Raw genomic sequence first — 133,434 nt, 5'->3', positions numbered from 1 at the left:
CGGACGCAGGGCCCCACACGGGGCTCGGGCAGCAGGGGAGAGCGGCCTCTACGGAAACCTCCCACGCCCGCCCTTCACCTGGGCAGAGAAGCCCCGATCGGAAGCAGCCTCACTGCAGCCTGGGGTCAGGCTGGATGAGCGGCTACCACAAGGGCCCAGGCCCCCTAACTCTCCCCCAAGAACAGACGGCGTCTGCAGCAGGGCTGCTGGGAAATGGCACTTGGCCGCCAAAGACAGAGGGAGATGCCAGGGGACCCTGTGTGTGGAGAAACTTCAAACACCCATCAGCTTAGCCCCGAGCCTTCCCCCGGAGAGAGGCTCTCCGTCCACAGAGAAGAGGCGCCAGGGAGCGAGAGGCGCCAGGGAGTGGGAGCCACAGTGGCGGGGCGTGGGGTCTCGGGGTTGCCCCAGCCATACCCGGCCCTGCTGACTGGCGAGCTCTGCCCGGCAGCCTGGCCCGGATTTGCGGCATCAGCGCTGCTTCTGCGTCAGGTGGATTCACTGAGATGTCTTTGGACGGAGGACAGAGGTTTGTGGATGAGACATCGTGAGGGAAAAAAGCGACAGCGACAGCCCTGCAGGGGAGTCAAGCCCTGGCTCCTGCGGGGGCTCCCGTCGGCCGGAGCCCAGCCTCCTCGCTGGTGCCCAGAGAAAAGAAAGGGGCTGCCTCTGCAGGCCAAAAATGACGTCAACCCGGGGTGAGGCGTCCTGGAGCCTCCAACACAGGGAGGAAGAGCAGGAGGCGAGGAGAGAGACAAGCACCCTCCTTTCTCTTTCCCCTCAATTTCTTATTTTGAAATATTTCATTCCACAGAAAGATTGCCAGACACAAAGTGAACACCCCTCACGCAGATATGATCGTCCGGCTGCATTCTCTTTCCTTCCGCTCTGGGGCAAATGCGAACGCACACACGTGCACACACAGACAGGTACATACACATACCTGCATGCACCCAAGCACATGTGCACACGCAAGGACACGCACACACAGGCAGACATGTGTGCACACACACCCACAGACGTGCACACGTAAGGACATGCACACACACGCAGACACGTGTGAGCACCCACACCCAAGCACACACGTGCACACACAAAGACATGCAGACACACACACCCAAGCACACGTGCACATGCAAGTACACGCACACAAACGCAGACACGTGTGCGCACACACCCAAGCATACGTGCACACCCAAGGACACACACACACCCCCAAGCACACGTGCACACACAAGGACATACACACACCCAAGCACACGTGCACACGCAAGGATACGCACACACACCCAAGCACACACATGCACACAAAAGAAAACCACAGACTGCCCCCCAGAAACACAGCAGCATCTGCTGAGAAGAGGACCCTGGTCCCAGCTGCCAGCATCACACCAACGCCCACCACATGGGGGAGGTGGCACTCACACACCCACGCTGGAAATGTCCCTGCTGTCCCCAAGCACCCAGGCAGTTTTCCCACATGCACCATCATGCTGGGGCTGGAGCTGTGCCTCAGCCACTCCCCACGTCCCAGCAGGGGCTGTGTCAGCACGACACCTCCATCCACCACGGTCTGGCCCCCAGTTCCCTGTGCTGAGTGAGGTTCAGGTTGAAGGTTTCAGGGAGGAGACAACTGGATGTCGTACCACTGTCCCTACAAATGTCCCCACCTGGAAAGCTCCTGAGGGGAGGGCGGGCCAGCGGGGAATGAGGCCCAAACCTCAGCAGAGTGCGGGGGGCCCCAACCTGGGTCTCAGCCTTGGTGGGGTCCCCCAGGTGTGTGACCAGCAGGTGACCCTGGGGGCCTCGCCAAGCCTCAGGAAGCCGCTGGGGTCGGTCTCAGCCAATAGGGTGGCCGAGAGCCAGGACAGAGCCTTCCAGAAGCCTGCGTGGGGCTTCCTGTCTCAGATGAGGCCTCTCACAAGACCGGCCAACCCACGGGGCACAAGGCGCGGCAGCGGGAGGAACTGAACCACAGGGCAGCAAGAGCCGGGGGACCACTGCCCTGCAGGCCTCCAAGCCCAAACCCCAGGGTCCAGCTGATGCCCACTTCATGCGGCCTAATGTGTCTGCCATCCCAGTGCCCCCACCCCGCCTCTGCGCGGAGGCCGTGTTCTGCTCTGCCCAGCGGGCCAGGCCTGCCCCTGAAGAACCAGCAACATTTCCGGAGCACTCGGCACCCTCAGGCCTCCTGCTGCTCCCCAAAGCCCTTGCCAGTTCGCACGCTGCCTGCTCTGGCAGAGGCGAGAGCCCCGCGGCTGCTGGGGCATCCAAATGGCTGCTGACCCTCACCCAGCCGCGGACGGCCTCCCCTGAGCCGATGCAAAGAGGCCCAGACCTCCAGCCCCGGGCGGCAGGTCGCAGGTCCGTGGGAGCAGCTGGGCTCTTCCAGACAGGTTCAGGAGACGGAGCCTGGAACCTTCTCTGCGCCGCTGACATGCACGGACGCCAGTGCCTCCACCAGGAGCTTGGCATGCTGAGCCCGGCCTGGTTTCCGCCTCAGCACCCGGGCCCAGCTCCCGAAGGCCCCACACCCCCTTCTTCCCGGCCCTGCCCCTCTTGCTAGGCAGAGCCAGAGAGGTCTCAGAGGATGGGGACGATGCCAGAGACACGGCAGGGTCCAGCAGCCAGCGCCAGTGCTCTCACAGGGGCTGTGTGTGCTGAGCTCCTCAGAAGCTCAAAATACGCCACAAGGTTGGGGTGACTATGGTCACATGACACACAAGGAGGAGGCACGGAGCGTGGAGGGTCCAGCCAGCACCATGAGGGGAAGGGGTGCCGGCCTCTCAGGCTCCGAGGGTGGCCAGGCAGCTGTGAAAGACCCAACTCCTCCTGCAGGTGAAGCCCCTGCAAGCTTCTGCCCCTTTGGCCCCTTCCTGTCTCCTGCAAACCCAGGCCCCCAGCGGACCCCCAGGTCACAGCCTCCAGGAGGGCTGCACGGACTGGGCCGCAACGATGCTAACCATTTATCCAGATGCCCTGAAACTGGAAGGGGGCCGGAGAAAGGCCAGAAAGGACGGGCAGGACTGAGGACAGGGACGCTGTCGGGGATGCCGGGGGCAGCCCTCTGGGCGCGCAGCCCGACGACAGACAGTGCTGGGGCAGCCCCGGGCCGCTGACCTGGGAAACCAAGGGGAGGGAGGCTGGGGGCTGTGGGGCAAGGGCGCCAGGGGCACGCACACGGGCCGGGACACTAACCAGAGGTCTCCTTTTCTTGACAGTAATTTTCCAGGATGTGATGACACACAGAGGAAAAATGTGAACCCATTCAGAGGTGGCCCCAACCTCAGAGTTTCCAGCGTCTCTGAGGGTTTGTGTTTTTCCCTCCCGGCCTCCCTCCCTCTCCGGTCTCGGCCTGGCCTGCCCCACCAGGGCTCCGGTGAGAGGAGTGTGGAGTTTCCCCTGGAGGCTCTGAGCTTAAATGAATCACTACGCCAGACACGGGCCAAACCTCCCGAGTTACTCAGCGCCCCGGCCACCCTCCGAGGCAGGCGGCGGAGCACGTGGACGCCATCAAAGGCCTGGGACGTGCACAGCAGGAGAGGCCGTGCCAGGGCGAGAGGCAGGCCTGGGCATGGACGCAGGCTCCATGGAGACACCGCTGCGACCGACGTGGACAGGCGCTCACACAGGACGCAGGTGGGACTGCCTCTGAAGACACCACAAACTCCATGCCCAAATTTTACATCCAAAGCATGGGGAACACCCTCAGCACACATCCCGCCTGCACCAAGCAGAGGCCTCGGGCCTCGAATCCCACCCAGAGGAGACAGCGCCTCACCCAGGCTGAGCACAACATCCGCACCGATGCCCACAGTCTGAGCCTGCCAGCGAGCAGCCACACGGCTGGGGAGAGGCCAACAAGCAAGGCCCAAAACAGGAATGTTTCAGTTTTGAGACAACGTCGTGCCCAGGCTGGAGTGCAGTGATGCAATCTCAGCTCACTGCAGCCTCGATCTGTCAGGTCAGGCAATCCTCCCGTCTCAGCCTCCCAAGTAGCTGGGGCTACAGGCACACACCACCACGCCCTGCTAATTTTTAAATTTTCTTTGTAGAGATGGGGTCTCGTTATGTTGTCCAGGCTGGTCTCAAACCCCTAGGCTCAAGTGATCCTCCCAGCTCGGCCTCCCAAAGTGCTGGCATTACAGGTGGGAGCCACTGTATCTGGCCAAGAAAAGTTCTATTAGGCCTCATGTTAGGGTGCGATGGCTCAAACCTGTAATCCCAGCACTTCGGGAGGCCAAGGCGGGCAGATCACTTAAGGTCAGGAGTTCAAGAGCAGGCTGGTCAACATGACGAAAACTCCATCTCTACTAAAAATACAAAAATTAGCCAGGTGTGGTGGTGGGCACCTGTAATCCCAGCTATTCAGGAGGCTGAGACACAAGAATCTCTTGAATCCAGGAGGTGGAGGTTGTAGTGAGCAGAGATCACACCACCACACTCCAGCCTGGGTGACACAGACAGACCCTGCCTCAAAAAAAAAAAAGTTCTTTTAAAAAGATGAAAACAGGCCGGGCGCGGTGGCTCACACCTGTAATCCTAGCAATTTGGGAGGCCAAAGCAGGTGGATCACCTGAGGTCAGGAGTTTGAGATCAGCCTGACAAACATGGTAAAACCCCAACTCTACTAAAAATACAAAAATTAGCTGGGTGTGGTGGTACACGCCTCTTACCCCAGCTACTCGGGAGGCTGAGGTAGCAGAATCACTTGAACCCAGAAGTGGAGCTTGCAGTGAGCTGAGATCACGCCATTGCACTCCAGCATGGGCGACAGAGTGTGATTCTGTCTCAAAAAATAAAAATAAAAATAAGGCCGGGCGCGATGGCTCATGCCTGTAATCCCAGCATTTTGGGATGCTGAGGCGAGCGGATGACAAGGTCAGGAGATCGAGACCATCCTGGTTAACATGATGAAACCCCATCCCTACTAAAAATACAAAAAAAACTAGCCGGGCGAGGTGGCAGGCGCCTGTAATCCCAGTTACTCGGGAGGCTGAGGCAGGAGAATGGCGTGAACCCAGGAGGCGGAGCTTGCAGTGAGCTGAGATTGCGCCACTGCACTCCAGCCTGGGCGACAGAGCGAGCGAGACTCCGTCTCAAAAAAAAAAAAAAAAAGGCTGGGCATGGAGGCTCACGCCTGTAATCTCAGCACTTTGGGAGGCCGATGTAGGTGGGTCACCAGAGGTCAGGAGATCGAGACCAGCCTGACCAACATGGCAAAACCCCTTCTCTACAAAAAACACAAAAATTACAGGGGGCGGGCACCTGTAATCAATCCCAGCTACTTGGGAGGCTGAGGCAGGAGAATTACTTGAACTGGGAGGCAAAGGTGGCAGTGAGCTGAGATCATGCGATTGTCCTCCAGCCTGGGTGACAGCAGGAGACTCTGTCTCAAAAAAATAAATTAATTAAATAAAATAAATATGAAAAGATGAAAATATAAAGCATGACGTGCTCATGAGAAAAAAATCATTTTTTAATTTTAAAAAGAAAAATATTTTAATAGATGAAAATAGAGGCCAGGTGCAGTGGCTCACACCTGCAGTCCCAGCTACTCAGGAGGCTGAGATGGGAGGTCAAGACTGCTGTGAGCCGTAACTGCGCCCCTGCACTCCTGCCTGGGCAACAGAGCAAGACCCTGTCTCAAAAAAAGAAAAAAAAAGAAAAGAAAAATAAGAACAGGATTCCGGGAGCCTGGGCTGACCATGAGCCCGCCCGGAGCTGGGCACGTTACAGGGTGGCAGGCGTGTGTCACCGTGGATAAAGTGTACCAACACCCATGGAGAGGCAGGAGAAGCGGTTTGGCGAGGGGGCTCATCCGCGGGGTGGTCTGGAGGCTGCTCCTGGAGGAGCCAGGGAAGGGCTGACAGGGCCCCTGACCTGAGTTCCTGGAACAATCCCAACCAGGGGATCTTGGGTCCAGCAGGGAGGGGAGTCCAGGCCAGGAGGGGCCGGTGGGGTCTGCGCCCTGCAGCAGCCGACTCACCCAGCACGGAGCCCCCACACTCCCGGTTCTCCCCACAGCCCCAGTGGTGAGCACCCACCCCCACTCGCCGGGTTCCTCACTGAAACACAAGCGCCTGTCAGTCACCAGGCTTCTAAACAGCCGGGACCCACCTGCAACGTCGCTGACCCATCTGCCAGCCACGCTTCACAGCCATTCCAATCAAGGCCATAGGCTGCGCCTCTAGGGACAGCCTGGGCCCTGCCTCAGAGCCCACGGTTGTCCTCAGACACCCATGAGGCATAACAGGGACCCGGGCCACCCTGGCCACTGACTGGGCTGGCCGCAGGGGCAGCACGGGCAGGAGCCCCTGGCCCCTCTGAGGATGCCTACTGCCCAGGGACAACAGCACCTGCCCTGCCAGGCACACGGGGGTCCCAGGCAGGGTGTGTTCACCACACCCAGTGCATGACCCGCTCCAGACCCAGCCTCCTCACTGCTGGTTTACCCCCAAAACCCTGGGACAGGCTCCTCTCTGCCCCACGAGTCCCACACTGGCCGTTGGCCACAGAGGGCCAGGGGTGAGCAGGGGTGCTGAGGAAACCTCAGGCCCCGGCTCCAGGAGCAAGGTTCACCCCCGAGGCAGGAGGGGCAGGCAGGGCAGCAGCCGCCAGTCCATGCGGGCAGACCCAGCCTTTGATCAGGAGCGGCCCTTGTGCCAGCTGCCGGGAGGCCGAGTCGTGGGGGGTGTCTGCTGGGACTGGCGTCCCAGCCCAGCACAGGGCTGCAGGGCGGCCTCCCGGCCGGTGGAGTCACTTCAAAGACAGGGCCAGGGGGCGCCGGGCAGCCCCAGCCTCTCCCAGCGCCCGGTTCTGATCGCCAGTAAAACTACCTTCTAATAATTAATGCCTGACATCAAAGGCAGGAACCGCCCGGGTCTGTGAACCACCCCGGGCCTCGGCCGAGGACCTGCCTGTATTTTATCCTGTCTCTTTCTTCTGACTCTTTATTTAAATCCAAAAACCACACACAGGCAAAACATTAATGGGAAACTTGGAAACTCTTTCTGCTTACTAAAGTGCACCTTTGAAGTTCCCCAAAAAAGTTCTGTTTTGTTCCTTTCTCCCCTCCCCCCCAGCACTGAAAGGACCCAGCAGCGGCATGTGGCCGCGGGCCCTCTGCGTGTGCGGCTGGCAGCGACGGGAGGCGCAGGGCAGGCAGGACGCCCTCTGTCAATCAGCTGCCTCAGTCCCAGATCAAAGGCCCTCAGCACGCTGCGCAGGCCAGGCACACGCTCCCTCCCCTGGACCTCGCCTGCCAGCCGGGACCCCACCCCAACAGCACCTCCCGACGGGCGAGCACGGGCGGGCACTGCTCTGGGCTGCGAGCCCCAGCTCCACACCCCACACTCCGCAGACAAGACCCGCCCTGGGCACGGAGGGAAGAAGGGGCTGAGGCCCACACCTCTAGAATGGGGGAACGTGACAGCCAGTGTCCCTCACACCGAGGGGTCCCCACAAGAGCAGGCCTAGAGGGGGTCACCCCTGCTCACCCAGAGCACACGAGTCTGTCTCCAGCCTGACTCTGGGTCGAGGGGCACAAGCGCTTCATGGGGACTCAGGTGTCACAGTGCAGAGTTCGGCAGAGTTCCCAGAGGGAGGACGGCGTGCCAACACCATCATAGTCCCAGAATGGACCCAACGCCCTCACTCCCCACTCCCCTGTCCACTCAACAGGGACAGTCCCAGGACAGCCAGGGGGACAGAAAGCAGAGGGACTGGACCCTGACGCCGGAAGCCCCTACATCCAACATGGTGCAGATGCCCGGCCTCTGCCCTCCCAGGTGTGTGGCCAGGAGGCAAGTGGGAGGCGTGAGGCTGCTTCACTCAGAAGTGGCCAGAGGAGGACGAAGCAAACTCCTGACCTCACCTGAGGTCCGGGACACGGAGCACGAGTGCCCAGGGCACAGCCCAGGCCAGGGCTATGTGCACAGAGCCCTCCTGGCCACTTGTTTTTTTTTTTTGTTTTTTGAGACAGAGTTTCACTCTGTCACCCAGGCTGGAATGCAGTAGTGTGATCTCAGCTCACTGCAACCTCTGCCTCCCGGGTTCAAGTGATTCTCCTGCCTCAGACTACCAATGAGCTGGGATTACAGGCGCCTGCCACCACGCCCAGCTAATTTTTGTATTTTTAGTGGAGACAGGGTTTTGCCATGTTGTCCAGGCTGGTCTCAAACTCCTGACCTCAGGTGATCTGCCCACCTCGGTCTCCCAAAGTGCTGTGAGCCACTGCGCCCGGCCCAGACACAAATATTTTAAATGTCCACAGGAGATGGAGGCATGGGGGCCTTCCAGGCCCACTAGGTCAGCAGGAGCTCAGGAAGCTCTGACCCAGCCTCTGTGCTATGGCTGGCAGCTGGCAGCCTGGCCCTCAGGGGACACAAGGGCTGCGAAACAGCCTCCTCCCATCCCTCACTGAGAGCTGCATGACAGTCCCCCAGTCTGCCTCTTTTGGCACAAAATCCATAAATGCCACGAACACCCTAGTTCTGCAGGTGAGGAGGCTAAGGAAGTCAGGTTCCAGCAGCCCAGGTGCAGGGCTCTGATGCAGGGTCAGGACAGGAACAAAGGAAAAGTCAGCCACAGGGCCAGGGACCCCACAGACACGAGGTCCCCACGGTGTGGGGGAGGCATGAGACAGAGGGTCAGGCCACAACCCCACACAGGCATGCTCGGAGGTCAGCACCTGGCCGCCTGCCTGCACACACTCCCTGCCGAGGGCCCAGTGCCCCAGTGGTGGGTGGAGTCTGCAGTGAGCAGTGACCATAACCTTCGGAGAATTTCCAGAACCCAGAAAAGAGAGGCCACTGCCCAGTTCCCTTGTGAGCCAGGTGAAATCTGATTCCCAAACTGGATGAAGACAGAGCAAGGAAAAAAGTCTGTCTCATTTACTAACACACAGGCACAAGCCAATAAAATAAAGCACACGGTCATCTCCATCAATGCTGAAAACACTGGAACGGTTCAACACCCACTTAAGATTGTTTTAAATGTCAGAAAGTTAGGAATAGTGACTTTCTCAGCTTGATAAAGACTTTTTATAGCACACATCATCCTTGGCAGAGAAACTACTAGTAATTCCTGTTACAATCAAGACAAGGAAGGATGTCCACTAAGATTGCCACTATCCAAAAGCACCAGAGGCCCAGTTGCTGCAACAAAGGAAGAAAAACGATGAGAGGACAAAGGGAAAGAGGTCTGCAGAGACCCCAACAGAAACCAAGACACCACTAGAACTAACAAGGAGTCAGTCAGTCAAAAATGTAACAGGAAGCATGATACTATCCATAATATTATAAAAAGTAACTTTCAGGCCGGTGAGGTGGCTCACAATTGTAATCCCAGAATTTTGGGTGGCTGAGATAAGAGGATTGCTTGAGCCCAGGAATTTGAGACCAGCCTGGGCAACAGAGGGAGACCTTGTCTTTATGAAAAATAAAAATAAATTAGGCTGGGCGCGATGGCTCATGCTCATAATCCCAGCGCTTTGGGAGGCCGAGGCGGGTGGATCACCCGAGGCCAGGAGTTTGAGACTAGCCCGGCCAACATGGTGAAACCCCATCTCTTTTAAAAATACAAAAATTAGCCGGCATGATGGTGAGTGCCTGTAATCCCAGCTACCTGGGAGGCTGAGGCAGGAGAATCACTGGAACCCAGGAGGCGGAGATTGCAGTGAGCTGAGATCACACCACTGCACTGCAGCCTCGGCAACAGAGCAAGATTCCTCATCTCATAAATAAATATATATATATATTAGCCGGGTGTGGTGGCTCACACCTGTGGTCCCAGCTGCTTGGGAGGCTGAGGTGGGAGGATCACTTGAACCCAGGAGGCGGAGGTTGCAGTGAACTGAGATCCCACCCACTCCAGCCTGGGTGACAAAGCGAGATTCTGTCTCAAAAAATAATAATAATAAAATAAATAAATTAGCCCGGCATGGTGGTGTACAGCTGTGGTCCCAGCTACTTGGGAGGCTGAGGGGAGAGGATGGCTTGAGACCAGGAGGTCAAGGCTACAGTGAACCAAGATCACACCACTGTACTCCAGCCTGGGCCACAGAGCAAGACCCCCGTCTCAAAAAATTTAAAAAAATTTGTGCCACTGAATGGCACCCTCTTGAACCAGCCCCCTTGTAGGCGTTTTGGAAAAAGAACACCCACGTGTGTGGCCGTGTCTGTCACTGGTGGCTCCTCCTCCCTCCAATTCCAGCACTCCCACGCCTGTCCTCCCGCAAACTGTTCTCGGACCTCGCATCCAGCTCTGTAAGTGCGGGGCGGCCACTCTCCCAGCCTGCGTGGGGCCTCGAGGGCATCAGGGTTGGCTCTGGGCCCTTCTCAGGACACTCTGAGGTTTGGGGATCACCTGGTGGCTTTGTGGACGTGTGGGGGGAGTGCAGGTGGGGTCCCTAACCTTCCCCACACACCAAGGGAGCAGAAGACAAGCTTAGCATCCATGCTGCCAGCCTGAGTGCTAACCAGGAGCAATGCGTGGCCACAGGGACAGGCCCTACCCTGTCCTGAGCAGCAGCAGGCAATCAGGGGCTGGGCTTTGGGAGGAAGACCCAGCACCTCTGGGAACAAGCCCAAGGAGGAGAGGAGCCTAGGATGTTCCAAGAGCCCAAGGAACTTCCTGGGGAATCCGCAGTGATGCCTTCACTCCCACGCGGTGGACGGGTTTCGCGGTATTTCTGAAGGCGCCATCACCCAGTTGAGTCCCAGGAAGGCGGAACCCACACGAGTCTCCCGGCGAGGACGCCCACCAAGCCGCACCTCCAAGGAAGCCCACGGGGACACTGGGAAGGCAACTGGACGGCTCGGGGCTCCAGAGGGAAAATTCCACATCAGCTTCCAGGCAGGAGTTGATGGATGGGTGACCCATGCCACATGCTCCCCCTCTGAGCTCTGACGTGGCTGCAGTGGGCTAGGGAGGGGCCCTGCAAGCCCCGCTTGACCCAAAACACCAGAGACAGCCCTGGAGGCTGACAGCCAGTGGGCAGCACAGGGAAGGAGGAGGCGGACACTGGTGACGGGCAGAACCCCCAGGCACACAAGGCTCCGCACGATCAGCGTGATCCAAACGTGGGGCCAGCGGGCGCGGTGGCTCACGCCTGCGATCACAGCACTGTGGGGGGCCGAGGCGGGCAGATCACCTGAGGTCAGGAGTTCGAGACCAGACTGGCCGACATGGTGAAACCCCATCACTACTAAAAATACAAAAATTAGCCATGCATGGTGACAGGTGCCTGTAATCCCAGCTACTCGGGAGGCTGAGGCAAGAGAATCGCTTGAACCCAGGAGGTGGAGGTTGCAGTGAGCCGAGATCGCACTACTGCACTCCAGCCTGGGTGACACAGCGAGACTCTGTTTCGAAAAAACGAAAAAAAGGCAAGGCGTGGTGGCTCATACCTGTAATCCCAACACTTTGGGAGGCTGAGGTGGGTGGATCACCTAAGGTCAGGAGTTTGAGACCAGCCTGGTCAACATGGTGAAACCATGTCTCTAGTAAAAATACAAAAATTAGCTGAGCATAGTGGCACACACCTGTAGTCCCAGCTACTCGGGAGGCTGAGAAAGAAGAATCACTTGGACCCGGGAGGTGGAGGTTGCAGTGAGCTGAAAGTGCGCCACTACACTCCAGCCTGGGCGACAAGAGCGAAACTCCATCTCAAAAAAAAAAAAAAAAAAGTGGGTGCCTCAGTAATGGGGGTTTAAAACCAGAAAAAAGGGCTGGAGGCGGTGGCTCACGCCTGTAATCTCAGCAGTTTGGGAGGCCAAGGTGGGCGGATCGTGAGGTCAAGAGATTGAGACCATCCTGGCCAACATGGTGAAACCCTGTCTGTACTAAAAACACAAAAAAATTAGCTGGGCATGGTGGTGCGCACCTGTAGTCCCAGCTACTCAGGAGGCTGAGGTAGGAGAATCACTTGAACCTGGGAGGTGGAAGTTGGGTTGCTGTGAGCCGAGATCGTGCCACTGCACTCCCACCTGGTGACAGAGTTAGACTCTGTCTCAAAAAAAAAAAAAAAAAAAAAAATCACCTCCCTGAGAGCTAAGAACAAGCCCAGACCCTGCTCAGGTCGGAGGATTCCAAGCCAGGCTGAAGACTGGCTGATGCGTCCACCAACGGCCCCACAACTCACCCTTTCCCCGGCCATGACCCGGAGGTTACCGCCCCTTTTCTGGAGATTTCTGAATACCCCACCTCTGAACGTGCACGTAGTTAAGAGTGGATGTAAATGTGACCGCGGCCATGCCCTGAGCTGCTGCCCTCCACGCACCACCCAAGGGCAGCCCACTCTGTGCCCTGTCACGGAGCCAACACGGAGCTGACATGGTTCCCGCCTCGTCATGGAGCCAACACGGTCTCATCCCGGAGCGGACACAGCCTCGTCCTGGAGCAGACACGGCCTCATGCGGGACCAGACACAGCCACCGTCTCAGTAAAGCTACTTTCTCTACCACCTGCCTACCCCTGAATCCCTTCCTGGGCAAAGCCAGAACCCTCCTGGCCGGAGCCCCACTTTCGGGTTCCTCTGCCCTGCATCACTGCCATGCCACCAGGCTGACCAGCTAAAGCCACGCAGGGCTACCATGTCAGGAGAAAGGACACCCCCAAGTCCCAAGGCCCAGGGCCCCTTTTACCAGCTCCAGCTCCCGCTCCTGCTCCTGCTCCTGCTGGGGATCCTGGCCCGACTTGGACTTCTTTGGCTTGGAGGGGCCTCCGGGGCTGGAGAGGGACTTCGGCAACGTGACTGAAGATGATGTCAGAGGTCTCGTGGGCCCAGGAGGGCCCCCCAGTCTCTGTCCCCCGCCTGAGAAAGGAACAAAGGGGGCAGGTGCGGGCGCCCTCGTGCTCTGCTTCTCCTGAGTGTCCTCGCAGCAGGGCCCTGAGGTGTCCGCGTCCTCCCAACGGCCCAGGTCGCCGCGGCTGAGCTCCCCAGATTCCAAGGGAAGTGAAGTGCTGGCGGCCGCCTGGCCAGCCGACACCGACGACACCGAGGAGCCCAGGCTTCCTGGGGTCTTGTCCACAGGGTCGCAGCACTTCATGACAAACCTGAGTGGGGCCAGAGGACAAGGGAAGCACCTTGTGGCGGCCCTGCCTGCCGCCTGCCCCGGCTCACCCCCTCCCACCCCATGCACCCTCCCAAGATCCACCTCCCCTCTGGGGGACACAGAGATGAGGCCAGCGCAGCCCGGCCCCCACGCCCACAGGCAGGCAGAGGCCGCCAGGCACCCTCCACGACGAGGGCCTGGGTACACCTTCTCCCCACTTGCCACGTGTCCTTTCTCCTTTCCTTTGAGACCACTTTTTTTTTTTTTTTTTGAGACGGAGTCTCGCTCTGTCGCCCAGGCTGGAGTGCAGTGGCCGGATCTCGGCTCACTGCAAGCTCCGCCTCCCGGGTTCATGCCATTCTCCTGCCTCAGCCTCCCGAGTAGCCGGGACTACAGGCGCCACCACCTCGCCCGGCTAGTTGTTTGTATTTTTTTAGTAGAGACGGGATTTCACTGTGTTAGCCAGGATGGTCTCGATCTGCTGACCTTGTGATCCGCCCGTCTCGGCCTCCCAAAGCGCTGGGATTACAGGCGTGAGCCACCGCGCCCGGCCGAGACCACTTTTTGTAGCTAAATAGACCCCTTGGCCCCAGCGGCACCGCCCTTACCTGATGGTGGCGCTGCCCCCGGTCAGGCCCAGCGACTGCAGCGTCGTGCCCCGCAGGGCGGCTTCACCCATCACCTGTGGGAGAAGCAGCCAGGACAGGTGGGCCTCGCACTGGGACCCCAGATCCCAGGGAAACCCTCCGGGCTCTGGCTCCAGGCACCACATCACCTCTGGGCACTGGCATCACCAGGACCACAGGCCACATGCCCTCTCCGGCCTCCGTCCTACCCACTCCCACATCTGGCCCCTGCTGGTCCACACCCACCGCAAGGCCCAGCTTCAGTCTGGTCTGCAGCCGGGGCAGGACCTGCTGCCCATGCCTGAGCGAGTCTCCCCCAGCCTGGTCTCCGCAGCTGGGACCCAAGCTCACTGAGGCCTGGACTGGCAGAGCTGGGCTGCAAGGAGGAGGCCCTGGAACCAGGACCCCCTGCCCGGAGCGGGAGAGGCAGGAACGTGCTGTCACCCACGGGGGCAGGGAGGAGGCCTGGGCAAGACACGCACATCTGTGACTGAGCCGGCCGGGCCTCTGGGCCAGGGTCACCCCGGCTCCATGATGCTTGCCAGCCCTCCCTAGGCCCAGTCCCTGCCGGGAGCCCTCCCCCATCTGGTGGGTGGAGGTCAGGCCAGCAGCATCCACTCTTCAAAAGCCTCTGAGTGGGCCCCAAAATCACAACACACGGCTTCACAGGCTCTGGTGTCTGGCCAGGGCGAGACCCACCCCACGACCGCCTCCCCCATGGGTCACAGCGGCCCAGCTGCCTCGGGACACTGCCCCACCCTCCTCTGACTCTCCTGCTCTCAGGGCATTCCTGGGGCTCGGCTTGGGGTGGGCAGGGCTTGGGCCTGGCTGGCCACGTCCCACATGCTAGCTCTGACCTGTGAGGAAGGGGTGGAGAAGCTGCCTCCAGCAAGGGCAGAGTCAAGGGCCCAGCACGAAAGCCAAAGGGTGTAAGGGTCCCCGGGGACCCCAGCCTCAGGCCAGTGCTGGGCCTGGGTCCTGAGCCCCGTGGCTGTCCCCTCGAGGGAGGACATAGACCTGAGCCCCCCTCACAGCCCTGGCCGGGGAGCTTCCAACTAGGGATAAATGGGGGGAGTGTCCCGTCCACACCAGGGCCCCCCAGGGCTCCCCCGGGACAGTGCCCCCCACCGCAGCAAAGGGCACTCAGCCAGGGTGGAAACAAAAGGCCCCTGTGAGGCCAGGGACGAGTGCTAGGAGGGTCCCGCCACGGCGGGCTTTGCTTGCGCCACGCCACACTCGGTTTTGAAAATGATCAAAACACCGAGCTAAGCAAATATTTATTAAATGAAACCACTTTTGTAACTCTTGGGCTTTGAGAGAAGCTGAAAAAACAAACAGGGCGCCGAGGGAGGTTTCGGGGCAGCCCGGGCTCCGAGGGCCGGCCACTCCCTCTTTTTCCATGAAACACGTCGTGCTTTCAAGAGCCCGAGTCTCTCGCCACTGCCCCGAGACGGCTGCGGGAGAGCGGATTTTCCAGCTGGGAAGTGGGCTGAGAGTGAGTGAGGACTGGGTGGGCAAGAGTGGGCCGCCTACCTCGTCCCTCGTGTACACGCAGACTGGGGTGGCCCCGCTGGGGTGCTGCAGGCACTCCCTGGGAGGAGAGGAAAGAAACCGTCAGGTACCCCAGGGCACCTCAGCCAGTGCCACGGAGGCCCGGGGCAGGAGACTCAGAAAGCAAAGGTGTGGGGCCCTCACCCACCCCTTACCCAGAACAGCGTCCCAGGCCGAGGCCACAGCCCTCAGCCCAGGCCCCCACTGTGCCCCACAAGTACCGGGAGGAGACACCTGACAGCTGGAGGCACTCCCAAGGAGCATGGCCTGCGGTGCGTGGCCTGGGGGCTCCCCCCACCTCCAGTCTTGGGGCTGATGGCAGGACATGAAGCCGCCGATACGGCCCAGGGACCACACGGGAGGGACAAGCAGCGCTGGCTCCGGAATGCGGCTCATGGCCACCTTCACTCAGAAGCCTGAGCGTGAGGGTCCCAAGGTCTGGGCTTTCATCTAAAGCCACCCGCTAAGAGGAGGTGCCCCTGTCTCCACTGCCTGCTGTCCTCCCTCAGTGCCGACGCCTGATGTCACCAAAGCATGGGGGGAGGGGTGCTGCACTCCGCTCACGCCCGCTTGCCCGTGGCCGGGGAGGCCGTACTTGTAAGTCCATGTCGGACTCTGCCACCAGTGTCTTTCTGAGCCTTGCCCCCCAGGAGACACAGCTGGACCCGTGCATAAGTGGGCGTGCATATGCAGCATGCTCCCACACAGGCCTGATGTGCACAGCAGCCTGGGAGATAGGCGTATCCCACCACATACAGCCCCAGAGCACGTGAACTGCTGGCGGCACCTGCTGCATAACGGGGGCTCGCCTGTGTTTCCAACTCCCCACCGTCAATTCCTCCCCACTGAGAAAAACAAAAGCCTGTCTCAGGCCTTCCTCGGAGACGGAGACGCCCCTGATCAGTCCCTCTCCAGGGAGGGGAATCCGAGAGGAGGGGGCAGGTGGCCGGAGCCTAGGCAAAGGGGAGGCCAGGGTTGGCCTCAGGTCAGGCAGGTGCCCTGCCGGACCCTATGGCCAGTGTGGCTTGCAGGGGCTCAGGTGGGACAGGAAGACACCTGTCTTCAGGTCAGGTGGTGACCAGAACACAGGGCATAAAGATAAGGTGAGAGCTGGGCTGGAAACTGCTTACAGCAACACCCTGGGATGGAAGGGTCAGAGGACAGGGTGTCTGCAGTGTCCAGGTCGAGACACCCATGCACGTACATGCACAGAGCGGGCTCCTGGGACAGGAGCTATCAGCCTCCGCCTGAACCCACCTGTGTGCTTATAGGGCCGCAGGGGCCCATCATGGGCCCACCGTGCACTCGCCATGCTCCTGACCCTGGGATCTGCTGACCTACTCGAAAGGGCAGGACTCAGCCGGGCACAGTGGCTCCCGCCTGTAATCCCAGCACTTTGCGGGGCTGAGAAGGGCGGATCACGAGGTCAGGAGATTGAGACCATCCTGGCTAACATGGTGAAACCCTGTCTCTACTAAAAATACAAACAATTAGCCATGCGTGGTGGCGGGCACCTGTAGTCCCAGCTATTTGGGAGGCTGAGGCAGGAGAATGGTGTGAACCCAGGAGGCGGAGCTTGCAGTGAGCCGAGATGGCGCCACTGCACTCCAGCCTGGGCCACAGAGCAAGACTCCGTCTCAAAAAAAAAAAAAATGGTCAGGACTCGCCTCCGTGAAATGGGAACAGACCAAGCAGAAAAGTCAGAGGTGCCACACCCAGGACAGGCCCAGCCCCGCCACCTGGGGACTCGGCCATGTGTGTGGGTTTGACGTGTTTTCTTTTGTTTCGTGGCCTCTATTTTTCATGTCCTCACTCCTAGGGGAGGGGCATCCCTTCCCCGCCCCAGCCCCAACTCTGACAGCCTGGTCCGGCTGCAGAGGCCCCGCAGGGCCGTGAACTTAGCCCCATGCTCTCCCTGGACCCACTGCCTACAATGAAGCCCCTTCCCCGATGGCCTCTGGCCTGTGGAGCGCGTGCGCACCACGCACATGGCGGATGTCCTCTGCACACAGGCTGGGACACGCTCGCTGAGCTCCCATCCCACAGAAAAGCCAACAAAGGGCCTCGGATTTGCCTTCCCTCCAAATGGCTGGAGACTCGGCCCAGAGGCCCCGAGACCCAGGACTCAGGAAAACACAAGGCCCCAAAATGCACGGAGCAGAGCCTGGACAGAGGCGGAGCGAGGCCTCAAGGAAGCACAGCCCCCAGGGCCAGGAAGGGGAACGGGGAGGGCCGAGGGTCCTGGCTCCCTAGCAGGATAGGGATGGCCAGGGGCCGGAGACGGCCACGAGGCCACTTATCTATGGCTGGGAAGCACTGGACCGTGTGGTGGCCGGAGTCCCAACTCACAGTCCTTCCCCGGCACCGACCGCCAGCTTGGGGACCTCAAATCACAAACAGGGACAGAGCACAGCAGCGTGACATCAAACGCCAGCCAGGCTTTGATGTGCAGCTCCTCCAGAGGGATCAGATTCCCTCGTGCGGGATCTGAGGGAGCGGCTTGTGAACACGTTGTGTGGCGGCCAGCGGAGGGGAGGGGCGGCCGGCAATCGGTTCCAGACCTTCTGCGCCGGCCCAGCGCGCAGGACGACATGGCCCGGGGGAAATTCCAGCGCCCGAGGAGACAGAGCCCCCTGTGCCTGGCGAAGCCACCCCCGCCTGCCCCCTAAGCAGACCTCTGCAAGGCCCAATGCCTGCAAGGGCAAGACCCAGGGCCTCCCGGGGACCCTAGGCCAGGCCAAGCCACCAGACACCACGCTCCGAAGCCAGAAATGCAAGACAGGGTGCTGTTGGGCGCGTCCGCGGGTGCCTGCTCGCAGCGGGGTACTGGCACACTTTCACGCACTCTGCAGCTCTGCAGCCAGCAGAGCTCCCCGCTTGGCCAGGGCCAGAAGCCAGCGGGACGGCCAGGAGGGCAGACACGCCCCTGCTGCTGGCTTCGCCGGCATATTCTTTATGCACCACAAACCCCGCCCCGGTGGGGCCCCACTCCGGCAAGGCGCGGCTGTGTGCTGGGGACAAGGCAGTGAGTCTGGAGCCCTCCGTGTTCATGTCCTGTCTGGGTCTGACAAAGCTGGGTGCAAACACAGGTGCTGACGAGAGCCTAGGCAGCAGCACGCGCCCTGCCGGGAACAGAAGCCCGCAGAGCTGTGGCTGCAGGCCAGGAGCCACTCGGCTCGGGGAGGCCCGCAGAGGGCACCACCCACCACACGACAGCCCAGCCGAGAAGTGGGCTGGACAGAGCCTGGGAGAGCCTCAGGGGAAGGCAGCCTCCGGCCGTCCCAACCCAGCCAGGTCCGGACAGGGATGGACAAGGATGAACAGGGATGAACAGGGACAGACAGGGATGGACAGGGATGGGCCCCAGAGCTCTGAGCTGGCCTGGCAGCATGCATAGACCCACCCTGAGTGTGGCCACAGCCGGTGCTCCACCTGGCAGAGCCCTGTTCTCACCGGCAGCCCCTCCCTACAGCCCAGCACACCCAGAGGGCTGCAGAAATCGCCCGGCTTTCCTGGAGCCACAGCTTTACCCACAGAAGGAGGAACGGGCTGAGATGCACTCAGCCAGACCCCAAGCACTGAGTCAAGGCTGGGAGCAGAGGGCTGGGCACCTGGGAAGAGATCCAGCCGGGGGCCGGGCACACTGGGGAGCCACTCCCACCTGGGGTGCCCATGCCAGCACAGCCCGGGGGCACCTCTGAGAGAGGGCAAATCCCCTCCACGGCCGAGCTCATGAATCTGACATTTACAGAAAGCCCATGCTGCTCCCTCACGGTCTCCAGACGGAAAGCAGCTCAGCTGCTGTGTGAGCTCCCTCGGCTCACCCTCGGTCACCCCCAACAGTCCCCGCTTCTCTTCCTGCTCAGCAGCTCAGCATGGTCCGTCCACACCCCTGCCTTTCACCACCGCTCCATGGCAACCAGGTCCCTACAGGACTTGGGGTTCAAGCTACGGGACTCGCTCGCCTGCCCCCGTGGACTGCCCCGACATGCCACAGCACCCCCCGAGTCGCAGTAGGACCTCCCGGGGCTCGTGCCTGCTGGCTCTAAACCCACGGAGAGAAACTCCTCATAGGAAATCCTTTGGCATTAACAACCTGAACCCCAGCAAAGACGCTGGCCAGAAAGGTGCTCCCTGTCCTTCTCCGGGTGCCTCCAGGAGGGCCCGTAGGCAATGAAATCCTCGTTTCCATCTCATGCGTCTCCTATCACGGAAGGCACACTCCCCATCATAAAGATCCCAAACTCAGACACGGGCCCACCGGGCAGGTGGAAACAGTGTCCCCCAGAACTCAGTGTGGCTATTCACACCCCTCTGCTGGGCAGAACCTTCAGATTACAGGGAAAATGGGAAAGCTTGAAGCCAGCAGTGTGCAGCCTCCGTCTCCTGCCTCCCTGCGGCAGAGCCTGAGAGGCAGAGCGGAGGAGCGGCCAGTCCACGAGGACCCGGCCCAGACCGAGATGCTCCAAGTGCACAGTACACGCAGGTCTCAAGGACTTTGCACAACAAAAGCATGAGACGGCTTGCTTTTCTACTGACTACGTGTCCAGGAAGTCGTATTTTGGGTATACTGAGTTAATTACACATATCACTAAAGCTAATGACACCTATTTTTATTTCTTCTTTTTTTTTTTTTTTTTTTGAAGCGGAGTCTCGCTTTGCCGCCCAGGCTGGAGTGCAGTGGCCGGATCTCAGCTCACTGCAAGCTCCGCCTCCCGGGTTCACGCCATTCTCCTGCCTCAGCCTCCCAAGTAGCTGGGACTACAGGTGCCCGCCACCTCGCCCGGCTAGTTTTCTGTATTTTTTTTTTTAGTAGAGACGGGGTTTCACCATGTCGGCCAGGATGGTCTCGATCTCCTGACCTCGTGATCCGCCCGTCTCGGCCTCCCAAAGTGCTGGGATTACAGGCTTGAGCCACCGCGCCTGGCCTACTTCTTCTTTAACGCAGTAACAAGAAAAAGTGAGTCACTGGCCAGGTGCGGTGGCTCACGCCTGTAATCCCAGCACTTTGGGAGGCCGGGGTGGGGTAGATCACCTGAGGTCTGGAGTTCCAGACAAGCCTGGCCAACATGGTGAAACTCCGTCCCTAAAAAAATACAAAGACTAGCCCGGCATGATGGCGCGCACCAGTAATCCCAGCTACTCGGGTGGCTGAGGCAGGAGAATTGCTTGAACCCGGGAGGCGGAGACTGCAGTGAGCCAAGATGGCACCACTGCACTCCAGCCTGGGTGAAAGAAAAGAAAACGTGAGTCACCTCCATGGCTGACACATGTGGCTCACTGGCATCCCCAAGGCCCCTGCTGCTCGAGTCGCTGGTCAGGCCAGGGCTGCGTGCGATGGTGACACCCTTGCAGTGGAGCTGTGACCTTTCAAACATGTGGCGGTCTCCATCCAAGGAAATCACCCAGGGGTCCCCAAATACACAAAGCAGGCTCTGTCCCAGGGCAACTCCTGGGCAGGCTACAGGCCTGCAGTCCCCAGCCATGGAACTCCCCTTCCAAGCACAGCGCTTACACTGCCCCTGGACTCAGACCTCCTCCGAAGCACACGAAGGGGAGAAACAACAGCTTCCCACCTGTCCCACTCTGCGAACACCTGGAGTTCCCAAGGCCTCCCCAAGCCTCCTGGGCCAGTGCAGGAACACTAGGCACGAGACAGCCTTCCTCCCTCATGCAGACCTGCTGGGGACCAGCTTCCAGCACAGAGCCCACGAGGCACTCCAGCCTCACCGTGGGGCTGGCAACGCCAACGCCACCCACCACGAAACCTCGTCCACATCCTGCTCCATGGTTAGCAAACTCCAGCTTCTGGGACGAAGCTTGGGTCTGAGCTTTTAGAAATGTATTTATTTATTATTTATTTATTTTTGAGACGGAGTCTCAGTCTGTCACCCAGGCTGGAATGCAGTGGTGTGATGTCGGCTCACTGCAACCTCCACCTCCTGGGTTCAAGTGATTCTCCTGCCTTAACTTCCCGAGTAGCTGGGATTACAGGCACCTGCCACCACACCCGGTTAATTTTTGTACTTTTAGTAGAGACAGGGTTTCACCATGTTGGCCAGGCTGGTCTCAAACTCCTGACCTCAGGTGATCTGCCTGCCTCAGCCTCCCAAAGTGCTGGGATTACACGTGAGAGCCGCCATGCCCGTCCCAGAGATAAAATGTAAGGAAACCCTGTCTTAAATTCCACCTCTGGAATTTAGCCCACGGGAGGAGCTGGAGTGGGTGACCAGGTGCAAAGGCCTCCAGCTGCAGGCTCTGCTCCAGCCCTGCTTGGGATGCCCTGAGACACAGCCAGACACCCCGCAACACCCACATGACACCCACATGATGGAACAGCATGGCTGTGAGGAGTGACAGGTGCGGGACCCTCCAGGAAGACGTCCACAGCATATTCACCAGCAATAAGAGTCAGCCACAAATCACTCTACACCCCAGGCATGAGCGTTCACCAAATGAGATGTACGTGCAGACACACCCGGAGACAGACCCACACCGCCACGCAGACCAGGGCCCCAGGCTGAGGGCTCCGGGCTTCACTACCACACTACCAATGGCCCCACCACCTGCTGTCCTGGTTTCTCGAAAGAGTTGCCCCACTTGCTCCAGGTTTGGTTTTTTTTTTTTTTTTTTTTGAGACGGACTCTCGCTCCATTGCCCAGGCTGGAGTGCAGCGGTGCAATCTTGGCTCACTGAAATCTCCGCCTCCTGGGTTCAAGCAATTCTTCTGCCTCAGCCTTCTGAGTAGCTGGGACTACAGGCGCCCACCAGCACGCCCGGCTAATTTTTGTATTTTTAGTAGAGACGGGGTTTCACCATATTGGCCAGGCTGGTCTCGAACTCCTGACCTCATGATCCGCCCACCTCAGCCTCCCAAAGTGCTGGGATTACAGGGGTGAGCCACCGCACCCGGACCTGTTGTTTCTTTTTACTGTTTTTTTTTTTTTTTTTTGGAGACGGAGTTTTGCTCTTATTGCCCAGGGTGGAGTGCAGTGGTGTGATCTCAGCTCACTGCAACCTCCTCCAAAGCGCCCAAACCCACCCCCATAGCCACCACCAAAGCCACCTCCAGAACCACCATGCCCGGCCACACCTGTTGCTTCTTAAACTAAGTTTCACACAAGGTTTAGAGTCTGTCGAAGAGGCTTATGCTACCGCAATGCCCGCCCCACCTCTCCAGACACCCTTGGGCTCCTCCCCAGTGGCAGCGCCGGGCTACTCCGGGCCACTTCCTCACCTCCATCCCCATCTGAGGGCTGACAGCACAGCCAGGGAGGACGGCCCTCACCAAGCACCCATGCCCGTGGGAGCACTAGATTCTGCTCATGCCCGGAGGCACTGCGCAGCCCGGGGACATTTCCTTCAGGACGTTCATCTTTCCTGACTTCTGTTCCCCGTGCTGTTTGGTTTTCTTCTCGCCCTCTGCCACTATTCTCTCAAGAAGCAGCACAGAGCCAGGGCGCCGGGCTCCCCAGTCCTCACCCAGCACCCACACAGCGCCTGGGGTCACCCACCTCCCTGCCTGGCACCATTCCTGCCTCGAGTTCCGCTCACCCCTGCTCAAGGCTTCGCTTTTCTCTTAGGCTCTGTCACCTCCTACCTCGGGTCTCGCTCACCCCTGCCTGTGGCTTCGGCTTTGCTCTTAGGCTCCATCACTGTTGTTTGAGTTGCGTTTTGGAGGGAAAATTCTGTGCTTGTCCTTAACCCGCTGCCATCCCCAGAGGTCTCCATTCACCCCAACACCTGCCAGGATGGCTTCCATCCCCATGCCCACTGAGACCCAACCTGCAGACCTCAGTGCCCTCACCCATGAATGCAACACCTGTGCCACACAGCAGGAGCAGGCTCGGCCTGGGGCCACCAGGAGCACCCGACACACAGCCACCTTCCCAGTGTGGTGCTACTGTCAGACAGACGGGCCTGGCCCCCTGTGCAACTTCCTGGCGCCCGGCGGCGCAGCCGCCTTCCCGGCGCCCACGATGCTGAACACCCCAGCCCGGGTACGGCGCGGGTGGGCAGGTAGGCCGATGGATGGGCAGGCAGGGCCACTTTGGGCGGCAGGATGGCAGCAGGTGGCGGGCATTTGGAGCCCGATGCAGACACGCCTTCCCGATTACTGCAGACCTTCCCAGCCCAGGTGCATCAGGCCTATTCCAGCCCGATGCACAGACATCTTCCCAGTGCCCGACGCTCAGCCACCCCACAGGCCCCACACTCAGCCCTCAAGACATGAACTCACTCCATCCACACACCAGCTGGGGCACAGGTGAGGAAACCGAGGCCCAGGGAGGGTGAGAACCTCCCAGGCTCACAGCAAACCCCAGCCCTGAATCCTTCCATTCTGCTGACTGAGCCTTTTACTGTCGACCAAGACTTCCAGCCACAATGAAAAGACCCAAATTGACAAAGTGCCCATTTTTACACATTCAGGAACAACGTTTAAACCATTAAGTGACAGATAGAAACTGATACACACCAATTACTTATTTTTATTTTTATTTTTGAGACAGAGTCTCGTTCTGTCACTCAGGCTGGAATGCAGTGGTGTGATCTCAGCTCACTGCTACCTCCACCTCCCGGGCTCAAGTGACCCTCCCACCTCAGCCTCCGGGGTAGCTGGGACCACAGGCACGCACCACCATGCCTGGCCTAACATTGCTATTTTTTGTAGAGGAGGGGTTTCACTATGTTGCCAAGGCTGGTCTCAAACTCATGAGCTCAAGTGATCCGCCAGCCTCGACCTCCCGGAGTGCTGGGATTACAGGTGTCAGCCACTGTGCCCAGTCAGCCAATTACTATTAAGAAGATTTTCTGGCCAGGCGCGGTGGCTCATGCCTGTAATCCCAGCACTTTGGGAAGCCGAGACGGGCGGATCACGAGGTCAGGAGATCAAGACCACCCTGGCTAACACGGTGAAACCCTGTCTCTACTAAAAAATACAAAAAACTAGCTGGTCGTGGTGGCGGGCGCCTGTAGTCCCAGCTACTCAGGAGGCTGAGGCAGGAGAATGGCGTGAACCCAGGAGGCGGAGCTTGCAGTGAGCCGAGATCGCGCCACTGCACTCCAGCCTGGGTGACAGAGCGAGACTCCGCTTCAAAAAAAAAAAAAAAAAGAAAATTTTCTGGTGGAGCACAGCAGCTCACGCCTGTAATCCCAACAATTTGGGTGGCTGAGATGGGTGGATCGCTTGAGCCCATGGTTCAAGAGCAGCCTAAGTGACCAACACAGTGAGGCCCTGCCTCTTAAAAAAAAGACTTTATGAGCCCATCCAGGGGAATCAAGCACAGGGAGCCCTGTCCCCAGCACCAAACGTCTCCCCTTGGCACTCACCAGGCCCCCACAACGACAGAAGCACATCCCTGCTCTTCTAGGAGGGCAAGACTGGGCCGCTGGGCCCATGAAGCTCAGAATGATGAGCCGTGACCGGCCCATCCCCGAGGCTGCTGCTCGTGAACCGGCAGCCCACACACCCCTCCTCTACCGAGGAGTGCAAAGTGCCCAGAGGCACCACAGGCCAGCACAGAGCTTGGGTGTTCAGCTCTGGACCAGATCCAGTAACCACAACAGCTTTCCCACCAAACGGGGTAGGAAAGAGCCCACTGGCCCACTGAGGCTCACCTGGTCTGTGCAAAATGGCTGAGAAGCTCCCAGAGGCTCTGGCCTGAACAGAAACAGTCCTGCAGCCTGGAGCCATCGTCCAGCTGCAGAGCGATGCGAACCTGGAGAGTACCAGACGTGAGAAACTTCCTTAGGAAGAAAGGCAACCATTCTGTCTAAACCCCAGACTGATTCTCCAGGCGCAGAGACGGCGACTGCCCCTGCCCCGGCCTCCGGGGAGAGGCTGACCCCCACGGAGAAGGCTGCCCTCCTGTGTACTCTGGAGTGAGGGCCATGGAGGCTCCCTGGCAGGGCTGCACCAGCATGTGTCTGTGCATGTGTGTGTGCGGATGTGTGCAAGGGTGTGTGCAGGTATGTGTGTGAGGGTGTGTCCAGGTGTGTGTGCATGTGTGTGCGAGAGTGTGTGCAGGTGTGTGTGCATGTGTGTGTGCAGGTGTGTGGGTGTGCAGGTGTGTGAGCATGTGTGTGTGGGTGTGTACAGGTGTGTGCACGGATGTATCTGCAGATATGTGTGCAGGTGTGTGCATGTGCATGTGCAGGTATGTCCATGTCTGTGTGTGGGCGTGTGCAGGTGTGTGTGCATGTGTGTGTGGTGTGTGGAGGTGTGTGTGTGTGTACACAGGTGTGTGCATGTTTCTATGGGTGGGTGGTGTGTGCGGGTGTGTGCAGGTGTATGTGTGTGCATGTTTGTGTGCGGGTATGTGGGTGTGTGCATGTGTGTGCGAGTTGGGGGGGTGTGTGCACGCGCACATGTTTGTGTGCGGTGTGTGTGCAGGTATGTGCAGGCGCCACGGGAGGGAACTGTGTTGGAGACACTCCTCGTGTCCCAGTGGAGGCTTCAAAAGATTGCAGCTCCACGGAACCTGACTGCAGCCGCAGGAGACACCCTGAGCTAAGCTGCTTCCAGATTCCTGACGCTCAGAAACCACATGAGATGGTAAATCTTTTTTTTTTTTTTTTTGGAGACAGAGGCTCACTCTGTCGCCAGACTGGAGTGCAGTGGAGCGATCTCAGTTCACTACAACTCCACCTCCCGGGTTCAAGCGATTCCCCTGTCTCAGCCTCCCAAGTAGCTGAGATTACAGGTGTGTGCCACCACATCCAGCTGCTTTTTGTATTTTTAGTAAAAACAGGGTTTCACCACGTTGGCCAGGATGGTCTCAATTTCTTGACCTCATGATCCCCCGGCCTCGGCCTCCTAAAGTGCCGGGATTACAGGATTACAGCTGAGCCACTGCGCCAGGTCCACTATATCTTAACATCCCAACTTTTTTTTTTTTTTTGAGAGTCTTGCTCTTCACCCAGGCTGGAGTGCAGTGGCGCAATCTCGGCTCACTGCAAGCTCCGCCTCCCGGGTTCACACCATTCTCCTGCCTCAGCCTCCCGAGTAGCTGGGACTACAGGCACCCACCACCACACCCGGCTAATTTTTGTATTTTTAGTAGAGACAGGGTTTCATTATGTTGGCCAGGCTGGTCCCAAAGTCCTGACCTCAGGTGATCTGCCCACCTCGGCCTCCCAAAGTGCCCTGATCACAGGCTGCCCTTGCGGCATCCATGCAGCGCTTTGGGCTCTAACATTCTGGGCAATTCTATGAGCGGTGGTCAGGCTGGTGGGTGAATGCTGCTGACACCCCAAGCCGGGGAGGGCACAACTGACCCCACCAGAAAGCAAGTAAAACTTCCACACGAAGAATGATGCGGGCCGGGCACGGGGGCTCATGCCTGCAATCCTTTGGGAGTACTTCAGGAGGCCAAGGCAGGTGGATCACGAAGTCAGCAGTTCCAGACCAGCCTGGCCAACATGGTGAAATCCTGTCTCTACTAAAAATATAAAAGTTAGCTGGGCGCGGTGACAGACACCTGTAATCCCAGCTACTCGGGAGGCTGAGGCAGGAGAATCACTTGGGCCCACGAGGCGGAGGTTGCAGTAAGCCGAGATCCTATCATCGCACTCCAGCGTGGGTGACAGAAGAAGACTCTGTTTCAGGGAAAAAAAACAAAACAAAACAAAAAACGGCGCGGGTGGATCACGAGGTCAGGAGATCAAGACCATCCTGGTAGGCCGGGCGCGGTGGCTCAAGCCTGTAATCCCAGCACTTTGGGAGGCCGAGACGGGCGGATCACGAGGTCAGGAGATCGAGACCACCCTGGCTAACACGGTGAAACCCCATCTCTACTAAAAAATACAAAAAACTAGCCGGGCGAGGTGGCGGGTGCCTATAGTCCCAGCTACTCGGGAGGCTGAGGCAAGAGAATGGCGTAAACCCAGGAGGCGGAGCTTGCAGTGAGCTGAGATCCGGCCATTGCACTCCAGCCTGGGCGACAGAGCGAGACTCCGTCTCCAAAAAAAAAAAAAAAAAAAAAAAAGACCATCCTGGCTAACACGGTGAAACCCCGTCTCTGCTAAAAATACAAAAAACTTAGCCGGGCATGGTGGCGGGTGCCTGTAGTCCCAGCTACTCAGGAGGCTGAGGCAGGAGAACAGCGTGAACCTGGGAGGCGGAGCTTGCAGTGAGCCAAGGTTGCACCACTGCCCTCCAGCCTGGGCGACAGAGCGAGACTCCGTCTCAAAAAAAAAAAAAAACAACATGAAATGCTCATTTTCAGTCGCTAGTTAACAAAACACAGAAAGTTGCTTGGACCCAACCCAGGGAAGGCAGAATTGGTGCTAAGACTCATGTCCCTCCTTCCCCAGCACCCCCGACCGCCCCCCGGCCTCGGCCAGCTGAACGATTCTGTGCTCCACAGTCAGTCTGCCCCAGAGCACAGCCCACCATGTTCTCAGGCCCCTCACGGCTCCGGGAAGCAGGCACCATCTCCAGCTTGGCATTGTTGGGTAGGTTGGCGAATCTCCACTGCAGAGAAAGGTCGAGCACACTCCTCTGAAACCTGCAAGACAGACCAGAACCCACTCGCTGCCCTGCAGACCCTGATGCGCCCTGCCATCCACATCCCGCCATCCACGTCCTATGGCAGCTCCCCAATAGCAGGACGTCGTGAACTGCAGAGGCACAAGGCAGGTCCCTGATCACATGGGGCCTCCTGCAAGCAGAAGGGAACAGGGAAAAGGGAGAAGTGGGCCTTGGGGCGCACCGAGGGGGTTGCTCCTTCAGAGTCTGGGGTGCTGACAGCTCCAGTGCAGACTCTTGGAAAACAGAGAGAGAACGACTGGGGCGTGAACGCTGCTGCACTCGCAGACGCAGGGGTATCACAGCCCCCGGCCATCACAGCTGGAGCCACCACAGAAAACCCGGCTGGCCAGGCGCGGTGGCTCACGTCTAGAATCCCAGCACTTTGGGAGGCTGAAGAGGGTGGATCACCGAGGTCGGGAATTTGAGACTAGCCTGGCCAACATGGGTGAAACCCCGTCTCTACTAAAAATACTAAAAAAAAGCCAGGCATGGTGGCTCAGGCCTGTAATCCCAGCTACTCGGAGGCTGAGGCAGGAGAATCGCTTGAACCCAGGAGGCAGAGGCTGCAGTAAGCCGAGATCGTGCCACTGCACTCCAGCCTGGGCAACATGAGCAAAACTCCGTCTCAAAAAAAGAAATCTGAATATACTCAAAGTGGTGGGCCCCACTTTGGAAATGCAAGCTGCTGTTGAAGACAACTAGTGAAGAGAGTTTAGACAGCCTGGGGGCATCTGGAAGAATTAAGAGAGAACAAACTTTGCCATCAATCTTCAATACTGGCCAGAAAGTGACTCTGGATTTGCCACATGAAATGTCTAGGGCAAGACATGATAGCAGATGGGGGGAACCCGAGGGCAGGCAGGCTGGGAGCCTTGGAGAGGAGGGCACTGTTCATGCAGGGGCTGCATTCCTCTGCACTGGCTGTGCTTTGTAAGCAAGCGGTACCATTAGCAGAGGAAAAGGAGATCTGAAAACATGGCCATGGTGCTGCAGGACCTGCCTCAAAATCGCACTCACTGGTTCCCACCAGACACCACCACACAGACCACGGGCAGGTGAGCAATCAGAAGTAACAATGGGCCAGGCATGGTGGCTCACGCCTGTAATCCCAGCAATTTGGGAGGCCAAGACGGGAGGATCACTTGAGGTCAGGAGTTTGAGAGCAGTCTGGCCAATGTGGTGAAATCCCATCTCTACTAAAAATACAAAAATTAGCCAGGCGTGGCGGTGCACGCTTGTAGTCCCAGCTACTCGGGAGGCTGAGGTGGGAGAAGTGCTTCAAGCCGGGAGGCAGAGGTTGTAGTGGGCCGAGATTGTGCCATTGCACTCCAGCCTGAGTGACAGAGCGAGACTCCATCTCAAAAAAAAAAAAAAGAAAGAAAGAAAAATGAGGCCAGGTGCAGTGGCTCACACCTATCAACCCAGCACTTTAGGAGGCCAAGGCGGGCGGATCACTTGAGGTCAGGAATTTGAGAACAGCCTGGCCAACATAGTGAAACCCTGTCTTTACTAAAAATACAAAAATTAGCCGGGCATGGCATGTGACTGTAATTCCAGCTACTCAAGATGCTGAGGCACAAGAATCACTTGAACCCGGGAGGCAGAGGTTGCGGTGAGCTGAGATCATGCCACTGCACTCCAGCCTAGGTGACACAGCAAGACTCTGTTTCAAAATAATGGCCAGGGCACAGTGACTCATGTTTGTAACCCCAACACTTTGGGAGAGCAAGGTGGGCAGACCACCTGAGGTCAGGAGTTCAAGACCAGCCTGACCAACATGGTGAAACCCCGTTTCTACTAAAAACACAAAAATTAGCTGGGCATGGTGGCACATGCCTGTAATCCCACCTATCGGGAGGCTGGGGCAGGAGAATCGCTTGAACCTGGGAGACGGAGGTGGCAGTGGGCCGAGATAGCACCACTGCACTACAGCCTATGTGACAGAGTGAGACTCCATCTCAAAAAATAATAATAAAAAAGAAATAAAAATGAAACCCTAAGCCCCCAACCAACTGAACCGGCCTCTTCTCGGCCCAGTGGACCCCAGAAACCTTGAAAGCTGAGTTCCTGGCCATGGCTGGGTGGGAGATCAGACACACCCACAGGCTCTCTTCCCTAAGGGATAAACAGAAAGCAGCCTTTCCAAAGACTCTTGGGCTGGTATCTGCCATCAGCCAACCTTCCGCCAGGCCCTTCTCTCTTGCGGTTTCTTCAAAACAACCCACAGGTATTTCTTTCTGATAAGAAACCACCAACCATGGAGTCGTTCTGGCATAGTCAGGTTCTCGTGGCACAGTCAGGGTTCTCGTGGCATGGTCAGGGTTTTTGTGGCACGGTCAGGGTCTTCATGTCCGCTGGTTTGCCATTTATTTATTTATTTACTTACTTACTTTTTTTGTAGAGACAGGGTCTCACTATGTTCCCCAGGCTGATCTGGAATTCCTAGGCTCAAGCAATCCTCTGCCTCAGGCTCCCAAAGTGCTGGGATTACAGGCATGAGCCACTTAGCCCAGCCTGCTTCACCTCTGACTTCAGAGGCAAAAAATTCCACCCTCAGGTCATGCTGGCGCTGCCAATTTTTGAACATAGGACCCATGGAGAGGCAGGAAGCTCAATTGTGTGCATAGTTCTCCTTTCGTGAATACTCACGATCCTCCTATAGTGTATTAAGTACGTCTGTATCAGCCACCCCATTCGGTGTAAATCCCTGTCTTATTCTTCCCTCTCTTGAAGTGTCAGTTTCTAGCTTCTGGCTGGAGGCTACACTTCCTGGCCTGTTAGAATGGCCACCCTGCAAGCTGCAACCGGTTATGAGAAATAAAGCCCTCCTTTCCAAACGTATGAACCTCATTCTTCAGTTGACAAGAGAGACTGGAGAAGGATGGTGGGAAGCCCAAGACCACCTGGCACTCAGAGCACAGGTCCTGGGAGTATCACATGGTCCAAACACAAAGTAGAAGACTGGAATGACGTGGCAGATATCACCCCTAAGAAACTCCTCCCAGGAGAGCCCCGTAAGGCAGGGTGGGCAAGGCCGGGAGGACAGTCTCCTGCCCTCTGCCCCCAGTGTTAGGACAACAGTACTATAAAAACAGGTCTTTAAGGCCAGGCGCGGTGGCTCATGTCTGTAATCCCAGCACTTTGGGATGCTGAGGCGGGCGGATCACAAGGTCAGGAGTTCTAGACCATCCTGGTCAACGTGGTGAAACCCCGTCTCTACTAAAAATACAAAAATTAGCTGGGTGTGGTGGCAAGCACCTCTAATCCCAGCTACTTGGGAGGCTGAGGCAGGAGAATCATTTGAACCTACGAGGTGGAAGTTGCAGTGAGCTGAGACCACACCACTGCATTCCAGCCTGGGCGACAAGAGTGAAACCCTGTCTCAAAAAAAAAAAACCAGAAAACAGGTTTTTAAAGTAAAAAGCTTTGCGTGTGGGATAGACATGCATGTCTTACTCATATGAGGGCTCTGACCCTTCTGCTCAGACTCCTTGAGAGTCTGGCAGAAGCCCTGTCTTGGGAACAATACCCCCACACAGAACCGTGTGTGTAATTCCCAGGGCTGAGACTGCAGAGATCCACCCGCAGTTTTCAGGGCATCCTATTTTTTTTTTTTTTTTTTTTTTGAGACGGAGTCTCGCTCTGTCGCCCAGGCTGGAGTGCAGTGGCGCGATCTCGGCTCACTGCAAGCTCCGCCTCCCGGGTTCACGCCATTCTCCTGCCTCAGCCTCCCGAGTAGCTGGGACTACAGGCGCCCACAACCGCGCCCGGCTAATTTTTTTTTTTTTGTATTTTTAGTAGAGACGGGGTTTCACCGTGGTCTCGATCTCCTGACCTTGTGATCCGCCCGCCTCGGCCTCCCAAAGTGCTGGGATTACAGGCGTGAGCCACCGCGCCCGGCCAAGGGCATCCTATTTCTCCATGGCCAGCTCTTTCCCCTCAGAGTCCCACTGGGAACTTATGCAACCCAATGCCATAAAACCTACAGGAGGTTGAATGGTGGCTCCCCCAAAAAAAGACAGGTCAATGTCCTAACCCCCAGGACCTCTGAACATCTTACTGGGTATCCTGGTCTTTGGAGATGTAATGATAAATCATTCTAGATTATCCAAGAGGACCCAAAATCCAAAGACAAGGGTCTTCCAATGACAAGGGTCTTCCCAAGACACAGAGAAAACAGGAAAAGGCCACAAGAAATTGAAGACAGGGAGCAATCCGGCCACAAGCCAAGGAAAGGGAAGCTGGAAGAGGCAAGAGGGATTCTCCCTTAGGGCATTCGGAGAGAGTGTGGCCCTGCCAAGACCTTGGGTCTCCAGAGCTGGGAGGCAATATATGACTGTTTAAAACCACCTGGGGGCTTTTCCAAGTGAGAGCTAGTATATTCAGGGGGTAGGGGCATAGATAAACTCAGACCCTGCCGCTGAGCTGCAGCAAACTCACTTCAGATCATATTCACAGGGGTTGAAGTCCTGTCGCCGGCACGTGTCCTCCAGAACCTGGGGATGAGATGAAAGGACCGTGAACCGCTGAGTGCGCAGGGCTGGCGGGCGCGGTGGGCCAGGCCAACCAAGAGCACTCAGCTTCCTGGTGAGCCAGGTGGCTCTGCTCAGGCAAAGCCAAGCACAAGACCACACTATGGACGGTCCCTGCAACAGCTGCAGGCTCTCACCTGCAAATCCTGTTCACTCTCTCTCCCTTCCTCACCATCCCCTCAGTTTTGTAGGAAAACTCCGCTCAGGGTTCCCCTGCAGTACAGCAACACGGGCATCTTCCTAGCACACACCCTGGGCTCTCCTTCAAACCCTGTAGTTCTGCAACCTGCCTTAAACCTGCCTAGCACAGGCTACCCCTTGGCTCTGGCACGGTTCTGTACACCTGCTCCCACTGCCTGCACCTCCTCCGCCCCTCTTCTCCATGAGCCAAAGCCGTGGCCCTGGCACCAAGGGGTCCCGTGCAGTCTCTGCGGGAGTGCCCCACTTCCGCACTCTGCATGCCTGGCACCAACAGCCTCCTGGCTGCACCCTTCACCTGCCCAGGCCCGGCGACCCCACGCCGTGGGCTGCTCCCGCAAACTCCGAGTCGTGTGCACCTTCGGGTCCTCATGGTCCCCCACGCAGTAGAAGCTCAGTAAATACTTTTTTTTTTTTTTTTTGAGACGCAGCCTCGCTCTGTCTCCCAGGCTGGAGTGCAGTGCCGCGATCTCAGCTCACTGCAAGCTCCGCCTCCCGTGTTCACGCCATTCTCCTGCCTCAGCCTCCCGAGTAGCTGGGACTACAGGCGCCCACCACCACGCCCGGCTAATTTTTAAAAAAATTTTTTAGTAGAGACGGGGTTTCACCGTGTTAGCCAGGATGGTCTCGATCTCTTGACCTCATGATCCACCCGCCTCGGCCTCCCACCGCGCCCGGCCAATACTTTCACATGTAATTGATTCGAGGTCACAAGGTGCCCGACTAAAAGCGCAGTGCGTGACTCGGCAAAAATCGCTTCCAGGACCCACGGCCGGGACATTTGCAACCGCGCAACCCGGGCTCCCGCTCCGGGGGCACCCCGGGATGGGAACGCGGGTCTAGGGCTCCACTCTTCCCTCTTCCCGGCGCCCTCGCGAGCTGGGCTCGGCCAGGCGCTGAGTACTCGAGGGGAGTGAGACGCGGCACCGTTCCTACCTCACCCCTGGGAGGGCTCGGCACCCGCCCCCCACTTGGGACCCCCGGGACCTCCGCGGAAGCGCAGGTGCCCGCGGGCAGGGGGCGGGGCCGCCGCGCAGGAGGCCGCTCATTGGCCGCCGAGGCCCCGCCCCCGAACACCCGGACGCCGACCGCAGTGGGCGGGGCCTCGGCGCGGCGCCCCCTACCCGCCCACCCGTCCGCCACGGGCCGGCGGCCGCACCTGAAGCAGCACGGTGCTCGGCGTCACCTTCACCGTGTGGCGCCGGCCGTTCGGGGCCAGCACCGACACCGCGGAGCCTCCGCCGCCTGCCGGGGCCGCCATTTTCCGCTCACGTGACCCGCCGCCGGCCCGGCGTCAAACAACTTTATCGGCAACAGCCGGGACGCGCAGCCACGCGGCCTAGGGGCGGGGCCGCAGCGCGCTTCCGGGTCCCGCCAGGCCCCGCCTTTTCCCCGCCCACGGCGCACCGGCCCCGCCCTGGGGCCGCCGAAGCCCACGCCAGACCAGGCGACCCGGAGAGCGCGGCCAACCTCTGCCTCTGGGAAGCGCGGCTCCGACGGGCTCGCCGGGGCCAGGCTGGGCCGGGGCTGGGCGCGCGGTCACCCCCAGTGAGCGGCACTGAGCCGCGGGGTCCCAGCCGTCCGCGCTCGCCCATCCTCGCTTCCTCCCGGACCCTTCCCCACCTAGGTGCCCTGCTCTCCCCCGACCCTCGCGGCTTCCTCCACTCCAGCAGCTGAGCCTCTTCCCTGCGCACCTGTCCCTGTGGTCAGCGTCCACCTCCTGACCTTTATGCTTTGGGGCAGGCCCCCCGCCCCTGTACGAATCCTCCCTGGGTGTTGGGGGCTCGTGACCCTCAGTCTAGACCTGATTTCCTTCATCCTAAAATGGGAGTGCAATATCTGGCAGCCCTGCGGCTGCTGAGACGGTCCCTAAACCTGAGGGTAGGAAAGGCGGGAGACCGGTTTCAGAACCGTGGGGTGAGCGTACTTGAGTCTCACCGGAGCTCCTGCGGACCCACAGGCATTCGAGGACTTCCCGCACCAACGCATGCTGAGGAGGGGCTTGGTGGAAGTCTCAGAAAACACCTTCATCCCTAGCCGCCACAGCAGGGAAAGTACCTGGCCTCACTGCCACCAGGGCCACGTGCCACCAGCTCCAGGCTTTCAGAAGGAGCTGCCCTCCTGACTCGCAGCCGTCGAATGTGCTTAGCTCCCAGCACCTGGGCCAGTCATGGACAGCACTTGCACGTGTTCCCCCCGCCCCGCCCCCTCCACGGCTCAACCGGGCCTGGTGCTCCTCTTTCCATGTGCCTGCCTGTCTCTGCGGACTCTTGGCCAGGGCTCAGATGCGCAGAAGCCTATGGAAGGGGGAACTGGTGCAGTTATCAGTCAATCCTCCCACAGTGCTGGGAGCCACCGCACCTGGCAGTCGTTGCTGAGTCTAAGGACACCCACCTCCTCTGCATGAGTGCTGTTGTGCCTTCCTGTCGATGACATATCCATGTCACACACACACCTGTATGCTGGCAAACACGGACACCTATGTACATTGGAGAAACCTGGGGAAAGCCCCAGGTTAGCCACAGCCCTCCCATCCAGCCAGCCAGTCCCATGCCCTGTGCAACCTCAGAGCCTTACTGAACCACACATCACCTGGTGGGTTTTAATTCTTTAGTGGTGTTTTTGAAAAGTCTGTTCCTATTTTCCTTAGACTGTCCCACAGTCTGGATCCTTGGTTAAACGTTTGGGGCAATGGTGAAGGGAGGTGACAAGTCAGCAGGAGGTGCAGGACATCAGCGTGGCCATGAGTGAGGACATGAAGTTTAACCAGTGGTCAACTTCGGGTCTGCGAAATTCCTCCATGGTCAAGGTCTCTTGCTCCTTGTGGAGTAATTAAGGCATGTGTGAGGTCATTCTTTTAGACCACAAATATCAAGTTTTTCCAATAACCATTTGCCCAACAGTTTTAGCATCAGTTAATGAGTAGATTCATTGTTACACCATGAAGCTGCAAAATCATGGCTTCCCAAGTTTATTGTTTCTTCTACATTTATAGGCACTTTCGGTCAACTTTCCCCTCCTTTAAAAAATGATCAAATATTTGGGAGGCTGAGGCAGGAGAATGGCGTGAACCTGGGAGGCAGAGCTTGCAGTGAGCCAAGATCATGCCACTGCACTCCAGCCTGGGCGACAGAGCAAGACTCTGTCTCAAAAAAAAAAAATTAAATATGGCCGGGTGCGGTGGCTCACGCCTACAATCCCAGCACTTTGGGAGGCTGAGTTGGGCGGATCACAAGGCCAAGAGATTGAAACCATCTTGGTCAACATGGTGAAATCCTGTCTCTACTAAAAAAAAAAAAAAAAGTACAAAAATTAGCTGGGCATGGTGGCGCGTGCCTGTTATCCCAGCTACTCGGGAGGCCGAGGTAGGAGAATCACTTGAACCTGGGGGAGGCGGAGGTTACAGTGAGCTGAGATCGCGCCATTGCCCTCCAGCCTGGGTGACGAGAGTGAAACTCCATCTCAAAAAAATATGTATATGTATATAATATTAATATGAACTCATGTATTTTTTTCATTTTCAGTCAGCATGCATTTTGATGCTCAAATTGGTCCAAATTGGGCCAGTGAGACCTCCTTTAAGCTGAGTCCTATGCTTTTTTTGATGGGAGGGATGACTTTTTTTTTTTTTTTTTTTTTTTTTTTGAGACGGAGTCTCGTGCTGTCGCCCAGGCTGGAGTGCAGTGGTGCGATCTCGGCTCACTGCAAGCTCCGCCTCCCGGGTTCACGCCATTCTCCTGCCTCAGCCTCCTGAGTAGCTGGGACTACAGGCGCCCACCACCGCGCCCGGCTAATTTTTTGTATTTTTAGTAGAGACGGGGTTTCACTGTGGTCTCGATCTCCTGACCTTGTGATCTGCCCGCCTCGGCCTCCCAAAGTGCTGGGATTACAGGCGTGAGCCACCGTGCCCGGCCTGAGGGATGACTTTTTATCCCAATATTATTTCAAACTTAGCTGAGCAAGGTGGCTCACACCTGTAGTCTTAGCTACTCAGGTAGCCGAGGCAAGTGGATTGCTTGAGCCCAAGTTCCAGCGGTAGTGAATCACTGTCATACCTGTGAATAACTACTGCACCTCAGCCCCAGCAATATAGTACGATACCGTCTCAGAAAAGGAGAAGGAGAAGAAAGAAGAAGAAGGAGGAAGGAGGAAGAAGGAGAAGAAAAGTTTACAAAAGCAGTATGAAGAATTCCTATATATCTTTTTTTTTTTTTTTTTTTTTTTTTTGAGATGGAGTTTCCTTCTGTCACCAGGCTGGAGTGCAGTGGCACAGTCTCAGCTCACTGCAACCTCTGCTTCCCGGGTTCAAGCAATTCTCCTGCCTCAGCCTCCCAAGTAGCTGGGACTACAGGTGCGCACCACCACACCCAGCTAATTTTTTTGTTTTCTTTTGTTTTGAGACGGAGTCTCTCTCTCTTGCCCAGGCTAGAGTGCAGTGGCGGGGTCTCGGCTCACTGCAAGCTCCGCTTCCCAGGTTCACACCATTCTCCTGCCTCAGCCTCCCGAGTAGCTGGGACTACAGGCGCCCGCCACCATGCCAGACTAATTTTTTTGTATTTTTTACTAGAGACGGGGCTTCACCGTGTTAGCCAGGATGGTCTCAATCTCCTGACCTCGTGATCTGCCCACCTTGGCCTCCCCAAGTGCTGGAATTACAGGCGTGAGCCACCGTGCCCAGCCTAATTTTTATATTTTTAATAGAGATGGGGTTTCACCATGTTGGCCAGGCTGGTCTCGAACTCCCTACCTCAGGTGATCCACCTACCTTGGCCTCCCAAAGTGCTGGGATTACAGGCATGAGCCACCATGCCCGGCCTCCTGAATATGTTTTAGCCAGATAAATCAGTGTTTACATGTCACCCCATTTGCTTTATCATATTCTCTCTCTCTCTCTCTCCATATATATGTAAAAAACTTTTTCTGGCCAGGCACAGTGGCTTACACCTATAATCCCACCACTTTGGGAGGCCAAAGTAGGAGGATCATTTGAGCCTAGGAGTTTGAGACCACCCTGGGCAACATAGTGAGACTCCAGCTCTACAAGAAGTACAAAAGTTAGCTAGGCATGGTGGCGTGTCCCTGTAGTCCCAGAGATTTGAGAGACTGAGGCAGGAGGGTCACTTGAGCCCAGGAGGTCAAGGCTGCAGTAAAGACATTGTGCACCCTTGCCACTAAATACTTCAGTTTGTGTACTTCCTAAGAATAAGGCCAGTCTCAGCCAGGCGCCGGGGCTCATGCTTGTAATCCCAGTACTTTGGGAGACCAAGGCGGGTGGATCACCTGAGGTCAGGAGTTCAAAACCAGCCTGGCCAGCGTGAAACCCTATCTCTACAAAAAAATATAAAAAGTAGCCGGGCATGACGGCGGGAGCCTGTAATTCTGGCTACTTGGGAGGCTGAGGTGGGCGAATTGCTTGATCCCAGGAGGTGGAGGTTATAGTGAGCCAAGATCATACCACTGCACTCCAGCCTGGGCAACAGAGCAAGACTCTGTCCAAAAAAAAAAAAAAAAGAAGGCCAGCTTCTTATATAGCCACCATAATTTCATACAAAATTGGGAAATCTAACATTGATATCATATTCTGAGTTAATCCACAGTTAATTGTCCAAGTGTGGACATCTTTCCTGCATCCTTTTGACATTTCCATTATTCTTTGGGCACCTCCTCCCTGCCCAAGCCCTGAAGTCAGCCATTTTTCAGAGAAACTCCAATCCCTTTTACAAGGAAATGGGATTTAGAGGCCAAGCTCTGGGTGCTGAATGTGCTCATGGCTACTGGGGTGTCACTGCTTTCTGGGCCCTCTCAGGGGACACAGTTAGTGTCATGAGTTCATCTGAATATTTCTAAGCCACACCTCAGCCTTCTCCCCCTTCGTCCCTCATTCCATATTTGTATTGGGTTGAATTCTATTAAATTGCCCTAATTGACCTTTTTTTCTTTTCTTTTTCTTTTGAGACAGAGTCTCACTCTATTGCCCAGGCTGGAATACAGTGTCACGACCTCGGCTCAATGCAACCCCCCACCTCCCGGGTTCAAGCGATTCTCCTTCCTCAGCCTCCTGAATAGCTGGGATTACAAGCGCCTCCCACCATGCCCAGCTAATCTTTGTATTTTTAGTAGCGATGGGGTTTCGCTATGTTGGCCAGGCTGGTCTTGAACTCCAGACCTCAGGTGATCCTCCCACCTCCGCCTCTCAAATGTACTGGGATTATAGGTGTGAGCTACTGCGCCCAGCTAATCATTTTTGATCTATAAAAAAATGACAAAACCTATATGGTTCAATCTAATACCTCCTTTGTCCACAGTGAGAACCCTAATTGTCAGTAAATCAATATATTTATTCATTTGGTTTGTTCTAAAATGCCCTCCAAGTAGTTTCAGAGGTACTGTGGCAATCTTGCTATTAACAACAGACCTACTATGGAAATTTCAAGATCTCTTTGTAGCTATTTTTGTCCTTTAGAGTATGTCCCATTAGAGAAAAATAGAGTGTTGTGTTCAAAAGTTATTTGAATTAATTGGTGTTTTTTTGTGTTAGGTTAGGTTAGTGTATTATAGGCTTCTCCAGAGAAACAAAACCAATAGGACATGCATAGATATATACAAAAGGACAGCCTGGCCAACACGGGAAATCCCCATTTCTACTAAAAATACAAAAATTAGCCGGGCGTGTTGCCACACACCTATAGTCCCAGCTACTCGGGAGGCTGAGAGAAGAGAATCACTTGAACCCGGAAGGTGGAGGTTGCAGTGAGCCAAGATCACACCATTGTACTTCAGCCTGGGTGACAGAGCAAGACTCCATCTCAAAAAAAAAAAAAAAAAAGAGGAAATGTATTATGGGAATTGGCTCAAATGATTGTGGAGGCTGAGAAAGAAGTCCTGTGATCTGTTGTCTGCAAGCTTGAGACAGGAAAACCAGTGTATTATAAACCAGTGTGTAACTGAATACTCAAACCAGTGTAAAACTCAATACCCCAAACCAGTGTATAACCCAATACACTGGTTTATAATATAATTTAATTCAATCCAAGTCTGCAGGTCTGAGAACCAGGGGAGCGAGAGGTGTAACTCCCATCCTGAAGCCCAAGAAGTGTAGGATGGGCGGCTGCTGTAAGTCCTGGAGTCCAAAAGCCTGAGAACCAGGTTGCCCTTCTCCAATGTCCAAGGGCAGGAGGATGGATGTCCCAGCTCAAGAAGAGAGAATTTGTCCTTCTTCTACCTTTTTGTTCCATTTGGGCCCTCAACAGATTGGATGATTCCTGGCCGCTGTGGTGAGGGTGGATCTTCTTACTTGGGCCACTGATCCAAATGCTAATGTCTTCCAGAAACACCCTGCCATGAGGTTTTACCAACTCTCTGGGTATCCCTTAGCCTGGTCAAGTTGACACATAAAATTAACCATTATAGTCAGGGTAGGTTCATTTAACAATTTGATACGTAGTTAGGTTAGGTTTATTTATTTTGGTTTTTACTAAATTTGGGAGTTTCTTTTTTTTCTTCATCCTTTTTATAGTGCTATATTTTCATTATTCAAAATGTTTATTTGATTCAGGCAGGATGTGGTGACTCACGCCTGTAATCCCAGCACTTTGGGAGGCCAAAATGGGTGGATCACCTGAGGTCAGGAGTTCGAGACCAGCCTGGCCAACATGATGAAACACCACCTCTACTAAAAATATAAAACTTAGCTGGGCATGGTGGCGCATGCCTGTAATCCCAGCTACTCTGGAGGCTGAGGCAGGAGAATCACTTGAACCCGGGAGGTGGAGTTTGTGGTGAGCTGAGATCACGCCACTGCACTCCAGTCTGGGTAACAGAGTGAGACGCAGTCTCAAAAAATATATATATATACACACACACACACACATATATATGTGCATGTATATATACTTATATGTGTGTATACATACATATGTGTATATGAATATATATGCGTGTATATATCTGTGTGTGTATATATACATATATATGTGTATATATTTGATTCCAAAGTATAAAGACATGGCCTGACCTATTTCTTCTCCCACTCATCCCAATGGAAAACCATTTTCTTTTTTTATTTATTTTTATTTTTTTATTTTTTATTTTTTATTTTTTTTCATTTTTTAATTTTTTTTGAGACGGAGTCTCACTCTGTCGCCCAGGCTGGAGTGCAGTGGCCGGATCTCAGCTCACTGCAAGCTCCGCCTCCCGTGTTCACGCCATTCTCCTGCCTCAGCCTCCCAAGTAGCTGGGACTACAGGCGCCCGCCACCTCGCCCGGCTAGTTTTTTTGTATTTTTTAGTAGAGATGGGGTTTCACCGGGTTAGCCAGGATGGTCTCGATCTCCTGACCTCGTGATCCGCCCGTCTCGGCCTCCCAAAGTGCTGGGATTACAGGCTTGAGCCACCGCGCCCGGCCAGAAAACCATTTTCTTTTGTTTTCTCTTTTTAGAGATGGAGTCTCGCTCTGTTACCCAGCCTCCTGGAGTGCAGTGGTGAGACTACAGCTCACTGCAGCCTCAAACTCCGGCCTCAGCCTCCTGAGTAGCTGGGACTACAGGCACACACCACCACACCTGGCTAATTTTTTTTTTTTTTTTTTTTTGAGATGGAGTCTCGCTCTGTTGCCCAGGCTGGAGTATAGTGGTGCTGTCGGCTCACTGCAACCTCTGCCTCCTGGGTTCAAGCAATTCTCCTGTGTCAGCCTCCTCAGTAACTGGGATTACAGGTGTGCACCACAACGCTGGGCCAATTTTTGTGTTTTTAGTAGATGGGGTTTCACCACGTTGGTCAGGCTGGTCTCGAACTCCTGACCTCATGATCTGCCTGCCTTAGCTTCCCAAAGTGCTGGGATTACAAGTGTGAACCACTGCGCCCATCCAAGAAAACCATTTTCATTAACTTCTAGGGTAGCCTGCTTGTTCTTCTTTTTGCAAAAATGAGCAAATTCCTGTGGCGGGTGCCAGGTGGGCACATACGTAGATTCTTTTTTTTTTTTTTTTCTGAGACAGAGTCTTGCTGTGTTGCCCAGGCTGGAGTGCAAGAATAGTGGCGTGATCTCGGCTCACCGCAACCTCCACCTCATGGGTTCAAGCGATTCTCCTGCCTCAGCCTCCAGAGTAGCTGGGATAACAGGCACACGCCACCACACCCGGCTAATTTTTGTATTTTTAGTAGAGATGGAGTTTTACCATGTTGACCAGGCTGGTCTCGAACTCCTGACCTCAAGTGAACCACCGACCTCAGCCTCCCAAAGTGCTGGGATTACAGGCGTGAGCCACCACACCCAGCCAGATGTAGATTCTTAACCTCTCTTCCTCCTTATACAACAGGTGACCACAGGATACCACAGTCTCTTTTGCTGTTGTCACTGCAGCCCACGTTTTCAAAGATTTATGCATGATCCCACTCTGCAGCCACCTGTGACTCCACTCTTCTCCACCATGCACTAAGTCAATAGCACAAAGTGCTCACTGCTGGATGTTGCAAGGGAAGTCACAGTGTCCAGGTGTGGAATGGTCCAGGCATGAGGTTCAGCCCCCTACCTGCACTGAACTGAACTTTGACCTGGTCTGTGCTGGCCTCCAACATAGAGCTTGCCTGCACAGGCCTCGGATCCTCACCTGTAGCACCCGCCAGACAGGTGAGTGGACCCTGACTTGGCACAGGAAGGCCAAGAGGTCATTGCAGGCAGTGAGTCCCTGGTGGGCTGCAGGAAGCCTGAGCTGGGCCAGAAGATGAGTTTGGGTTCCTCCCCGCAGGCTGCACAAAGTCAATCCCAGGGCTGACCCGGCCCCTGCCAGGCCCACTGAATGCCCAGCACAGGGGCTGTTTTCTGCCTGGCTTTCCCGTCTTCCCTTCCCGTCACCCTGTCAGGGAGCTCCTTGAACAGCTACTTTTCATCATCTGCCTCTTCCAGAAGACAAGCCCTGCAAAGGCACACCTGCTATCCCAGCCCCATCTTCCCACGCCTGGGACGGGGCTCAGGCGAGTAAATGGGAAGTGGTCACGGAACCTTCCTGTGGCTCATGGAGCTGGCTAACTTCTGGCCTCAGTCAGTGGCCTCCAGGCAGGATGGATACCTGGGCAGGTTCACAATCCCACCTCAGGGCCAGGCAGGGTGGCGCACCACTGTAATCCCAGCATCTGGGGCGGCTAAGGGGGAGGATCATATGAGCCTGAGTTCAAGCCCAGCCTGGACAACATAGTTAGACCCCATCACCACAAAAAAAATTAAAAAGTGTGGTGGTACACACCTGTAGTCCAAGGTACCCAGGAGGCTGAGGCAGGAGGATCACTTGAGCCCGGGAGTTCAGGGCTCAGGCAGTGATCGCACCACTGCACTCCAGCCTGGCAACACAGGGTAGGACCTTGTCTCTAAAAATAATAATAACAAAAGAATCGCCACTCGTACATAAATGTGCAAGAGGGCTCACGCTATTTATTTTATTAAACGAATCTAGTTTCTATGTTGCTGCCGTCTGGCCACTTGGGACCTTGCTCAGCCTCAGTTCTGAGGACAGCATAGTGCTGGTTCTTCTTGGTCCGACCCCTCTCCGGTTTAACTAGTTTTGTGTGTGTTTGTTTGTTTGACACAGAGTCTCACTCTGTCACCCAGGCTGGAGTGCAGTGGCGTGATCTCAGCTCATTCTAACCTCCATCTCCTGGGTTCAAGGAGTTCTCGGCCGGGCGTGGTGGCTCACGCCTGTAATCCCAGCACTGTGGAAGGCCAAGGGGGGTGGATCGCGAGGTCAGGAGATCGAGACCATCCTGGCTAACACGGTGAAACCCTGTCTCTACTAAAAATACAAAAAAATTAGCCGGGCGTGGTGGCGGGCGCCTATAGTCCCAGTTACTCGGGAGGCTGAGGCAGGAGAATGGCGTGAACCCGGGAGGCAGAGCTTGCAGTGAGCCGAGATCCCGCCACTGCACTCCAGCCTGGGTGACAGAGCGAGACTCCGTCTCAAAAAAAAAAAAACCAAAAAGAATTCTCGTGCCTCAGCATCCCAAGTAGCTGGGATTACACAGGCACGCACCACCACCATGCCTGGCTGATTTTTTTTTTTTTTTCATCCCATGGGTTTTCCTTCTGTAATGATTTTTGTGTTTTTAGCAGAGACAGGGTTTCGCCATGTTGGCCAGGCTGGTCTCGAACTTCTGACCTCAGGTGATCTGCCTGCCTCGGCCTCCCAAAGTGCTGGGATTACAGGCGTGAGCCACCGCACCCAGCCCAGTTTAACTAGTTCTGAGGAGCAACTGTAGCCAGGTCTGGAGAGGGCTTGGCTGCCACCTTCCCTCCCAGACAGCAGCTAGACAGCTGCTCCCAGAATCTGCTTTGAATTAAAAATGGCGTGGCCCTTTAAGAGAAGCATCCGCTGGCCGCCCCCGCCGCCGCCGCCCCTCTTTGATGTCGCTGGCGCTGAAAGGTTCCCAGTGGCAAGATCTGAGGGTTTGTTTCTGCCTCCCCAGAGGCCACGTGGGGATCACAGGGAGGGAGGGAGGGCGAGCGAAGGTCACATGGCCTCCCTGGCCTGCTGCCGCTGTTGCGGCAGGAGCAGGAGCGTGGGGACCAGCAGGCTGGACGGGTGGGGGCCCGGCCTGCAGCTCGTGAGGGCGGTGGAGCCTGGCAGCTGGGAGGGCAAAGGACCAGCCTCTCTGCCCCTCCCCTTGGCATCCAGGAGCCTGACCTCCAGCCTCCCTCACCTGTCCAGGAAGGAGCCACACACTCTCTGCGTGATGTCCCAAGAGGCTGCATCTCCACTGATGAGCTGGGACTCCCCCATCCCCATGCCCCTCCTCCCCCAGCTCTGGAAGGTGGCCTTTCCCTGGTGGGCCTGCCACTCCCAGTAGGCTACATGTTGGCACCAGCCAGGTGAAGCCTTAGGGAGGAGGCGGGATGGGGCGGGGTTCAGCTGCAGGGGTGCCAACAGGGGCAGATCCCGCCAAATACCTGGGTCCAAAAATGACAGCCTCGCCTCCCTGCTGGGTTCCAGGAGCTCTCACCTGGGTGAAGGACATCCTAAGGCAAGGCGGATCCTTTCCACCAGGGAACTCAGAGGCCACTCAGTCCAGGCACTGGGGACGGGGAGAGGGCAGCCGCAACACCAAGCCCAGTAGCAGCCGCCCCGCCCGGTGGCCCCCCTCGCCCCTCCGAGGACCTGGGCGAGAGCCACAGCAGCTCCTGACGAGGGACTTGGCTCATTAAGGTCCCAGGATATGAGGCCAAGAAGGGTCCTTCTGATGGATGGGGTGACTAGAAAAGGAGGTTGGGGAAAACCAAAAGGGGGCCAAGCGCTGCGACGGCAGCGCTTGGCCTCAGGGCACCTCCCCCACTCTGAGCCGACTGCAGAGCAGGGCCTCCCCCAAGAGCCAGCCAAGGGGAAAGTGGGCGGCCTCCCCCAAGAGACAGCCACATGGGGAAGCGGGTGGCCCGCCTCACTTCCCTGCTCACTTGGGCCTCAGAGGCCAGCAGCTGGGGCGCAGGGCAGCCCAGGTGGCCAGGCGGGGCGGGGCGGCTGAGGCCAGCACACAACAGCTGGGCCCCAGACGGCCGGCAGCAGCTGGAGCCCAGAGCGGCCCTGGCGCTCAAGGCCCTTGGGGGAGGGGCCCGGGATGTGCGGCAGGGAGCCGCCTCCAGTCTGGACAGGGAAGCCGGGTACGCGGCTGCCTGACATGCTGTGTGCTGGAGGCTCATATCACCAAGCTCCAGGGCCCCACACGAGGTCTCCAGGGGACCCCTGTACCGCCAACCACCCTCCATCACACCCTCCTCCCTCTCCGCCTGCACCCGCCCGCCAGCCTGGGCCCTTGCTGACCCCTTTTTCCCACGGAGTGGGCTCCGGCCCCCCAGCACAGCCGTGACCCCGGTGGGTTGACTCAGAACCACCTGGGCATCCCCAGTTCCCTACCCAGGGGGAGGCAGTGAACTGAACCCTCACCCCATCCTGTCTCGGGGTGCCTCCCCTGAAGGACAGAGCCCCCTTTGGGCCTTCATTTCCCCAGCTTTCCTGCCATGGGGCACACAGAGTCTAGGCTCAGTCAGAAGCCCCAGTGCCACCTGAATGGGAGCCTGGGGAACCCGGCATGGTCCTCCCTGAACGGGACAGTGGGGATGGGGCAGGGCCAGGGAAGCAGAGAAGGGCACACCCTGAGAGAGACACCACACAGAACCATGCTGCTCCTCCCCAGGCCCCCGTGTCTGCCCTCGCAGTCAACCTTGGTCCCTGGGGGATCGCCAGCATCCCCACGGTGCCTGGGCAGCATAACTGCCATTTATCACATGGTCATTGCCAGAGACGCTGAGCGGAGCCCCCAAACATCCTGCACCTTTGATGCTCACGAGGACCCCGTGAGGCAGGTGCTGTTCTCATCCCCGTTTTACAGATGAGGAACCCAAGACCCAGCTGCAGGCCCTGCAGCGGCCAGTACTTGGCTGTCCTACCCCATCCTCTCTGGTGCAGACGAAGTAGGTATCTGTCTAATATGCAAAAGGAGGGTTCTGGAACACCCTACCTGCCAGGAGGATTTCTAGAGTGGAGCCAGCCCACCCCACCCGAAGCTGGCCACTCCCCTCACCGGGCCTCAGGCCTCACCCCCACCACCTGGTGCCCTGTACCCAGCCTGATGGTCGTTGGTCTTACACTGATTCTTTTAGATAGAAGCAGGGTCTTGCTATGCTGCCCAGGCTGGTCTCAAACCCCTGAGTTTAAGCAATCCTTCTGCCAGGGCCTCCCAAAGTGCTGGGATTATAGGTATGAACCACTGTACCCAGTCAAAACTAATTACTTTAAAATATCAGGCTGGGTGCGGTGGCTCATGCCTGTAATCCCAGCACTTTGGGAGAACAAGGCAGGTGGATCACCTGAGGTCAGGAGTTCGAGACCAGCCTGACTAACAGGGTAAAACCCCGTCTCTACTAAAAAAAAAAAAAAAAAAAAAAAAAAAATTAGCTGAGCGTGGTGGCGCATGTCTGTAATCCCAGTTACTCAGGAGTCTGAGGCAGGAGAATCGCTTCAACCTGGGAGGGGGAAGTTGCAGTGAGCCAAGATCGAGCCACTGCATTCCAGCCTGGGCAACAAGAGTAAAACTCCATCTCAAAAAAAAAAAAAAAAAGAAAATCTAATCACATGACAGAGTACATTCAGAAAATTGTGCAACCACCACAATCCATTTTAGAACATTTTAATCACCCCAAAAAGAAACCCTGTACTAGCTGGGCATAGTGGCTCATGCCTGTAATCCCAGCACTTTGGAAGGCCAAGGTGGGTGGATCACCTGAGATCAGGAGTTCAACACCAGCTGACCAACATGGTGAAACCCCATCTCTACTAAAAATACAAACAATTAGCCGGGCGTGGTGGTGCACGCCTGTAATCCCAGCTATGCAGGAGAATTGTTGGAACCTCAGAGTCGGAAGTTGCAGTGAGCCGAGATCGCATCACTGCACTCCAGCCTGGGTAACAGAGCAAAACTCTGTCTCAACCAAAAAAAAAAAAAAAAGAGAGAGAGAGAGAGAGAAACTCTGTACCCAATAGTAATCACTCCCTGTTTCTGTTTCTCCCCACCTCCTGGAAACCACCAGCGGACTTTCTGTCTCTGTGAAGTTGCCTCTTCTGGACACTCCAACTGAATCACACTGCATGTGCCCTTCAGTGTCCGGCTCACGTCACTTGGTTGATATCCTTAAGATTCGTCCACAGTGCAGCGTATGTCAGAACTTGGTTGGTTTCACAGCTAGAATACATTCCGTTGTATGGCTGCGTTCCATTGTCTTTACCCGCTCATCTGCCGACGGACTTTGGGGCTGTTGTCTGCCTTTTGGCTATTGTGACTAGTCCTGCTGTGAACATCCGTGAGCCAGTTTTTGTTTGAACACTTGTCTTCAATTCTCTGGGTGTATCCCTGGGAGTGGGCCTGCTGGGTCACGTGTTCTGTGTAACATACTGAGGAGCCACCAAACTGTTTTCCACGGTCAGGGACGTGGCCACCGCACTGTCTATCCCCACAGCCATGCTCTAGGTCTCCAGTGTTGCCACAGCTGCATCCACACTTGTTATTTTCTGTTTTTGATCGTGGTCATCTTAGTGGGCATGAGGTAGCATCTGACCCATTACTGGTGGACCTGGGTCCCCCTTCCTTATACCTGTCAGGGCCAGGGTGGCCCTGCCTTGATGCATGTGGACTAGAAGCAGAGGCCCAGCACCTGCCGGCCCACAGGACCTGCCATGGGAGCTGCTGCCAGACTCTGGGTGCTCAAAATTCCGGGTGGGGAGTTCCAGGTGCAGAGGATAAAGCTGCCCCAGGGGCTGGGGAAGTGTGAGGACAGAGCCGGTTGGTGTGAGTCAAGAGGAGGACATGGGTGTGAGCAGCTGCAGAGCCTCAGGAGTCCTGTCCCCAGCCATGTGGTTGCAGCCTTGTCAGTCATCCGGTCATGGCAGGGGCTTCAGAGGAGAGGGGGATGGGAGAGGTGGACAGAAGGGCAGAGAGGTTCTGGGGAAGTCTTGGGTTTGAGCCCCTTCTTGCATATGCTACCAGTGTTGAATAAACCAAAACATGAACTCACTGTGGTTCAACATGCAGGTTCATCTGCATTGCAGGAGATGTCTGCATCTATAACAGAGAGACTATAACACGCATATTCTTCTCCCGTCCTGGAATTTTCATCGGCGATCATAACTGCCACCCCTGCCATGCACTTTCACAAATGGGCTCTTATAATCCCACAACAGTCCTCTGACGGAGGCACGGCCATCCCCCCGTTTTAAAGGAGAGAAAGCGGCTGGGCATAGTGGCTCACACCTGTAATCGCAGCACTTCGGGAGGCCAAGGTGGGTGGATCGCGAGGTCAGGAGACCATCCTGACTAATACAGTGAAATCCCGTCTCTACTAAAAATACAAAAAAATTAGCCAGGCATGATTGCACACGCTTGTAGTCCCAGCTACTCGGGAAACTGAGGCAGGAGAATTTCTTGAACCTGAAAGGCAGAGGTTGCAGTGAGCTGAGATCACGTCACTGCACTCCAGCCTGGGCAACAGAGCAAGACTCCATCTCAAAAAAAGATAAATGGCCGGGCGCGGTGGCTCAAGCCTGTAATCCCAGCACTTTGGGAGGCCGAGATGGGCGGATCACGAGGTCAGGAGATCGAGACCATCCTGGTGAACACAGTGAAACCCCGTCTCTACTAAGAAATACAAAAAAATAGCCGGGCGAGATGGCGGGCGCCTGTAGTCCTAGCTACTCGGGAGGCTGAGGCCGGAGAATGGCGTGAACCCGGGAGGCGGAGCTTGCAGTGAGCTGAGATCCGGCCACTGCACTCCAGCCTGGGCTACAGAGCGAGACTCCGTCTCAAAAAAAAAAAAAATAAAAAAAATAAATAAATAAATAAATAAATAAATAAATAAATAAGAGGAAGCTGAGGCATAGGGAAAGGTCACAGGCCTTGCCTGGCATCTCCACACTGCACCAGGAGATGGCTCAGAGCCAGGGCGGTTTGGAGATCAACCCTGTGCAGCCAACTGAAAGACGCCATCACACTCTGGACTTGGAATAGCAGGTACCCGGTGGGAGAGGCCTCCTCCAGACAGGTTCCTGCTGGATGCTGAAATCTGCCCTGGGTCAGCCTTCCCCACCAGGGTGTGGGTGGGAGAACACCTCAGGATGGGACCTGCATCTGAAGCTACTGCCCCTGGCCAGCCCCACACGCGGCCTTTAAACTGACCCGATGACAGGGGGACAGCAGGGGGGATTTTTGAGTGAGTAGAGAGCTAAGGGCGAGTCTCAGCTCTTCTGTTAGTGTCCCTGAACCTCAGTTCCCCTTGTCAGGAAAATGCTGCAACCCGCCCTGTGATGAAGGGGGAGGCTGTGGAATGGACTTGAGTTTGTAATAGCCTGCCTCCCTCTTCCCTCTTTGAAAACGTCCCTAGGCCAGGCTGACCTCCAGGGCACCCCAGCCTGATCTTAGGCCTTGTGGTTTACACTGGGGTGCCTTACACCCATCAAATGCATGGGGCAACAGCTCTCAGGGTTTGCTCTGTCTGTTTCACAAGAGCCCAGGCAACGCAGTTGTCTGCAGGTGCCAGTGGTGCTGAGACTTTCTGCCTAAGCTCCTCACTCAGCCTGGGGCTGGCAAGGAGGACATCCACAGGGCCCCAGCCCTCGGCTCAGGGGACATCCTGGCTGCAGTCACAGCCCTGCGCTTCTGCTCTCCTGCCCCACGAGGTGCTGTAGGCTCCCCACTGTCCTGAATTAGGAGGAATTCTGGAAGCTCTGCTTGGGTCTAGATCCTTGTCCTGAAATGTAAGACCTGTTTCCTATCTTTAAAATGGGTGTCATGGTGCCCAGCAGGCTGCAGACCAGAGGGTCAAGGAGAAAGTCTGCCTGACCCCACTGGACCTGTGTATGCCCTTTCTTTTGTCCATCCCACCCCCTGCCCACAGCAGGAAGCCTCCTGAGCCACTCCTGTCCACCCAGGTCCAGTATTGATTTCCTACAGGAACCTTGTTCTGACACCACCACCCGCAACCTCAGGAGTGGACAGGGGTGCTCTCCAAGGTGAAGCATCTCCAGGTGCCCTTCGTGGCATGAAGGGCCCCAAGCAGAGGCCTAGCGGGCAGCCACTGGACCCCTGGCCTCCTCCCCTAGTGGCGGCTGGGGTCCTCGTCATGGGGCCAGCAGCCAGGCTGGGGCGGGTGGAGATCCAGAACCTCACCTCTGGCCCCGTGATCTCCTTAAGTTGTAGCTTCTTCTCTGACCCCAGCGCCAGCAGGGGCGCCCCAGAACTGGGCGACTACCCCGCGGCGCCTTGCTGGGGCGCGCGGTCCATCTCGCAGGTCTCCGAGGGAACGAGGACCTTGCGCCCCACCTGTCCGCTTCTCTAGGAGGCCCCGGCGCCGCTGCTGCCGAGCCCTCGGCTCGAAGCCCTGTGTCCGCCGCCGCTTTGATCCCGGGGGGCCCTGCTGGATAAAAGTCCCTGGCGGCTCCGCGCCAGCGCCAGAGGGGGAGCGCAGCGGGGCCGGGCGCACCAGCGGGACGGCGCAGGGCCAGGGGCGCTGAGAGGACGGGGCCACTGGGTCGCCCGCGCTGGCCGCGGTGAGAGCGGGACCCCAGGGCTGCGCGGGGTGGAGAGATGCGGGCCGGGGTCCGAGTCCCCCACGGCCTGCTCTGGGCCTGGGCACTGGGGGATGGGAGGGACACTGGCGGCTCCAGGTGAGCTCGCCCGCCCCGCGCCCCCAGCCCGTCGGCCGCGGCCAGCTGCGCCGCGGGCGGAGTTCCCCGTCCCGCTCCTCCCGCCGGCGCGGAAAAGCCTCGCCCCTCCCCGTCGCCGCCGCCCCTTCCAGCTGCCCCGGGGGCGGGGGCGGCGGCGCCGGGCTGGCCGCGGTGAATGGAGCCGCCGGGGCCGCCCGGCCGCGCTGCCCCCCCACGGAGCCGGGCCGGGAGCGCCTCCGGCGGCCGCGGCGGGGTAGTCCAGGCCCCTCCGTCAGGCTTGCGGTTTGGGAAGAAAAGGCGATGCCTCCGCCAAGAAAAGAGCGAGCGCGGCCCCCTCCCCCCTCCGCCGAGCCCGGGCGGCGGCGGCGGCACATCTAACGCGCGGGCACCCGGGCCGCCGCGGCCCCCGCAAATAAGCCCAGCCTCGGCCCCCGCCGCTCATTGGCGCGGGCCGCAGCCAGCGCACCCAGACCCTGCGCTGCCCTCGGACGGCCGGGCGCGGAGCCCCAGCTGCGGAGGCCGACGGCACCCAGCCCCGAGAGCCTCGACGCCCAGCCGCGCGCGCGTTCTCCGCCAGGCCCGGCGGGCGGGAGCGGGGGCGAGGGAGCAGGAGCGCCAGTGCCCCCGGCATCCCCGGCCCGGCACCCTCCGCCGCCGCCGCCTCAAGGCCGCCCGCTCCCCGCAGGTGGACGCGGCCATGGGCCGAGGGGTGCGTGTGCTGCTGCTGCTGGGCCTACTGCACTGCGCAGGGGGCAGCGAGGGCAGGAAGACCTGGCGGCGCCGGGGTCAGCAGCCGCCGCCTCCCCCGCGGACCGAGGCGGCGCCGGCGGCTGGACAGCCCGTGGAGAGCTTCCCGCTGGACTTCACGGCCGTGGAGGGCAACATGGACAGCTTCATGGCGCAGGTCAAGAGCCTGGCGCAGTCCCTGTACCCCTGCTCCGCGCAGCAGCTCAACGAGGACCTGCGCCTGCACCTTCTGCTCAACACCTCGGTGACCTGCAACGACGGCAGCCCCGCCGGGTAAGGCCGGCGCCCTGCGCCTCCCCGCCCCGCACGACGCGCCTGGTCTCCGGCTGGACCTTCCCTGCGGGCCGCGGCCGTTCTCTCCCCGGGGAGAAAGGGCTTCCGTCGGGAGCCCCGCAGTGCTGGCCCCGAGGAGGGCCCGGCTCGGTGACTCTCCGTGTGGGGAACGGAGCGGCCCTGGAAGGGCTGGTCCCCGGCCAGCTCGGGCACTGACCCCTCGGCCTCCGGGCCCAGCCGCTCTGCTGGCGTCCTTCGGTCCCGGGGCGGGGAGATGGCAGCCCGAGAGCGCGCCTGGCTCTAGCGGGAACCGGCGACACCGGGGGCGGGAGAGGCTTGTTGCCCACCTCCCCACAGCCCCGAAGTAGATAGAAGACGTGAGGCCGGGGGTCGGGGAGTGGCGGGGGCGCCCACGCGCTCAACAGGCCGAGGACACCCAGGGACAGCGGGAGACGTGGGCGTGGGGTCGGGGCTCGGCAGGAAGGCTCCCCCGCCGGGTCGGTGCCTCCCGCGCTCCCCGCAGCGTCCCGTGCCCCCGCCATGCGCGCTCCTTCCGTGCGGACGCGTTTCATGCTTCGAGAGCCGCCGAGCGCCCCGGGAGGACCGCCGCCCGCGCCGAGGTGACAACGGGACGCGCGCTGGGCTGGACGTGGGGATTTTCCACGCACCACAGCCCCGCGCGGCCCGTTCCCCGACCCGCGAGCGCCACCTCCCGGGACCGCCGCCGTCCCTGAGCTCCGCGTGGGCCTGGCCGAGGGCGCCCCCGTGCGACCGCCGCGCACGGCCGGAACAGGTGGCGCGTTCCCTCCGCCAGAGCTGGGCGCGCGGGGCGCGGCGGGGCTGCAGCCCCGGCCGACCCCCCACGGTGCGTCCTCCCCGCAGCTACTACCTGAAGGAGTCCAGGGGCAGCCGGCGGTGGCTCCTCTTCCTGGAAGGTGCGTCCGGGGTCGAGGCTGGGGGAGGCCGGGGTTCTCTGCGCGCGCGGGCCTGAGCGGTGGCCGTGTCCGCAGGCGGCTGGTACTGCTTCAACCGCGAGAACTGCGACTCTAGATACAACACCATGCGGCGCCTCATGAGCTCCCGGGACTGGCCGCGCACTCGCACAGGTCAGCAGCGGGCCCTGGAGAAGGCGGCCTCGACGTGAGGCCCGGGAGGAAGCCGCGCCCGCGCCCTGGAGCCCCAGCGAGGCCCCCGCCCCGCACATCGTGCCCAGCCCGGCGCCCGGGTTTCCTAAGAGCAGGGGGCGCCCTTCACTCTCGCCCTTTGGGGTCCATTCCACATTAACATTCAGGCGCTTACCCAGCAGTTCTGGCCCTCCCCGGGGTCAAAGCAGGGCAGGGGATTGAAGTCAAGGTCAGACCTGGTGTCGTAGCCCAGCCGGGCACCGTGGCCGTGGTGTCTTCCCGGGGTAACTAAACCCGACTGCCCTGCACTTTCCCGGCAACCTTGATTCAGGCCAGCAGCACCAGCACACCTCCCTTGCTGGGGTCAAGTAGGAACCCCTACTCGTCGCCAGGGGTTCCCAGACCCGTCCCTACACAGCCTCCTCCCGCTAGAAAGACCCACTGCCTCTGTGTCCCCAGGCACAGGGATCCTGTCCTCACAGCCGGAGGAGAACCCCTACTGGTGGAACGCAAACATGGTGTAAGGGGGTGCAGGGTCCTGCCTGGGAGTCCTGCCTGGAGGGTGGTTCTTTCCGGGGGTCCTTCCTGGGGGGTCATGTCCTGGGATGGTCTTTCCTGGGGGTCCTGTTCTGGATGGTCCTTCTGGGGAGGTCCTGTCCTAGAGGGATTCTGGAGGCGTTTCTTCCCTGGCGATGAGGGGGTCCTGCCCTGGGATGGTGCTTCCTGCGGGGGGGAGGGGTCCTGTCCTGGGATGATCATTCCTGAGGGGGGTTCTGTCCTGGGTTGGTCCTTCTCATGGGGGTCTTTCTTGGGGGAGTTCTGTTACCAGGATGATCCTTCCTTCCTGGGAACCCTGTCCGCCGGTTAGCCTTCCTGGGGGTCTTGTCCTGGGATGGTCCTTCCTGGGGGTCCTGTCCTGGGTTGGCCCTTCCTGGAGAGGGTCCTGTCACTGGGATGGCCCTTCCTGGAGGGTTCCTGTCTGGGTTGGCCCTTCCTGGAAGGTCAGTCCTGAATTGGTCCTTCCTGGGGGGTCCTGTCCTGGGTTGGCCCTTCCTGGAGAGGGGTCCTGTCCTGGGATGGCCCTTCCTGGAGGGGGTTCCTGTCCTGGGTTGGCCCTTCCTGGAAGGGTCCAGTCCTGGATTGGTCCTTTCTGGGGGATGGGTTCTATCCTGGGGGTCTTTCTTGTGAGGGCTCTATTCTGGGATGGTCCTTCCTTGCTGGGGGGTCCTGTCCTGGGTTGGTCCTTCCTGGGGGGGGGTCCTATCCTGGGCTGGCCCTTCCTGGGGCGTGGGTTCTATCCTGAGTTGGTCCTTCCTGGGGGGCTCTTGTCCTAGGATGGTCCTTCCCCACTCGTGAGTCCTGTCACCGTGAAGTGCCCTGGGGGTCCTGTCCTGGGTTGGCCCTTCCTGGGGGGGTCCTGTCCCGGGTTGGCCCTTTCTGGGGGGGTCCTGTCCCGGGTTGGCCTTTCCTGGGGGTCCTGTCCTGGGATGGTCCTTCCTCAGGGGGGTCCTGTCCTGGAGTCCTGGAGGGTTCTGTCTGGGTTGAAGTGCCTTCCTGGGAGGTCCTGTCCTGGGTTAGCCCTTCCCGGAAGTCCCTGTCTGGGTTGGCCTTCCTGGGGTCCTGTCCTGGTCAGTCTTTTCTGGGGGTCCTGTCCTGGGGGTCCTTTCTGGAGGCTGCCGGGCAGCAGGCTCTGTGACAGTCTCATTCTGTTCTGTGTTGCAGCTTCATCCCCTACTGCTCCAGTGATGTTTGGAGTGGGGCTTCATCCAAGTCTGAGAAGAGTGAGTCCCCGACCTTCCCAGGGCACAGCAGGGCAGGGACAAGGCAGGACGGCAGGGCAGGGACGAGGCGGGACGGGGGGATTCTGGGGAAAAGCTGACTCTCAGCCTTGTCTCACTTTCAAAGCCCTTGACAGTATGTCCCAGGGTGCCTGACCCACGCATTCACTGCTCGCTTGTCCACGACTGTGAGGGGTCCTTATTTCTGAATATTCCCTGGGGAGGAGGCCCCAGCATGGCCTGGTGCACCCACCTTCCTCCAGTCTACCCCAGCCCCTGACCCCACCTCAGAAGATTCCCCCTAGTCCCCCAGCAGGGCAAGAACTCCTCTGCCAGCCATTCTGGGGTAGGAGGTGGTTCCCTCTGCCCAGGCCCCTACCTGAGGCCACCCCGTCCCTCTTGCAGACGAGTATGCCTTCATGGGTGCCCTCATCATCCAGGAGGTGGTGCGGGAGCTTCTGGGCAGAGGGCTGAGCGGGGCCAAGGTGCTGCTGCTGGCCGGGAGCAGGTGGGCAGGGCGGGCAGGGGCTGGAGGTGAGGGGCGAGGACGGTGTGCAGGGTGCATAGAAGGGGTGTGGGGTGGGGGTGTATGGGAGGCGAGGAGGGGGTGGAGTCTGTGCATATCTTGGCAGGTGGCTGGGAGGGTGAGAGGCTGGAGCTGGGAGAACCCACATCATTGGGGACGTCTCTGAGGCCTGGCTTCAGAGTGCTGGGTAACCGGACGCTGTCTAGAGGATGTTTCTGGACCCCATGGTTGTTGGATATAGCGGAAGGTTCGGGCCGCAGGGACCTAGGTCGTTGGTTAGAGGTTGGCCATGGTGTAACACCCCTTCTCCAGGGCCCGGTAGGTGAGGATCACCCCTGTGGGTCCCTGTATCCCAGCAGGCATGCAGGAGACCCAGGGGACATATGGGGAACAGATGAAGGGGCCTGAGGCCATGTAGTTTATCTTCATTTTCAGATAAGGAAACTGAGTTAAAGAGACAGAGAGAGGAAAGGGAGGAGAGAGGGGAGAGCCTGGCTGTGTCAAGGACATGTGACCTGCCAGCCTCAGCCCTGGACTGTTCTGGAGGGGACAACCATGGGTCTTGCACATGAACAGAGAATGTAAAATGCATCCGCAGTTCAGAACGCATCAGGACTCCTGCCCACCTTGGGGCAGGGGCTGACGCTGAGCAGACTTGGGGGGGAGGTGAGTGCCTCTCCCCAGCCACCTGGCCTCACATCTGGCCCTCCTTGCAGTGCGGGGGGCACCGGGGTGCTGCTGAATGTGGACCGTGTGGCTGAGCAGCTGGAGGAGCTGGGCTACCCCGCCATCCAGGTGCGAGGCCTGGCTGACTCCGGCTGGTTCCTGGACAACAAGCAGTATCGCCACACAGACTGCGTCGACACCATCACATGTGCGCCCACAGAGGCCATCCGCCGTGGCATCAGGTGCGCCAGTGGGGAGGGCCCATTCCTGCGCTGCAGCTCGGCCCCAAAAGGGCCTGGGTGGAGTGGCATCTGTGGGCGGGGAGCTCCGGGGGACGAGGCCCACAGCAGCCTAACCTGTGTTTGTGGCTCCAGGTACTGGAACGGGGTCGTCCCGGAGCGCTGCCGACGCCAGTTCCAGGAGGGCGAGGAGTGGAACTGCTTCTTTGGCTATAAGATCTACCCGACGCTGCGCTGTGAGTGGGCGGCCGAGCGGAGCACACAGGGCAGCAGTGGGGTGGCCACACTTCCTTGCTTCTGAAAATCCAGCGTGGACTCCAGTCTCTCAGGCTGGGCTTAGAAACCACTGCCCTGGTCCAGGGAGGAGGCCGGCTGTGTGCCAGGGGGACCAGTCGCTGCAGCGTGCCTGGGACTTGCCTGCCCTCAGCACTGACACCCCCCAGTCCCAGGCAAAGTGGGGCAGGTAGTCACCCTGTCTATACCGGGGGCTAGGGATGTGCTTTCGAGCTCATCCCCATGCTGCCCCTCCCTGCTGCAGGACCCCGGGCCGGTTCCTCCCCAGTCCCACACTCTGAGGAATGGTGAGGTTACGTGCAAGGGCATCATCACCAAATTTTGGTGAAAGTGGAGTCGCTGAGAACCAGGCCAAGGTCATGGAGGAGTTAACAAGAGCCCTTCTTCAAGGAAACGCAGTTTATGTAGTTAGTTAATTATGAACCTATGGATTATAAAAAGGCTGGTTTGAAAGAAGGAAGCCACATTCTGTGGGGGCTTATGACTGATACCCCTGGGGAGAGTTGGGCCAAGGCTAGCTGGCCTGTGAGCCTCAGCGGCACTGCAGGGGGCCGGGGGGGTGCTGAGCTCTGAGCCTGGGGTCAGGGGCAGCAGCAGGGACCTGGGAGTGCTGAGCTCTGAGCCTGGGGTGAGCGGCACTGCAGGGGGCCTGGGAGTGCTGAGCTCTGAGCCTAGGATGTGGGGCAGCAGCAGGGGTCATGGGGAGGCCGAACTGAGCCCTGCTGCCCGCAGGCCCCGTGTTCGTGGTGCAGTGGCTGTTTGATGAGGCACAGCTGACGGTGGATAACGTGCACCTGACGGGGCAGCCGGTACAGGAGAGCCAACGACTGTACATCCAGAACCTCGGCCGCGAGCTGCGCCACACGCTTAAGGACGTGCCGTGAGTGCGTGGGCCCCGGGAGCCCCACGCCGAGTAGCTCCCTCTTGATTTACAAATAGAGGTCCTGAAAAAACAAAAGAAGAAAAAACAAAACAAAACAAAAAAAATAGAGGTTTTGTAGGCCGGGCACGATGACTCATGCCTGTAATCCCAGCACTTTGGGATGCCCATGCAGGCAGATCACCTGAGGTCAGGAGTGCGAGACCAGCCTGGCCAATATGGCGAAAGCCCATCTCCACAAAATATGCAAAAATTAGTCTGGTGTAGTGGCAGGCACCTGTAATCCCAGCTACTCAAGAGGCTGAGGCAGGAGAATCACTTGAACCAGGAGGCGCAGGTTGCAGCGAGCTGAGATCGTGCTACTGCACTCCAGCCTACGTGACGGAATAAGACTCCATCTCAAAAAATACACATACACGGCCGGGCGCGGTGGCTCAAGCCTGTAATCCCAGCACTTTGGGAGGCCGAGACGGGCGGATCACGAGGTCAGGAGATCGAGACCATCCTGGCTAACATGGTGAAACCCCGTCTCTATTAAGAAATACAAAAAAAAAAAAAAAAAACTAGCCGGGCGAGGTGGCGGGCGTCTGTAGTCCCAGCTACTCGGGAGGCTGAGGCCGGAGAATGGCGTGAACCCGGGAGGCGGAGCTTGCAGTGAGCTGAGATCTGGCCACTGCACTCCAGCCTGGGCGACAGAGCGAGACTCCGTCTCAAAAAAAAAAAAAAAAATACACATACACACACACACACACACACACATATATATGTATGTATAAAACACCCTTTCTCTCTCTGTATATACAGAGAGAGACAGAGGTCTTGGGCCTGGCACGCTGGCTCATGGCTGTGATCCCACCCCTTTGGGAGGCCAAGGCAGCAGGATTGCTGGAGGCCAGGAGTCCAAGACCAGCCTGGGCAATACGGTGAAACCCTGTCTCTACTGCACATACAAAAATTATCTGCACATACAAAATTGTACTGCACATACAAAAATTATACAGGTAGTGTCACCTGTAATCCCAGCTACTCAGGAGGCTGAGGCAGGAGGATCACTTGAGCCCAGGAGTTCAAGGTTACAGTGAGCTAACCTTGCCTGCGGGAGGCAAGCAAGCTTCAATTGTACCACTACACTCCAGCTGGGGCGATAGAGCCAGACCCCAACTCAAAACAAAATAAAAGTAGAGTTCTGGATAGTAGCAGAATATTTGCCTGTCTGGGACAGCCTCCTGCCACCACCTGGGAGGGCCTGCCTGGAAGAGGTGGACTCTGGGCAGGGATTTGAGGCACAAAGGGATAAGGGTCAGCCGGGAGCTGGCCGACTAGGGGGAGGCCTGGGTCAGAGGAGCAGCTGGCAGCCACAGCAACAGGAAGGGGCGATGGCCAGGCTGGGGACAGCTCTAGGGGACTGGGGGTGGAAAAGGGGCTGAGGGGTTGGGGAGCTCACAAGCCACTGTCTCCTCTCCAACAGAGCCAGCTTTGCCCCTGCCTGCCTCTCCCATGAGATCATCATCCGGAGGTCAGTGTCCTTGCTCTGGGCAGCTTGTGTCCGTGACATCAACTTAAAAAGTCCACAGGTTCCTCAACCGCACTTGGCCTCCCATGGGCCTCTTCTTGGCCTTTCTAGGGGCGGGATTTCCTTGTAGGGGTGCCAGAGCCACTTGTACCAACAGCTGTATGGCAAGAATTAAGACTCAGCCCTGGGCTGGGCACAGTGGCTCGCGCCTGTAATCCCAGCACTTTGGGAGGCCGAGGCGGGCGGATCACCTGAGGTCAGGAGTTCGTGACCAGCCTGGCCAATGTAGTGAAACCCTGTCTCTACTAAAAATACAAAAACTTAGCCGGGCGTGGTGGCGGGCGCCTGTAATCCAGCTACTCGGGAGGCTGAGGCAGGAGAATCGCTTGAACCCGGGAGGCGGAGGTTGCAGTGAGCCAAGATCATGCCATTGCACTCCAGCCTGGTCTCAAAAAAAAAAAAAAAAGCCACCTCAGTGTTGATGCCCCTCCCTCCATGTGACCCGCCTGGTTTTCCTCTGCAGCCACTGGACTGATGTCCAGGTGAAGGGGACATCGCTGCCCCGAGCACTGCACTGCTGGGACAGGAGCCTCCATGACAGCCACAAGACCAGCAAGACCCCCCTCAAGGGCTGCCCCGTCCACCTGGTGGACAGCTGCCCCTGGCCCCACTGCAACCCCTCATGCCCCACCGTCCGAGACCAGTTCACGGGGCAAGAGATGAACGTGGCCCAGTTCCTCATGCACATGGGCTTCGACGTGCAGACGGTGGCCCAGCAGCAGGGACTGGAGCCCAGCAAGCTGCTGGGGCTGCTGAGCGACGGAAGCTAGACGGACCGTTTGAAGGAGATGCCAGCACTGAGGGGCCCAGCCACCGCTGCCCCAGTGCCACCTCACCCCCACCAGCAGGCCCTCCTATCTCTTCAGGACAGGGCCCCAGCCGTCCCTCTGCCTGGGTCTGCCCACCACCCTCCCTGCCCCGGCTTTCCCTGCCCCTCTCCCACAGCCCAGCCAGAGAAAAAGGACCTGCTGTCATCCCCAGCTGTGACCTGGGGGCCCTTCCCGATGACGAGTGGGGAGCCAGAAGAGAAGCACTGGATTCCTCAGCCCACCAGCTCAGACAGCCCCCACCTGGCCCCACCCATCAAGCCCTTTTATATTATTTTATAAAGTGACTTTTTTATTACTTTAATTTTTAAAAAAAGGAAAATAAGAAATATATGATGAATGATATTGTTTTGTAACTTTTTAAAAATGATTTTTAAAAAAGAGACAAAAAAGAACCTCACTGTTTATTTGCTTCATACACTTCACACCTCTCCCTCCCCTCCCCGGCCCCAGGGCAGCAGGGAGACCCAGGGAGGAGCCATGGGGACTCCCCAGCTCTGACCCCTTCTTGGATGCACAGACTCAGAGCAGGGTCTTCTGGGGGGGCCCTGCTTCCCTTCAACCCTTCCGCAGGTGCCCACTTCCCAGGGCGGGTGGTAGTAGCTGCGTTTCTTTTTACTTATTCATTTATTTAGAGACAGGATCTCGTGTTGCCGAGGCTGGAGTGCAGTGGCACAATCACAGCTCACTGCAGCCTTGAACCCCTGGGCTCAAGCAATTCCCCCACTTCAGCCTCCCGAATAGCTGGGGTTACAGGCACGCGCCACCACACCCAACTACTGTTTGAATTTTTTGTAGAGATGGAATTTCCCTTTGTTGCCCAGACTGGTCTTGAACTCCTGGGCTCAAGCCATCCTCGCTGCTCAGCCTCCCAATGTGCTGGGATTACAGGTGTGAGCCACTGTACTTGGCCCCTTTTTATATTTTTTTTATTGGGAAGAAATTCGCATAACAGCCCAGGCATGGTGGCTCAAGCCTGTAATACCAGCACTTTGGGAGGCCGAGACGGGCGGATCACGAGGTCAGGAAATTGAGACCATCCTTGCTAACCCAGTGAAACCCCGTGTCTACTAAAAAATACAAAAAATACAAAAAACTAGCCGGGCGAGATGGCGGGCGCCTGTAGTCCCAGCTACTTAGGAGGCTGAGGCAGGAGAATGGCGTGAACCCGGGAGGCGGAGCTTGCAGTGAGCTGAGATCCGGCCACTGCACTCCAGCCTGGGTGACAGAGCGAGACTCCATCTCAAAAAAAAAAAAAAAAATTCGCATAAGATAGGATGAACCATTTCCAAGTGAGCGACTCAGAGGCATTTGTCACATTGAGAGAGCTATGCGATCCCTGGTTCTGTCCCGTTTCAAAATTCTTGCCAGGCGCAGTGGCTCACACCTGTAATCCCAGCACTTAGAGAGACTGAGGCAGGCAGATCACGAGGTCAGGGGTTTGAGACCAGTCTGACCAACATGATGAAACTCTGTCTCTACCAAAAATATTAAAAATTAGCTGAGTGTGGTGGCATGCATCTGTAATCCCAGCTACTCGGGAGGCTGAGGCAGAATTGTTTGAGCCCAGGAGGCAGAGGTTGCACTGAGCCGACATTGCACCACTGCACTCCAGCCTGGGCAACAGAGCAAGACTCTGTCTCAGAAAAAAACAAACAAAAAAAAACCAACAAAACAAAACAAAACAAAAAATTTTTTTTTTTTTTTTTTTTTTTTTTGAGACGGAGTCTCACTGTATCTCCCAGGCTGGAGTGCAGTGGCACAATCTCAGCTCATTACAACCTCTGCCTTCTGGGCTCAAGTGATTCTCCTGCCTCAGCTTCCCGAGTAGCTGGAATCACAGGCATGTGCCCACCATGCCCGGCTAATTTTTATTTTATTTTATTATTTTTTAATTTAATTTAATTTTTTTTTTTTTTTTTGAGACGGAGTCTAGGTCAGTCGCCCAGGCTGGAGTGCAGTGGCCGGATCTCAGCTCATTGCAAGCTCCGCCTCCCAGGTTTACGCCATTCTCCTGCCTCAGCCTCCCAAGTAGCTGGGACTACAGGCGCCGCCACCTCGCCCAGCTAGTTTTTTGTATTTTTAGTAGAGACGGGGTTTCACCGTGTTAGCCAGGATGGTCTCGATCTTCTGACCTCGTGATCCGCCCGTCTCGGCCTCCCAAAGTGCTGGGATTACAGGCTTGAGCCACCATGCCCGGCCTAATTTTTATATTTTTAGTAGAGATGGGGTTTTGCCATGTTGGCCAGGCTGGTCTCAAACTCTTGACCTCAGGTGATCTGCCGTCCTCGGCCTCCCAAAGTGCTGGAATTACAGGTGTGAGCCACTCCGCCCAGCCCCTAGTTTCAAAACTCTTATCAACCCAGAATGCTTCCTACCCAGCTTACAATTCCTTAAACGTTTGCATTTTATTTATTTCTACCAGGTCATTCGTGCACGTGGTTCAAAATTCAAAAGATGCAGAAGGTATGAAGGTGAATGTCCATTTCCCCCCCAGCCCAGGCTCCCTGGCTCTGCTCCAAGGGCAAACAGCGCTACCTTGTGGATATTCCCAGAGATCATTTTGTGAAAATTCCAGTAAACAGGTGCACACATTTGTAGGGACCAGCCCCACAGGGTCGGTGGTTTTTCTCCCCATGTGCAGAGACAAGAGATTGTAGAAATAAAGACACAAGACAAAGAGAGAAAAGAAAAGACAGCTGGGCCCGGGGACCTCTACCACCAAAACACGGAGACCAGTAGTGGCCCCGAATGCCAGGCTGCGTTGATATTTATTGGATACAAAACAAAGGGGCAGGATAAGGAGTGTGAGCCATCTCCAAAGATAGGTAAGGTCAAGTGGGTCACGGGTCCACTGGACAGGGGGCCCTTCCCTGCCTGGGAGCCGATGCAGAGAGAAAGAGAGGAGAGAGAGAGGAGACAGCCTATGTGCCATTATTTCTGCATATCAGAGACTTTTAGTACTTTCACTAATTTTGCTACTGCTACCTAGAAGGCAGAGCCAGGTGTACAGGATGGAACATGAAGGCGGACCAGTGTGACCACTGAAGCACAGCATCACAAGGAGATGTTAGGCCTCCGGATAACTGGGGGTGGGTCTGACTGATGTCAGGCCCTCCACAAGAAGGGGAGGACTACAGTCTTCTCTAAACTCCCCCCGGGAAAAGGAGACTCCCTTTCCCGGTCTGCTAAGTCGCGGGCGGTTTTCCTTGGCACTGACGCTACCGCTAGACCACCGTCCGCTGGCAACGGGCGTCTTCCCAGACGCTGGCATTACCGCTAAACCAGGGAGCCCTCTGGTGGCCCTGCCCGGGCATAACAGAAGGCTCGCACTCTGGTCTTCCGGTCACTTCTCACTATGTCCCCTCAGCTCCTATCTCTGTATGGCCTGGTTTTTCCTAGGTTATGATTGTAGAGCGAGGATTATTATAATATTGGAGGAAAGAGTAATTGTTACAAACTAATGATTGATGATATTCATATACAATCATGTGTATGATCTAGATCTACTATCTCTCTTGTTGTTTTACATATTTTATTAGACTGGAACAGCTCATGCCCTCGGTCTCTTGCCTCGGCACCTGGGTGACTTGCGCCCACACACATTGACATGCATGCGATTTTTTCTTTTACACAGATGGCTACACATCACACACTGGTGTCTCCTCCTCTTAACACTGTGTCTCAGGGTGCGCAGCAAGCTGCCAAAGGTGTGACAGTCCAGGGCCTGCGGAGGGCTCTCCTGCACACTCAGGTGCAAAGGGTGCTCGTGCACAGCCTTGTCGTGTGGTCATCACATTGCATAAGGGCAAGTATGTCTGTGGGCTAAACCCCAGATGTGGGATTCCTGGGACAAGAACGTGAAGCTCTAGCCTGTCTCCCCAGCACTTTGGGAGGCCAGGGTGAGATGATCGCTTCGGCCCAGGAGTTTGAGACCAGCCTGGGCAACATAGGGAGACCCCTGTCTCCAAAAAAAAAAAAAAAAAAAAATTAAAACATTGGCTGGGGGTGGTGATGCACACCTCTGGTCCCAGCCACTCGGGAGGCCGAGGTAGGAGGATCGCTTAAACCTGGGAAGTCACAGCTGCAGTGAGCAGTGATTGTGCCAGTGCATTCCAGCCTGAGTGACAGAGCAAGACCCTGTTTCAAAAAAAAAAAAAAAAAAACAGGCCAGACGCAGTGGCTCACTCCTGTAATCCCAGCACTTTGGGAGGCTGAGACAGGCGGATCACTTGAGGTCAGAAGTTCAACACCAGCCTGGCCAACATGGTGAAATCCTGTCTCTACTAAAAATACAAGAATTAGCCGGGTGTGGGGGCACACACCTGTAATCCCAGCTACTTGGGAGGCTGCGGCAGGAGAATTGCTTGAACCCGGGAGGTGGAGGTTGCAGTGAGCCGAGATTGTGCCACGGCACTCCAGCTTGGGCGACAGAGCAAGACTCTGTCTCGAAACACACACACACACACACACACACACACACACATCTCTGTAGTTTTGATAATACCGAGGTCACACCAACGCCAACCCTGGGCACCGTTGTGGGTGGAGCTTTCTAAGCAAAGCATTTCATGCCAATTGTCATGTGATCCCCAAGTAGCCCCACAAGGTAGGTTTCATTATAAACGCCAGTTTACAAGCCAGGCACACTAGCTCATGCCTGTAATCTCAGCATTTTGGGAGGCCAAGGTGGGTGGATCGCTTGAGACCAGGAGTTTGAGACCAGCCTGGGCAACACGGTGAAACCCCGTCTCTACTAAAAATACCAAAAAAAAAAAAGGTCAGGCGCAGTGGCTCATGCCTGTAATCCCAGCACTTTGGGAGACTGAGGCGGGCAGATCACGAGGTCAGGAGATCGAGACCATCCTGGCTAACATGGTGAAACCCCGTCTCTACTAAAAATACAAAAAATTAGTTGGGCGTGGTGACAGGTGCTTGTAGTCCCAGCTACTTGGGAGGCTGAGGCACGAGAATTGCTTGAACCCAGGAGGCAGAGGTTGCAGTGAGCCAAGATCACAACACTGCATTCCACCCTGGGTGACAGAGCAAGATTCTGACTCAAAAAATAAAATAAAATACTCCAGTTTACAAAGAAACAGGCCCAGAGAGGCAGTGTGACTATAAGGGTTAGAGGAGGATGCTGAGGCCAGGCCAGCCTGAGCTTCACACCTGCCCTGCGGCCACAGCTCCATTCCCAGAGTGACCGGGACTGTAGAGACCCTGTGCCCTGGGGACATGTCCTGGGGTCTGACTCTCTGTGCCAATGAGTCAGGGCTGCCCTGGGCCCGAGAATACCCAGGAAGGACTGGTGCCCATGGGCAGGTGTCTATCACCCCAGGCAGAGCCAAGTGGCTTGTCCACGATCCCCCTGGGCCTGAGAATACCCGGGAAGGACTGGTGCCCATGGGCAGGTGTCTGCCACCCCAGGCAGAGCCAAGTGGCCTGTCCACCATCCCCCTCTGGGCTCCTATGTAGTCTCTGGTGGGAATCCATGCAGTCCCAGCAGCCACAGGAGACAACAAGGTCAGAGACGTGGAGACCAAGGGCTGGAGGTGAGAGAAGGGGTCTGGGGAGTCTGGTGGTCTCCTCCTCGGGGCCTCCAGAGCCAAACCTCCAGGCAGGGCCTTGGACAGGACTCCCCACAAGGACAGAGCTCTGGAGGGAGAGGGGGCTGGGGGACCTGAAAGAGGCCTGGCTGTCGCCCCGTCTGGGGAGGGCTATGGCCTTTGCTGGGAGGGCGGGGCCTGCAGTGCTGTCGGAGCTGGGGAACCACATGCGAGGTGCTGGCTCCTGGCCAACTCTGGCTTGAGCACTGCGGTCCAGTAGCCCTGACGTTTGCTCCTCTGAGGTGGCTGAAAGGGACCTGAGGGCGGATGGTGGTATGTCGAGGGACCAGGCTCACTGAACAGGACACTTGTGGGTTGGGCCCAAAGGGATTTCACCAGTGAATAAACCCTTTCTTCCCACGTTTGTGCCGAAAGAGAGAGAGGCCCAGCTCACCTAATGGTCAATCAGTCAATTGGTGCCACACTTTCCTGCAGGTCCAGGGACAAAACGAGCCCTAGGACACGAAGAGGACGCTGGCCTGTAGCTCCGTGGTGACGGTGACCCCAGGCTGTCCACGCTGACTTCTCACCTTTCCCAGGACGGTTGGCACCTTTCATTCTCTGGAATGAAAACACTCAGGACATTCACCCAACACTGAGCCGTGTCTCTTCCAGCAGCGATGGCTGAGGCGTAGCCTTTGCTACCCAGGGACCAGAAGCAGGGAACTTCCACTGTGTGACAACATCCATTGCAAATTTAAACTCTGTACTTAAAAAAAAAAAAAAGCTCGCTGGGCGCGGTGGCTTACTCCGGTAATCCCGGCACTTTGGGAGGCCGAAGTGGACGGATCACCTGAGGTCAGGAGTTCAAGATCAGCCTGACCAACATGGTGAAACCCCATCTCTACTAAAAATAGAAAAATTAGCCAGGTGTGGTGCTCCGTGCCTATAATTCCAGCTACCCAGGAGGCTGAGGCAGGAGAATCTCCTGAACCCAGGAGGCGGAGGTTGCAGGGAGCTGAGATCACGACACTGCACTCCAGGTTGGGCACGGAGCGAGACCCCATCTTCAATAAATAAATAAGTAAAAATAAAAATATTTGTGAATGTATACCGCAGTAGCAAAAAATGTGCCTGGCCCCATATCTTGGTCTCTGACGCCATTCCCCCAGCACAAGGAACCAGGTTCCTGAGAGAAACATGGCTGACTCCAGGGCTGGGCTGGTGTCTGAGACAGGAAAAAAAAAAAAAACAGTGTTTTCCCTGCTCTCACATACTCAACAGTCAACATCCAACACAGAACACTTCAACTCTGGTCACCAAAATGTGTGTGGGGATTTTCCCCAAACACCAAGCGAGTCTCCAGCCGACACGCGCTAGGTGTCCTCCAGCCCTGTTCCATCGTGACACTTTCTCCCTGCAGACGGTATCCGATCCTGCAGGCTAAGGTCTCAGTCCCACAAGCGTGTCCTCCATTTCTGATGCCAGTCCCAAGTACAGCTGTCCCTTTGTATCCTTGGGGGATGGGATCCAGGACCTCCAAAACACCAAAATCCACAAGGCTGGAGTCCCTGATACAAAATGGCATGTTCTTTGCATATAACCTCTGCACTGCCTCCTGTGGACTCAAATCACCTCTAGATTACTTATAACACCTGCTATGTAAATTCTATGTAAACAGTTGTTACATCATATTGTTTTTTAAATTTGTATTATTTGTATTATTATTATTATTATTTTTGAGATGGAGTCTCCCTCTGTCACCCAGGCTAAAGTACAGTGGCATGATCTCGGCTCACTGCAATCTCTACCTCTCAGGTTCAAGCGAGTCTCCTGCCTCAGCCTCTGGAGTAGCTGGGATTACAGGCACATACCACCATGCCTGGCTAATTTTTGTATTTTTAGTAGAGACGGGATTTCACCATGTTGGTTGGTCAGGCTGGTCTCAAACTCCTGACTTCAGGTGATCCACCCACCTCGGCCTCCCACGGTGCTGGGTGTACAGGCATGAGCCACCGCGCCCAGCCTTATTTACTGTTTTATTTTTGTTTTTTGTATTTTCTTTTCTTTTTCTTTGTAATGGAGTCTCGCTCTGCCACCCAGGCTGGAGTGCAGTGGCACGATCTCAGCTCACGGCAACCTCTGCCTCCCGGGTTCCCGCCATTCTCCTGCCTCAGCCTTCCGAGTAGCTGGGACTATAGGCACCTGCCACCACGCATGGCCAATTTTTGTATTTTTAGTACAAACGGGGTTTCACCATGTTGGCCTGGCTGGTCTCAAACTCCTGACCTCAGGTGATCTGCCTGCCTCAACCTCTCAATGTGCTGGGATTACAGGCGTGACCCACCGTGCTGGGGCAGTATATTTTGTATTTTCAGTTCGAGATTTCTTTTTTTTTTTTTTTGAGACGGAGTCTCGCGCTGTGTCACCCAGGCTGGAGTGCAGTGGCGATCTCGGCTCACTGCAAGCTCCGCCTCCCAGGTTCACGCCATTCTCCTGCCTCAGCCTCCGAGTAGCTGGGACTACAGGCGCCCACCACCTCGCCCGGCTAGTTTTTTGTATTTTTAGTAGAGACGGGGTTTCACCGTGTTAGCCAGGATGGTCTCGATCTCCTGACCTCGTGATCCACCCGTCTCGGCCTCCCAAAGTGCTGGGATTACAGGCTTGAGCCACCGCGCCCGGCCGAGATTTCTTAAATACTTGGATGTGGAACCTGAGGACAGACGGCCAAATGTAGCAGGTGTCACCCACCTTCGGGCCAACTGAGGTTCCCATGGCCCCTCCTCCAGTTTGGTGACTTTGCTGGAGTGACACAGAACTCAGGGAAGTACTTTCCTCATTTTATTATTTATTGATTTACTTTCGGAGATGGGGTCTCACTGTGTTGCCCAGGCTGCAGTGTGATGGCATAATCACAGTTCACTGCACCCTCAACCTCCTGGGTTCAAGCAATCCTCCCACCTCAACCTCCCAAGTAGCTGGGATTACAGGTGTGCACCACCACTCCCAACTAATTTTTTTTTTTTTTTTTGAGACAGAGTCTCTCTCACTCTGTCGCCCAGGCTGAAGTGCAGTGGTGCGATCTCAGCTCATGGCAACCTCGGTCTCCTGCGTTCAACTGATTCTTCTACCTCAGCCTCCCCAGGAGCTGAGATTACAGGCGTGTGACACGACACCCAGCCAATTTTTTTTTTTTTTTCTGAGACGGAGTCTCGCTCTGTCGCCCAGGCTGGAGTGCAGCGGCGCCATCTCTGCTCACTGCAAGCTCCGCCTCCCAGGTTCATGCCATTCTCCTGCCTCAGCCTACCGAGTAGCTGGGACTACAGGCGTCCGCCACCTCGCCCGGCTAATTTTTTGTATTTTTAGTAGAGACAGGGTTTCACTATGTTAGGCAGGATGGTCTTGATCTCCTGACCTCGTGATCTGCCTGCCTTGGCCTCCCAAAGTGCTGGGATTACAGGCGTGAGCCACCGCGCCCGGCCTTTTTTTTTTTTTGAGACGGAGTCTTGCTCTGTCGCCCAGGCTACAGTGCAGTGACACGTTCTCGGCTCACTGCAACCTCTGCCTCCCAGGTTCACGCCATTCTCCTGCCTCTGCCTTTCGACTAGCTGGGACTACAGGCGCCTGCCACCACGCATGGCCAATTTTTGTATTTTTAGTACAAACAGCGTTTCACTGTGTTAGCCTGGCTGTTCTCAAACTCCTGACCTCAGGTGATCTGCCTGCCTCAACCTCTCAACGTGCTGGGATTACAGGCATGAGCCACCGTGCCCGGCCTCATTTTTTGTTATATCACGGCATCACAGGAAATACACAGGTTGAACTTGGAATATCTTGTAGTGCCAAAAAGTAAGGAAGTGCTTACACACACACACACACACACTCACACACACTGATGGAAGCATGTCGGGGGAGCCCAGCAGACCACAAGAGCCCCCGTAGCTCCGGATTCTAATCCAAACTATAAACACCCAGTCAGGCACGGTGGCTCACGCCTGTAATACCAGCACTTCAGGAAGCTGAGGCGGGTGGATCACTTGAGGTCAGGAGTTCAAGACCAGGCTGGTCAACGTGGTGAACCACCATCTCTACTAAAAATACAAATATTAGCTTAGTGTGGTGACCAGCGCCTGTAAGCCCAGCTACTCAGGAGGCTGAGGCTGGAGAATCACTTGAACCCAGGAGACAGAGGTTGCAGTGTGCCAAGATCGTGCCACTGCACTCCAGTCTGGGTGACAGAGTAAGACTCCATCTCAAAAATACAACAACAGGCCGGGCGTGATGGCTCATGCCTGTAATCCCAGCACTTTGGGAGGCCAACGCAGGTGGATCACGAGGTCAAGAGATCAAGACCATCTGGTCAACATAGTGAAACCCCGTCTCTACTGAAAATACAAAAATTACCTGGGCATGGTGGCATGCACCTGTTGTCCCAGCTACTCGGGAGGCTGAAGCAGGAGAATTGCTTGAACCTGGGAGGTGGACGTTGCAGTCAGTCGAGATCATGCCACTGCACCCCAGCCTGGGTAACAGAGCTAGACTCCATCTCAAAAAAAAAAAAAAAAAAAAAAAACTACCACCACCAACAAAGTATAAACATCTGTAAATTCACGCTGCTATAGACACATCATTGAACAAACAAATAAACAGGGGAGGAGACAAGTCTCCTTTGCAGAAAAATTCTACGTAATTTTTGCAGACACTCTGCCCCTAGGGAGGGGGAACCTAACCCCCCACTTCTTCCTTGGGGGCTGCAAATCGTGACTTCTCCACAAACGGCACCATGTGAACAGGGGGACTTCACGGTGGAGAAACCTGACAGGCTCTGAGTCAGTCAGGTGGCCCGGGCCAGCCCCACCCATGACCTGGCAGGTGGAGAGCATACGTCCTTGACAGGCCGGGATGAGGACGGGACTTCAACCCTGCGGTCTTCCTCCCAAAACCCATATCCCCTGTCTAACCAAGAGAAAGATATCAGACCAATCCCAACAGAGGGACACACTCCAAAACACCTGCCAGCGCTCCTCATAACTGCCACGGTCATCGAACACGAGGGAAGCCGAGAGGAGCCTGAGACCTGAGGACTGAGTGTGCTATGGGGTCCGGGATGGGCTCCTGGGACAGGAAGTGCAACTGAGGCAACAGGAATCAAGTGCAAGCCTTAGTCAATAATGATGTGTCAGTATCGGCTGTGACTCATTAACTGTAACAAAGCCCGCCCCCCATAGCTCACTAGGAGGTTAACCATAGGAAGGCTAGGTAAGGGCTGTGTGGGAGGCTGCACTACCTGGTCAATTTTTCTGCTAATCGAAAAATGTTCTAAGGCTGGGCACGGTGGCTCACGCCTGTAATCCCAACGCTCTGGGAGGCCAGGCAGTTGGATCACCTGGGGTCGGGAGTTGGAGACCAGTCTGACCAACATGGAGAAACCCCATCTCTACTAAAAATACAAAATTAGCCGGGCATCGTGATGCATGCCTGTAGTCCCAGCTACTCGGGAGGCTGAGGCAGGAGAACTGCTTTACCCTGGGAGGTGGAGGTTGCAGCAAACTGAGATTGCACCACTGCACTCCAGTCTGGGTGAGAGTGAGACTTTTGTCTCAAAAAAAAAAAAAAAAAGAAAAGAAAAGAAAAGAAAAAACTTTAAATTTAGTAAGAAATAATTTTTTTTTCCAGCCGGGTACAGTGGCTCAAGCCTGTAATCCCAGCACTTTGGGAGGCCAAGGCGGGTGGATCACGAGGTCAGGAGATCGAGACCATCCTGGCGAACACAGTGAAACCCCGTCTCTACTAAAAATACAAAAAATTAGCTGGACGTGGTGGTGGGCGCCTGTAGTCCCAGCTACTCGGGAGGCTGAGGCAGGAGAATGGCTTGAACCTGTGAGGCGGAACTTGCAGTGAGCCGAGATCTCGCCACTGCACTCCAGCCTGAGCAACAGAGCGAGACTCTGTCTCAAAAAAAAAAAAAAAAACAAAAAGAAATCTTTTTTTTCCTTTTCAAAAACATTTCATATTTTAGTTTAAAAATGGAAGATTTGGGAGTGACTGCAAATGGTTAAATAACTAAATAAATAAAAAGGCTGAGGCAGGAGGATCACTTGAGCCTGGGAGGTCGAGGCTGCAGTGATCTCACCACTGCATTCCAACCTGGGTGACAGAGCTAGACCCTGTCTTGAAAAAAAAAGAGGGGCCGGGCCTAGTGGCTCACACCTGTAATCCCAGCACTTTGGGAGGCCGAGGCAGGCGGATCACAAGGTCAAGAGATCAAGACCAGCCTAGCCAACATGGTGAAACCCTGTCTCTGTTAAAAATACAAAAAAAAATTAGCCGGGCACAGTGGCTCACGCCTGTAATCCCAGCTACTCGGGAGGCTGAGGCAGGATAATTGCTTGAACGCGGGAGCCAAGATCGCACCATTGCACTCCAGCCTGGGCAACACAGCAAGACTCCGTCTCAAAAAAAAAGGGAAGAGTTGAGTGTTTTTCTAGGTGTTTAATGTGAAGAACAAGTGAAGAGCCCCGGAACGGCCCCTGCAGACAGTAACTAACAGTCAAACGTCTCTGCCCCAGGCAGGTTAAGGACAAGACAGAATGAGGGTGGGGAGGGGGGCTTGGGGAGTAGAGCCACGGTCTCCACGCTCTGCTCCCCCCACGGCCACAGTAGAGCCCTGTGAACCTCAGGCTATGACAGCAGGATCCTGAAGCCCACGCAGGCTCTGAACCACATGGCCATCCGGAAGAGGTGGGGTAAGTGTTGGGGAAACCCCCTACCCACCGCAAGCCCTGGCGCCGCCTCCTGCCTCGTACACCCCTCCCCCACACAGCAGGCCCTGGAGGCTGCTGGAGCTGGGGTTACCCCGTGGGGACCCTCACGCTCTCTGCTCCCCTCCTTCTCCATCCCCCTCCCCCAAGAGCTGTGAAACCAACTCACCAGACTGACAGATGCAGGTGCGCGGGAGGCGGCGGGAGGCGGCGGGAGGCGGAGGTGGGGGTGGTGCCAGCAGCCAATGGGTTAATGGTCCCGGCAGGGGCTCCACAGCGGACCAGGGGTCAGATGCCTCTCTAAGATGGGGACAGGCATGTGGGCTGCTATTCTAGGGCTCTGATCACGGCTGTCTATTTATAGCGCTGGCGGGGGCCGCCTCACATAGGCAGCAGAGAGGCCGCCCTGCTGCAATGTCACCGTCGTCACCGCCTCTGCAGGCTGCGGGCACCTGCCACTACCGCAGGGAACTGAGGGGTCTTGGTCCAGCAGGGACCCCAGGGCCTTGGAGCACTGTGTGAGCCGGAAACGTGGCTGGCCAGATGGGCAGCGCCATGGAGCCCCCTGGGAGTGCATACCTGCACCTGGGCGCCGTGATGTCCCCTGTGGGCACAGCCCGCGTGCTGCAGCTGGCCTTTGGCTGCACCACCTTCAGCCTGGTGGCCCACCGGGGCGGCTTCACGGGCGTCCAGGGCACCTTCTGCATGGCTGCCTGGGGTTTCTGCTTTGCTGTCTCCGCACTGGTGGTGGCCTGTGAGTTCACACGGCTCCACGGCTGCCTGCGGCTCTCCTGGGGCAACTTCACCGCCGCCTTCGCCATGCTGGCCACCCTGCTGTGCGCCACGGCTGCGGTCCTGTACCCGCTGTACTTCGCCCGGCGGGAGTGTCCCCCCGAGCCTGCCGGCTGTGCTGCCAGGGACTTCCGCCTGGCAGCCAGCGTCTTCGCCGGACTCCTCTTTCTGGCCTACGCCGTGGAGGTGGCCCTGACACGGGCCCGGCCCGGCCAGGTGACCAGCTACATGGCCACAGTGTCAGGGCTCCTCAAGATCGTCCAGGCCTTCGTGGCCTGCATCATCTTTGGGGCGCTGGTCCACGACAGCCGCTACGGGCGCTATGTGGCCACCCAGTGGTGCGTGGCCGTCTATAGCCTGTGCTTCCTTGCCACAGTGGCCGTGGTGGCCCTGAGTGTGATGGGCCACACAGGGGGCCTGGGCTGCCCCTTTGACCGGCTGGTGGTGGTGTACACGTTCCTGGCTGTGCTCCTGTACCTCAGTGCCGCCGTGATCTGGCCAGTCTTCTGTTTCGATCCCAAGTATGGCGAGCCCAAACGGCCCCCTGACTGCATTCGAGGCAGCTGTCCCTGGGACAGCCAGCTGGTGGTGGCCATCTTCACCTATGTCAACCTGCTCCTGTACGTCGCTGACCTCGCCTACTCCCAGAGGATTCGCTTCGTGCCCAGCCTGTAGCCCACATCGGCAGCCCGCCCACCTCTGCTCTCTGGCCAGCAGCTCCAGGCCCTGCAAGGGAAACTCAGGTGAACCGAAGTGTCAAGTAGCGAGTAGGAGGGAAGTCGCGGGCTCAGGGCAGATGAAGTACAACGGGAGAGGTCGTGCCCCGACTTCCAGGCTGGGCTCACGGAGGAACGGACGGACAGGGGGAGGACAGCAGGGCTGAGGCCCTGAGCAGACGCAGGGGAGAGCCTCACCTAGGCTAATCCCCAGCTCTCTCTCTCTCAGCATTTCCCGGCGCTCCTGGGGCTCAGTGCTGGTCACTGTAACATATGGGAAAACTTTAAAGCCGCTGCTGTTGTGACCCATTTTGCAGCTGGGGACGCTGAGGCCAGAAGGATTCGCGAGGCACCCAGTACCTCCGTGAGTGTCTGGAGACCACACTCAGGCTGGGTAAGGCAAGCTGAAAAATGAATGACTTTCAGAGGAAAGGCACCCAGCAGAGCAGCTGGGCCAATCAAGGGGAGGGAGGGGCGTGTGGAGCCGGAACCACTCCTGGATCAGAGTCTGCACCAGCCTCTCCCACCCATGTCTGGGAAGCCTCCGGGCTAGTAGCCACAGCCTTTGGAAGCAGGCTGCCTCCGGGGTGTCCGCCGGCTGGAAGTGGCGCAGGTGGCCTAGAAGAGCCTACAGAGCCCAGCGGCGCCAAGTGCACAGTGGACAGAGAGGACCTGGTTCTGCCATAGCCACAGAGCCCCACCTGGACACCCACCATCGGCTGTGACAAAGCAGCATCAGCAGTGGCCGGGTGGGCATCTGTGCACTGTGGGCCTCTGTGGCACTGGGAGGGAGCCCAGCTGAGGACAGCCGCTGGACACAGAGTCTGGGCACTGCTTGCCTCTGCTCAAGGGTCCAGTTGCCCAAACACTCCTGACGCCGAGGCCATCATCCTCCACGCTCCAGCCAGCTTCTCCTGCACAGAAGCCCAGCCTGGACCAGCCAGGAGCTGACCCACTGGCCGCCCCTGAGTCCAAGCCGGGTGGGCAGGGGCACAACAGCCCCTCAGCCCATTGACTGGGTCCCACTGACGTCCTTGAGCAGGAAATAAATGCTGACAGTTAGATGCACCCTGCCTCTGGACCAGCAGTCTCTTCTGAGGGGACTGTGGGCACCTGCCCCTCCTGGCGGCCCCTCCTAGCATGCTGTGGGGGAAGGCTGAGGAAGAAGTGGCCCGGGATTGTGGTCAGGGCAGGCTGGGCTCCTGAGGGTCTGAGCAGCCTCCTGGGGAAGGGGCAGGCAGTGTCCTCTGCCTCAGAGGGGTGACAGGTCAGCCTGGCTCCGACAGGCCTGTGGCTCATGCCCATCCCTCCCAGAGGCCTGCAGCGCTCACCTCCTCCCCCATGCCCATCTGGGGGTCTCGAGAGGCCCCGGACACAGCGATGGACAGATGCATTGTTGTTCCTTTTGGATGGCGGTCCCCACAACCAGGCCTGTGCTGCTGCCATGAAGAACATAAGGAAGGGGCCTCGCTGGCCCCTGAGGAGGGGTCTTGCTCACGTTAGCCGACAAACAGGGTCTGGCCGACGTCCTTTACTCAGAGGGGGTGGGTCAATGGCAGATCCCAGACAAGGGCAGTCAGCTGTGGGGCCTGCTGCTGGCTGAGAGTGGCGGGGAGGGGTACAGGGATCACCTGCCTCCTGACTCAGGGGAGACCTGGGCACCAGTCTTGCAGGGGACCCAGCCTCCTCTCGTTTTTTTTTGCTGGCCAGAATTCTGAAACGAGTTAATTGTCACCAACTTCCCAATTTTCTCCCTGTCCAGTGGCCTTCTGCCACCTTCTCAAAGGTCCTGAGGGAGAGAAAGGAAGGGGAGGAGACCCAGGGCTGGGAGGTCTGGCTGGGAGGCTTCCTTCAGAATCAATGCTGTTGATGGTGTATCCCTGGCCCAGAGGGCTGTCCATTTTGGGTTTTTGGGTTTTTAGGTAAAAGTGTTACTTGCTGTTATCACTTGGGGAAAACTGATTTTGAAATGGCCTGGGGAGCTTGGCTCTCAAAGCACCGTGGCGATGCTAGCCTTCGTGCCCCAGGTTTGAGCTGTCCATCTGGACAAGCTCCTCCCATGGCCACCACAGAGCAGCCTCCCAGTGTTGGTGGTGGTCATCACATGTCTACAGTGGGGGGAACAGGTAGACAGATAGCCAGAACGCTGGCCCTGCCGCTGTGGCAGGAGCGTCCCAGGCCTTCTGAAATGATGTGCTAGAATAGCCTGTCATCATCTAAGATACAGCACAGAAAAAATAAGGTAGCTCTTCTCACCCCTTGGCAGGGGAATGGGCTGCCAGTGATCCCTTCTGACTTCGCCCTTAATCTCACCACCGACAGGGACCCTGACTATCCAGAGCCCGAATCAGATGAACTCTGAGCATGCTCTCAGGGGGAAGTGACTGGAGCTTCCCTCTCCCTAAAACCCAGGGCAGGCATGATGTTTGGGTATTGGAGGATGCTCCGGGTTGCATGGGAGCTGGGGCACGATGGGGTGGGCTTCCTGTGTTTGCTAGCGGAGCACCACTGTGTGCCCAGTTAGAAGAACACCTGTGTCATGCCTTTCTTTTCTTTTCCTTTCTTCTTTTCTTCCTTTTTTTTTTTAAGGTGGTGTCTTACTCTTGTTGCCCAGGCTGGAGTGCAGAGGCCCGATCCTGGCTCACTGCAACCTCCACCTCCCGGGTTCAAGCGATTCTCCTGCCTCAGCTTCTCAAGTAGCTGGGATTACAGGCGCCTGCCACCACGCCCGGCTAATTTTTTGTATTTTTAGTAGAGATGGGGTTTCACCATGGTGGGGTTTCACCATGTTGGCCAGCCTGGTCTCGAACTCCTGACCTCAGGTGATCCGCCCACCTCGGCCTCCCAAAGTGCTGGGATTACAGGAGTGAGCCAACGCGCCCAGCGGAAATAGTGTTATATTTAAAATGTTTCCACTTAGCAAATTGTTTTCAACCCCGCCCCCCCGCGCGCGGGCGCACACACACACACACACAAAGGAAAGAAAACGCGGTGCAGCCGGGCTTCTCCAAACTCGATGACAGTAGAAGGGACTGATTCCCAGAGAGCACCGGCCACGCGCCCAGGGCCGCCAGCTTGACGCGTCCGTGTCCGGGTGGCCCAAGACAAAGCCCTGCGTGCAGGGCCCCCTCGGACCGCCCCCTCCGCCCGCGTCCTCGGACCCCACGGTAGGTCCCAGGAAGCGCGACCCGGAGGAGCGCGGGTCAGGGGACCGCGAGCCTGAGAGGGGGTGTGTCCGGGGGTCGGGGGATCCCAGGGCACGCGAGCGGCGGGGCCCGAGCGGACGGCGCGGGGGGGGCGCGCGGATGATGCAACCGCTTTGGCGCCGCCGCGCGCTCTGATTGGCCAGCGCCTGGCGGCCGCGCCCGGATTTGCTGGCGCGACGGGGGCGGGGCTGGGGTGCGGGTGCCGCGTGGCGGGCGCGGCGCGGAGGGGTGGGGACGGCCTGCGCACGGTAGCTGGGTTGGGGTCGGGCTCCGGGAATGGTGGGCGGTGCCTGCCGGGTGGGGCGCGACGGTAGCCTAGCTCCGGGCGGGGCGGGAGCTCAGACGGGGGACCCCCGGGGCGCCGGGTCCTGCCCGTACTTTTCCCCCTTCCCAGTCATTTCCTCTGCGGAGCCTCTACCCCTGCGGTGGGTGCGGGACCCCTCGCCGCTCTGGCTAGGGGATCCGGAGCAGTTAGCGGGCCAGGGCCATCGGACAGCAAAGTGGAAAGCCGGGTGGGCACCTGGCTGCGGGAGGAGCGGTCAGGCTGGCACTGCCCTCCTAACTTGCTTTGATCCTGCCAATCTCATCCCGCAGAGCCGGTGCCATCTGTGGGGGCTTTGGGCCGGGGGTCTCCCGACAGCATGAGCGTGGGCTTCATCGGCGCTGGCCAGCTGGCTTTTGCCCTGGTCAAGGGCTTCACAGCAGCAGGTAGGTCCCCAGGTGGGGGACGGTGAGGCCCAGTGGGAGAGACTCGCCCCTTTCCACTTCTGCAGGGCTGGGGGCTGAAGGTGGGGGCTGGGTCACAAGACCTGAGTCCTGGGGGAACTGGCAGCTTCTGTGTGTTTGGGGCTTTACCTGTGCTGTCTTACTCTTCTTCCTGGGAATGGGGAGGGAGGGAAGCCAGAACTGGCCATGAAGAGGAACTGTTTCCCCTCTTAGGCATCTTGGCTGCCCACAAGATAATGGCTAGCTCCCCAGACATGGACCTGGCCACGGTTTCTGCCCTCAGGGTAGGTGCAGGTGAAAGGGGAAAAGGAGACTGAGTCCCTGTGGGGCTGGGCGTGGAGATGCAGGAATGCTCCCACCCAGTGAGGGCAGGGGCCCTGGGCTGGAGTCTCATGGACCCTGCCTCCTTGCCCCGCCAATTTCTCTTGGGACCTGGGTGGTGAGAGTGTGTACAACTAACAGGAGGGTGTTGCTCTGGAATGGAGCTCCCTGCACAGAGTTAAAGTTCCGAGGGGTCCTCTGGGGGCCTGGCAGGTGGGGCCACAGCCGGGCAGCCAAAGAACACACGTGGGGGCTGCTTGAGACCACCACTCACACGTGGAGAGCGGGGGTCTGGGGGACGGCAGTCCGAGGCTGGTGGCAGGGCGGTGGTGTGAATGGAGGCTCCTTTTCTGTCTGCAACAGGGACACATTCCACACAGAGTTCCTCCATTTCTGGGTGGGAAGGGTCATCAAGGCGGTGGTCAGAGCCCTGAGCCCCCAGCCCTGCCCACCCCCAACTCCAGCATTCTCTGTGCTGTTCTACCTTTGGGGCTCTTGGCTTGGTGGGGGTGCAGACAGCCACAGGAACAGGCTAAGCCCACCTGTTGCCCCCCACAGAAGATGGGGGTGAAGCTGACACCCCACAACAAGGAGGCGGTGCAGCACAGTGATGTGCTCTTCCTGGCTGTGAAGCCACACATCATCCCCTTCATCCTGGATGAGATAGGCACCCACATTGAGGACAGGCACATCGTGGTGTCCTGTGCGGCCGGCGTCACCATCGGCTCCATAGAGAAGGTAGCACTGCAGGCCTAGTGGGGTGTGGAGAGGGGCTGTCTACAGCCCTGGCCCTCAGTACTTAAGTTTTCATCTGCAAAAGGGTTGCAGTGTCCCGGCCCACTGGGACAGCTCAGGCACTGCTCGGGGGGGTGGGTGCATCTAGGCACTGCATCCAAGGCCAGACAGACACACTGGTTTCTCTTCCAGAAGCTGTCAGCGTTTCGACCAACCCCCAGGGTCATCCGCTGCATGACCAACATCCCCGTCGTGGTGCGGGAGGGGGCCACCGTGTACGCCACAGGCACACATGCCCAGGTGGAGGACGGGAGGCTCCTGGAGCAGCTGCTGAACAGCGTGGGCTTCTGCACAGAGGTGGAAGAGGACCTGATCGATGCCGTCACGGGGCTCAGTGGCAGCGGCCCCGCCTACGTGAGGACTGCGGGGGCAGATGGCAGCGGCGGACACTTCCCAGGACCACAGGGCACATCTGTCCCTGCCCCCCTGGGAGGGCCACGGTGGAGGGCTCCAAGGCTGTGGGAACTGGAGCTTGCCCAGAAGGGAAGGAGAAGCCCAGGAGAGAGGCTCAGGGTGGCTTCTCCCCACAGGCATTCACAGCCCTGGATGCCCTGGCTGATGGGGGCGTGAAGATGGGACTTCCAAGGCGCCTGGCAGTCCGCCTCGGGGCCCAGGCCCTCCTGGTCAGTGTGTTTCCTGACCCTCTGGTGGGGCCACTCCTTGCAGGGCCCTGGGGCCTCACTGGGAGGAGCCAAGTGGGGAGTCAGTGTGTGTTGCAGTGGCTGGGGCAGTGCCCTGCAGAGGCAGGTGGGTGCTCACAGCCGTCAGCCTTTGTTCTGGCTGCAGGGGGCTGCCAAGATGCTGCTGCACTCAGAACAGCACCCAGGCCAGCTCAAGGACAACGTCAGCTCTCCTGGTGGGGCCACCATCCATGCCTTGCACGTGCTGGAGAGTGGGGGCTTCCGCTCTCTGCTCATCAACGCTGTGGAGGCCTCCTGCATCCGCACACGGTGGGCCCCCACCCTGCCCGCTTCCCTGGTCTCCAGTCCTTGCATGGCAGAGGCCTCCATCTCGCATACATCGGCTCATTCATGCACTCAGCAGATATGTATTGAACTCTGGCCTGGCGTTGGGCAGGACACGGGGCCCTGAGGTTCCCTGGGTTACCGTGTGCAGTGCTCCTCCCCACCTTCCATTTCCTGTGAGGAGGGGACATCCACAGAGGGACCCGGATGCTCTGCCCTGTGCTCCCCACATAGGTCCACCATCGTCATAGCCAGGAGCATCATTCGAGCCAGGGGCCACACCAGTGGGGTGGCGGGGTGGCCAGGCACGTTAGGAAACTTGTGTGCCTGGTTCCACCTTCCCCCTGCCCTCGCTGGGGGATTAAGTTAGACCAGCAGGACACACAGCAGCATCCAGGCACAAGGAAAATTCCATGGAAGGTGAAAGAAGGAAAGAGCAGGCGAGAGAGTTTACTGTATGCCTGGGATCCCATAGCTGGTCAAAGGCAGAGCCAGGCTGAGAGCTGCTGTCCCCAGTTCAAGTCTGCAGGGTGGATGAGGACGTGTTTCTCGCCACACTGCCCACTCTCCAGTCCAGACACTCTCAGACTCTGCGAGTGCCACCCTGTAGCAGTGAGGGGAACATGAGGGGCCTGGCCTCACCTCCAGCCTGCAGGAGAGACGGGCATAAACCCACATCCTGTGGTGGGGCCATGAGAACTCAGGTCTGGGGGGCGCTGCGGGGAGATTTGGTGATGCTGAGCTGATTCCAGTGAGGTGAGAGGGAGCCCAGCAGCTGTGTGGGGTGTGTCACTGGCAGAAGGGAATAAAGGTGCTGAGATGAGGGTGACAGTATTGCCCAGGGCTGACGCATTGGGAGCTGTGGGCTTCACTCCCTCTTCCTGGGTGCACGCTTGTGCTCCAAACCCAACCTCTCCCTGCCTCTCCAGGGAGCTGCAGTCCATGGCTGACCAGGAGCAGGTGTCACCAGCCGCCATCAAGAAGACCATCCTGGACAAGGTGAAGCTGGAATCCCCTGCAGGGACCTCTCTGTCGCCTTCTGGCCACACCAAGCTGCTCCCCCGCAGCCTGGCGCCAGTGGGCAAGGATTGACACGTCCTGCCTGACCACCACCCTGCCACCACCTTCTCTTCTCTCATCACTAGGGGGACTAGGGGGTCCCCGATAGTGGCCCACTGTCTGGCTCTGATCAGCGCAGGGGCCAGCCAGGGACATAGCCAGGGAGGGGCCACGTCACTTCCCACTGGAAATCTCTGTGGTCTGCAAGTGTTTCCCAGCCCAGAACAGGGGTGGATTCCCCAACCTCAACCTCCTTTCTCCTCTGCTCCCAAACCATGTCAGGACCACCTTCCTCTAGCGCTCAGGAGCCCGGAGGGTCTTCACCCACTCTTAACTCCAGTGTCAGCTGGCATGGGCTCCTTCCTGAGTGCAAAGGTCAAGGGCCCCCTCTGTGAAGGCTCAGCAGAGGTGGGATCCCACATCCCCTCCTGGCCCCTCCCTGCCCTCCATTCAGGGAGAAACCTCTCCTTCCCGTGTGAGAAGGCCTGGAGGGTCCAGGCATCGCGAGTCCAGCGTGAAGGGCCACAGCCCTTCTTGGCTGCCAAGCACCCAGATCCCACAGACATTTGGGGAAAGGGCTCCTTGGGTTGCTGGTGAACTTCCTGTGGCCACTGCCTCCTGCTCCTGACCTCCCTGGCGGGGTGCTATCACTTCTGTCCTGGCCCTTCCAGTTTTATAAATTGGTTTCCAGCCCCTAGTGCCCTGACTTCTGTCTGCCAGATGAGGAGGGAGGCCCTGCCTGTCAGGGAGGGTGGTTACTGTGGATGGAATAGTGGGGCCTTCCAACTGATTAGGCAAGGCCTGCCCACATCTTGGGAGGGCATCTGCCTTACTGATTAAAATGTCAATGTAATCTAATGCAAAGGTCTGCAGAGTCAAGTATTAGTCTCATGCAACCCCCCCCCACCCCCACCAGAAACAGAATAATGTTTGACCAAACGCTCAGGCACCCTGTGGCCCAGTCAAGTGGACACATACAGTCAGCCATCCCAGGATCCCAGGAGGTCCACAGGATTGGAGGAGCTGCTGAGGGTTGGGTTACAAGGGCCAGGGATGCTCTGATTCCTTCAACCAACACATAGTTACTGAGTATGGAGACAGCAAGATGAGGCCCCCTTCCCCCCTGAGGCAGTGCACACTGTGTGAGGGGAGGCGGGCTGGGTGGCAGCAGGGTGTCAGGCTGTGCAGGGGTTAGGAGAGCTGAGCAGCTTTCTGGAACTTCATCACGGGAACTCATTTCCAGAACCCCCACAGGCCCACAGCAGAATGATGCTTGGTATGTATGAGGCATGTGGAGGGGTGCTTGGGGGACAGAATCCAGCACTTCCCTCCAAGGGAGGGAAGACATGCAGGGGAACAGGAAGGAAATGCTGCGGCAGGGCAGATGGCATGGGTACATCCTCCACTGCCACTCTCCACCTGGCGAGAGTCCTGGCCGCTCCCCACAAACTGAGCACCCATCACACCCAGGCACAAAGGGGATGGCAGTGGGGTGAGTCCCTGCTGTCTGGCTGGGATCTGGCAGCGCAGGAGCTAAGCAGGGGACACAGATGGCCAGTGCTGGGCCGGGAGTCCCTGCAGGCTCCCCTGAAGGTCCCCTCCTGTGTGGGTGGACGTGGGCATCAGGGCGGGCGGGGAATGCCCTTGTGTCAGGGCTGTGAGCAACAGAATCACCCCCTGCCCCAGCAAAGTGCCCGGCAGTGCTGGGAGACCCTGGCACCCCTCCTACCTGGGCAGAGGTGCCCCCAGAAGAGACTGTCCCACAGGCCACACACCTGTCCCAGGACTAAAGCTGCCCCCTGACCGTTCCCCTCAAAGCCAATTTCCCTGCCAGCGCCACTCTTAGGTGCTGACGCAGAGCAAGATGAGGGGTGTGGGGCTGCCAAAGGTGCTTCTGGTCTGGGGACACAAAGCCAGCAGGCAACATGGGTTTCAAGTGAGGCAGACAGGTCTTGGGCCCCAGAGGAAGCACAGGGAGGTGGGGAGGTGAGGAGGTGGCCGGGGCGGGGGGTGCAGAGAGGCTGTGCAGGGAGGTGTTTGTTTCAGCAGGTGGGCCCTAGGAGCCTTCCCGCTGTGGGTTCCTGATTAAGCAGAGGCAGGTAGAGCCAGAGTCCACAGGAGGCTCCTGACACGCATGAGAAGTCTGGGGAGGTACATGAGGCAGGCTGTGGGGAGGCGGACACCCAGGAAGCCACAGAGTGTGAGGACAGACCCAAGCCAAGCAGCATCACGTTTTATGTGGGTCTGCAGCAGGTCGAGGAGGGAGATGGCTCTGGGGGCCAAAGACCCAAGAATCCTGCTAGGAAGCGTCGAAATGCTGCCAGGCAGAGGAACCCTACATGGGGCCCTGTGGGCTGGCTGGATGGTGCTTTCCCTGCTCCTGTCACCAGCAGCTCTGACACCTCTCAGTCCTGTAAAGCCCCCTCCAAAAATGAAGCAGTTTGGAGTGAGTGCCTAGCAAGCCGAGTGGGCCCTGGAGGAAGAGCTGCCCACCTCTGCTTGGCTCAGCTTCTGCCCCAGTTTATTGTTCATTTTATTTTACTTTTTTTTTTTTTTTTTTTTTTTTGAGACGGAGTCTGGCTCTGTCGCCCAGGCTGGGGTGCAGTGGCCGGATCTCAGCTCACTGCAAGCTCTGCCTCCCGGGTTTACGCCATTCTCCTGCCTCAGCCTCCCGAGTAGCTGGGACTACAGGCGCCCGCCACCACGCCCGGCTAGTTTTTGTTGTATTTTTTAGTAGAGACGGGGTTTCACCGTGTTAGCCAGGATGGTCGCGATCTCCTGACCTTGTGATCCGCCCGTCTCGGCCTCCCAAAGTGCTGGGATTACAGGTTCTCTGTCGCCCAGGCTGGAGTGGTTGTATGATCACAGCTCACTGCAGCCTGCAACCACTGGGCACAAGCAATCCTCCCACCTCAGCCTCCTGAGTAGCTGGGACAACAGGTGTGCACCACCATACCCTTTTTTTTTTTTTTTTTTTTTTTGTAGTGATAGGGTATCTCTATGTTGCCAATGCTGGTCTCACACTCCTGGGCTCAAGCGATTCCCCCACTGCCTCCCAAAGTGCTGGGATTACAGGCGTGAGACACCGCAGCTGGCTTGCCACCGTTTCTTGGTTGGAATTGCCCTGACTCCAGCTTGCCAGCTGGGGCCCTTGCCCTGCCCATTCTGCCACTCCTCTTCAGTGCCCGGCTGACCCCTGTCCATGGTACTTGTGCAGGACAGGCTCAGGCTCCAGAACAGCCCCTGGCCAGGCAGAGATGGGAAATGTCCACCCTGGGAGGGCCCTGCCTGGAGACCAGGAAGAGCAGGGCTGGACTGGACCCATGTCTGGGTGTGGACGCTAGCACCTGCCTCCCGGCAGCATCTGGTTGAGACCTGCCGCTCTCAGGAGGAACCAACGGGGTCTTAAGGTCAGTCCCACAGAAGGTGTAGCCTGGGGCAGGAGGATGCTGGGGAGGTGCCTGCGGGAGGGAGGCGTCCGGCTGTGATGGGAAGTGAGCTCCTGGAGGTGCAGCAAAGTCCAATCAGGGAGTCAGGCCTCAAGGTGGCACTTAAAGCTGGTCATGGAGATGACTGCGTGGAGTGAGAGGGATGCTTGGAAACCCGTGGGCCTCTCTCACAGTATCCCTCTCAGTAGAGTAGCCTTTTGTGGTTCTGGTGGCCTCATGGGCTTTGGCCCAAGCATGGCTGCACCACCGTTTCCAGGGACAAGTGCCCCAGGCTGTCTGTGGGGAGCTGGCCAGGAGCCACCGGGGAGGTGAGATCTTCATGCAGAGCCAGTGCTGGCCCTCACTGACCATGGAACACCTTGGGCTCTCTAGGATGACGAGGAGACAGGTCCTGGGGGTTTGGCTTGGGCTGTTTCCACGAGGCACCTCCCTTCCCTCAACACCCTTTCTACAAGCCACTGTCTGCTACTCTGCAGATGACCTGGGACCCCACCCACCCCAAGAAGATTCTGGGGTGACGGGCAGCAAAGGAGCCTGGGCAGTCCCCGAGTGTCCTCCTCAGCCCATCCCACCCATCTCTATGACAGTGCAGGGGCGAGGTGGGGGGGAGCGAGGCTCCGTCCCAGGAGTAGAAGACAGCACCACAGTGAGGATTCATAAATCCGTTCCAAGTCGGCACGGAGGGTGCAAATGAGAGCGGGCTCGACCCTGTGAGGAGTCGGGGTGCGGGAGTGAGTGGGGACAACCTGGTGAGTGTCTGCCGCGGGTTGGGGGCTGCCAGCCCCAGGGCCAGTCACCCCTGGCTCCCCACGGCACCGTGGCTCCAGCTCCCGCTGTGTGGCACCGAGGGCGGGTCCTGAGGAGACTCGGGGGCCCGCCAGGTCCCCGCTGTGTGGACCCGGCCCTCACAGCCTAGCAATGCACGACTGCACACTCCCACGAAGCAGGATGCCTAGCAGGTCAGGGCGCCCTGCCCAGCCAGCCCAGTGTGGTGTGGTAGGATGAGGACGGGAGCAGGGAGGAGAGGCAGGGAGTGGGGCTGCACTCCCGGCCTCAGGGCCCCGTGTGCTGTTTTGTACACTACGGTTGAGGCCTCGGAAGCCACGCCAGGACCATATCATACCCCTAGAGCCTGTGAGGCTTGGGCTGTGCCCAGAGCAGGGGGTGCACGACCCCGACGACCAAGGACACCACCATAAGAACCACACGCAGCCCCACAGCGCACATGGCGACAACGTGCTGTGGGGCTGGGAGGACTTTCTGGGGTCTGGCAGGGACGGGCGGAGGGACGCTTCTGAGCCTTACACCGCACGGCTTCGGGACTCCGGGGCCGGCCTCTGTCCACCTGCATCCTTCACGGACGGAGCCCAGCAGGACCCCACAGCCTGTCCCCGCCCCTTCCTCCCCGCTCACCTGCTGGCGGGGCGGCCACCCTTCCCCTCCCCGGCTTTACAGCTGCGAAGGGAAGAGGGTGGAGGAGAAAGTCCAGACACGGGATCCCCTGTTTCCCTTCCTCCTGAGTCCTCGACCCCTGCCGCCGGGCATCTCCAACAAGCAGCGAAGTCTTCCCCGGGCGGAGCTCTGGGCACACGTGGCCCAGGAGGGGCCCGGGCAGCTCCGGGTCTGCTGCGGGGTGGGGGGGATCGCCCCTCGCTGCTGGGAGCTGCCAGGCCGTTCCCGCCCCGCGCTTCTCTGGGACCCCCGACTTGGAATCGCGGGACCCCGGCGGCGCCGTCCTGACGCAAGAGCGCCTCTGCGTGGCAGGGCTCAGGCCAGCGCCGCCACCACTCGAGGGGGCGCACGCAGAACCTGCCCTAGCCCGGGCACTCGAGCTGGAGAACGCCGCCGCCGTCTGCGAGCTTGGGCAGGGGCCCTGGAGGGCGGGCGCAGGAGCCAGACGAGGCGCGCTCGGGCTGCAGGACGCCGGGGGCTGGGGGTGGGGACCTGGCACTCTGGCCGAACGCCCAGGCCCGGCCCGTGAGACGCCGACTCGGGCTGGCGCAGCCGAGTATTGCACCAGGACAACGGCAGGGTTTTTATGCGCAGTGCCTCCCGCCGCCGCGCCTTCCCCTTTAAGCGCCGGCCGGCCGCGTCGCCGCTTCATGAATGGAGCCACGTGACCCAAGCATCATGCTGACACGTCCTGTGGGCAGCAGCTGGCGGCGAGGAGATCCCGAGCTGGTCCAGCCCCAGGCAGCGCGCTTGGCCCGGCCCGCGCAGGCAGTCCCCAGGCTGGGCCGGACCCACGCGCCGGTCCCGGATGGCGTAGGTCGACGGGTAAAAGGCTGGGATGGAATATAGTGAGTGCGGCGGCGGCGGCGGGCCCGGGCGGCGGGGGCGGCGCGGCGGGGGCGGCGGGGGCCGAGAGGGCGCGCGGGTTGGGCTCCTCCCGGAGCTAGGCGGGCGGCTGGAGGCCCGGTGGCGGGGGCCGCTGGTTTCGGGTCTGCCGCGCACCCTGCTGGCGGCCCGTGCCTCGATTTCCCCAGCGGTCAGGAGCCAGCTCCTGCCCCTGCCGCCTGGGTGCTGGGGGTGGACCGCGGGCGGCGGACCCGCGGAGCCGGGCGAGTGCGGAGCGGACTCGGAGACCCGGGCGTCCTGGAGGGAGGGGCACCGGACGGCGGGAGGAAAGGGTGGGGTCGAGTGAGGCGCCCGGGGGTCCGCGCCAGGGCCCGGCGGCCCGGCCCGCAGCTGCTGATTCATCAGGTGGCCGCGTCAGCGCTCCCCGGGCGCGGGGGTCCGCGACGAGCCCGGGAGGAGGGGCGGCGGTAGGGGGGCTGCGGGGAAGACCTTGCCCCTGGCTCGGGCTCGGGTTCCGTCAGTCGCGTGCCAGAGCCCGGAGGGAGACTTGCTGAGTCATCAGCATGAGGTCACTCGGTGCTTAAGCTGATATCGGAGGGGATTGGAGCGAGGGGCCTCGGGGACTAAAAGGCCGCCAGCGGGAGGTGGGAGGGAGCCTTGGGGATGTGGGAGGGGGCCAGGCCCGGCGCCTTGGGGTGCCTGTTTAAGTGAGCGCCGAGCGATCCAGTTGAAGGCAGGGGTGCTTGAAGAGGAAGTGGGGGTGGCTCGCTGCAGGTGTTCTCCCGGGGTCAAAGGTGAAGCCCCGGGCGGTCCACCCCTTCCCGGGCGGCTCTTTTCCGGCAGCTGGTCCTGGTCCCACGTCTGGAGCAGTTTCCCAAACTGGGAAATAGTTCCCTGAGTGAGGGAGGGGAGGAGCTTCGGTGGGCCGAGCTAGCCAAAGGGGAAGTCAGCTTTCCCTGGGACTGGTCTGGTTGGACAGCCCCTGGCTAGAGATCCAGGCCCTGGGAGAAAGAGGGGTGTGTGTACCAAGCCCTGGGTGACAGTGGGTTGGGTGGGGAGGAAGCAGGGGCAGCTCTACCAGGAAACGGCAAGGGGGAGGAAGCAGCCCTGCCTCTCTCCCCAGCTGGCGCTGGAGTCTGGGTTGAGACTGTAGGTGGTGGGAGCTTCAGGGTGCCTAGCCTTGGGGTGCGGCAGATGGGCTGGTGTGGATGGCACAGGGTGGCAGAACGCAGTTCCCAGTCACCCCAGAGTTGCCCCTACCTGAAGTGGGGTCTCTGTTGTGTGAAGTTAGCAAAGGGAGTGGCCCTGCTGGGTGTCTGGCCTGGCGCAGGACGCTTAGAAAGTGGCAGCCTGGGGGCGATGTGGCCAGAGCCACCTTTCCTTGGGTGTGTGGAGATTCACGAAGGTAGACTTCCTTTGCCCAGGAGTTTATGGCTGGGTTAGGCCACTTTGTGGTTTACCCTCAGTGATCCTCCCTCCGCATCCCCGTGTGCACACACACACATGCACACACACACACAGTTCCACTCTCAGTGAGTCCTGGGGCTTATAGATTCCAGATGTTTCAATGCTTCCGCTGACCTTTGACCTAGAGTTTGATGCCCTGGGAAAATTTCGGGGTCCTGGAGGGGCGTTTATGTGCATCTTCTCAGTCACTTATGCATCAGTGGAAACTAAGTTTTAGGTTCTGTTCAAAGAGTGACTTTCATGAACTGAGAGCTTATGGAGCAGAGACCATGACTGCCAGGGAGTTTCGGCCACTGGGCTCTGCAGCCGATCAGGGCTGTCTGTTCAGGCACGGGAGTTTCTGCTTTAGCCAAAGGAGACGGAGCTCCCAAATCTCTCTCCCTTTCCTGGCTCTCAGTGTGAATGGGTGGACCAGGTACCCTGGCAGGTTGCGGGGCCTTGACCATCTGTGCCTCCTGTGTGAGGTGGGCTTAGCCTTTGTGGGAGCAGAGGGTGCGTGACAGGACCCAGCTCTGGCCAGCCTTGAGGGCTGGAGGAGGACTGGGGTTGGGGCAGCTTCTCCTCAGTCCAGCTCCTGGGATCCCTGCATCGTCCCTCTGAGCCCAGCTCCTGAGGCTGTCTCTGCTCTGCGTGGGTCCATGTATCCGGGTTTGCCAGAGGCCAGGCCAGGAGCCTGGAAGCACTGGCTGTGCTCAGGCCTGCCCCTCCCCCGCCCCAGGCACACCTTTGATTAGGAGGCGATGGGTTGCGCTTGTGCTGAGTTCAGGCCTTCTGCGGAGGGCAGAATCTGTTGAGGAGGCACTTTTCCGTGTGATCTATTCAGGAAGTCACCGCTGTCATTGTGCTTAGCAGCAGGCGTGGGGGCGATGGGGGTGGGAGAAGCTGGGGCCAGGGCAGTGTCTCTGCACCCTGACTCAAGGCTGGGGGCCTGTCTCCTGAGGCAGTGTCCTGCCAGATGTGTAGGAAAGAGCTCCTGTGGGCCTTCTGACCTCCAGCTCAGGTCTTCCCCATCCTTTATTTGGAAGAATCCAGTGGCTGGAGTCTTGGGACCTTGCTTCTGAGCTGGCTTGACTGTGGAGAGGGGTCTCTGGCCTCCCCTCCGTGCTCTGGGCTTGCAGCCTCACGTCCTGGTCCAAGGCTGGGTGAGGTGGAGTCTTGACCCTGGTGAGAGTAAGAAGCCCCCCAGCCCATAATTTCCTGAAATGCTCCTGGCTGCTCTGGAGGATACTCAAACCTGGAAAGTGGGGGATGGAGCATGGGGTGGGGTCCATGCCCAAGGGTCTGGTGGGAGCTGGACTGAGCTGGGAATCCCAGATGGGTTTCTGGGATGAGGTGCACAGAAATATCCGTAGCAAGAAAGTGAGAGCGGAGTGCTAGAGGGACCCGAGTGGGTGAGAGTTGATTGTTTAGTCCAGCCTCCCCAGCACTTTTGTTTTTGCTCCCTGACCCTGTGGGAATTGACCCGGGGCAGGGACCAGAGAGCAGGCTGCCACTTGGAGGGGCTGACTCCACCAGCCTTCAGTTGGGCAGGCCCCGGGGTGGCTCACTGTGGGAGCCCTTGTGAAATACCCTGGATGGGGTGGGGCAGGGGCTGCTTCCTGCAACCCAAAGCCACAGGATGGTTGCTCCATCAGTGGAGGAGGCAGACTGGGAGGGCCGGAGGGGCCTCGGGCCAGGCTCCTCCCAGCTGATGGCCTGCCACCTGGAAGGTGGGGGAACTCCCTGGTCAGTCCTGCCAACAGACCAAAGCTAGATGGACGGCCCACCCTCAGCTTCTCAAAGTTAGGAGACTGGGAGACTCGGGGTTCCCTACAGCCTCCTCTCTGGGTAGGTCCCCAGTGGGGCCCCTGTGCACCCAGGGAGCAGGGGGCTTTGTCCCAGGCCAGCTCAGGGGAGGTGGTTGTAGGAGGTAGGACCCTGGAAGATGCACGCACAGGGTCACTGGCTGGCCCTCACCTGCTATTGGTCAGGCTGGCCTTTCTGGCCCCCAGCAGCTCGGCTGTGGCTCTCCTGGGGCGCTGTTGGCTGGCGGGCCCAGGGAGTGCGGGCGCGGCGGGGGAGCGGGAGGCAATGTGCTGAGTCAGCGTGACTCGCCAGGAACAGCCGTGCTCTGGGGCAGTGCTGGGGTTATTTTTAAAGCTCCCGGCTTCCTTCTAGGCCTGCCTCTCCCGCGTCTTATTCCTTCTAATCTCTCCCCCGCCCCTTGTCTTGCGCCTGCCTCCCTAACAGCCTTCAGTTCCCCTTCTCCCATCAGACCTTCCTGACCTCCCACCTGGTTCTCTGAGGGTAGGGTGGACAGGAAGCAGCTCAGCCTAGCCTGGGAGAGGCCAAGGGCTGCCTCCGATCAGGTATTGGGGGCTGGGCACCTGGGCAGCAGGCTGGGGTGGGCTGTGCAGCAAGGGCTCTGTGAACTGGGGTGGGGGGCGAGGGTGGTCTCCAGGGTACTGACCTCTGCTCCATGTCTTGCAGAGAGCGCCTGCTCGCTGTGCCCCCGGGTTATGACGACCCCCAATAAAGGAAACAAGGCCTTGAAGGTGAGTGGGCAGGGACAGGAGCCTTCAGGCCCGGGGTTGGGGGTCACAGTGGGCATGCCCGCTTGGCCTGTGACCCTGTGCCCTGTGCCCCAGGTGAAGCGGGAGCCGGGTGAGAATGGCACCAGCCTGACGGATGAGGAGCTGGTGACCATGTCGGTGCGGGAGCTGAACCAGCACCTGCGTGGCCTGTCCAAGGAGGAGATCGTCCAGCTGAAGCAGCGCCGGCGCACGCTCAAGAACCGCGGCTATGCTGCCAGCTGCCGCGTGAAGCGGGTGACGCAGAAGGAGGAGCTGGAGAAGCAAAAGGCGGAGCTGCAGCAGGAGGTGGAGAAGCTGGCCTCGGAGAATGCCAGCATGAAGCTGGAGCTCGACGCACTGCGCTCCAAGTACGAGGCGCTGCAGACCTTCGCCCGGACGGTGGCCCGCAGCCCCGTGGCGCCAGCCCGGGGCCCCCTTGCCGCCGGCCTGGGGCCCCTCGTCCCAGGCAAGGTGGCCGCCACCAGCGTCATCACGATAGTAAAGTCCAAGACGGATGCCCGATCGTAGGGACGCGTGTCTGCCCAGGCGGGTCTTTGCAGGGCCACTAGGCACATGGCGAATTCGGCTGCCCTGTCCCTCTGTTTCCTTCTCTTCTCTTTCCTCCCTCTCTTCCCCGCCCTTTTCTCTTCCCTGCAAAGCACAACCTGTACCCCAGGGGCGCCGGGCTGAGCCCCTTTGATCTCGTCATTGTCGTCGTGTGTTTTGTATGTTGGGATTGGTCAGTTCGGCGGTGACGTGGGGTCGCGCCAACCCCTTTTGTACCAGGGCCATGCAGTCTTGGAGTCCAGAGTTGGTGCTGTGGGAATGGACCTGAGAGAGTTGCGGGAGAGAGAAGGAGAAGGCACGCTGGGCCTCACGTGTCCCCGAGCAGTGAGGGTTCCAGTGTGCCCTCCACTCTCGAGTGGCCACAGGCTTGTGGGCTGGGAAGGATTCACTCTCTTTAGCCCCAGGAGGGCAGCTCAGCTTAGCCCAGCACAAAGAGATGGGCTCTGCTCTGAGAGTAGGGCGGCCTTGAAGGCCCTGATGGGTGGACCACCAGCCTGGGCACAGTGGTGCTGGGGGCGTGCAGTTGGGGCCAAGGGCTGTGCGCTCAGGCCTGACCCGTTGCACTGAACAAGACCAAATCGCTGGCTGTGCACTTACGTGAGGGTGAGTCCAGTGTGCCCTGCGATGGGTCCCGTGTCACTGTTTACATGACCTATTTGTGTGGTTATATAGCCCTTTATTTAAAAGAGAGAAGTTCCTTTTACAAAGTTATTAAATTAATTATATGTTTAAAAGTTAAAGAAAAAAAGAGCTGCAGAGTATTTATAAAACTGTCTTTTAGAAAAAAAAAAAACAAACAAGAAGACCATTTGACCATATAAATGGAAAAGGGAAGAAAGTATAATAGAAACTTTGCTAGTTAAAAAAAAAAAAAAACAAAAAAAACAAAAAAAATCCCTTTCTTGTAAACTTACGGACAACTCTTTGTGGCTGTTGGAGTTTAGTTTTTATATACACAGAGTTATCAGACATTATTTATAAAACTTAGTTTAAAAAAAGACAAAAAAAAAAAAAGCCAAGCCGTGAGCCGACCAGAAGGCCGTCCTCTTTGATATCTTTTGCAATTGTACCGAAAGTGACTTACTCCTCTGCCCTTCCTGCTTCCGTCTCTTGCCGGTGCCGTGGTGTCGTCCGTGCCTGGTGAGGTTTTGTGCAGCGGTAAAGTGCTGGTGCTTCTGGTGACCTTCGACCTGTGGGTGTCACTTCTTGTGTCAGTTTTCCTGTGTTCGTTTTTTGGGTTTCGTTGTGTTTTTGCTTCTGCTGGCTTGCCGGACCTGGGCTGGGGTGCCAGGTGGCACCTGCTGCGTCAGAGCTCAAGGAGTCTGTGCCCACCACCAGCTCCTGGTCCCTAGGAGGTGAGACGTGGTGTTCCGTCACGCTCCCCCCCGACTGAGCCTTGGCTACATCTGTGTCTAGGGCTTGGGCTGATCTGGTGGCCGGGTAGCTGAAACTGGGGGCCCCTTGGGGCCCCCCCACACTGCTCCACACCCACCACCTCTGGCCTTGGGTGGTGGTGGTGCAGGGACCAAGGAGTCACTGTGGGTGGCCACAGGGCTGTGGCCAAGCGTTCCCTGGCTGTCTTCCTCAGGCCTCAGTTTTGTTCCGATAGGCTTCATGTGGGGCCTCAGCCGGGGAACCCCCGGGGCCCGCACCGTGGGCTGCAGGTTTCGCCGCCTACTTGATCCCTGAGGTGTTTCCATGCTGCGGGTGGTGCTTCCAGGCAGAGTGGTTGGGGCCCACCGGGCAACCCTTTCTTCCTTGTCCCTGCCTCACTCTGAGAGCCTTGGGAGCGTCCACCAGTGCAGACAAGGGCTACAGTCTCCAGGGCCGGTCTTGTCCCTCTTCTCCGCTGGTCCACGCTGGCAGCTCTTGGCTTTGGGCCTGCCTTCTGCCTCCCTTTGGGATCTGTGTCTTCCAGGGATCAGCTGCTTGGCTTCTGCTGGAGGTGCCTCCCTCTGGGGGCCCAACCTGCCTCCTGCTCCCAGTTCCTCGCCAGAGGCTGCTGCCCTTCCCGGCTGGGCTCAGGAGGCTCCTTATAGGCATATGACGGGGAAGGGGTGCCCCCACCCACCTCCAAGAGGCTGCAGCCCCGTGTCTGGCCATGTGAGCCTTGGCCTTTCACCAGGGCTGCTGGTTTCTTCTCTGTGGGGCCCAGACTGCTGTAAAGCACACAAATGGGGGCTGGTAAGATGAAAAACTGGCCTGACAGGGCTTAACCCTGTGGGTGGTGGGATTTTGATCCAAGAGTTTGGCCTGGTGTGCCCATGAGATGGGAACAGGGATGTGCCATCAACCCTTGTCATCTTCATGAGCTTTTCTTTGCTCTGAGCATTCAGAGACAAGTCCTGTTGCTACCTGGGTCAGCCTGAAAATGGAAATTCAGGCTGTTGATTCATGTCATTTAGTGACTTCATCCCCCTCCCCTCAGTCTGATCTTGTCTAAGTAGAATCCAGGCGTTAGTTGGAATCATAAGTATCCATAAAGACAATGTCATGATCTGCCTTGGAGCAGGGATAAACAGGCCCTCCCTGTCCTCGTGCGGCCCCCACTCTTGTCCTGGCTGCGGGTGGCCCTCCATTTTGAGCACCTCTGCCAGGCCGCAGACCTGGAGGCAAAGGGAGTGCGGAAGAGGAGGGTGTGAGGGTCGGCGCGTGCGAATGGGGGGTGCAGGTCCTCGGTGCGTTGGCAGAAGAGGCCTCTGGAGTTTCGAGGCCATACCTCCTTTCAAGAGCTTTGGATTTGGAGCGACTTCCCTGGGTCTACGGGAGTGTTCCTGTCCCGTCAGGCCAGCCCTGTGGAGCCACTCTGCCCCTCTTCCCCTTCCCCTGGATTTCCTGACGTAGATGCTGTGTTCGTGTGCAGATGTGAATGTGCTGTCCTTCTGATCTCTGTTAATCCCGCTTTCCTGCTGAGAGGGTGGTGGTCTCTTCTCACCTCAGTTTTTCTGACACAGCGAATCGAGGGCTTTGGCCAAGGCCAGGTCTCTCAAACTTGTCCGCCAAGTAAACCGTGATATATGTCTTCCCTTCCACCTTGACTTTGCCCCAACTCCTCCTTTATCCTAACATGGACACTCAGATTTCAGAGGACTACCCAGCAGGGACAAGTCGCCTCTCACCCGGAGAGCGAGGCCCCGGCTGCTGCTCCGGGTGGCGCTGGTGTTGCTGGGGCTTCAGCTCTTGGTGCACGTTTCAGATAAGCGTGCACACTTCTGACCGGTGGTCAGGGCCCGGCCCACGGCTCTGAGCGGCTGCAGCCTGCTTTGGGACGATGGTCAGGTCCCATGTTGTCCCTGCTGCCTCCCTCTGGAGTGGCCACTTGGCCAAAGCTCCCATCCACATCTGGAAAGTCTGAGCTGCGGCCTGCTGCACCGTTTCCGCTCTAGGATCTTGTGAGTTACTTTTTTAGGCTGTGGTTTGGTGAAAGGAACCAACACATTAACGATTTTTCCCCCCAGAAGCCACTGAATAATTCTTTTTGGTGTATTTTTGCCTTCCTGTTGGCTGTCTGGCCTTGGAGCAGGTCGGGAGAGTGAAGTACATAATCAGTGCCACACAGAGGCAGGGCATGTCTGAGACTGATGCCTGTCCTGCCTCTGGCCTGTGTCCTGGGTGTGTGCCGTACCTGCTGAGCCAGTCCCACACATTTCCACCCTGTCCCTGGAGCAGCAGCTTTGATACCATGGGTGTCCCTTGAGTCTGAGCTAGAGTGTGTCCCCGATAAACTGTGAGACCTCCCTGTTCTTGGTGACCCCAGTTGGGCTTTGACCCCTCCAGCAACCTTGTGTCCCATCCCTGCCCTTCCTCCCACCCCCTCAATCTGCTAGTCCCTGAAGCCTTTAACCAAACGGGAGTGGGCACAGAAAGCCTTCTCCTGGCAACAGGACAAGGGCTGCCCGCGTGTCCAGCCCTGTTGCTCTCCTGGCACTGAGAGGTGGATCCAAGCAGAGTTGATCAGTCCCCCTGCCAGCCCTGCCTAGGTCTAGCCAGGGGAGGTTGTGTGTGTGTGGGAGAAGACCCCGGGATGTGCTGGGGTGGGATGGAGGTTATTAAAGATCTAAGTGAGGAGGGGCTGGGGTTTGGATGCAGGGTGAGGCCCGAGCGCTCACACTTCGTGTAGGGCTGGCAGGGGCCTGACCTCGGGCAGGGCAGTGGCCTTGGTGCCCCACCCCTGCCCTGCGCAGTATTTATTGCTAAATTATTGTCCAGGAGGGGCAGCACTGGGCCTGGCCCCCCGGGTATTTATTGCTGTACATAGTGTATGTTTGTGATATATAAGGTTTTCTTTATTTTGTATATGATCAATAAACCTTTTAAAGAGACTGGCAGGTGCTTCTTTGGGGCGACGCGGCGGGCGGAGCCGGAAGAGGTGGGTGGGGGGCGGGACCCGTCTTGCGCATGCGCCCTGAGCGCGGCCTGCCGTGTGAGGCGGAAGCGGAAGAGCGGGTCTCCAGGGGAGCGATGGCAGCCGGGGGTCTGAGCCGCTCGGAACGCAAAGCTGCGGAGCGGGTCCGGAGGTTGCGGGAGGAGCAGCAGAGGGAGCGCCTCCGCCAGGTACGCCGCCGTCGCTCCCCGGTCCGGCTATGCCAGGCCCGCGCCGCCGCTCACCGCCCGCCTGCCCGCAGGTGTCGCGCATCCTGAGAAAGGCGGCGGCGGAGCGCAGCGCCGAGGAGGGTCGGCTGCTGGCCGAGAGCGCGGACCTGGTAACGGAGCTGCAGGGCCGGAGCCGGCGGCGCGAGGGCCTGAAGCGGCGGCAGGAGGAGGCGAGTTCCGCGGGCGGCGGCCGCGGGCGCCCCCGGTTTCGGGAGCAGCCGGGGCGACGGGCGGTCCCGGGTGGGGCGGCCCGGGGCGGTGACCACCCTGGCGTCTTGGCAGGTGTGCGACGACCCGGAGGAGCTGCGAGGGAAGGTCCGGGAGCTGGCCAGCGCCGTCCGGAACGCCAAATACTTGGTCGTCTACACAGGCGCGGGAATCAGCACGGTAGGGAGGGAGGCGGGGGCGGACCCCAGGATGGAGTACGCGCTCCTGTAATCGCGAAAAACTCGCCTTTAAAGCAGCTTTAAGGTTTTTTTCCCTTTCTTAGAGAAACACGAAATGACCAAAACTTACCTAAGGTAAACGCTTTTTAAACGCTTAGTTTGTGGTACAGCCAGTTAAAAACAGACAAGGAGCAGAGATACCAATGGGCTGTAGTAGCCGACTGCTCGCAGTCACCCCCAGGTTATGTGGACAGAGCTAAGCCCAAAGCTGTGGTGATTCTCCACTGTGTTCTCTCCATGTTGAGGGAGGATAAGTAGAAAGTGACACAGTAAGAGCCGGAATACACCAGGTGAAGGAGAGAATTGCATTGTGTTTTGAGAAGTTTCACTGACAAGTTATGCTGGGCTGTGGGACATCACTAGCTTTGAAAGTGTAGCTGGCACATCGTCCATCTAGTCCGATGGGTGAGTGTGGAGAGCTGGGCATGCGTAGGCGCAGCAGATCTGAGGGCCAGGTGATTTCTGTTCTCAGGAAGCCTTTAGGTGACAAGAATCAGGTATGTGAACAAATAAGCGTAATGTAAAGCTGGCTGTGCTGGATCACTAGAACAAACCCAGGCACACACTATGTGCTCTTGGAGTCGGGAAACCTACCTGGGTTGGCTTTTTGTGGGAGGTAGCCTTGATTGGGCCTTGAAGGATGGGTGAGATTTACAGGAGAAGGTGGGAATGAGGCACTCCAAGCAAAGAAGAGCAGAGGCTTAGCAGGAAGAATGCAGAGAGGGAGTTCACTGCTGACTCAAATACCTGGAGCCCTGGCGTTTGGTCTCCTCCCTCCACAAGTCACATGTAAAAGTCCAGTCACGCTGGGCGCGGTGGCTCACACCTGTAATCCCAGCACTTTGGAGGCCGAGGTGGGCAGATCATGAGGTCAGTAGTTCAAGAACAGCCTGGCCAACATGGTTAAACCCTGTCTCTACTGAAAATACAAAAATTAGCCGGGTGTGGTGGCAGACACCTGCAATCCCAGCTACTCGGGAGGCTGAGGCAGGAGAATCACTTGAAACTGGAAGGCGGAGGTTGCAGTGAGCCTAGATCGTGCCACTGTACTCCAGTCTGGGCTACAGAGCGAAACTCTGTCTCAGAAAAAAAAAAAATCCAGTCATGTAATTATGTAACAGTCAGGTGACCTCTTATGGAGCTTGCAATGGCAACTAGAAGCACATGCAGCTTGTGGATTTCATCTGAGTGTAACTGAGGTTTCCATCTTGAATGTGACTGTCCAAACCACTGCCGGGGGATGGTGCATTTTTCTGAGTTTAAGCAGGAGTCAGGAGTCCCCAAAAGGGAACAGAAGGCACCTTGATATCTTCTGTGCCCTTTCTGGCCTCAGTTTGTTTCACAGGATTGAAATCCTAGAAAGTTAGATGCTTATCTCATCTGGAGAAGTTGTTCTGCCTTTGTTTGTTTGTTTGTTTGTTTGTTTTGGGACGGAGTCTGGCTCTGTCACTCAGGCTGGAGTGCAGTGGCGCAATCTCGGCTCACTGCAAGCTCTGCCTCCTGGGTTCACGCCATTCTCCTGCCTCAGCCTCCCAAGTAGCTGGGACTACAGGTGCCCACCACCACGCCTGGCTAATTTTTTGTATTTTTAGTACAGACGAGGTTTCACCGTGTTAGCCAGGATGGTCTCGATCTCCTGACCTTGTGATCTGCCCACCTGGGCCTCCCACAGTGCTGGGATTACAGGCATAAGCCACCGCGCCCGGCCTATTCTGCCTTTGTTAAGGTGGAGCGGGAACAGTCAGCACTGGGACGTGAGAATAGACAGTTGCCTGCCCCCACCTAGGGATTCACCTTTTTTTTTTTGAGACGGAGTCTCGCGCTGTCGCCCAGGCTGGAGTGCAGTGGCCGGATCTCAGTTCACTGCAAACTCCGCCTCCCGGGTTTGCGCCATTCTCCTGCCTCAGCCTCCCAAGTAGCTGGGACTACAGGCGCCCGCCACCTCTCCCGGCTATTTTTTTGGTATTTTTTAGTAGAGACAGGGTTTCACTGTGTTAGCCAGGATGGTCTCGATCTCCTGACCTCGTGATCCGCCTGTCTCTGCCTCCCAAAGTGCTGGGATTACAGGCTTGAGCCACCGCGCCCAGCAGGGATTCACCTTTTGCTAAATGTGTGAGCCGTGGGCTCGGCCCTGGGGCCACTTAGGAACATGACTAGTCTCCCCTGCGGTGTGGAGGACACACGTGCCACAGCCCAGCTTTGTGCTCGGTGCCAGAGAGGCTTCCGGGGACAGACAGGGCTGCGTGCAGCCTGGAAGGATGAGCCAGGCCAGGCGGGAAACAGAAGTCCAGGTAGAAGGGAGGAGTCGAATTGGGGTGCACTTCATATGGGCTCAGGCAGGTCAGCCTGTGGAATGAACAGATGCCAACATGCAGGCCGGCCTGGAATGTGGCAGGAGCGACAATGGCTTCCCGTTTCTGCGAATTCTGCCAGTGCCTACGGTGGTGCCTTTTTACTTGGCTTACTTTTTTTCTCGACATGCAGGCAGCATCTATCCCAGACTACAGGGGCCCTAATGGAGTGTGGACACTGCTTCAGAAAGGGAGAAGCGTGAGGTAAGTGGGCCAGGTGCGGCCTCCCACATAGGCTGAGCAGAGGCAGCATGGGCCTGAGCTCCGGCTGTCCTCACCTTGCCTTCCTTTCTGCCTGGCAGTGCCGCTGACCTGAGTGAGGCCGAGCCAACCCTCACCCACATGAGCATCACCCGTTTGCATGAGCAGAAGCTGGTAAGAGCCCTGGGTGGCTGGTACACTTGCCTGGGACCAGGCAGAGCACCTTGGTGCGCAGTGGGCAACTGCATTCTCCCTCCGTCTGCCAGTTGACTCCCATCATGAGCACCCACCAAGTGGGTTAGGCCCCAGATATGATCCTCCCATGCTTCCTCTCCAGGACAAAAGGGGAGCACCCCCTCTGGAACCATCCCATCCACAGGCAGCCTCAGCCCCAGAGCTGCTGGTGGCCTTTCCCCTTTGTGATTCCATTGCATTTTTCTGTGGACCTCAGAAGCCATCCTAGTCACAGGGGAGGCTTATAGGACATTTCTGGGGACCTTCTGCTGAACACCCTCAACCAAGGGGTGTAGGGGTTGACCTGCCTAGGTCCCCAGGCACCTGAAATGTCATGACCCAAGAGAGCATGGATCCGGGGTGGAGTGGCCCTTGCCAAAGCCCTGAGCCACTTCCCATCCTTGCCTTGACAGTGCAGCGTCTTGCCCTCCCAGCCACTCCAGGTGCATCAGGGCTGGAGGAAGGACATAGCCCCTCCCCACCACAGGCCCTCTTGAGTCCTGGTGGTTGGACCTGTTGTGTGTTTTACTTTCTAAGGCTCTCTGCGGGGTTGGAGCTACCCCTGGTCTTGGGAGCCACTGGCTGGGCTCATAACAGCCTCGCTGTGGCTGAGTACTGACCTCCCCATCACCACCCGTTCTGCCTTCCAGGTGCAGCATGTGGTGTCTCAGAACTGTGACGGGCTCCACCTGAGAAGTGGGCTGCCGCGCACGGCCATCTCAGAGCTCCACGGGAACATGTACATTGAAGTGAGCAGTCCTGCGGTGACCCGGGGTCTCCATGGGCAGGCGGGTCCCACTCACTGTGCCCTCTTGCCTCCAGGTCTGCACCTCCTGCATTCCCAACAGGGAGTATGTGCGAGTGTTCGATGTGACGGAACGCACCGCCCTCCACAGACACCAGACAGGCCGGACCTGCCACAAGTGTGGGACCCAGCTCCGGGACACCATTGTGCACTTTGGAGAGAGGGGGACGTTGGGGCAGCCTCTGAACTGGGAAGCAGCGACTGAGGCTGCCAGCAGAGCAGACACCATCCTGTGTCTAGGGTCCAGCCTGAAGGTACGTGCTGATGACACCAGGAATGAGCCGAGCCCCCGCCTGCCCGAGGGTGTCCAGCTCTGTTGCCCAGCACTTTACAGACTTGTCCCCTGTGTGTGTGCTGTGTCTATCTGTCTGTTTCCGCAGGTTCTAAAGAAGTACCCACGCCTCTGGTGCATGACCAAGCCCCCTAGCCGGCGGCCGAAACTCTACATTGTGAACTTGCAGGTAACTTGGGTTCTGAGAGTCACATCCTTAGACCTGGGTCTTAGAATGCAGAGCTGGAGACACCCCACACCCATGCACCAGGGCAGTCTGATAGGGCCCCCGTGGGTGCTCAGGGAGCACTGACCGAGCCCACGGGCCGAGGCTGACAGGCCACCAGGAAGGGTTGGGCTGCTCTTACTCTCACTTGGCTTTCCCTGTCCTCAGTGGACCCCGAAGGATGACTGGGCTGCCCTGAAGCTACACGGGAAGTGTGATGATGTCATGCGGCTCCTCATGGCCGAGCTGGGCTTGGAGATCCCCGCCTATAGCAGGTGAGTAGACCATTGCAACAGCCCGCTTCCCTGCACCTCTGTGTGCTGGGCCATGTCTGTCTTCTCTCGTGAGCTGAGCGTGGAGGAAGCTCTGAGGTGTTTGCAGCGGTGTCTGAGGCATGACTGAAGCGTGGTGGTCTCCAGAGGGCCTGACCTCAGTGGTTCGCGGAGACCCTGCGTGTGCCACTCCTGCCCTGGCTGATGTGGCACACACAGTCCCCGCGGGGAGAGGGATTCTGCCCACGTGCTCCTGCTCCAGGCCTCCCCGTGGAGCTCTTCAAGATGCCTGGTGGGAAGCATCTCGAGGGGACGAGCACTTGGCAGCTGTGGTCAGACAGAATCTGTGTGCTTGGTTTTGGGAGTTGGCGTACTTTGGGAAAGCTTAAACAGACTGTGCCTTAATACAGAATTTGTGATAATTTAGACTTGGTGTATGTATTGAGTAAAAAGTTTACACTCTCTTTCTCTGTGAATTTTCAGGGTCTTATAGGGGAAATCAATAACTTCTTTTAATCAAAGGGTTCAAGAAATTAAGGATCCCTTCACCTTCTGGGCCTGGCACTTCTTGTATGTTATGTGTGTGGTGTTCTGTGATGTGGGCTATCGTGTACTGTATTTTTTTTTTTTACATTAACTTAGCTCATTTTCCTTATCAGTGCGTATCTGTATCTTAAGTTATGATCTGTGGTTCTGCATCTCAGTCAGACACATGCTTTCTTCACGGTGTCGTCTGTAGGCCACGCCTCCCTAGTCAGCTGGGAAGGGGGAGAGGGTCTGGTCCACCTGCCCCTGGCGGTACAAATGGAAGGTGGGGCCCAGAGTTGCTAGTGACTCATCCCTGGAGACGGAGGCAGCCCTGGGGCCACTGCTGCCCTGTCCTGTGTGTGCACGCCGCTCAGTGGTGGACGAGGACATGGAGTTCTGAGGAGACCAAGCTAGTGTGGGTGCTGACCTTTGAGTCACCACCTAAGAGGTGACCTCTCCCGCATCCGTTCTGCAGCTTGATAACAATGAAGCTGCTACCAACCAGAGCCCAGCCGCAGTGGACACAGGGGAGGGAACAGGATGGGAAGGCAGGGACCGCAGGCAGCTTTCCCGAACTGGGGCGGGTGTGGCTGTGAGAGGCTCCCAGGCCCGCCTGATGCCACTTTCCCTTTTTGGCAGGTGGCAGGATCCCATTTTCTCACTGGCGACTCCCCTGCGTGCTGGCGAAGAAGGCAGCCACAGTCGGAAGTCGCTGTGCAGAAGCAGAGAGGAAGCCCCACCTGGGGACCGGGGTGCACCACTTAGCTCGGCCCCCATCCTAGGGGGCTGGTTTGGCAGGGGCTGCACAAAACGCACAAAAAGGAAGAAAGTGACGTAACCTGGTGCTCGATGAAGAACAGTTGGCACTTTGCAGATGGCCAGTGTCACGGTGAAGGCTGGGTTGTCCCCACGGGTCTAGTGAGAACTCTTTGGGGATGACGTTTTCACCGTGACATTTTTAGCCATTTGTCCTTGTGGAAGCCCCTTGCACTGCTGCGGTTGTCCCCTGATACGACTTGGCCATGGAGGACACCTGCCCATCCGGCCTCTATGTCAAGAGGTGGCAGCCGCACCCTTCTGTGAGAACGGAACTCGGGTTATTTCAGCCCCGGCCGGCAGAGTGGAAGCGCCCAGCGGCCTTTCCTCACTCGCCAGGCCAGTCTCAGGGCCTCACCCTATTTCTACTATTTAACGAAAAAGTGTGAAAACTATAGAACCCTCTCTGTACTGGACGTGCGGCAGAGGGGTGGCTCCGAGCCTCGGCTCTATGCAGACCTTTTTATTTCTATTAAACGTTTCTGCACTGGTTTCCAGTGTCCCCAAGTGGTCGGCGCGGGCTCCCCGGGCTCAGGTCTGCTGCCTGGCAGCGTGGTCCTGGCTTAAAACCCGCTTGGTTGGAGAAGGGACAACTGTAGATTATTGTGCCAAAAAATAACTCAGAAAAAAACTCCCCTGGTTGGGACAGCGCCCCGTGGAGGTTCCCGGAGGTGGCGGCCGTGGGACGCCCCCTCGCGGCACTGCCCGGCCATCCCAGCACCAGGTGTGGACGGTGCGGAGAGGCCAGGTGTGGGCCGGAGGCGGGTCTCGGGCCGCGCGGCACACGCCATTGGCTGTGCGTTTGGAGGGGGTGGGACTCTGTCAGGGGCTCACGCCATTGGCCGCGCGCGGAGGTGCGGTGGGGCGCGGCCCTCGGGGGTGGGGCGCCGGCCGGAGGGCGCGCGGCGGGGCGGGGGCGGTGGGGGCGGGGCTCGGGCCGAATGGCGCACGCTATTGGCCGTGTGCAGCGGGTGAGGCCCGCGTGACGGCGGCTGAGCGTGCGCCTGGCGGGGCGGGTGGCGGCGCTGGAGTCGCCGGGAGCTGCCAGGCTGTCCGCGCCGCCGCTGCGGGGCCATGATCCGGAACGGGCGCGGGGCTGCAGGCGGCGCAGAGCAGCCGGGCCCCGGGGGCAGGCGCGCCGTGAGGGTGTGGTGCGACGGCTGGTGAGCGCGGGACCGGGGCGGGCCGCGGGGACGCCGGGGCCGGCTTCCTTCCGGGGCGCCGCGCCAGCAGTTGCCCGGGGACCGGGCCCGCGTTCTGGGTGGCGTCCTCGTCCGGCGTGGGCCGGGGCTGGCAGGCTGCGGGACGCGCCCGCTGGGAGGGTCGGGCTGCGGAGGCTCCGCGCCCTGCCGTGGGCGCCCCCGTCTACTCCTGGCGGAGGCCCCGCCCGGTTACGCCGACCTCCGGTGCAGCCACCGCGCTGAGATCTGGAGCCCCGGCCTCTCTGCTTCTCCGTAACCACCAGCAACCAGCTTGGCCGGCTCCGGTCCAGGGGTTCCCCTGGCCTCCGGGCGAGCGTCCCTGTAGGTGGACATCGGGTGTGACCTGCCCGTCCGGGACCCGCAGTGAAGCGCGCGGGCTCCCGGGTCCTCCTCCCCGGGGCTAGAATGCAATCGGTGTTCCCTGGCCAGTCACACAGAGGGCATTGTTTTAAGAAAAGTTCGGGGTTGTCAACAAGTGAAAGAAAGATGACCGTTACTGATAATTTGCTACCTCTGACCCTTTCACGTGCCTGCCGCATGGAATCCCCGAAGCAAGGGCCTCTGATTAGCCCTCCCCAGGAGAGCAGGCAGGGCCTTGTTCCCTGTGTCTGAGTCACCTCTGGGAGAAGGAATGTGGCTTTGCGTCAGTGGACTTTGACCTTGCCCTGCCCAGGCCCCAGCCTCATTCCAGGCTGTGGTCCCCTGGCCTAGCCTCTGACCCCTCCTCCCCTCCAGCCTGTCCAGTGGGTACATGGGCCCGCCAGACTTCACCCTGCATGTCTGCTGGGACTCCGTGCACTGTGGCAGGGGTGCTGGGAGGAAGCAGTGGTGTGCAGTGGAGCAGCTCTGCACTGTGTGGGCTGCCAGGGTCACACCTCTCCTGGAGAGGCAGGGACAGCTTCGTCCACTCTTGAGGGGATGGGCAGCTGCTGTAAGTGGTGAAGAAGCCAGGGCAGCGGGGCCCAGTTGGTGGCAGGGCTGTGTAGCTTTGGGCTTGAGAGTTCACATGTTAGCAGACCCAGATTTATGAATGAAAACTCTAGAACCAGGTGGCAAGGCAGTGGCTGTACACCCTTAGTGTTAAGCCTGGGGAGCTTCAGAGGCCGTCGGGGAGGAGGAAACAGGATTTTCAGGGCGATTCCCAGGGTTTTATTTTGTGGCTGGATTTGTTTTGGGTTGGCCCCAGGGACTGTTTGCTTATCGTAGTCTAGGATCCAACCCTACCCCAAGAGTTAACATTGGCCTATTTTAAAGTGACTGCCCAGGGCAGTTGATATTCGGTGAGGGGATAGGACATGTGGCCCTACAGCTCACCGTGGGCTCCAGTCTGTCCTGCACCCACCAGTCCTCTAGACCCAGCCAGGCCTTGACGTCTCTGCCCCCGCCACCCTTTCTAGATCTGGCACAGGGGTCCCACCGTCAGGCCCAGGAGCCAGTGGGGTGGAGAGCTGAGCACCTACATCTTCTGAATCCCAGTCCCAGGGCTCCCAGCAGCAGCTTCTCAAAATGCTTCCTAAGGAGTCCTCAGAGGAGCAAAACTCTGCCCCTAAGCCACAGGGCCACCTGGCCCCCACCCTTGGCACAGGCACCACCCACTCTCTTTGTCTCCACAGCTATGACATGGTGCATTACGGCCACTCTAACCAGCTGCGCCAGGCACGGGCCATGGGCGACTACCTCATCGTAGGCGTGCACACGGATGGTACGCACAGGTGGCCTCGCCCACCCACGGCCCCCCAGCCCTCCTGTGGGTTGCGCCCATTGACTGAAAGCCTGCAGACCTGGGCCGCCATGCCAGGGCTCAGCTGTAGGGGAGAGCACTGTAGGCTCACCCAGCCCAGCCCCAGCTGAGGATGGCCTAATGCCTTTCCCATCTTGCACTTCCTGTCCCAGCTAAAGAGAAGGGGCACCTGCTCCCCACCACTGCCAGCATGGCTCCAAGCCTTCAGGGGCTGAGCACCTGCTCTTCAGAAGGAATCTCTGCCTTTGCCTGAGACCCTCACAGGGGAGACAGCCACCCAGTTGACCAGCACTAGTGGGCTAAGGGCCAGGCGAGCGAGACAGCCTGTCCCCACCGGCCCTCTTGTGTGGCTACAGCTGGGTGCTGGGAAGGGGCCTCGTACGTGAGCAGCCAGGTGGGCTGGGTCCCCAGTCTCCTTGTTGTCCTTTTCCTAGAGGAGATCGCCAAGCACAAGGGGCCCCCGGTGTTCACTCAGGAGGAGAGATACAAGATGGTGCAGGCCATCAAATGGGTGGACGAGGTGGTGCCAGCAGCCCCTTATGTCACTACGCTAGAGACCCTGGACAAATACAACTGTGACTTCTGTGTTCACGGCAGTGAGTGGTGGGCCTGGGGCCTGGGGGCCTGGGGGCATCAGGTGGCTCAGGATCAGATCTGCTGGTGGGACATCTGGGAACAGGGGGCCTCCATGCCCTTCGAGGATCTGAGATATTTCCGGGCCCCTACCTAGAAATGGGCACGCGGGCAGGCCAGGGGCTGAGAGGGTCCTGGGCTCTGAAGGGTCTGATGGCTTTGGGTTAAGGATCCTTGTCCTTGTGTGTCACTGCTTAGATGACATCACCCTGACTGTAGACGGCCGGGACACCTATGAGGAGGTAAAGCAGGCCGGGAGGTACAGGTGAGTCTCCACCGTGGACCTGGCCATCCAGGGAGCTGGACACAGGGCCCCCTCCTGGCTCGTGCTTTGCTATTTCCTGGGAGCCCGTGAGGGGAGCGTCTGGGCCCTGAGCCATGTTCCTCACTCCAAGGACCGGGAACTTGAGGGATGGAGGTGCCATTGTGGGGTGGCCTGGAGGCCCTCACCATTTGGTGCTGCAGACCTGTGGCCTCAGGGCTCCAAAGGCACAGCTTTGTGAGGTGGCAGCTGTTGAACTCGGGGGACGCGGCTGGCACTGCTGCGGAGCTGGCGCTGTATCTGAATTACCAGACGTCAGGGACACGAGGCCAGTGGCTTCTGCACGGGATGCTGCAGCTGAGAATTCACTCGGCTGCAGATGCTCAGCGTTCAGGACGTGGGCGTGAGGGAGGCGGGGAGCAGAGCCACTGCCCAAGTGCCCGTCCTCTCCCCGGCATTGCACACCTGAGCCCCAGCAAGGGTCCTTTTCCGTGCTCCTGTCACTCCCTTTAGTCAGTAAAAGCGTGGAAGCCTTCCCCACGTTCCCAACCCAGGTTTTCTGTTATAGCCTTGCGCAGGGAGGGGACCCTCGTCTTTGGGGCAGCCATGGGTTCTGCCGCAGCAGGGCCGCTAGTGTCCCTAGTGGTGGTAGCAGGAGACAGCCTTCCAAGTGTCCCAGGCTGAGACCCCACTCCCGCTCTGTCCCCCAGAGAGTGCAAGCGCACACAAGGGGTGTCTACCACAGACCTCGTGGGCCGCATGCTGCTGGTGACCAAAGCCCACCACAGCAGCCAGGTGAGTCAGGGGCGGAATCCCCAAGGCCCCTGGGTCAAGGTCGCCAGGGGAAAGGAGGGGCACCTCCCTGCCCCCTCAGGGCCCTCCTGCCCACTGCTCCCCATCCCCACCCAGTCCTGGGGTGGCCACGCCTAGAGGGCAGGCCCCTCAGCGCCGCTCTGCCCTTCTGTGCAGGAGATGTCTTCTGAGTACCGGGAGTACGCAGACAGTTTTGGCAAGGTGAGTGCGGCCGTGGAGGGGAAGCTGAGCACGCAGCTGCAGGGGGCTCCCCCGGCCACCTGTCCTGGCCATCCCTTGGGGAAAGGCCAGCCCAGAGCCTCACCCTCCTCTCTCCCTCCCTGGCACTGACCAGGCACTGACTGCCAGGTTCGGCCGACTGGTGGACGCTGGGAGGGAGGGCAGGCAGCGGTGGTACCGGCTGGCCGGTCACGGCAGTCACTGTTTGGAGGAGGAGCAAGGACTTGCCTGTGGACAGGTGTTCTCTAACCAAGTGGCCTGGCCCTCTCTCCCTTTGTAGCCCCCTCACCCGATACCCGCTGGGGACATACTTTCCTCAGAAGGATCCTCCCAGATGACCAGACAGTGGTCTCAGGGTGCTGGCTCCCTCTCAAGGGCTGTGTGCACTAGCCGCCGGGCTCCTTGCCTCCTCCTGGCGGTCACTGGCTGGGCTGAAGTGGTGTCAGCTGTGGTGCCTGCTGTGGTTGTGGGGTGGCGCCACAGTCCTGCCTGACACCTGGCCTGGCAGTGTGTTCCCCGCCCAAGGTGACTGGCTGGAAATGGGATTGCTGGCAGGCAACAGCTGAGGGTTTGGTGACCCGGCGAGGGCAGCACTTGGGAGGCCTCCCCAGCAAACCTGCTCCCTCTCTTGGCTTGCAGTGCCCTGGTGGGCGGAACCCCTGGACCGGGGTATCCCAGTTCCTGCAGACATCTCAGAAGATCATCCAGTTTGCTTCTGGGAAGGAGCCCCAGCCAGGGGAGACGGTCATCTATGTGGCTGGCGCCTTCGACCTGTTCCGTATCCTCTGAGCCTCTGCTGCTCCCTACGTGTGCCACATGGGGTGGGACCTGGGGGCCTCACTTTGACTCCTTGGGGCCCCAGACCGGGCTGGTTTGCAGGGGAGCAGCTGTCGGCAGGGAGGATGGCGGGGAGGCCCTTGGGCATGAGCTGTCAGGGAGCTGCTCCCTGTCATCTCCCTCCCGACTGCTTCTTAACCTGGGCGCAGACATCGGGCATGTGGACTTCCTGGAGAAGGTGCACAGGCTGGCAGACAGGCCCTATATCATCGCGGGCTTACACTTTGACCAGGTCACTGCCCTCTTGCTCCCTGGGCCCCTGAGCAGCTGATGGGCCCTCGAGGGGCCCTAAGGGTTGGTGTTGGGTGCAGGTGGTCTCTAGGAGGAGGCCCCAGGTGAAGTCAGAGGAGACCCTGCGGCGGGGGTGATCGTGGGCTTCTGGGGTCCAGAGCTATCCTGTCTGGGGCATCCCCACAAGGGCGGGCACCCTGCCCGACTTCTTCCCCTGAGGGTCAGCTGGGAGGGGCACACCCTGTCCCCCCAGGGTTTCGGGGCTGAGCCAGCCTCACTCTGGCCACAGGAGGTCAATCGCTACAAGGGGAAGAACTACCCCATCATGAATCTGCATGAGCGCACCCTGAGCGTGCTGGCCTGCCGGGTGAGTGGGGCCAGGAGCCAGCCCAGGGACGGGGACATTCCCACAACATCCCCCCACCAAGAGCCTTCCTGAGCCGGGGCAGGGGGCTTGGGTCCTGGCAGAGCCGCACCCAGCACCCCAAGCTCTGTGGCACATGCCCAGACTTGTTTGTTGAGGCAGGAGGAGGGGTGGTCGGGTCTCCAGGTGCTGTTCCTTCTTGCCTCCTGGAGGAGCCCCAGGGGTCCTCAGCCTGCCCAGCCTATCCCTGCTACTCACTGGAAGCCCCGCCCCATGTCTGGGCCATCTCCCACCACCCTGTGGCCCTGGCTTACCAGTAGCAGGGACCGAGCAAGTCTTTCTGCTACTGTCCCCACAGTACGTGTCCGAAGTGGTGATTGGGGCCCCGTACGCAGTCACAGCAGAGCTCCTGAGTCACTTCAAGGTGAGGCTCTGTATGGGCTCACCTCGTTCCCACACGGGCTGGGAACACGGGTGGGCTATGGGCTCCTCCTACACAGGGCCTAGGAGGTGCCTGGGCTGAGGAAGGGGCAGGGTCAGTTCTCCCAACCCCCAGGGCCTGTGCTGGGCTGTGGGTGGCTACGGCAGCTGCCTCCCCGGGGAGGGCTCCTGACCCCCACTCCTTCTCCAGGTGGACCTGGTGTGTCACGGCAAGACGGAGATTATCCCGGACAGGGACGGCTCCGACCCATACCAGGTGGGTCATGCTAGCCCGTGCTGGGCACAGGGGTTGCCATTGTCACGTCCCAGCCATTTAATGTCTCACTGTGCCTACCTGGGAAACGGGCATGGTGGCTGTAGCTGCTCTGACTACACCACTCCCACAGGACCCTGGGCACTGGTCTCCCTCTCGGGCAGGGCACCAGATGGGTCTTGGGGAGGTCAGCAGGGACCTTCATCCCGCTCCTCCTCTCCGGACCCCCAGGAACCCAAGAGAAGGGGCATCTTCCGTCAGATTGACAGTGGCAGCAACCTCACCACGGACCTCATCGTGCAGCGGATCATCACCAACAGGTGCAGCTGGGTGGGGGCACCTCGGAGCCGCCTCGTAGGCGCTCTCCGCTAGACTTACCCTGCCCTCCCCCCAGGTTGGAGTATGAGGCACGAAATCAGAAGAAAGAAGCCAAGGAGCTGGCCTTCCTGGAGGCCGCCAGGCGGCACGCGGCGCAGCCCCTGGGGGAGCGCGATGGCGACTTCTGACCTGGCGGAGGCCCCAGCCGGCCCTCCCCCTGCTCTGCTTCTGCACCTTCTGCATTTGGACATAGGACTCTGCAGGGCCGCCCTCTCTAACTGGCCTGGCTCTGGAAGGGCTGGTGACGACTCTGCCTCCTGCCTGCCTTCGAGGTGCCTGGTTTGCAGCAGACTCTCCACCCTTTCCAGCGAAGCTGCTCAGAGAGGGCGTCCAGCACAGTGGAGAGGCCGGCAGTGAGACGGGCAGACGGCACCTGCAGCCCAAAATGCAGCACTCCTGCGTGCGCCCCCACCTGGTCCCCGGATGTCCCCACCACCTGGACAGAGGCCACACTGACTGCCCACCCAGCTGTGGCGGGAGGTGCAGAGCGGAGGGCTTTAGGGAGCAGCGACTGCGGTCACCCCTTTAGTTCTCTGGGTGCAGACCACAGCACCTCCCACTTGGCATCCCCCAACACGGTGTCCTGCCACCTGGCGCCGGCTCCAGGAAAACACGCTTGCCTTCATTCCCGGCAGCTTCGCTGCTCTCCTTATGGACTCTGTTCTGTTTGTACGTGGCTGATGTAAATCTCTTTGGTACAACCGAATAAAGCCTGGTGGCACTGCTTCGTGGGGCTCCCAGCCCTGCTGGGAAGGACCAGGGAAACACCCAGCAAGCAGAGCCTGTTGGCCCTGCCCCGACCATGCACCCAGCAGCCGGGTGTGCAGTGGGCAGCCTGGCAGTGAGTGAAACCCCGGCCTCCAGCCCTCCAAAGTCAGGGGCCACCCCCTATAGCAGGCGATGCTAGAATAGGAAGGAGAGCTGGGGCTGAGGCTCCTTGCCCCTCGGCCCCTCCAGGGGCCATGGGATCTCTGTCTCCTGCACGCCTGTCAGGGCCTGCCTGGAGCAGCCCAGAGGCTGAAGAGGCTCTTACTGCAGCCTCTGGGATGTGTTTGGGGAGCCCATAGATTGCCCGGTCTCGCCGCACTCAAAATGAGGCTTATGATCAGGACTTTTTTCAGCCCCACACTCCTCTCCAGAATGGGCTCTGCCATACAGCACCTGACCCATGTGGGGCCTCCAAGGGCCTGTCCTCTGCTGTTGTGAGGTCGATCTCATGACCCAGCACAGGAGCCGGAGGCGAGGTGCACATGAGGCTCTCCACAGCCCAGGAAGGCAGCCTCTCACCCTGCTCTCCAAGCCAGGGGCCAAGGTGTGAGGGGCACAGGCCATCCTCATGCTGTCAGGCCCCTGCTTTCAGAAGTGGGGTGGTGCCGATGCTCCCACTCAGACCCCTGGGCTGCAGGGTCCCCTGAGCAGAGGGACCAGTCACTTCCCCATAGACAGATTGGTGTGGGACAGGGGCTGCTTGGGCCGCAGGCTTGGGGAGGGTGGAAAGGTCCCACCTGTTGCTGCCTGGGCCCGGAAGTGGGCCTGGCCCTGTTCCCTTAGAAGCATTGGAGGCCAGGGCCCAAGCCAGTGCTGGAGTCGCACCCAACTGCGGAGGGAGAACCCACCTGTCTCCCACCCTCAGCTCTGGGGAAGCATGCTCTGGGTCTCTGGGGCCAGGGCTCAGGCCCCCGACTCTCCTCCTTGCCCCTGCACCCTCGGACTTGGCCTAGCCAGAAGGGATGGGGGCAAGAGGAAAGCAGCCAGGGGCTCCAGCCCATGCCCTCACAGATTTGCCTCTCGAGTGGGGGAGCGAAGGGCTGGGGAAGACACTGGGGACCAGGCCAGCAGTGCCTCTGCAGTTTCCTCCAGGGAGCACCAAGGTTAGGCGCGGCTTCACCGCGGGGCTGGATCGTGGCCAGCTTGGCCCCTGGGTCTGAAGACCTCTGGGCGGCCCAGGCCAACCTTGCCCTGCCGCCGCACACTGGGCTGCCCTCTCATACCCAGGCTTGGGGACTTCCAGGTCCCGATCCCCTCGTGGCCTGGCTGCCAGTCCTCCAGTACCCCTCACTCCGAGGCCGCCTCATTATTTATTTGTTTACCATGAACTGCGGGGTGGGCGGAGTAGGGGAGAGCAGGGGCGCCATCCCCAGCCGGCGCGGCCTGGGGTCCCCCAGTAGGACGATGGCGGCGGGGCGTCCCCAGCAGTGCCAGGAGAGGTCCGGGTTCCTGGCTCAGGGGGCGCGGCAGTCGGCTGAGCGCAGGGACAGGAAGACGTCCGCCTTGCACTGGAAGGTCCCGCGGCCGTCGGGCAGCCGCTCGCACCTCTGCAGGTTCGGAGCGACGTCCTGGACGCACACGGCCTGGGGCGGGCGGGCAGAGGCTGAGAGGCCGCCGCGCCCCCACCCCCGTCCTGCCGCCGCACCCCCGTCAGCCCCCGGCCCGCCCGCTGGACTCACGAGGCTCCGCAGTCTGGGGTGCAGCTGCAGCTCCGGGGAGGCGCCGGCCCGGCCCGGGGGTTCCGCCCCTCTGTGGGGCTGGGAGCGCCGCGCGTACGGGGACCTGCGGAAGCCGGACAGCAGCCCCGCGGCGCGGCCCACGGAGTAGGAGCTGCGCCCCGCCGCCGGCTTGTACCACGCGAGGCCGGGCGGCGCCAGCAGCAGGCACAGCGCCAGGGCGGCGGCCGCCAGTGTCGCGGGCCGGGCCATGGGGACGCGGGCGGGCGGGCGGGCGGCGTCGGGGCTCGGAGCAGCCACCGCCTGGGCCGCCTTATATCTGCGGCGGGGGCGGGCCGAGGCTGCGGGGGGCCGGGAGGGGCGGCGGGCGGGCTGGGGGTGCAGCCGGCGCGCGCGAAGGACCCGTCGCACCTGCGCATCCCAGAGGAACCAGCCGCACGGGTGAGCGGCGGAGGCGCGCAGGGATCTGGCGCTTGGTCGGAGCCCGACGCCCCCTCAAGCTCCCCACCCACGCCGCTCGCGTCCTTCAGGCCCGGCCTGCGTGGGCCTCAGTGGGAGCAGGGGAGGGCCCACGGGCGCTCAGCGCTAGGAGTCGTCCCCCAGGAAGTCCCCAGTACTCCTGAGGCCGGAGAGCCAGCCACACTGCACAGCGCCCAGGGGGCGGTTTTCCCCACCCTGAGGGGTATTCTTGGCTCCAGGCGTCAGAGTCCTTGTGGCTTGTGGGGCCCTCATTTCTCTCATGCCCTTCGGGGAAGGTTCCACCAGCAGGGCTGCTACTGACGGGGTGCTCTGGGAGCGGGGCAAGGTCAGGCACTGACTCAGGAAAGCCACACCAAGGCACTGGGGCTCCACGATTCCTGGAGGCCCCTCTCTGCCAGCTCTGCCCCTGGAAGGGCACCAGGCAGGACTGCCAGCCGCTCTCTTGGCAGGTGACATCCGCCTTCAGGCTCACTGTGCCCTCACCATTTCATGCTCCCCCAAGGTCCTGGTCACGTCTTTGTTTTTTGGATCTCTCGCCAGGACAGGCACTGGCACTGGGGCCCTGGTACCTGTTTCTGGGTTCCGTGCTTCCCAGGTGTGATGGTGAATACTGAGGGTTATTTTGATGGGATCGAAGGATGCAAAGTACTGTCCCTGGTGTATCCGTGAGGGTGTTGCCAGAGGAGATTCCCATTTGAGTCAGTGGCTGGGAGAGGCAGACCCACCCTCAATCCAGGTGGGCACCACCTAATCAGCTGTCAGCACAGCCAGAGGACAAGCAGGCAGAGGAACGTGGAAAGACCAGACTGGCTGAGTGCGGCCTCCATCTCTCTCCCGTGCTGGATGCTTCCTGCCCTCGAACATCAGACTCCAAGTTCTTCAGCTTTCGGACTCTTGGACCCACACCAGTGGCTTGCCGGGGGCTCTCCGCCCTTTGGCCACAGCCGTGGGCTTCTCTACTTCTGTTTTGGGACTCAGACTGGCTTCCTTGCTCCTCATCTTGCAGATGGCTTATTGTGCGACTTCACCTTGTGATAGTGAGTCAATGCCCCCAATAAACTCTTCATATATACTCTTCATATAGAGTCCTGTCTCTCCAGGGAATCTGACACAGATTTCAGGGGAGGCCTGGTCTACTCCCCAGGGTGCTGTGAGGAAGTGTCAAGAGGCTCACACTGGGCACAGGGCACTGGCCCCATGAATGCCAAGGGCTCCCCAGGTTACTAGAGATACAGCCTGCGCTCTGTCCAGAAGCAGCCTGAGACCCCAGGGCTGCCGCTCCCCCAGTGGCCCCTTCCCACAATTGTGGGGAGCACAGGAGCCTCCCAGGGCCACCCTTCCCTAGGTAGGGAAGCCTCAGACATGTGTGGACACACTTCCCAGTGTCAGGACACCGATCCCTACACTGTGGGAGGCCCAGCTCCACCGAGGAGCTGCAGACAGTCCCAGTGAGAACACGGACGCCTGCTTAGAGATGGTGGCCTTCAGTCTGGGGGTACCACAAGCAGCAGCTGCCAGCTGTGCACAGCCAGAGTCCCTCAGAGCCAGCCCGAGGGAGGGTCCAGGGCCGCCCGGCCATCCAGCAGGCAAGAGCATGCCTCAGGCCCTACCGTCTGATCCCGCTCCTTCTCCTCCCAGTTGTGACTCAGGGTTTGATGAGTGCCTTGACAGCGTTTCACGGAGATGTTTATTCATGAGAGTTTTCATATCAAAACACACCGAGACCGCATCCATATGCTGAGAACACAGGCACCCAGCGGCCTCCAGCAAGATTTGGGTAGTTTAATGAATTTTTACTTATTGGATAAAAGTGTCAACATAGTGATGGGAAAACAAACGCAGCTCCAGCCCTTGTTTCCACCTTGTTACAGCCCAGGGGCGCTGTCCCCAGCAGCAGCTATCGCAGCCATCAGCGCCAGCATGAGGAAGGGGCCGCGGGACACCCCCTCCAGCGAGGGCCAGGCCGGGCCTCACTCCTTGAACTTCCATTCCTGGCGACACATGGGGCAGTGCTGCTGCACCTGCTGCGCGTGCAGCCACTTGAGGATGCAGTGCATGTGGAAGCAGTGGGAGCACTGGCCCCACACCAGCGGGCAGTCGTCGCCAGGCACCTTGCCTACAGAGGGGAGGCGGGGAAAAGGACAGGCATGACCAGGCTGGACACAGAGCATGTGACAAGCCAGGCAGGGGTGCAGGTTGGGACCCTGGGCAGTGGCTCCAGCACTGCAGCCTCTCATGTTTCCCAGAAGCCGAAATCAGGAGAGTTACCCAATCGGTCTCCTGACCAGCCTGCCCCCAGGCGAAGACCAGCAACTATGCCAGACATGAGGCCTCCACCTGGGGCAACCACGCCCAGGCTCAGGCTCATCATGCTCAGCAGGGAGCCCAGGGACCCTGCTGAGGCGGCGGCATCAGGGAGGAGGCACTCTGGTCTAGACCACTGTCCCCTGTGCTTGAGGCTGGGGAAAAAGGGCATCGTCTGACCTACAGGCCCTGAGCCCACCTGCAGACACTTGATCTGTGATGCCAAAAAGGTCACATGAATGGTCAAGGCACCAAGGAGACACACATCTGAGTAGTGAACTGGTCTCTTGATCAAGGGCATGAGGGGTGGGGCTTGGGGACCTAGAAGACCCTTCTCTAGACTTCAGGAATCCGGGGTGCCACCCAGGCACTGGGGACGCCATGTTGATGGGCCCTGCCTCCCAGGACAGGCACAGGCTGCGGGCACCAGCCCAAACGCCTAGAAATGCTTTCTCCGTGGAGAGGGCCTCACAGAGGGATACTCGCATCAGCCATGATCAAGAGAAACAAGTGTCCCTGATCTCCAAGAGCCTGGAAAACCCCATGAAACAGCTGCTGCCAGCAAAGCACAGCAAGTCCCAGCCCCAGCCCCGTGGCAGGGTCGTCGGTCTGGCATTGTGGAGCTGGAGCTCGTGGCCGCCCTCCTGTCCTGGCGGCACCGGCCCCACAGCATGCCCACCCCCAGCCCTGGGAGGACCTGCCCATGGGGGCTTTCTAGCCTCAGCACAACTCTGCTTGAAATCACCCCTTTCAAATGAGAGCGAAGCCTGCTAGCCCCCTGAGGAGAGGGTCTGAGTACGCAGGAGAGGCCCCGTTAGACAAAGGTGCCGCTTCGTTCTAGTGCGTTCCCCACCCGAAGCCGGCCTGGCGTGTCTGATGAGTCCGCAGATGCACTGAGGCTGACTCATTCAAGGACCTGCTGATCTCCTGATTGCATTTCTTTAAATTAAAACTCCTCTCGGCAAAACTGCATTGCCACAAGAGTCCTCTGGGATGCGGGATAGACTCACTGTTTACCAGCCTCGGGCTCCCACGGTCTTTGTTGAACTTAGCCACTCTGAATTTTTCAAAGGAGTTCAATTTTAGCAAAAGAAACCTGGTGCTGCTTAGCCCAGAAGCACATTAGACTTGTCAAACGCTTTGCACGTTAACACTGACTCACTATAACTTAACCATCAGCAGGTCCAAAAATCAGGCTCTCAACTCCTTAGTGTGCAGCCAACAGGCCCCATTTTAACAAAGTCTGAGCGCACTGTGCCAGTGGAGAGATGCTGAGAGTTCAGGGTAGCACTCCTCTGGATGTCCCATCACAGGCCCAGCTGGCATGGTGCAGGCCGGGCTCTGCAGGCTGCCTGTGGACCCTCCACTGCAGTCAGTCGGGGGCTGCCTAGTGCCGCCTCTAATCCACAGGATTCACCACCCACATCTGGCCCACAGATGCAGCCAGACTAGGCGTGGACACATGGTTTGGAGGAATTTCAGAAGTTAACCTGCTGCTCCAGAAGTTGAGTGACTGCCCTCAGGGCACCCCGTGCTGTCTTTGTTACATCCTTAAGAGCAATTTAAAAGGGATCAAATAAAACCATGCCTTGTGAATGCCTAGTTATTAACCTAATTAGCTATTAAGTACAAATCCAATCAGGCAGAGTCAATCAATAATTTCCTAATATTACACCCTACCCATTTGATTAAATGAGGATTAATTCCTGAGTAATAAGATTTCTGTTTAGCTAGAGCCAATGTAAAAGTTAAGCCTAGAATAACAAGTATTTGTACTGGCCAGGCACCACGCCTATAATCCCAGCACTCTGGGAGGCTGTGGCAGGACAGAGTCAAGAGTTTGAGACCAGCCTGGGAAATACAGTGAGACTCCATTTCCACAAAAAAAAAAAAAAAATTAAAAATTAAAAATTTATGTAGTTTTGTTCAGGCATGGTGGCTCACGTCTGTAATCCCGGCAGTTTGGTAGGCCAAGGCAGGCAGATCCCTTGAGCCCAGGAGTTCAAGACTAGCCTTGGCAACACAGCAAAACCCTGTCTCTACAAAAAATTAAAAAACAAATTAGCCAGGCATTGTGGAGCCTGCCTACAGTCCCAGCTACTTGAGAGGCTGAGGTTGGGAGAATCACTTGAGCCCAGGAATTGAAGGCTACAGTGAGCTATGATTTTGCCACTGCACTGCTCCCTGGGTGACAGAGCAAGACCTTGTCTCAAAAAAAAAAAAAAAAAAAATTGTACTAAGATTCAGTCATTTCAACTTCACCTAAAGCAGCAAAGACAGGGGTGGGCGCAGTGGCTCACACCTGTAATCCCAGTACTTTGGGAGGCCGAGGTGGACAGATCACCTGAGGTCAAGAGTTTGAGACCAGCCTGGCCAACATGGTAAAACCTTATCTCTGCTAAAAATATAACAAATTAGCTGGCTGTGGTGGTGCGCGCCTGTAATTCCAGCTACTTGGGAGGCTGAGGCTGGAGAATCCCTTAAACTCAGAAGGGTGGGTGTTGCGGTGAGCTGAGATGGTGCCACTGTACTCCAGCCTGGGCAACAGGGCAAGACTCTATCTCAAAAAAAGAAGAAAAAAAAAAGCAAAGCCAGATGAGTGTGGTGGTATGCTACTTGCAAGGCTGAGGCAGTGAGATTGCTGAAGTTCAAGTCCAGCTTGGGCAACATAGTGAGACCCTGTCAATCAATATGGGCATACACCTGGCCCCACAAAAATACGCCTGGTTACTTGGGATAGTAGGGAGCTTCTCGGTCCTCCCCATTCCCCGCTGTCCTCTCCATTGCCCACTGTCCTCTGGGGAGTTCTTCTTGTCCTCCCTGGGCAAAACCTTGACGCTTGCTTCTGCTTTACGTTCATTTTGGTCTCATGAAAAACCATTTTGCTGATACAAAACTCTGCTTTCAACCTAAATGTAATCAAACTTTTTTTTTTTTTTTTTGAGACGGAGTTTCACTCTTGTTGCCCAGGCTGGAGTGCAATGGTGCGATCTTGGCTCACCACAACCTCCGCCTCCCAAGTTCAAGCGATTCTCTTGCCTCAGCCTCCTGAGTAGCTGGGATTACAGGCATGCGCCACCATGCCCGGCTACTTTTTTGTATTTTTAGTAGAGACGAGGTTTTATCATGTTGGCCAGGCTGGTCTCAAATTCCTGACCTCAGGTGATCCGTCCACCTTGGCCTCCCAAAGTGCTGGGATTACAGGCGCCTGCCACCATGCCTGGCTAATTTTTTTTTTATTTTTAGTAGAGACAGGGTTTTGGCATGTTGGCCAGGCTGGTCTCGAACTCCTGGCCTGAAGCAATCCGCCTGCCTTGGCCTCCCAAAGTCTTGGGATTATAGGCATGAGCCACTGCACCTAGCCTATACCATTCAATTTTGAGAATTTTCAAATAAAAAGTTTAAACTAATCTTTTTTTTTTTTTTTTTTTTTTGAGATGGAGTCTTGCTCTTGGCTCATGGCAACCTCCGTCTCCCAGAGTGAAGCGATTCTCCGGCCTCATCCTCCCCAGTAGCTGGGATTACAGGCATGCGCCACACGCCCAGCTAATTTTTGTATTTTTAGTAGAGATGGCATTTCACCATGTTGGCCAGGATGGTCTCCTGACCTCGAGATCTGCCTCCCTCAGCCTCCCACAGTGCTGGGATGACAGGTGTGGGCCACCACACCCTGCCTCGATCTCTTGACCCTGTGATCTGCCTGCTTCGGCCTCCCACAGTGCTGGGATGACAGGCGTGAGCCACCGTGCCGGCCTCGATCTCTTGACCTTGTGATCCGCCCACCTTGGCCTCCCACAATGCTGGAATGACAGGTGTAGGCCGCCCGCCTGGCCTCTAATCCCTTTTTAATCCCACGTATTTCACAGCTGAGTTTCATGCTATCAAGTCTGTGCAGGATCTTTATACAAACATGAGTCCTAACCACCTAGCTTTTTTTCTATCAACTTTTCTTCATGAAATGACAATGAAAATGTTGGGGGGGTGCAGTGGCTCATGCCTGTAATCCCATCACTTTGGGAGGCTGAAGCAGGTGAATCACCTGAGGTTGACAGTTTGAGACCAGCCTAACATGAGAAACCCCGTCTTTACTGAAAAATACAGAATTAACCGAGTGTAGTGGCGCACGCCTGTGATCCCAGGTACTCAGGAGGCTGGGGCAGAAGAATCGCTTGAGCCCAGGACGCGGAGGTTGCGGTAAGCCGAGATTGCGCCACTGCACTCCAGCCTGGGCAACAAGAGCGAAACTCTGTCTCAAAAAAAAAAAAAAAAAAAGAAAAGGAACTGTGGGGATGTCATGCAGGTTTAACAGGAGCCACCGAGGCTAGTGCAGCAGGCAACACGGAGGGGACACTCACAGTTGGGGCAGCTCAGACAGCACGGAGGGGACACTCACAGCCGGGGCAGCTCAGACAACACGGAGGGGACACTCACAGCCGGGGCAGCTCAGACGGCACGGAGGGGACACTCACAGCCGGGGCAGCTCAGACAGCGGAGGGGACACTCTCAGCCGGGGCAGCTCAGACAGCACGGAGGGGACACTCACAGTCGGGGCAGCAGCCGTTAAATGCCATCCTGCAGATGCCACAGTTCTCATCGTTGGCCACCCAGAGCCAAGTGGCCACGCCATTCCAGCACTTAATCTTCACCTTCATGGCAACAGAGCCTGTGGTGGAGGGGAACAGGACGACTGGCTAAATTGAGTCTGCAGAGCTAGAACATTTAGGCGCCAAAATAGGTATAAGCCTGGCACAGTTTAGTCCCAGCTACTCAGGGAGCCAAGGCAGGAGGATCACTCCAGCCCAGGAGTCCAAACCCAGCCTGGGAAACATCGTGGAACCCAGCCTGGGAAACAATGTGAGCCCTGTTTCTATTTTATTTTACTTTTATTTTTATTAATTTTTTTTTTTGAGTCGGAGTCTCACTCTGTCACCCAGGCTGGAGCGCAGTGGCATGATCTCACCTCATTTCTTGTGCCTCTGCCTCCTGAGTAGCTGAGACTATAGGCACGCGACTCCACACCAGACTAATTTTTGTACTTTTAGTAGTCGAGGTTTCACCACGTAGGCCAGGCTGGTCTTAAACTCCTGGCCTCAAGTGATCTGCCGCCTCAGCCTCCCAAAGTACTGGGATTACAGGCATGAACCACCGTGCCCTGCTGTGAGCCCCGTTTCTATTAAAACAAATAACAGGTAAAGGGCTCTGGGTACAGAGGGTCAGGGCTACAGGGGAGCTACTGCAGAACAGTGAGCCCTGGCAGCAATCCGCTGTGGCTCACGACTGTAATCCCAGCACTCTGGGAGGCCAATTTGGGAGGATCGCCTGAGCCAGGAGTTTGAGACCAGCCTGTGTAACGTAGTGAGACTGTCTCTACCAAAAAAAAAAAAAAGAAAAGAAAGAACTATCTGTGAGGTTTCTTTAGCCATCTAGAGAAAGGGCACACTTTTCTCTCCAAGGGAGGGAACTCAGCTCACGGACAGAGAGATCACACTGTCAGGAGTTTCATTTTACCTCACGTTGAGGGTATCTTCAAAGATCTCAAGTGGGCCTGGCCAACATGACGAAACCCCGTCTCTAAAAAAATACAAAAATATTAGCTGCAGGTGGCGGCTCACGCCTGTAATCCCAGCACTTTGGGAGGCCGAGGAAGGTGGATCACTTGAGGTCAGGAGTTCGAGACCAGCCTGGCCAACATACTGAAACCCTGTCTCTACTAATACAAAAAATTAGCCGGGTGTGGTGGTGGGCACCTGTTATCCCAGCTACTCGGGAGGGTGAGGCAGGAGAATCACTTGAACCTGGGAAGCAGAGGTTACAGTGAGCTGAGATCGTGCCATTGCATTCCAGCGTGGGCAACGGAGTGAGGCTCCGTCACACGTATACACACAAAATTAGCCAGGCGTGGTGGCGCAGACCTATAATCCCAGCACCCAGCTATTCAGGAGGCTGAGGCACAAAAATCGCTTGGACCCAGGAGGCAGAGGTTGCAGTGAGCCAAGATCACAGCACTGCACTCCAGCCTGGGCGACACAGTGGGACTGTCTCAAAAAAAAAAAAAAAAAAAAAAAAAAGCCTGCTGTGGTGGCATGCACCAGCTGCCTGAGAGGCTGAGGCGAGAGGATAGCTGGAGCCCAGGAGTTAAAGGCTGCAGTGAGCCAAGATCACACCACTGCACTCCAGTCTGGGTGACAAGGGGAGACCCTGGCTCAAAAAACAAAAACAAAAGCAAATATCTCAAAACAACTTAAATCCATGAAATGGGCTGGCCCTGACTCAAAAAACAAAAACAAAAGCAAGTATCTCAAAACAACTTAAAATTCATGAAGTGGGCTGGGTGTGGTGGCTCACGCCTGTAATCCCAGCACTTTGGGAGGCCAAGGCGGGCGGATCACCTGAAGTCAGGAGTTTAAGACCACCCTGACCAACATGGCGAAACCCTGTCTCTACTAAAAATACAACTAATTTCTCTACTAAAAATACAACAATTAGCTGGGTGTAGTGGCACATGCCTGTAGTCTCAGCTACTTGGGAGGCTGAGGCAGGAGAATCGCTTGAACCCAGGAGGCAGTGGTTGCAGTGAGCCAAGACTGCCCCACTGCACTCTAGCCTGGGCGAAAGGAGACTGTCTCCAAAAAAAAAAAAAAAAAAATTCCATGAAATAGCATATTGGTTTTCATTAATAAGTTGCAAATATGTCATATAATTTCTTTTGGAGACAGGGTCTGGCTCTGTCACCCAGGCTGGAGTGCAGTGGTGCCATCATGGCTCACTGCAGCCTCGACCTCCTGGGCTCAAGCGATCCTCCCACCTCGGCCTCCCAAGTAGCTGGTGGTACAAAAGTGCATCACCAAGCCCAACTAATTTTTTTTTTTTTGAGACGGAGTCTCGCTCTGTAGCCCAGGCTGGAGTGCAGTGGCCGGATCTCAGCTCACTGCAAGCTCCGCCTCCCGGGTTCATGCCATTCTCCTGCCTCAGCCTCCCGAGTAGCTGGGACTACAGGCGCCCGCCACCTCGCCCGGCTAGGGTTTTTTTGTATTTTTTAGTAGAGACGGGGTTTCACCGTGTTATCCAGGATGGTCTCGATCTCCTGACCTCGTGATCCACCCGTCTCGGCCTCAACTAATTTTTTTTTTAAGAGATGGGGTCTCACTATGTTGCCCCAGCTGGTCTCAAACTGCTGGGCTGAAGCGAACCTCTTGCCTCGGCCTCGCAAAGCGCTGGGATTGCAGGCGTGACCGCGCATGAAAACTTGTAAAGGATATCACTAGCAAATTGTGAGAGTGCAGACTCGGGGGTCTGCAGGTGGGGGACCAAACAACCAACCCGCAGCTCGTCTGCGGCGGCTGTTGCCCGCCGAGGCCGCGTCCGCTGGACCCCGCCGCGAGCCGAGCGCACAGTCCTGGGCGGGAGCGGAAACAAGGACTCCCAGCGGCTACCGGGCACCCGCCGCGCCCGCAGGGCCCCCAGCGCCCCCAGCCCAGGGCGATCGGGCGGGGCGTGCGGGGAGGGAGGGGCGCGCAGGCTCCGCCCCCAAAGCTGCCGCCCCACCCCCTGCGCCCTCGCACCTTCGCCAGCCTAATCACGCGCCGCCCTGCCCGCCCTTCCGTTGGCAGCGCCGGCGTCCGCGCGGGAAGGTATAAAAACGACCTCAGTCGCGGCCCGGCTCCCTCAGCAGCGCCCGCCGAGTCCCGCGAGCCAGTGCGCACGCGCCTTCCCGCCTCACCCCGTCCCGCGCGCGCAGCCGTCCGCCGGCGGCCAATCAGCAGTCGCTCCGAGGCCGTGGCACCGGAAGGCCTCACGCGGCGCCGGAAGTGACGCGCCGGCGTGCTGACGCGCGGGCTCGAGCCGATGCCCGATTCCGCGCCCGCCATGGCCGACAAAATGGACATGTCTCTGGACGACATCATTAAACTGAACCGGAGCCAACGAGGCGGCCGCGGCGGGGGCCGGGGCCGCGGCCGGGCCGGCTCCCAGGGCGGTCGCGGCGGTGGGGCGCAGGCCGCCGCGCGAGTGAGTCGAGGCGGCGGGCCCATCCGGAACCGGCCGGCCATCGCCCGCGGCGCGGCCGGCGGAGGCGGCAGGAACCGACCGGCGCCCTACAGCAGGGTGAGTGCTGAGGCCGGCCGCGCCGGAGAGCGGGAGGGGATCAGCCGGGGCCGGGGCGTCTCGCGGTGGAGACCCGGGCCGGCGGACAGATAGGGCCGGTGGAGCGGCCGCCCGGAGGTCCGGAGGGTGCGTGTGGGCGCGGAGGGGGTGGTGGGCGGGAGCGAGGTCGTTCTTTCGGGGCCCGGTCTCGGAGGCTGAGAGCCGTCCCGGCTCTTTGTCTGTTCCGGCCGCCGGGGCCTCGTGGCGGCAGGAGAGGAGGGGACGCTGGGCGCGGCACCGGCGGCGGGAAGTTAGTCGAAGGGAACTGAAGTTGTGCGGCCGCGGTGGGACCGTGCCGCCTCGGGCTGGGGCAGCTGCTGCGCCGGAGGGAGCGCTGGCGGCCCCGTCTCGGCCGGATCCGCTCAGGCCGGGAAGAGGAAGGGTCCGGAGTAGCCGTGAGGGCCAGGAAAGGCCTGGACGGAGACTCACGGATCTGCTGTTGTTGCGGTTTTTTTCTTCAGCCAAAACAACTTCCCGACAAGTGGCAGCACGATCTTTTCGACAGTGGCTTCGGGGGTGGTGCCGGCGTGGAGACGGGTGGGAAACTGCTGGTGTCCAATCTGGATTTTGGAGTTTCGGACGCCGATATTCAGGTAAGAGACGAGGGCTTCTCGGTGAGCCGTTCGCCCTGCACAGGACCGATCGTGATTTGGGGGATGGGGCCCTGAGTCCCCTTCCCGCCTTAGCGAAGGGAGCGCTCCCAGCTCTCAAGGGCTGCAGGACAGACCTAGCTCTAGTAAAGCCGGGCTCAGTCCGCAGGCAGGTGCGAGCCTAGCCGAGCCTCAGGAACTGCTGCTGATAGTCTGAAGATGGGTTCTGTGAGTGAACATCCCCAGCCAGGGCTTCCAGTTTCTAACAGGGACCAAGACTGATCCAAATGTGAGTGGTTGTTGGCTGTTTAACCCAGCCCAGTTGCTCTTTAAATTTTGTGCCCCTTTTAGTGGGTTAATGTGAGAAAAATAATCTTTTTTATGGACCTTATGAAGCACAGGAAGCCTGTGTGATTTTCTGGCTCTGTCTGCCTTGAGTATTGTCTTATAAAGACGTTGTACGCTGCGGTTTTATCACTCCCCACCCCCGTGTCCCTTCAGTGACATGATTCTCAAGCCCATCTTTGGTTGAAGCTTTTCTTTTTTAAAAAAAGAAAAATTGAATCCCAATGGCATTTAAACTTGTTTTCTGGTTAAGAAATGATTTTTTGGGAATCAGTTTTGGAGATGGCTGGGCAGGGTTCAGTTGCCCACAGCCCAGCCATTTGCCTTGGGAGGACAGAGTAGGGCCAGTGAGCACTCACAGTGTCTCAACACTTTTTTTAAGGTGGTTTCTAGCATCCACTGGAAACCGCTTTTGGTGAACTCCAGTTCCCGCTGTGTGCCTGCGGCCGGAGTATCCCCACACTCTGGGTTCCCTCTCCAACTCCCAGCCTGCCTGAGGTCAGGGCAGTTTCCATGGCAGCGCTTGACTTCAGACTTTGCGGCAGGCTTGAGTAGGAGGAGAGGGAAAGGTGAGCCAGAATCTGCCTCTGGGGGAGGGGCTGGGGTCAGGGCTCCCGAATCTACAGGCCCTTCAAGCTGGTCTGATATCGGACTGCTTCCCTTGCTCTTGCTCTTGATCTTGGCCTTTACCGTTTCTTGGAACAGCCCTTGGGTGTGTTGTAAATTTTCCTTCGTTGAGGAGGATAGTGGCTTAATTTTGTGCCCCTTGCTAGTGGGCTTTGCGACTTCCTCTATCTGCATCATGGTACACGTGTCAGGTCCCCACAATGGCAGGAGCCCTCAGACCCAGGTGCTCTTGGAAGTTGCTGTCCCTTCTGCCCCACCCTTCCCTCATTTCCCGTTACCACTGTCCTGCCTCCCAGGGAACCACCCCCAAAGCAACTCACGCTTCCAGGGCCTGTCCCTGGGCCACCAGAAGGAACCCAGTTCTGTTGCTTTTCTGACAACTGCTCTTTGCAACTCCCAGGAACTCTTTGCTGAATTTGGAACGCTGAAGAAGGCGGCTGTGCACTATGATCGCTCTGGCCGCAGCTTAGGAACAGCAGACGTGCACTTTGAGCGGAAGGCAGATGCCCTGAAGGCCATGAAGCAGTACAACGGTGTCCCTCTGGATGGTGAGTCTGGGGGTGGACCCACGCTGACTGTGGGGCTTGTGGAGTTTGGGGCTGGCACCTGTCCAGGTAGGAAAATGGGGTACCCCTGTGGCTGAGGACACTTTGCATTTGCCCCTTTGTCTCTCTCTTCCATCTGCCACCTCTCATGCTGCCCCACACATCTGGACCAACCTCTTGTGAACCCCCATCCAGCAAGCTACATCCCTCCCCTCCTTCAGCTCCTTCCGGAAGATTCACTTCTGTGAAGCCTTCTCAGAACCGCCATAGTACACCTCTGAGTGCGGGGCTGTAGTCGTAAAGACAAAGGTACCGGTTCTTCTTCGTCAGGTCACCCACACCTCTCCACCCACGAGCACCCTGACACCTCAGCAAGCAGCCCACCCAGTCTGGACTGAGAAGGATGAGGAGGTGTTGGTGGGGTTGCTTCCTTGCCATTTTGTTCTCCCACCAGTATCTCCAGGCCATTTCCCTTGTCGGGGGCATTTGAGACACACAGAGGCCCTTTCCAGTGTTTGCATGGAGACCAGGGTGTGGTGCCAGCTGGGTTGGTTTCAGAGCCTCTCATTAGAACGTGCCCTCTTGTATTCTTTGCCGCAGGCCGCCCCATGAACATTCAGCTTGTCACATCACAGATTGATACACAGCGGAGACCTGCACAGAGGTGACTTCCGGGGCCTCTGGGGAAGGGTGTTGGCCTAGGGTGTAGCTGTATCGCCCTTGGGGTTCTTCCAGCTATGCAAACGGTTTCATTTTCCTTGCTAGCGTAAACAGAGGTGGCATGACTAGAAACCGTGGCGCTGGAGGTTTTGGTGGCGGTGGAGGCACTCGGAGGGGCACCCGTGGAGGCGCCCGTGGAAGAGGCAGAGGTGCCGGCAGAAATTCAAAGCAGCAGCTTTCGGCAGAGGAGCTGGATGCCCAGCTGGACGCCTATAATGCGAGAGTGAGTCCCGGGGGAGCCAGCTGGGGGCCCGGTCGAAGCCACAGTGGGGAGCAGACCTTCTGTGAATGCGAGCCTCTTTTTCCTCTGTGTTTCAGATGGACACCAGTTAAACAGACCGGCAAATCCGCGTGTGGAACAGGACCCAGGCGTTTCCTCTTGCTCCCTGGTCGGGGGTGGGCGGTAGCTGGGGCTGTGCGGCCAATGATGGATTTGTTTCTTTTATGTTTTAAAATAGGATTTAAAAACTCATGTAAAGGTTTTTTTTTTTTCTTCCTTTTTTTTTTTTTTAAAAAATTCTGAAACAGACCTGTTTTGTACCGAGTTATTTTTGGGATAAATTTTACCGGTTGCTGTTGTGGAGAAGGTGGCGTTTCCACCTTTTCCATAATAAAATAGAAATGTGTGTAGAACTGGAACTGTTTGATTCGTCCCACTGTTGGAGTCCAAGCCTGGGCTAGGACTTTGGTGTCTGTCCAGCTGGTGGGGGGGAACCTGAGTTGGGGATGGAGGGTGCAGCCCCATCTGGTGTTGGACGCCTGACGCTGGCATGGGTTGTGGGGGTGGTGGGGGGTCCCCACTCCTGGAGGGCCGAAGCTGCCTGCTTCCTTTCTCATTCTCTTTCCTGCCTCACACCTAACGCCTTCCTCTCTAACTCACCAGGTGGGAGGACACCTTTGCCCGGAGCCACCTGTTGACCCTTGTGCCTGTGCCTCCAGGTGAGGGGAGGTTGGGGTGGGGCGGGCTGCCCTGTGTGCTGTCCACAGACTTCCCACAGCCAGAGCATCTCTGGGCTATTCCTTCCTTTCTGATACTCTGGTTTTCAGAGAAACGTGGATTCAGCAGTTTTGACTTTGTAGTGTAATTCCTTTGTTTTTCTATTTTTTTTTTTAACGTTGCCACAGAGCAAGGTATGAGGATTCTCTCTTAGTTGTGTATTTGATAAAGTGACTGGTGGAAGCTGTGACAATCTGTCCATTTAAGAGTGGGGCGGCTGGGCGTGGTGGCTTACACCTGTAATCCCCAGCACTTTGGGAGGCTGAGGCAGGCGGATCACCTGAGGTCAGGAGTTCAAGAGCAGCCTGACCGACATGGCGAAACCGCGTCGCTACTAAAAATACAAAATTAGCTGGGTGTGGTGGCGCATGCCTGTAATCCCAGCTACTCGGGAGGCTGAGGCAAGAGAATCGCCTGAACCGGGGAGGTTAAGCTGAGATTGTGCCATTGCACTCCAGTCTGGGCAACAAGAGTAAAACTCCGTCTCAAAAAAGAGTAGGGCAACGCCTGATACCTGTAATCCCAGCACTTTTGGGAGGTCAGGGCAGGAGGATCTCTTGAGCCCAGAAGTTGGAGACCAGCCTAGGCAACATGGCAACACCCCGTCTCTACTAAAAATACAAAAATTAGCTGGGTGTGGTGGCATGCTCCTGTAGTCTCAGCTAGTCTAAAGGCTGAGGTGGGAGGATCGCTTGAGCCCTGGAGGTCGAGGCTGCTGTGAGCCATTATCATGCCGCTGCACTCCAAGCTGGGCAGTGGAGAGAAAGCCTTATGCCCCCGATGCTGGATTGGTGACAGCACTTTGAGAATGAGATGGGAAGGGGGACAAGGAAGCTCCCGAGTTTTGCCTGACGCCACTGTCCCACTGCTGGGATGTACAGAAGACCAGGGCAGTGGGTAGTGGTAGTGGAGAGACAGACAGGAATATACGCCGTGTCTGCAGAAACCTTTCCCTGCACCAGCGGCTCCTGCGGGCACACATCCCAGGCTAAGCTTGCTTCCATGCTGGGATGGACCTGGCTGAGTCATGGGCAGGGGAGTGTGACTAAGGGTGGCCCTTTCACTGTTGGTCACAGATGTCACTACAGGTCAGCAGCTGCCATCTAAGCAGCTTGCCCCATGCCAGCCAGGGCCACAGTCTAGAAACCCAGATGAGCAGGATGACTAATCTTGGCCCTTCCAGAAGCCCAGTCTAGCAGGAGAAAGGATTACTAAGTACCTAGCTTTAGTTGCTGTGAATGTGACAGGAAAATGTCATCAGTTCAGTGAGTTGGAATCAGGTTATCCCCAAGCAGGTGCCCTTGGCCTGGCCTCAGTGTTGGAGCAAGACCTGAGCAGGCTCATGCCAGGCAGGGGGGCTGCTCTCTGGGGCCGTGCTAGGACTGGCTCCCTGCTGCTTAGGAAGTGGAGAGGGCACCTGGTGGACTGGTATGATCAGCCTCTGCAGGGTGCGACAAATGCCAGGACTGACAGGCAGTACTGCTTTGGTTGTGCAGTAGTGATGTAACAGGCATTTGGAGGGAGGAATGACTTACTGGCGTTTGGGGCTTACTGGCATTCTCAGGAGTGAGGGGCATGGGAATGAAGTATCATGAGGCCTTGGGGGACTGGGTGGGTAGGTGTCGTTGCTGAGGGCTGTCAGCATCTGGAGTGCTCCGCATCGGACAGGCTGGGCAGAGGCACCAGCTGGCCCACAGGAGAGCACTGCCTAGAGCCAGACCTCTCCAGTTTGTCAGCTGATAGCACGTCGACACGTTGAGGTAGTGTCCACATGTGGCATGGTCTTGGGAGGGTTGGAGGTTATGGAAGTAGAGAAAATGATGTCATAGAAGCAATAGCTGGCATTTGCTGGTGGGTCTTTGAGGCAGGTGCTGCCGAGTGGTCAAAGGAGAATGACCTGATTCTGTTCCTGGGGTGGGGGCAGGGCTGGCCATTTATAACTAGGGTAGAGGCTGGGTCTAGAAGCCACTGGGGCTTTTGGTGGGCAGCAGGTCAGGTAGCTGGGCTGAGCCTCATCGTACCCAGCCTTCATTTCCTTATTCATAAAACACAAAACCTTACTTCCAAGGCTAGAGGACTATTTAATTTATCGTCCCATTGGGGGGCTTAGGAGACAGGAGCGGGCTTTTCCACTGACTGCACAGACAGCAAGTAGACCTGAGGTCTTGGCCAGCTGGGCTATCTGGTCCTCTCCTGAAGGGTGCTGCCAGTCCTCCGGGCACAGGGCCTTGCAGGGCAGACACTCCACACTGCCCAGCGCCCTGCTGCCCCCCCACCTGGTGACTGAGTGATGTTTTGCTCAGGCAGCAAGCTATAGCCAACAAACTGAACTGACAGCCTTTGCCCCATGGGCACTCACGGGGAACCTTCTCTGCCTCTGGCAGTCCTGTGGTTCCGTGGTGCCATGCGCCTGTAATCCCAGCTACTCCGGAGGCTGAGGCAGGAGAACCGCTTGAACCGGGATCGCGCCATTGCACTCCAGCCTGGGTGAAAAAGAGTGCAACGCTGTCTTGGAAAAAAAAGAAAGCACAGGGATTGACCCAGATGGGACATATGACTGAAGGGTGACAAAGCCAGATTACACTCAGGGTGTTCAAATGTGGGGAGAAAAGGGAAGCCCTGTTCTTCCTGGTCCCTTTCCCTGGCCTGCATGGGTTGAGAGTAGGAACTGGCCAGCCCCAGGCAGGAGAGGCAGCATTCCTGTGGGACTTGGAGCTCTTCCAGGGTGGCTCATGGCCTGCCCAGCTCTGTCTTCAGCCTGGGGTCCTTGGAGAGGGTCTCAGGTGTCAGCGTGCAGCTCCCACAGGTGCTCTGGCTTTTGGCTGGTGTGCACAGAGATCTAACAAGCAGTTTAGACTAGGAAGCTAATTGAATCATGTTCAGCCTCCTGTGGGTCAAGGGGCTACATTGTTGCTCTCAGAAATCCTTTCAGATCTCATGAGATGGTTATGTCTGTATCTGGCAACAGAGTTGTCATGTAAATGAGAAACTTTTGGTTCTTACCTGCAGTGAACTGATGGTCTGATACAGGAAACATACAAGTGATAGGTTGCAGTCTAGCCTAACGGGAGTGGAGTGTGGGGCATGGTGGGAACACAGGCTGCAAGAGCACTCTTCTCTCAGGCTGCACAAATGGTCAGCCAGTGTCCGAGGCTGCAGCGCTGCTGGATGTTCTACATACATTTCATTTATCCTCTCAGCAATCTAGTAATACAGTCCTTCATTTTAGAGGTTTTTTTTTTTTTTTTTTGAGGGAGCACTGAAACCTTCATCTTCCTGATTCAAGCAATTCCCCTGCCTCAGCCTCCTGAGTATCTGGGATTACAGGTGCCTGCCACCACGCCCAGCTAATTTTTGTATTTTTAATAGCGACAGGGTTTCACTGTGTTGGCCAGGCTGGTCTGGAACTCCTGACCTCGTGATCCGCCCGCCTCGGCCTCCCAAAGTGCTGGGATTACAGGCGTGAGCCACCGTGCCCCGCAGGAAGTTCATTTTCTTACCCCACAGATACGTGGAGCCTGCTGCACTCCAGGCACCATTTGAGGTGCCAGGGAAACCAGCAGTGAATGAAACACGAAATCTGTGCCCTGGTAGAGCACACATTCTAATGAGGAAAAGACAGAAGACAGTGAAATACAAGACGTCAGATGGTGAAAAGGCTGTGGAAGAAAACAAAGGGACCAGGGAGGAGCCGGGCGGGACCCGGCCAGTCTTAGTTCTTCAGGGTCAGGCCTGCCCTCAATAAATAAATGGGTATTGGGGGAAGCTTCACTGGCAGAGAATGGCAGGTGCAAAGGTCCCATGGTGGGAACACACTTGGAAAGCTCAAGAACAAGCCAGGCCCCCAGCATGGCCAGGGTGGGCAGTTGACACGGCATTAATATCTGGCCATGAAGGAAGGAGCCCTGTGAGGACATCACCCAGAGGTTGTGGTCTAGCCTGGGGAAGAGCCAGCCAGTGTGGGGAGGCCACAGGCTGGGGCCCGGCATGGAGGGCCTCGATGTAGATGACTCCTGAAGGCAGAGGACGTGGAGTAGACTGACTTCTGTTTTGTTTTAAAAATATATAAAATATAGGCCGGTCTTGGTGGTTCACGCCTGTAATTCCAGCACTCTGGGAGGCTAAGGAGGGCAAATCACAAGGTCAGAAGATTGAGACCATCCTGGCCAACATGGTGAAACCCCCGTCTCTACTAAAAATACAAAAATTAGCTGGGCATGGTGGTGCATGCCTGTAATCCTAGCTACTCGGGAGGCTGAGGCAGGAGAATCGCTTGAACCCGAGAGTCGGAGGTTGCAGTGAGCTGAGATTGTGCCACTGCACTCCAGCCTGGCGACTGAGTGAGACTCCGTTTCAAAAAAATATATATACACACACACACAGAGACATATACGTATATGTACACATATATATACATATATATAAAATACAAAGTGCTTTTTTTTTTTTTTGAGACAGAGTCTATCACCCAGGCTAGAGTGCAGTGGCGTGATCTCAGCTCACTGCAACCTCCACTTCCAAAATTCAAGCAATTCTTCCGCCTCAGCCTGCAGCCTCCTGAGTAGCTGGGACTCCACCTGTGCTCCACCACACCCAGCTAATTTTTGTATTTTTAATAGAGATGGAGTTTCACCATGTTGGTCAGGCTGGTCTCAAACTCCTGACCTCAAGTGCCCACCTCAGTCTCCCAAAGTGCTGGGATTACAGGTGTGAACCACTGTGAGCCACCACACCCAGCCTAAACTGTTCTTAAAACTGGTTTATACCTGAGTATGGTGGTGTTTCCTTGTAATCCAGCTACTTGGGAAGATTGCTTAAGCCCAGAGATTTGAATCCAGCCTGGGCAATACAGTGAGACCCTGTCCCACCAGCCCCCAATAAAAAGTACAAAAAAGAAAACCAGTTTTTTAGTTCAAAAAGTAGCATTCAGTAATCACAAAAGGGTATTTACCCTTTTGTGGTTCCATTTGGTACACATTGGTGCGAACCAAATTGCCTTCCCAGGACCCTCCGGGGAGAATGCTGTTACTTACTGCAGGATTGTCGGAAGTAAGAGCTTTATTGAGATGTAATTAACATTATGAAGTTCACCCACTTAAAGGCACTGCACAGGTCAGCGGCTTTCCCTATATTCACCGTGTCACACAGCCACCACCATCGAATTTCAGAAAAAAAAACCTACCCACTAGTTAGGCCAGGCGCGGTGGCTCACGCCTGTCATCCCAGCACTTTGGGAGGCTGAGGCGGGCGGATCACCTGAGGTCAGGAGTTTGAGACCGGCCTGACCAACATGGAGAAACCCTGTCTCTTACTGAAAATGCAAAATTAGCTGGGCGTGGTGGCACATGCCTGTAATCCTAGCTACTAGGGAGACTGAGGCAGGAGAATTGCTTGAACCTGGGAGGTGGAGGTTGCAGTGAGCCAAGATTGTGCCATTGCAGTCCAGCCTGGGCAACAAGAGTGAAACTCCGTCTTTAAAAAAACAACAAAAAAAACCTACCCACTAGCAGTCACTCCCTAGCCCCAGCAACCACTAACCTTCATTTTGTCTCTGGATTTGCCTATTCTGGACATTTCATAAAATCAGTGTCATTAGTATCTACCTTCTTTGACTTAACATAATAGATTTCTTTTTTTTGAGACGGAGGCGCTCTGTCGCCCAGGCTGGAGTGCAGTGGTGCAATCTCGGCTCACCGCAAGCTCTGCCTCCTGGGCTCAAGACATTCTCCTGCCTCAGCCTCCCAAGTAGCTGGGTCTACAGGCGCCCACCACAACGCCCAGCTAATTTTGTTTTTGTATTTTTAGTAGAGACGGTTTCATCATGTTAGCCAGGATGGTCTCGATCTCCTTACCTCATGATCCATCCACCTGGGCCTCCCAAAGTGCTGAGATTACAGGCATGAGCCACTGCACCCGGCCAGGTTTCTTTTTTTTTTTTTGAGACTGAGTCTGGCTCTTGTCAGCCTCAGGTTGGAAGGTGGTCGGATCTCAGCTCACTGCAGTTCACCCCGGGTTCACTTTTATTTTCTGTCTTCAGCCTCCCCGAGTAGCTGGGACTATTGTATGCCTCGCCACTCTCCTCGGCTAGTTTTTTTGTATTTTTTAGTAGAGACTGGTTTCACCTTGTTAGCCAGGATGGTCTCGACCTCCCTGACCTCGTGATCCTCCTGCCTCTCGGCCTCCCAAAGTGCTGGGATTACAGGCTTGAGCCGTCACCTCGCCCAGGTTTCTTTTTTTTTTTTTGAGACTGAGTCTGGCCTTGTCGCCCAGGCTAGAGTGCAGTGGCCGGATCTCAGCTCACTGTGCCCTCCGGCTTACTTCATTCTCCTGCCTCAGCCTCCCGAGATGCTGGGACCACAGGCCTCCGCCACCACGCCCGGCTAGTTTTTTGTATTTTTAGTAGAGACGGGGTTTCACCATGTTAGCCAGGATGGTCTCGATCTCCTGACCTCGTGATCCACCCGTCTCGGCCTCCCAAAGTGCTGGGATTACAGGCTTGAGCCACCGCGCCCGGCCCAGGTTTCTTTTTTTAAGAGACAGGGTCTCGCTCTGTCACTAGGCTGGAGTGTGGTAGCTCAATCATAGCTTACTGTAAATGCAAATCCTGGGGTCAAGCAATCTTCACACCTCAGCCTCCCAAGGAACTGGGACCACAGGCACATGCTGCCACATGCAGCAAAGCTGTTGTTTTTTCTTTTCTTTTTTTTTTTTTTTTTGAGATGGAGTTTCACTCTTCTCACCTGGGCTGGAGTGCCATGGTGCAATCTTGGCTCACTGCAACCTCTGCCTCCCGGGTTCAAGTGATTCTCCTACCTCAGCTTCCCAAGAAGCTGGGATTACAGGCACCCGCCACCATGCCCAGTTAATTTTTTTTCTTTTTTTTTTTTTTTTTTTTGAGACGGAGTCTCGCTCTGTTACCTAGGCTGGAGTGCAGTGGCATGGTCTCAGCTCCTTGCAAGCTCCGCCTCCCGGGTTCATGCCATTCTTCTGCCTCAGCCTCCTGAGTAGCTGGGACTATAGGCGCCTGCCACCTTGCCCGGCTAATTTTTTGTATTTTTAGTAGAAACAGGGTTCCACTGTGTTAGCCAGGATGGTCTCGATCTCTTGACCTCGTGATCCGCCCACTTTGGCCTCCCAAAGTGCTAGAATTACAGGGGTGAGCCACTGTGCCCAGCCACTAATTTTCTGTATTTTTAGTAGAGACGGAGTTTCCCCATGTTGGCTAGTCTGGCCTTGAACTCCTGACCTCAGGTGATCTGCCTACCTTGGCCTCCCAAAGTGCTGGGATT

General features: G+C 57.8%; 11 protein-coding genes and 1 long non-coding RNA gene across 37 annotated transcripts in view; 7 read left to right on the top strand and 5 right to left on the bottom strand.

Annotated features, from left to right (window-relative positions):
* The window catches only part of ASPSCR1 (ASPSCR1 tether for SLC2A4, UBX domain containing), a 44,364-nt gene extending 10,512 nt beyond the window's left edge, over window positions 1-33,852 (bottom strand). For 3 of the 6 annotated variants that reach the window (XM_009191502.3, XM_003913592.3, XM_009191506.3), the window contains exons 1-7: window positions 33,657-33,852; window positions 32,208-32,263; window positions 27,630-27,744; window positions 24,854-24,954; window positions 15,218-15,275; window positions 13,667-13,740; window positions 12,648-13,059 (exon numbers count right to left, since the gene is read on the bottom strand). In XM_009191502.3, coding sequence (XP_009189766.2) covers window positions 12,648-13,059; window positions 13,667-13,740; window positions 15,218-15,275; window positions 24,854-24,954; window positions 27,630-27,744; window positions 32,208-32,263; window positions 33,657-33,758 — 918 coding nt within the window. In that variant the 5' untranslated portion in view covers window positions 33,759-33,852. Of the gene's footprint in view, window positions 1-12,647; window positions 13,060-13,666; window positions 13,741-15,217; window positions 15,276-24,853; window positions 24,955-27,629; window positions 27,745-32,207; window positions 32,264-32,795; window positions 32,916-33,656 lie in introns of those variants that run through there. The other 3 variants (XM_009191503.4, XM_009191505.3, XM_031657178.1) reach the window with 3 other exon arrangements.
* Window positions 33,853-47,512: 13,660 nt separating this feature from the next.
* LOC103879051 lies at window positions 47,513-48,361 on the bottom strand. Its single transcript, XR_639463.4, has 2 exons — window positions 48,044-48,361; window positions 47,513-47,921 (listed from the first exon to the last, which is right to left on the bottom strand). It is a non-coding gene; the product is annotated as an uncharacterized LOC103879051 (long non-coding RNA).
* Window positions 48,362-50,975: 2,614 nt separating this feature from the next.
* On the top strand, window positions 50,976-60,014 carry NOTUM (notum, palmitoleoyl-protein carboxylesterase). The gene is made up of 11 exons (XM_003913591.5): window positions 50,976-51,707; window positions 52,590-52,642; window positions 52,718-52,813; window positions 53,291-53,351; window positions 54,554-54,612; window positions 55,015-55,117; window positions 55,852-56,043; window positions 56,176-56,276; window positions 57,067-57,214; window positions 58,683-58,730; window positions 59,251-60,014. The coding sequence occupies exons 1-11, from the start codon at window positions 51,385-51,387 to the stop codon at window positions 59,555-59,557; spliced, it is 1,491 nt and encodes a 496-aa protein (XP_003913640.1). The 5' UTR covers window positions 50,976-51,384; the 3' UTR covers window positions 59,558-60,014.
* Window positions 60,015-71,567: 11,553 nt separating this feature from the next.
* Window positions 71,568-74,497, top strand: MYADML2 (myeloid associated differentiation marker like 2). 3 transcript variants are annotated; one of them, XM_009191493.4, is made up of 2 exons: window positions 71,568-71,906; window positions 72,286-74,497. In XM_009191493.4, exon 2 carries the CDS (start codon window positions 72,465-72,467, stop codon window positions 73,386-73,388), a length of 924 nt encoding a protein of 307 aa, XP_009189757.1. In that variant the 5' UTR covers window positions 71,568-71,906; window positions 72,286-72,464; the 3' UTR covers window positions 73,389-74,497. The 3 variants fall into 3 exon arrangements, 2 of the variants coding, with proteins under 2 accessions (XP_009189757.1, XP_009189756.1); XM_009191492.4 differs by lacking the exon at window positions 71,568-71,906 and adding an exon at window positions 72,005-72,107; XR_639462.4 differs by lacking the exon at window positions 71,568-71,906 and having other exon boundaries at window positions 72,126-73,456; window positions 73,659-74,497.
* Window positions 71,999-81,359, top strand: PYCR1 (pyrroline-5-carboxylate reductase 1). 6 transcript variants are annotated; one of them, XM_021928447.2, is made up of 8 exons: window positions 71,999-72,107; window positions 77,230-77,343; window positions 77,575-77,645; window positions 78,241-78,420; window positions 78,610-78,831; window positions 79,008-79,100; window positions 79,264-79,427; window positions 80,372-81,359. In XM_021928447.2, exons 2-8 carry the CDS (start codon window positions 77,277-77,279, stop codon window positions 80,532-80,534), a joined length of 960 nt encoding a protein of 319 aa, XP_021784139.2. In that variant the 5' UTR covers window positions 71,999-72,107; window positions 77,230-77,276; the 3' UTR covers window positions 80,535-81,359. The 6 variants fall into 6 exon arrangements, with proteins under 6 accessions (XP_021784139.2, XP_009189760.2, XP_003913637.2 ...); XM_009191496.4 differs by lacking the exon at window positions 71,999-72,107 and adding an exon at window positions 76,273-76,596; XM_003913588.5 differs by lacking the exon at window positions 71,999-72,107 and adding an exon at window positions 76,851-76,883.
* Window positions 81,360-83,474: 2,115 nt separating this feature from the next.
* On the bottom strand, window positions 83,475-86,054 carry LOC103879054 (translation initiation factor IF-2-like). The gene is made up of 2 exons (XM_031656980.1): window positions 85,364-86,054; window positions 83,475-84,318 (listed from the first exon to the last, which is right to left on the bottom strand). The coding sequence occupies exons 1-2, from the start codon at window positions 86,052-86,054 to the stop codon at window positions 84,053-84,055; spliced, it is 957 nt and encodes a 318-aa protein (XP_031512840.1). The 3' UTR covers window positions 83,475-84,052.
* An 879-nt stretch (window positions 86,055-86,933) lies between these two features.
* On the top strand, window positions 86,934-95,156 carry MAFG (MAF bZIP transcription factor G). 4 transcript variants are annotated; one of them, XM_009191489.4, is made up of 3 exons: window positions 86,940-89,542; window positions 90,185-90,249; window positions 90,343-95,156. In XM_009191489.4, exons 2-3 carry the CDS (start codon window positions 90,214-90,216, stop codon window positions 90,793-90,795), a joined length of 489 nt encoding a protein of 162 aa, XP_009189753.1. In that variant the 5' UTR covers window positions 86,940-89,542; window positions 90,185-90,213; the 3' UTR covers window positions 90,796-95,156. The 4 variants fall into 4 exon arrangements, with proteins under 4 accessions (XP_021784145.1, XP_021784144.1, XP_009189753.1 ...); XM_003913589.5 differs by having other exon boundaries at window positions 86,940-90,063; XM_021928453.2 differs by having other exon boundaries at window positions 86,934-89,542; window positions 90,185-95,156.
* Window positions 95,157-95,237: 81 nt separating this feature from the next.
* Window positions 95,238-102,069, top strand: SIRT7 (sirtuin 7). Of its 3 annotated transcripts, XR_639461.4 has the most exons (11): window positions 95,238-95,388; window positions 95,460-95,597; window positions 95,710-95,814; window positions 98,358-98,428; window positions 98,527-98,599; window positions 99,310-99,408; window positions 99,482-99,718; window positions 99,845-99,925; window positions 100,130-100,236; window positions 100,717-100,803; window positions 101,401-101,514. XR_639461.4 is itself a non-coding variant. In XM_003913586.5 (10 exons), exons 1-10 carry the CDS (start codon window positions 95,296-95,298, stop codon window positions 101,597-101,599), a joined length of 1,203 nt encoding a protein of 400 aa, XP_003913635.1. In that variant the 5' UTR covers window positions 95,238-95,295; the 3' UTR covers window positions 101,600-102,069. The 3 variants fall into 3 exon arrangements, 2 of the variants coding, with proteins under 2 accessions (XP_003913635.1, XP_009189751.1); XM_003913586.5 differs by lacking the exon at window positions 100,717-100,803 and having other exon boundaries at window positions 101,401-102,069; XM_009191487.3 differs by lacking the exons at window positions 95,460-95,597; window positions 100,717-100,803 and having other exon boundaries at window positions 95,248-95,388; window positions 101,401-102,069.
* A 466-nt stretch (window positions 102,070-102,535) lies between these two features.
* Window positions 102,536-109,720, top strand: PCYT2 (phosphate cytidylyltransferase 2, ethanolamine). 4 transcript variants are annotated; one of them, XM_021928443.2, is made up of 13 exons: window positions 102,536-102,740; window positions 104,393-104,481; window positions 104,955-105,116; window positions 105,352-105,418; window positions 106,126-106,210; window positions 106,385-106,429; window positions 107,087-107,225; window positions 107,434-107,516; window positions 107,805-107,882; window positions 108,238-108,303; window positions 108,511-108,576; window positions 108,707-108,893; window positions 108,968-109,720. In XM_021928443.2, exons 1-13 carry the CDS (start codon window positions 102,652-102,654, stop codon window positions 109,306-109,308), a joined length of 1,497 nt encoding a protein of 498 aa, XP_021784135.1. In that variant the 5' UTR covers window positions 102,536-102,651; the 3' UTR covers window positions 109,309-109,720. The 4 variants fall into 4 exon arrangements, with proteins under 4 accessions (XP_021784135.1, XP_003913624.1, XP_021784137.1 ...); XM_003913575.3 differs by having other exon boundaries at window positions 102,544-102,740; window positions 108,805-108,893; XM_021928444.2 differs by lacking the exon at window positions 102,536-102,740 and adding an exon at window positions 102,822-103,100.
* A 1,297-nt stretch (window positions 109,721-111,017) lies between these two features.
* On the bottom strand, window positions 111,018-113,259 carry NPB (neuropeptide B). Its single transcript, XM_031657177.1, has one exon. The coding sequence runs from the start codon at window positions 111,645-111,647 to the stop codon at window positions 111,174-111,176; it is 474 nt and encodes a 157-aa protein (XP_031513037.1). The 5' UTR covers window positions 111,648-113,259; the 3' UTR covers window positions 111,018-111,173.
* Window positions 113,260-113,544: 285 nt separating this feature from the next.
* On the bottom strand, window positions 113,545-121,892 carry ANAPC11 (anaphase promoting complex subunit 11). 6 transcript variants are annotated; one of them, XM_003913584.5, is made up of 4 exons: window positions 121,742-121,892; window positions 119,688-119,750; window positions 118,723-118,842; window positions 113,545-113,991 (listed from the first exon to the last, which is right to left on the bottom strand). In XM_003913584.5, exons 3-4 carry the CDS (start codon window positions 118,829-118,831, stop codon window positions 113,846-113,848), a joined length of 255 nt encoding a protein of 84 aa, XP_003913633.1. In that variant the 5' UTR covers window positions 118,832-118,842; window positions 119,688-119,750; window positions 121,742-121,892; the 3' UTR covers window positions 113,545-113,845. The 6 variants fall into 6 exon arrangements, with proteins under 6 accessions (XP_003913633.1, XP_003913634.1, XP_009189745.1 ...); XM_003913585.4 differs by lacking the exon at window positions 121,742-121,892 and adding an exon at window positions 121,500-121,674; XM_009191481.4 differs by lacking the exon at window positions 119,688-119,750.
* Window positions 121,759-125,783, top strand: ALYREF (Aly/REF export factor). Its single transcript, XM_003913580.4, has 6 exons — window positions 121,759-122,282; window positions 122,783-122,914; window positions 124,284-124,431; window positions 125,029-125,092; window positions 125,194-125,371; window positions 125,467-125,783. Exons 1-6 carry the CDS (start codon window positions 122,025-122,027, stop codon window positions 125,479-125,481), a joined length of 795 nt encoding a protein of 264 aa, XP_003913629.1. The 5' UTR covers window positions 121,759-122,024; the 3' UTR covers window positions 125,482-125,783.
* The last annotated feature ends 7,651 nt before the right edge of the window (window positions 125,784-133,434 follow it).

The sequence above is a fragment of the Papio anubis genome, chromosome 17 (genome assembly GCF_008728515.1).
Source record: "Papio anubis isolate 15944 chromosome 17, Panubis1.0, whole genome shotgun sequence".
NCBI classification, from domain to species: Eukaryota; Metazoa; Chordata; class Mammalia; order Primates; family Cercopithecidae; genus Papio; species Papio anubis.
The sequence above is the reverse complement of the archived record's forward strand: the minus strand, read 5'-3'. Positions and strand labels throughout refer to the sequence as shown.

Bases quoted from the DNA above. Each gene is read 5' to 3' on its own strand.
- NOTUM (XM_003913591.5), top strand. From the start codon at position 51,385: ATGGGCCGAGGGGTGCGTGTGCTGCTGCTGCTGGGCCTACTGCACTGC. The intron at 54,613-55,014 runs GTGAGTCCCCGA...TCCCTCTTGCAG, and splicing joins TTCATCCAAGTCTGAGAAGA to ACGAGTATGCCTTCATGGGT. The intron at 58,731-59,250 runs GTCAGTGTCCTT...TTTCCTCTGCAG, and splicing joins CATGAGATCATCATCCGGAG to CCACTGGACTGATGTCCAGG.
- MYADML2 (XM_009191493.4), top strand. From the start codon at position 72,465: ATGGGCAGCGCCATGGAGCCCCCTGGGAGTGCATACCTGCACCTGGGC.
- PYCR1 (XM_021928447.2), top strand. From the start codon at position 77,277: ATGAGCGTGGGCTTCATCGGCGCTGGCCAGCTGGCTTTTGCCCTGGTC. The intron at 77,344-77,574 runs GTAGGTCCCCAG...TTCCCCTCTTAG, and splicing joins CAAGGGCTTCACAGCAGCAG to GCATCTTGGCTGCCCACAAG. The intron at 78,832-79,007 runs GTGAGGACTGCG...TTCTCCCCACAG, and splicing joins GTGGCAGCGGCCCCGCCTAC to GCATTCACAGCCCTGGATGC.
- LOC103879054 (XM_031656980.1), bottom strand. From the start codon at position 86,054: ATGAAGCGGCGACGCGGCCGGCCGGCGCTTAAAGGGGAAGGCGCGGCG. The intron at 84,319-85,363 runs GTGAGCGGGGAG...TCGTCATCCTAG, and splicing joins GGTGGCCGCCCCGCCAGCAG to AGAGCCCAAGGTGTTCCATG.
- MAFG (XM_021928453.2), top strand. From the start codon at position 90,214: ATGACGACCCCCAATAAAGGAAACAAGGCCTTGAAGGTGAGTGGGCAG.
- SIRT7 (XM_003913586.5), top strand. From the start codon at position 95,296: ATGGCAGCCGGGGGTCTGAGCCGCTCGGAACGCAAAGCTGCGGAGCGG. The intron at 95,389-95,459 runs GTACGCCGCCGT...GCCTGCCCGCAG, and splicing joins AGAGGGAGCGCCTCCGCCAG to GTGTCGCGCATCCTGAGAAA. The intron at 99,719-99,844 runs GTACGTGCTGAT...CTGTTTCCGCAG, and splicing joins GTCTAGGGTCCAGCCTGAAG to GTTCTAAAGAAGTACCCACG.
- PCYT2 (XM_021928443.2), top strand. From the start codon at position 102,652: ATGATCCGGAACGGGCGCGGGGCTGCAGGCGGCGCAGAGCAGCCGGGC. The intron at 106,211-106,384 runs GTGAGTCAGGGG...CCTTCTGTGCAG, and splicing joins AAGCCCACCACAGCAGCCAG to GAGATGTCTTCTGAGTACCG. The intron at 107,883-108,237 runs GTGAGTGGGGCC...CTGTCCCCACAG, and splicing joins TGAGCGTGCTGGCCTGCCGG to TACGTGTCCGAAGTGGTGAT.
- NPB (XM_031657177.1), bottom strand. From the start codon at position 111,647: ATGGCCCGGCCCGCGACACTGGCGGCCGCCGCCCTGGCGCTGTGCCTG.
- ANAPC11 (XM_003913584.5), bottom strand. From the start codon at position 118,831: ATGAAGGTGAAGATTAAGTGCTGGAATGGCGTGGCCACTTGGCTCTGG. The intron at 113,992-118,722 runs GTGAGTGTCCCC...TCCCCTCTGTAG, and splicing joins TAACGGCTGCTGCCCCGACT to GCAAGGTGCCTGGCGACGAC.
- ALYREF (XM_003913580.4), top strand. From the start codon at position 122,025: ATGCCCGATTCCGCGCCCGCCATGGCCGACAAAATGGACATGTCTCTG. The intron at 124,432-125,028 runs GTGAGTCTGGGG...TCTTTGCCGCAG, and splicing joins CAACGGTGTCCCTCTGGATG to GCCGCCCCATGAACATTCAG. The intron at 125,093-125,193 runs GTGACTTCCGGG...TTTCCTTGCTAG, and splicing joins CAGCGGAGACCTGCACAGAG to CGTAAACAGAGGTGGCATGA.